This window comes from Zootoca vivipara, chromosome 7 (genome assembly GCF_963506605.1).
Source record: "Zootoca vivipara chromosome 7, rZooViv1.1, whole genome shotgun sequence".
Taxonomy (NCBI): domain Eukaryota; kingdom Metazoa; phylum Chordata; class Lepidosauria; order Squamata; family Lacertidae; genus Zootoca; species Zootoca vivipara.
The window spans coordinates 37,057,160-37,201,338 of NC_083282.1; the positions used below are offsets into that span (position 1 = coordinate 37,057,160).

General features: G+C 42.5%; 4 protein-coding genes across 9 annotated transcripts; all 4 read left to right on the plus strand.

Moving 5' to 3' along the window:
* The first annotated feature begins 23,519 nt into the window (after positions 1 to 23,519).
* Positions 23,520 to 47,930, plus strand: MYSM1 (Myb like, SWIRM and MPN domains 1). Of its 3 annotated transcripts, none has more exons than XM_060276871.1 (20): positions 23,520 to 23,783; positions 30,357 to 30,432; positions 31,542 to 31,612; positions 32,791 to 32,868; positions 32,966 to 32,989; positions 33,340 to 33,418; positions 34,138 to 34,236; positions 34,972 to 35,702; positions 36,436 to 36,566; positions 38,052 to 38,155; positions 39,006 to 39,083; positions 40,144 to 40,232; positions 40,543 to 40,597; positions 40,678 to 40,728; positions 41,803 to 41,877; positions 42,907 to 43,095; positions 43,336 to 43,468; positions 45,226 to 45,331; positions 45,454 to 45,511; positions 46,305 to 47,930. In XM_060276871.1, the coding sequence occupies exons 1-20, from the start codon at positions 23,542 to 23,544 to the stop codon at positions 46,467 to 46,469; spliced, it is 2,634 nt and encodes an 877-aa protein (XP_060132854.1). In that variant the 5' UTR covers positions 23,520 to 23,541; the 3' UTR covers positions 46,470 to 47,930. The 3 variants fall into 3 exon arrangements, with proteins under 3 accessions (XP_060132854.1, XP_060132855.1, XP_034977272.2); XM_035121381.2 differs by lacking the exon at positions 23,520 to 23,783 and adding an exon at positions 28,784 to 28,885; XM_060276872.1 differs by lacking the exon at positions 32,966 to 32,989.
* On the plus strand, positions 23,783 to 26,666 carry LOC118088143 (CARD- and ANK-domain containing inflammasome adapter protein-like). The gene has a single exon (XM_035121382.2). The coding sequence runs from the start codon at positions 23,972 to 23,974 to the stop codon at positions 26,240 to 26,242; it is 2,271 nt and encodes a 756-aa protein (XP_034977273.2). The 5' UTR covers positions 23,783 to 23,971; the 3' UTR covers positions 26,243 to 26,666.
* Positions 47,931 to 56,604: 8,674 nt separating the features above from the next.
* On the plus strand, positions 56,605 to 64,665 carry TACSTD2 (tumor associated calcium signal transducer 2). Its single transcript, XM_060276875.1, has one exon. It carries the CDS (start codon positions 57,797 to 57,799, stop codon positions 58,727 to 58,729), a length of 933 nt encoding a protein of 310 aa, XP_060132858.1. The 5' UTR covers positions 56,605 to 57,796; the 3' UTR covers positions 58,730 to 64,665.
* Positions 64,666 to 69,268: 4,603 nt separating this feature from the next.
* Positions 69,269 to 111,250, plus strand: OMA1 (OMA1 zinc metallopeptidase). 4 transcript variants are annotated; one of them, XM_035121377.2, is made up of 9 exons: positions 69,269 to 71,643; positions 74,459 to 74,957; positions 80,094 to 80,322; positions 81,375 to 81,548; positions 82,183 to 82,290; positions 82,858 to 82,986; positions 87,106 to 87,180; positions 90,324 to 90,473; positions 101,343 to 111,250. In XM_035121377.2, the coding sequence occupies exons 2-9, from the start codon at positions 74,485 to 74,487 to the stop codon at positions 101,517 to 101,519; spliced, it is 1,515 nt and encodes a 504-aa protein (XP_034977268.1). In that variant the 5' UTR covers positions 69,269 to 71,643; positions 74,459 to 74,484; the 3' UTR covers positions 101,520 to 111,250. The 4 variants fall into 4 exon arrangements, with proteins under 4 accessions (XP_034977268.1, XP_060132857.1, XP_034977270.1 ...); XM_060276874.1 differs by lacking the exon at positions 101,343 to 111,250 and adding an exon at positions 92,848 to 94,994; XM_060276873.1 differs by lacking the exon at positions 69,269 to 71,643 and adding an exon at positions 71,920 to 73,126.
* Positions 111,251 to 144,179: the final 32,929 nt, after the last annotated feature.

The window sequence follows — 144,179 nt, forward strand, 5'->3', positions numbered from 1 at the left end:
AGGTTGGTTCACACATATACATGCAACATTTGATGGATTCATTCAACATTTAAATATGTGAGTGGCAGTCCCGTATGCGAACTGATCCCACTGACAAACAACAACAACAAACAAAATTTTATTGCATTAGCCCAGGCATCACCAAACTTCGGCCCTCCAGATGTTTTGGACTACAATTCCCATCATCCGTGGCCACTGGTCCTGTTAGCTAGGGATCATGGGAGTTGTAGCCCAAAACATCTGGAGGGCCGCATTAGCTGGTTGGCCATAGCACATAAAGGATCCAGGCGGTAACCTACCGCTATTATACAGAGAATGTATCAAATACACTTGCAAAACAGTGAATATAAAACCATGCTATATAAGACAGAGTTTGGTAAAAACTATGACAAATCATGTGGGTCTTGTACGTTGCAAAATATTTAGAGAGATCCAAGGCTAGAGAAGGTTAGCCTGTCAAAAGGGCCCTGAGTTTCAGGGCCTGCAAGATATAGATGGCCACTCTGTGGGTAACCCTGGGGTTAAAAGGTAAAGGTAAAGGGACCCCTGACCATTAGGTCCAGTCGTGACCGACTCTGGGGTTGCGCGCTCATCTCGCATTATTGGCCGAGGGAGCCGGCGTATAGCTTCCAGGTCATGTGGCCAGCATGACAAAGCCGCTTCTGGCAAACCAGAGCAGCATATGGAAACGCCGTTTACCTTCCCGCTGTAGCGGTTCCTATTTATCTACTTGCATTTTGACGTGCTTTCGAACTGCTAGGCTGGCAGGAGCTGGGACCAAGCAACGGGAGCTCACCCCGTCACAGGGATTCGAACCGCCGACCTTCTGATCAGCAAGCCCTAGGCTCAGTGGTTTAACCACAGCGCCACCTGGGTCCCTTAACCCTGGGGTTAGCATCCACCAATAGAAATTTCATGTGGTCATCTTCCAAGGCAATGAGTGGTGAAATTAGTAAAAGGAGCCTCGGTCTTATTGCGTCGTATGGGGACAGTGAAAGAAAAAGTGGATAAAGTCCTCTATCTTTCCCTTGTTACATGGGCAGAGTCGAAGGTTGAGGGGAGTGTTGGAGAATATACCCTGTAGGAATGCCGTGGGAATGAAGTGGAAGCAGGCAAGTGTGAAGGCTCTTCTTTGGTAGGGTTTGTCAGGTCACTCAGATAGTGAGCCATAGATCTTACTGCCTTCATGCGAGGAAACCATGTGGATAGCTTGGCCGAATTGGATAGAGCCAGGTCCAGCGCTTCATCCCTGTCTAGAATCCATTTACGGATTTTGTCTTTGTCCCAAGCGATCAGAGCGGAAAAATCTGGGAGGGAATAGCGTTGACAAATGGCCTCCATGCCTTTTGACCAAGTGCGGCTACCAGTAAAGGCTAGAAAGGCTTGTTTAGCAAGAGTCGAGTTTAGGGCTTCTGCAAGTGATTTATAGTAGATGATTATCCTGATGTGGGCTCTTGCAACGATAGATGGCAGTCCCAGTTCCATTCTTAGTTGGGCGGGTATGGTCCCGTTAGGGAGGCCCAATAGCTTTCTTGCCAGGAGGTTTTGCAAGGTCTTGATCCCATTGAAAACTGGTGAAACAAACATTCTACCTGGGGGTGAGCATAATAATAATATTTTGGTACCGTAGTCATTGATCAATGATTGTGATAGCACAAGCCTTCCGTGCATTCTGAAGATACTAGGAGAACTGTTGGCGGTCCAAATGCACCAATGTAGTTTCCTCTAACTGTTGTGGACCCCATCAGTCCCAACATGTATTAGTCATTGGTGAGGGATATTGGGAGTTAAGAGTCTCACATTATCTGGAAAGCACCGTAAAGGCCTGGAGTGAGCAACACTAACCTGGATGGACAAATAGTCTGCCTCGCTATAAGGGAGTGCACTGTATCTTAGGAGTACATTGGGGTCTCGGGGTTTCCTCTTGAGTATCCAAGACATACCAGAAATTAGTAGATTTCAAAGCAAAGGAAGATGCCTTTAAGGCCACAGCTTTACCAGGCCTTTGGCCCAGCAAGAAACAAATTGACATTCCGGCAATGCAGCCATCTTTCGGTCCCTGCATGCTGCACATAGTGCAATAGTGAAGGAATGGACATGGGAGAGCAGCAACTGTTAAAGGTGATGACCTTCGGATGAGATATTGAACTGACCTCTGTTCTGGTGGCTGTCCAGGTGGAGATTAAGAATTCCACAGAGCACTGTTTGGAGAACAGCATCTTCTGCTCCAAATCTTCTGCTAATGCAGGTTTGGATTTCAAAAGCCAAACTAGCAGTCCCAAAGGAAGAAGTTTCCCGGTTCACTCGATGGAACGCTACAAAAGGAAAACAAGCCGAAACCTGTTGTTGTTGTTTTAAATGGTTAAATATTAGCCCAGGTCACTAAGCTGAATGCAACCACCTGTGCTTGATGATGGAGGCTGAGATAAGGAAGCCTCAACAATACGAATGCAACCGGTGGAGAGGCCCGTTTGGGCAAGCTGAATTGGAGGAAGTCCCAACTGCACCCAGAAATGCCCCGCGCGCAAATACTCCAAAGATGCTGACATTCAGGAGCAGCTGAAGAACTGGGGGTGGGGGACCTCAGGCCTGGGTGGCTAAATGTGGCCCTCCACACCTCTCTATCTGGCCCTGAGGACTCTCCCCACCCACACCCTTTACTGACCCTGCTACACACCATCCACCAGCGCTTTTGCCTGGATGGAATATGTCCTTGAACTCTGGCAATCCCTCTTGCTTCCCTGGATAATAATAGAACCATAGAATTCTATTCTATCCCTGCAATGCAGGAATCTTTTGGCCAATGTGGGGCTTGAACCTACAACCCTGAGATTGAGAGTCTCATGCTCTACCAACTGAGCTATCACAGAGGATAGCGTGGGGTGTGAGAATGCTTGCAGAATCAAATTTAGTCATTGCTCCACCTGTTTTTTCCTCTGGCCACGCCCACGCCCACCAGCTGCATGTGGTCCCCAGAAGCTTGTCGAGAAGGGATATATAATTTTTTTTCATTTCTATACCATTTTATATCTTTAAGGGGGGAAAATCTCACAATGCATTAAAACATATAATAATACCCCGCCCTCCCTGGCCAAACCGGGCTCAGGGAGGCTAACATCAAAGTATATAATACATTAAAACATAAAATCCAAATGAAACAATCCAGAATAAAACATTACTGAAGAAAGTCAAACATAAAGTATACATTCAAAGCAACAAAATTAGCAGGAAACCAAAACGTTTTCTTAAAGATTTCCAAATTTTTTAAAAAATGACAAAGGAGAATCACAACCACGGAATGCACATTTAACACAGCAAAGTTACCAAAAATGAAAACAAAAAATCCTTAAACATTTCAAAATAAAACATGACTAAAGGAAGTCAAATATAAAATACAAATAATTAACAAGAGAATGAAATATTATCTCAAGCATATCTGCTGTTGTTGCAGCCAGTCCTGCTCATGGTGGTTTCATGGCGGGCAATGGGCTATGGAAGCTCAGGCTCACTTGGGTCTGCATGAAGCGAAAGCCAAGATGGCCTGCGGCCCCCAGGCTGTAGAAGGCTTCCCACCTCTGAACTGGGCCAAGCTACACTTTTGCCAATTTTTTTTTTTTAAGAACGACATCAGGTGCCTGGATCTCCTCCAAATATTTTAACCAGAAGAAGCTGATCTGCCATGCTTTTTTAACCTTGCAAGTTTCAACCTGGCAACAATCCTTCATACCAAGAGGTGAAAACTGGAGCAGGGGCACTGAGGCTGGGAATGACAAAAAGAGAATCTGAAACAGTGGTGAAAAGTTAAAAGCTACCTACATTCTCCTTTCTTTCTGAAGAGAAATTAAAATTGCATCTTTTTAAAAAATAAATAAAAATAAATTGCCACCGAAATGACATTGTACGCTGGATTAAAATGCTGAGCCCACCTTTAATTTCCTCCTCTTTACAGGCAAGTTCATGACTGACTGGCAGGTTGTGTCGCCCTGTTCTTATCATGTTAAAGGCCACATGGCAAAAAGCCAGAAAGCGCTTTCATAGCCTTTTGACACGGTGCTGGGGATTTTTCTTGTCTGAATAGCAAGGCCTTATTCTCCCCGTTTCCTCTGTTCCCCATTATATAGCCCAGCAGCCATTCAAATCAAATAATGGTGTGTTGTGTTTTGTTTGTTGGCTCTGAACACACCAGCAGCAGTGAAGATGTGTGGGGCGCACTCACAATCCTTGGAAACGGTTGATGAAATATAAGCTCTTGGGGAGGGGAGGGGTGCGGGTGGAAGCACACAAAAGGCGGGTGTCAAAAGGGTCACTTTACTGAGCCACAGGGCTTTTGATTCCGGCCACCAGTACCAAAAGACGACTTGCTGTGAGACATCAAAAGGAAACAACCTCTCCTGAACGCTTTCTGTCATGGCTTGTGCAAACAGCAATGTCACAGAAATGTTAAATGCTTGAGAGCCATGTGCCACACTACCAGAGCCAAATCACAAGACGCCTTCAGCCATTACACGCAGACGGAACTCAAGCCTGCAATCCTAAACTCCCATTATTGAGGAGTAAACCCCACCAAACTTGGTAGGGCTTCTAAGAAAGCATGTATAGGCTTGCACAGTTGGTTTTGCCAACAAAGCTTCAGCAGATAGAAGATCAGAGCCTTCTCGCCAGTGGCGTCACAACAGGGGCAGTGCGCCCCAGGTTCCACATCTGGGAGGCTGACAAGGCACCCCGTGGGGTGCTTGCCCTGTTGCCCCGGCCCGGGCGCAGAGGCATGAGCAGCCATCGCGCCGCCGCAGCTGCATGTGGAGTATCCTCCGTTCGTGGCTGCAGCCACGAGCAGAGTATCCCAGTGCCAGTGGCAAACCACTATGTACAGCACATGTGCAGCTGTACATAGTGGTTTGCCACTGGTTCCACTCGAGCAGTGGGATCCCTCCATCACCGCTACAGCCTCCAGCAAACTGCTATGTACAGTGCATGTGTGTTGTCGCTACGTACAGCGCGTGCGCCGTACGTAATGACGCCGCACATGCGCCCTACGTAGTGATGCCCCACCCCGGGTGTCACAATGCCTTCGTTAATGAAATTTAGAATTATTTTCCCAGTATTGTCCTCACACATGATGCACCAAAACGCCTTAATTAACAAAGATTACACTTAGTCTAAAAAATAATATAAAATCCGGAATGTACCTCAATTGTAATGAGTTGGATTATGTTTTGAATACTGAGGACTATAATTTTATTTTTATTTAATGCTCTTGGTGCAAATATATCCTAGGCAATTCACAGTAATGTGTTTTCAACATCATACAATTATGTAATTAAAAGCTGTTGATGCCCTTCCCAAACAATTAAAGGCACTTCCCAAATTCACTATGCCTTCAAAACCAACTTCGGCGACTCAATTACAGCATTTAACGTATAAGCTTCCTTTCCCATTAGAACTTTTAAAAAAGCATTTCACTTTAAAAATCAACTTGCTGTGATGTTTACATTGTACCTCCATTCTCGGAGGCAGGATAACTCTGAATGCCAGGTGCTGGGAAGTGAGAAGAATGATGTTGCATTCTGGTCCTTCTTGCAGGATTCTCATAGACATCTGATTGGCCACTGTAAAAACAGGATGCTGGACCAGATGGGCCATCGAGACCTGATCCAGCAGGCTCTTCTTACATTCTTAACCAGATGCTTAAAAGACAACAGCACATGCACCAGACAAACTTCCCGGGGGGCGGGGGGATTATAGACATAAAGCAGCACACACACACCCCAAAGCCTCCTTCTCTTACTGCCAGCTACTTGGTTTCTGAGGGTGGTTGCCTTCCAAGAAGGGCCTCCGTTCACTCCCATGCAGGTTGACATGCTGATTTACACACAGGGATGCAAATGACTTCTAAACTCGAGGTCTTCCATAGGCCGTGACCCACTGACATGTTCAAACTTTTGGAAAGTTCTGCTCTGCATGCAAAGTGAATGGGGCACTTTCCAGAAATTATTCCCCCTCCTCAACCTCAGTTGGCTCTGGGTTTCCCACCTCTTTCCCTCAGTGAGCACTTTGTCATGCAAGGCGTTCTCAATCTTCTGTCACTACTTCGTGCACAAAGGGCATTGGGCAGGATCAGACTAGTAAGGGCCTGGAGGGGATGATAGGTTCAAGGCATGCTCCTAGCTCAAATGGGGCCCTGCCTGGCTAGGAGTGGACCTCTGCCCCAGACAGTGGCAGAGCTTCATGCTCTGGCACAGGGGGTGTGTGGAGTGCAGGTGGGGGCGGGGCTGGCGCACGTACTAGGGGCATGGCGCACCACCCGCAGGGGCGTGGCACGCGTCCTGGGGGTGTGGCGCACCACCTGTGGGGCATGGCACCCAGCACGGGCGGGGGCCAGCTGTGATGTCACCCCACCGGAATCACACTGCTGGGGGCGGTGCACTCCAACCGCACTCCTCTTTCTCCACCACTGCCCCCAGATGCCCAGTGGGATCCTGGGTGCTTGTCTTGCCCCACAGTGGGGTCTGACACTGTGGCCAACTCCCATGAGCTGGTTGGGTGCTTCCCAACCATCAAACAAAACGCCGCTCCAATAGCAAGGGCTGGCTGGAATGAACTTGCCCTTGCCCTCGTGTCATGCCAACCCCACTCACCTGCTATATAATCAATAAAGCTGCACTTGTTTTCACCCAACACTCTTGAGGAGCGTGTGCCATTCCTACAAAAACCACGAGCCACAAACCTGAGATTCCCTGGTTGGTTAAGCAACTTCAAGGCCCTTGCTCTCCATTCTTATTGTTCTTTATCCTTCTACCAGACAACCATTCAAGTGCAGAATGCCTCCAAATAGAGGACAGCGCTCTGGAAAGTAGGCGACGTGGCCGTGCTGGCTATATCTCACGTGAAAATGGGATTCTGGTTTCCAATCTACTTAATTTATTTCTCACAGCATCAAATAAGTAGGACAACTGCCTAAGTGGCTCATTTGTGCCAGTTTTCTCCTTCGACTTCTTTATACAACTATTCATGTTTGGATCGGAAGCACAGGAAGTGTGCACAGAAAGGCCTCTTCCTCCCTGATTTATGAAAGCTTTTCTTGGATAGAATGCCAGGCTGCGCTTAAAAAACAATCACATTGGCATCAATAATATAAGCAGCGTCATAGGCATCGTGAAGCTGAGGCTCCAATACTCACCTCATGAGAAGAGAAGAATCATTGGAAAAGACCCTGATGTTGGGAAAGATTGAGGGCACTAGGAGAAGGGGACAACAGAGGACGAGATGGTTGGACAGTGTTCTCGAGACTACGAACATGAGTTTGGCCAAACTGCAGGAGGCGGTGCAGGACAGGAGTGCCTGGTGTGCTATGGTCCATGGGGTCACGAAGAGTTGGACACGACTAAATGACTAAACAACAACAGGCATATACTTCTTACCAAGCATAGGTGTAGCCAAGAGGGGGCTGAGGGGACAGCTGCCCCCCACCCCAATCAAGTAAAACAATAGAAATAGAAATACTTAACTAACTGACCAATCACATTAGTCCTGCTCCCCCCTAACAAAAGTCCTGGCTACACCCATGTTACTAAGCCACACACACAAAAAGCAAACCTCAAGTTAGTAGGCCAAAGCCAGATCCCAGGAATAGGGTGCAATGGGATAATAAATGCTGGAGGCCATACTCTTTTCTTCCCTTTTCTGCATTAAGCTAACACGGCTTCTTACTTTCTCTCCACCCAGCAGGCTGCCAAGGAAGGGACAAGTCATTTGAAATTAAGCTAAGGGCTATATGAAATCCTAGGGTAACCGATTGCCCCATCCCTGATGTTATGCAAGGGACTCCTTCACTTTTCCACTGCAAGCCTACCTCCCCCCCCCCCCAAAAAAAATATGGCACTGAATAAAAGCATCCTATTAGCTCCAACAATTTTTCCCTCAAGCCTAATTCTCAGCAAAGGAAGGGAAGGAGGTGAACACTATAAGCTAGATAGGGAGGCTCCACAGTTCCCCGTCTAGTTGCATCAATATTCTGATTCAGTATAAATGCTTGGCTGGTTGTGATGATGGTCCCCAACACCACCCGGTTTGTCCCTATCACATATATTAGGAGAAAGTCCTTTCCTTTCTAGTTGAGACTTTCACAACACGTAAGTGATGGAGAATCTTAAAGACACCTGGGGCTGCTGGGTGCTTTGCTGAAGTTAAAGTACCGTCTGCAATGTTTGGAAGTTTGTTTGTTTATCAGATTTCTTACCTGTCCTTCACTGCATTGGCCCACATCCAGCCCACTGCTTCCTCCAAGCTGGTCTGGCACCTGATGTGCCTCTCCTGATTCAGATGAGAGATGGGGGGGGGAGAGATGGTGACACTTCATTCCAAATACCCTGCTGACACCCAGCAATTCCAGAGAAATATTAAATACCATAGTGGAAAAGATGAAACCACGTAGGATGCCACTGGACAATTCCCATGGTTCTCACGATCAACCAACCCCCCATCCCCCCAAGTCCACTCTGCACTCCATCTTGTGCTCATTATATCTCTACAGATTGTGCCTCACTTTTGGTGTTGCTTTGCTGGAAATCCAGTTCCTATCCTCGTCAGCGGGAGGAGGTTTGTAGCTCAGTGATGCTCTCCACACAAATGTTACCATTGTTTGCAGGGAGAGCTACGGAAGAATATCATATGAAACTCTGGAGAGAAACCCCCAACAGTCAGTGTAGAGACAATGCTGAATGTTGGCCGAACCACTCATTTGGCTTGGTGTAAGCTGGGCCAGCCCTGCTATTAGGCAGAGTAAAGCAGCCTCCTTAGGTGGCAGATGTGGACGGATGGAGAACAGATACTGTGTGAATTACGTGGCTTGCCCTCTCCCTCTTAAGCTTGCCTGCTGGCCTCAGGTATGGTGGAGGTTCTGTCCCATTACCAGTGCTGAAGTAAGATTCACCTGGCCAGTCCTAGGCTTGCCATACGTCCGGAATTTCCCAGACATATCTGGAATACTGCAGTTGGAAGCAATGTAGGGGAAGAAATTGCAAAAAACAAACAAAAAAAACTTCTTTTTTTGCAGCCTCTTGTGTTCTTATGAGACAGTATGGAAGGTGAGCATGACTTACAAACACTGTTCTGTATTTTTTATGGGTGCTTGGCTTTAAAAAAAATAAAGGCTAAGAGATATAAGATAGCACGGCTATAAGCAGCAGAAGGCTTGTGCAAGTTCAGAAGTGCCGTGAACTAGAACAAATCATGTAACCTCCTCTTTTTCTTTTATTACACCAGGCAGGTACACTTGAAAATGTACTGGGCATGAGTAATAAATTAACTAAATATCAGTGTTGTCCAAGTAATCTGCCAGGAGGGCAGATTGATAGATAGGTAAAAGCGAAAGGGTACATTATCATTAAGCTGCAATTACATTATCTGGTTGGAGCTATCTAAAAATGTAACAGAACCTAGAGCAGAGAAAAGTGACAGATGCTACAAGCAAAAAGAAAAAACAACAACCCTTGATTTCAAAGCAAACTCCTTTTTCATATAATTAATGCAAAACGGCACTTAGTAACTATTCCAGTTACTCCTCCACAGTGCAATCCTACCGTCTTTCCCCCTTTTTAAGACGTAGGCATAATATAAGCCATAGCAGGATTTCTAAGCAATTGCGCGATACAAGCCATACCCCGAAAATAAGACATACTGATAGACCCTTCACCCACTAGCAATAACCCCCCTCCCGCCAGCCAACTCCCCCCCTAAAAATCTCTCCCCATTTTGCTGTCGTTCCACAGACACGTATTTCCTTTAAAAGCTTGTAAAAATGCACCGAACAGCCGTAGCTGCTGGCTGCCAAAGCCTCGTGGTTTCCCTTTCCCGTTTCTGAGAGCATTTTTTTAAATAAAAGGATCCAAAAATATTTTTTTAGCCAAGCTGTGTAAGCTCTACTTGGTGAAGGGGAGAAAAGTGGGGTGGGGAGGAGATGAAGGCACGAGGAAGAAAAGAGGGGCGATTGAAGAATGCAAAGGCTGTTTTCCCTTTTAGGGAGAGACCTCCGTGCGCGCGTCTGTCTCTCTCTCCCCCCCCCCCCTGCGTCTCTCTCTCTCTCTCTCTCTCTCTCTCTCTCTCTCTCTCTCTCTCTCTCTCTCTCACACACACACACACACACACACACACACAGCCCACCTCTCGCTTCCCCCCACCTTTCCATTCAATGCACGTTGATTTCCTCTTAACGGGAATCTCCCGTGTCTGATTGTTGTCTCCTTGCTTTTACCGAAGGCATAAGGCAGCCTTTTAAAAAGCCTGCTGCAGTTTTCTTTCTACCTTATGCTGCTTGGTTGTCTGTGGAGCTGCCCCTTTAAGGATTTGTAAGTAGTTTGGATCGCAGTCCTTGCCTTGGGGACTTTTATTTATTTATTAAGGACTTTTTCCTTCGCTGTTTGCGAGCTGCTAAACGGAGCTGCTAAACGCTGCTCTACACAAAAGTTAAACTGCCGGTCCTAACAGGTCCTAACAACACGTGCTTCCTCACCTCGCTGGCTCAATTGCTTCTCAATTGCTACCATTTACCAAGTCAGCAATCTTAATTGCTGCTTAGCTGGCTTCTTTGTTCTCAGCAGGTAGCTTCTTTGCTATCAGTGACTACAAAGTGCTACATTGTTGGAACATCAGACAATGGGCAGCTGGCTGGTAGAGATCCTTGCTTGCTTTACGTATAGGCTACTGCTAGGACTGTATCACACAGATAGATTCCATTATACTGGTTTAGATTTAAGAAGCTCCAGTGTAGCAGATTGCTATTAAGTGAATCCCCACCTTGGAGGAGAGAGAGAGCAGCCCTTCGCGAACATCCCAGGGCCGGGGAGAGAGGGCTGCACACCTCCCTTCCCTCAGACTCGTAATAAAAATACCAGTAAGACATGCCACCAAAAATAAGCCACCCTGTGGTTTTTTGAGAAAAAAAAGTAATAAGACGGTGTCTTAAAAAGGGGGAAACACGGTATGTTCTGCTTATTCTGAAACAAGCTGCATTGGATTCACTGGCGCTTACTCCCAGATAAAGGTGCATAAGCTTGCATGCTGAGACCATTAACAGTGCAATCATATGTATATGTGTCTACTCAGAAGAAAGGCCAGTGGTTTTCAGAAGGTGTGGTCCCAGTGAAGCTGGCATAGGGTTGCAATTGAAATGGATTAATGTGACACGCCAGCTAGAAGGGGCTAAACTTCCTTGAGTGGTGCTGTGGTGTGCATGCTTGTGAGTTAGGGAAACATGGCGCCTAGGGCGTTCTAGGACGGTAGTGTAGTACAGGTGTTACAAATGCATCTTTCAACCTCAGATCTACTTTCTACTCATGAAATGTACATGATAATGAGCATAGCTGTCAACTTTCAGATTTGAAAATAAGGGATCAGCAGCCTCACCTGTCCCGGGGACAGTCTACGGCAGGCATAGGCAACCTTGGCTCTCCAGATGTTTTGGAACTGCAACTCCCATGATCCCTGACCACTGGCCCTGTTAGCTAGGGATCTTGGGAGTTGTAGTTCCAAAACATCTGGAGAGCCAAGGTTGCCTATGCCTGGTCTACGGTATAGCTAACAATCCAGGATAGCAGCGGGAAACGGCGCTGGAATAAGGGAATTTCCAGCAAAAAAAGGGAAGGTTGACAGCTGTGGCTTGGAATAAGGGAGTTTCCCGCAAAAAAAGGAAGGTTTGACAACTATGATAATGAGGTAAAGAATTCCTTTCACCTTGCTGAGAAAAAAGGCCATGTAAATAAATAATGAAGTGGTGTTGTTGTTCCGTGGAGATGCGGAAGTGGTTTTGTCTGACTTATCCAATAGCTTTTATTTGTCATGTCTGCTGCTGTTTTATTTTTTGTATGTAAATTTACTTTAGCTATATATTATTTGGACATTTGGGGATGTAAAACCCAATAAACAATAGATCAGGGCTTGTTGGGCACAACCAAATATTGGCTTCCATTCATATTGTATACAGTAATCAACAAGCTTTACGGTAAATCAAGTCAGCGGCTGGTTTCATAGGCAAGTTACACCTGGAAAGACTACAGCCACCCACCCTTCAACCATCAGTTCCAGGAACACCTGCTTGGGACTGCATATGGCACAGGACAGTATCCACCAAGAAAGCTCCTTTAGATCAGACTTTCCCAACCTGATGCCATCCAACTGCTTCGGACTACATTCCCCATCAGGCCCAGCCAGAATGGCCAGTGGCCGTGGGTCATGGGAATTGTAGTCCAGCAACATCTGGATGCCACAGGAGGGTACGATGACAAGTTCCAGATGTTAACAGAGCTGGCTCGAGATATGCTTGAGATATGGAACAGCAAATGCCTGTCCTACCCTTATTTCATGGTGATTAGCCATAGTGCCCTAGGCCAGTCAAGTTGTTTTGGGACCAGAGGCAGATAAATCACCCAAATGACTCTCCTGCTCCCAGCCAGTAAAAACACAACAAAAATGAATTAAATAATTAACCATTTGCTGTCCTTTTAGAGCACCCCAAATCATCTGCCTGAGGCGGCTTCTTCACTCTGCGTCACAGGAAGGCTGCCCAGACTAGCACTGTGGGCTATTTAAACTCACCGCAGAATAACCCCAAGACAAATTGGAAAGTTTTGTTGTGTCCTCCCCTAGCCTCAATCAACATCCGTGAAAGTGTCAGCCTAGAAAACTAATAAATCTATAAACAGCAGGAAGAACCTTCCTTAGTTTAAGGGGTTAAAACAGGAAACATCTTACTTTCTGCAAAAATTTACTGACAGTGCCTCATCCTGACTGAAAACCACAGGAGGCTATTTGTGTTGAAAATGGCAAGGAGGAATTCTGGCCATTTTGCAAGGAGCTCTAGGAGCTGTCTCATTTTGCTGATTCTTGAAGCTGCCTCAGCATTTGGTAACCTAATATCTCGCCATCGCTTGAACATTATGCTAATGAAAGGCTTTTGTGCAACTGCTTTACATTAAGCCTTGCCCACAGGAAAGTACGAGTTGTCATGTAGTATTATTATTATTATTATTATTTTAAGAAGACAGATGGCAACTGTTATTTGTGAACAAGCCTCCGACTCAGCCCAGTTCTCCTCAAATCCAAGCTGCTCTCCTGCAGTGGCAGCGGCATGAAGACGGCAGCCAGAGGGAGGCTGCCAAAATCCACTGGCTGCCTATGGTGCTCTGTTGCTCTTCGAGATTTCACAGGATGCGCTGCCGAGAAAATGGCTGTGTGAAAGCTCCTACGGGGGTCCAAGCCACTGAGCTTCCGGGAGGAAGTGGTTGCTCATCACTCTAATCTAAGAAAAGAGGAAAGATGATTGGCTGCAACCCAATCCTTCTCCAGCCCCCAGGAGCATCTCAACTCTGGGTACCAGGAGACCACAGGAATAGCCACCACACAGACTGTAACTTTTCCATTGCCCACTCCAGCTCCCGCTTGTGCCTCTGCTTCCCAACCCTTTTAGGTTCTGCAAGATATCTATGCTCTTAGCTTCTAGGGCTGGCCACTTGATTTCCAGACAGCCGTTCCAGGACATCAGTACTCGTCTCATGTCAATAGCCAATTTGCTCCGCTCCACTCTCTTGGTGCCCTGTTTGCTTTGACACAAGGTAGGGGACTTCTAGGTGTTTTTGGACTCCAGTTCCCATCACTCCTGGTCATTGGCCATGCCGGATGGGGTTGAGAGGAGTTGGGATCCAACAGGTTCCCCTTCCCTGTTTTACCATATCATATCCTTTAGTCAGAAGGCATCAAGGAAGGGCAACAGCTCAGCTCAGTGGTAGAGCATCTGCATTTGACCCAGAAGGTCTCAAGTTCAATCCCCAGCATGTAGCACTGGGAGAGGCTTCTGCCTGAAACCTTGGAGAGCGGCTGCCAGTCAGTGTAAATAATACTGAGCAAGATGGACCAAAGGTCCGACTCGGTATGAGGCAGCTTCCTATACTCCTAAATACAGGGCCAAGCCAGCCATTATGCAGGGTGAAGCCTCAAGGGGTGGAACAGGACACACCACTCCTGCCTATATTGTGGCACCGAAGTCCCCCAATGGTCACTATTGGGACTGCTGATTTTCAACTTGTTCATAAATAACATAGAGTGAACTGATTATGCCAAATTGTTCAGGTTGGTAAGAACAACAAGGGATTGTGAAGAGCTCCCAAAGGATCTCTCTAGGCTGGGCGAATGGGGATTCCAATGGTGAATGCTGTTCAATGTAAGCAAGTGTATATATTGGAGCAAAAAACTCCTAACCATATATATACCAACACAGCAGCTGCAGGCACACAAGTGTCTAGAGAGGCTTTATCTGGCCCCACACTGAATTCAGACTTAAAACAAGTGGGGGGGGAGCTCTGGCCTGCTGGCCAAATTTGGCCCTCCAGGGCTCCCCATTTGGCCCATGTCACATATCTGTTTCAGGCAAGTCATACCCACTTGCTTTATATCTGATGTCATTGATGAAGTCTGACATGGGGTAGGGAAGGGCCAAAGGGGGCTTTGCAGGCACTGTCAATTGGGGGGTGCCTGCAAAGCACTTTGTGCAGTACTTCCCAAGCAGCAGATAACTAGCTAATTGTTGGCCTTTTGGAAGTGCTGCCAAAAGGGCTTTGCAATCCCTGCGCTTGGGAAGCGCTGCGTACAGGGACTGTAGAAACAAAAGAAAAGAAAAGAAAAGAAAAGAAAAGAAAAGTGCAGCACTTCCCAAATGTGCAACAAGCTCTTTGACAGGTGTCACTCATCTGAATCATTATGACGTCAGAGAACATAACGATTTTGATGCAGAATCTGCACCCCTGTGGCATAGGACAATATGGATCTGGGTTACATGGGACAATAGCTCTCATGTGCACCATTTGTTGAATGGGCACTGATGTTATAATTTTTCCCATGAGTTAACCCCCCCCACTTCCTCACCCTGATAGTACAACGCTGGTCATTCAGATCAGAATCACCATCTGTAGAAGTAAAGATGAACTCCTTGTACAATTCGTTTTAACAGTTCAGTGGTTAGTTAGACAGAGAGCTGGTGGCAAGGCATCACCTGATTGCAGTGACCTCTAAGCCTACCTCCCTTGCTGTGATATGGATCACTTGCCCCATAATGGGTCCTTGTTGGGGCAGGGGGGGGGGCTTCTAAGTTGCTTTAATTAAGTTCAACTTGAAGTACGTAATATAAATATACCATTTTTTTTCCATGCAGCACAACTTCAGACCACAGTCCTAGTACACTTTGAAGAAAGGTCTTCTAAAGTACAGGACGTTTTTCCACATAAATATGTTTTAAATCTTAACATTCACTCTTAAAACACATTTATGTGGAAATAAGTCCTGTTGGTTTTAAGCAGCTTTCTTCCAAATAAGTAAACACTAAGAGAGAGGTGAAGGTTACAGTAACACTGCAAGGGACATATAAAACATTTGGATAATCAGCTGCGAGAGCTATATTTACACTGGGTTACTTTGACATAGAGTTGCATAGGAAGCAAAGTGATAAATAACAAAGACTTGCTGGCAACTCAATATTCACCATGTTTAATCAGAAGTCCTGTTGATTTCAATGGGGTTAACTTCCAAATAGGCAAAGTTAGGATTATGCCCTTAAGTAGCAAAATCCACATGAGGATTCAATTATGAACACATTTATGCAATGATGTTTTATGATTTAAAATGTAGTAACTATTTGAGACCCCAGCACTGCCTTGTGATTTGTTCTGGCAAACCGTTAGGTTCAAAGCAATCTGTAAACATTCGGGGCAACTCCAAGGAAGAGCAGCTTTCTGCTCATTAGGAGTCCTATGGAAAGTTGTCACCCTAAATAAACTCTACGCCTGTTTTCTGGGAACGGTTACACTATAATGCAACAGGGCTCACTCAAAGATATAAGTTGGTAGGACTGCTGCCTTAGTTGGAAGTGGATTCCATTAGAATTTGCAAAGTGTACTTCTACACTGGCTCCCAGAACATTTCTGAACACAATTCAAAGTGTTGGTACTGACCTTTAAAGCCCTAAACGGCCTCGGTCCTGTATACCTGAAGGAGCATCTCCACACCCATTGTTCAGCCCGGACACTGAGATCCAGCGCCGAGGGCCTTCTGGCGGTTCCCTCATTGCAAGGTTACAGGGAACCAGACAGAGGGCCTTCTCGGTAGTGGCGCCCGCCCTGTGGAACGCCCTCCCAGCAGATGTCAAGGCAATAAGCAACTATTTTACTTTTAAAAGACAACTGAAGGCGGACCTGTTTAGGGAAGTTTTTAATGTTTGATGCTGTATTGTTTTTAATATTTGGTTGGAAGCCACCCAGATGGGCGGGGTATAAATATATATATATATATATATATATATATATATATATATATATATATATATATATGTGATTAGCATGGATGGCCCAATTCTATAAATACACTTAGGAAGGCCACTTATGCATTGCCAGCATGGGGGGGGGGGACCAAACAAAGGAAATGCATAACCAAAAGACACACTTGTTCCAACAGTCGAACAGTCTCCCTCAGGAAGTTGTGGACTCTCCTTCCTTGAAGGTCTTTAAGCAGAGGTTGGATGGCCATCTGTCATGGATGCTTTAGCTGTGATTTCTGCATTGCAGGGGTTGGACTAGATTGACCCCTGGGATGCCTTCCAACTCTAAGATTCTATGATAAAATGTGCATGTACGCATTTATATGTATAAATTCACAATCCACTATATAACTTGGAAAGTTTTTGTTCGCTCAGCATTTGGATGTCTCTTAAGTTATCATGAACAAATTTTGCATGACAGTTCCCGAGAATAAAGAGCAGGTTTTCACTGTATGTTTGGACGCAGCTGGACACCATTTGGAATCAAAATGGTAGACCGAACCTTTTGAAACTGCAATGAACTTTTGGTTTCTTAGCACTCCTGAGCAATACTGGATACAAGGCTGCTAGTTAGAAATAATCATCATCCTTAAGATAGGAATGCAGTGGGTTGGATTGAGCATCACGCCATTATGGATGTTCTACCTGCACAGGAATTTCAGCTTGCCGGATGGAACAATCCCCCACTGCTCCCCCCTGTGCACTTTCCTGGGGGCTCTCCCAACCCACCCCAGTCCATTTCAAGGGGCATGCAGAAGGAAGCCCCACTGCACACGTGGAAGTTCTTAAGCAGGGCTCATGAAGTGAACCTTGCCCAACACATTTCACCAGGGTACAAAAGACTAGCCAAGTGACCTGTAGGCTTGCACAGTCTCCTGCCCATGTACTAATTGTATACAGTGGTACCTCGATTTACGAAGGTGATCCATTCCGCGGCGCTCTTCATAAGTCAAATCCTTCGGATGTCGAAGCGTCCATTTTGCACATTCGCCGCGCAGGTGCAGAACGCGTGCGCGGCGAAAATACTTCCGGGTTTGCCGATTTCGTAAGTCAAAACCTTCGGAAGTCGAGGCATTCGGATGTCGAGGTACCACTGTATAAGCCAGGCATCCCCAAACTTCGGCCCTCCAGATGCTTTGGACTACAATTACCATCATTCCTGACCACTGGTCCTCTTAGATAGGGATCATGGGAGTTGTAGGCCAAAACATCTGGAGGGCCACAGTTTGGGGGTGCCTGGTATAAGCAATTCAACACTCCTACTGCTCTTCCTTTTTAGGATTCATTCTCTTTAAAATGTGTTTGGATTAGCTAGCCCTTTGAGTAGAAGACTGTAAAGGAAGACACACAGACACCGTTTTGGGCTGGCTCTACCATTAGACAGAGTGAGATGGCCTCCTCAGGCAGCTATTTCTGGGTGTCATGAGACAGCAGACAGCTCTTTGTAATTTAATGATTGCATTTTTTTTTCTGCCAGGAAGGGGAAGAGGTGTGTGGGGGATTTTCTCCCTCAGGTGCCAACACAACTTGACCAGCCTTAGCTAGGCACCTTGTCTTGTGGGGGAGGGCACCATTTGTTGTTCTGCCTCAGGCAGCAAAATCCTGTCCTGGGCAAGCCCCCAACGTACATTTTCATAACTGCCCCACTTTTCTAACTTTGCAGAGGTTGTAGACTGACTTTTCTTTAGCTGAGCAAACCCTGATAAAGGTACCCTGTTTCTCATATTTTAAGACATACCCATAAAATAAGCCATAGCAGGATTTTTAAGCATTCAAGGAATATAAGCCATACCCCGAAAATAAGACATAGTGATAGGCGCAGCAGCAATGCCGGCCGCAGCAGGAGGAGGAGGAAAAAAATAAGACATCCCTTGAAAATAAGCCATAGTGTGTTTTTTGAGGAAAAAAATAAATATAAGACATGTCTTATAATATGAGAAACACGGTAAAGGACCCCTGGACGGTTAAGTCCAGTCAAAGGCAACTACCGGGTGTGGCACTCATCTCACTTCAGGCCAAGGGAGCCAGTGTTTATCCACAGACAGCTTTCCGGGTCATGTGGCCAGCATGACTAAACCACTTCTGGTGCAACAGGACACCGTGACAGAAACCAGGGCACACGGAAACGCCATTTACCTTCCAATCGCAGTGGTACCTATCTATCTACTTGTGCTGGTATGCTTTCAAACTACTAGGTTGGCAGAAGCCACGTCAGAGCAATGGGAGCACACCTCATTGGGCAGATTCGAACGGCCAACCTTCCAGTCAGCAAGCCCAAGAGGCACAGTGGTTTAAACCACAGTGCCACCCTGATAGCCTTTGTAAAACCAAGCCCTGCCTCCCTCATAAAACTCTTAAATGTCACTTTCTGCAAGAAGTTTGCATGCACATGAAAGCTCATACCAATGACAAACTTAGTTGGTCTCTAAGGTGCTACTGGAAGAATCCCCCCCTGCAATAGTTTAGGTCACTACATTGAGGCAAAGCACTTGTTCATAATGCCACCAAGAAAAATGAAAACATTTGACATTGCCGTTCCAGAACACGCCACTGCCTAGCTTGTAAAGAAAAGGGGGAAATAAAGTTATTGAATGTTTTCAATAAAGAGCTTGGTTGCATTATAGATAAGCACTGTGCTTCAATGGCTGAATCTGAAATTAAAATGCATGCTGGGAAACATTAATAACACAACTTCACTCACTACTGATATATTTATGTTCATTTATTCCAGCTGTTATGTCAGGCCAAACACCCTAGAGAATGTAAAGAAGGCATTGGAAGCCATTCAGTTACATTCAACCCGTTTTAACAGGTTCCAGGTCTCTAATTAGTTTAAAGAGGACCTTCTGCCAACTGTGGCTGTTGAAAACACTCAAAAGAGAAACAGTGACCTCTTCTGGATTTTGTAAAGAAGTCAAAACTGTATTTGGCAAGAGTCTGATATAATATAAATCCACAGAGGAGGGTTTTATTTGCTCTCCTCTATGGGGGGGAAATGTAAATAAAGGATGTCAAACACATTTCATGTTGACAAAGGATGTTTTTGAAAACTGACTCTTGTATTAATTAAGAAACATCTTCATCTTGGGAAAGCCAGGGAACTATACAGCTTCAAAGCACGCAGAGCTTCAAAGCCAGATATAAAGACTAAACAATTAGTTGAAAAACACTCATCTCCCTCTTTCAAGTGAAGATTAACTTGACTTACTGGCCCGGTTATTGGACCAGAATTGCTAGATTATACAAACAAAATGCCTTGGCGGTTACATTTCACTCCAATACAAAGGACCAAATAGAGAGTGAATTCAAATGTTAAATATTAAATGTTCATGTAAGCATCACCAAAGCTCTGACACCCCCCCCCATGCTCCCTTATGCTAGTGGTTCACAGAGAAGCCATAAAACTTATTACATGGTTGGGGCAGATGATGCAAAGTGCCTTGATTCTACTAAAGCCAGAAGATTAGGAGCACAGGAATTAGACTTACCCTGAATCACGCCATTGGTCAATATAGCCCAGTACTGCCTACAATGACTGCCAGGGGTTCCCCAGAGGTTCAGACAGGAGACATTCCCAGTCCTCCTGGAGATGCTAGGGATTGAACCTGGGACCTTCTGCATACAAAGCAAATGCTCTTTCTTCGAGCATGAAAATCTACCCACTGAGCCTCTTTGCTTTATCTCCTACATTTAACTTGTTCAATACACCACCTACAGATGGGCCACCATGTCTCAGGGTCTAACGACACATCATATTAAGTATGAATTCTTTAAAGTGTGCACAAAACTGGCCATTTCCTTTTCAAAAACTACAACAGCCATTTGGGCCCATTGGCAGCGAGGCTACTACTTTCCTCTCCAAGTGCTTTCCCAGCCAAATCTCTCTCTCTCTCTCTCTCTCTCTCTCTCTCTCTCTCTCTCTCTCTCTCTCTCTCTCACACACACACACACACACACACACACACACACACTTACTTTTCCCTTAAAGGTGCTGCTTATTGCAAATCCCTAAGATTCCAGGAATACAGATCCTACCTGATCCCAACAGCGTTTACATTGTTTTGTTTTGTTTTGCTTTGCATTTCCCAACTCTCTAATTAATATGCAAAACTTTCTTCGGCTAGAAATTATTAAAGCATTTGTTCCGGTTTCAATCCTACTTTCACACAAGCCACACATTCCAGACCAAAAGACACTTTTATTTATTTGTATGTATTTATTATTCCATTTTTATCCTATCTTTATTCATCCCTGTGGGGAATTCAAACTCTGGTATTCCAGGTCATAGCCCAATACTCTAACCCAGGCATCCCCAAACTGCGGCCCTCCAGATGTTTTGGCCTACAACTCCCATGATTCCTAGCTAACAGGACCAGTGGTCAGGGATGATGGGAACTGTAGTCTAAAACATCTGGAGGGCCGAATAATAATAATAATAATAATAATAATAATAATAATAATAATAATTTATACCCCGCCCATCTGGCTGGGTTTCCCCAGCCACTCTGGGCGGCTTCCAACAGAAACATTAAAAGACACTAATTTCTTAAACATTAAAAGCCTCCCTAAACAGGGCTGCCTTCAGATGTCTTCTAGTTTGGGGATGCCTGCTCTAACCACTATGCTACACTGACTCTATAGGAAGAAATACAAAAATGTTCTAAGATTGTTCTGGATCTTAATTAGCCACTTCCTATCCTTTAGTTATTCAATCCATTTTTCAAAACAACAACAACAACAATTTGCTGCTATCTGCCTATGATTGTTCTAGGAAAGGCTATATTCGGGACACAGTCCTGTATTTGACCAGTGCTGGCTGAGAATTTGACAGAAACTCAGCACCATAAGCAGAATGCCAGGGATGGTGCAGAAATGACAGATATGCTGATGAAATCTGACACCTGCAGAATAGTGGGGCTTGTGCAGGTTTTCTGCCAGTGAAGATCTGCCTGTGGGCGGGGTGGAGTCAGGATGGGGTGGCCCAGAGAAGTGCAGTTACGTGCTATGCTATACTCCTCTAGGCTCCAGTGACCATGTCATAAACAGTACAACTTTATACCAGCCCCTGTCAAAGATGCAAAGAGTTTCCCTCCTGCTGATGCCAGTGGGAGAGAAACTTCCTTAAAAAGATATGTCTATGACCACCCTGCTCACTTTGCTAGGCCGGGCATAGGATATGGTGTTGTAACTCATCACCCAATCACAGCACACCAAGTATATAAATCCAACATAGGGAGAATGCAGCTGAAGGCTTGCCCCAATGCCCCATGCCTAGAGCTCCCAAAGGCCAGTGTTGGTGATGGGGAAACCGGGAAAGGGAGGGGGGGATTTGCAGGCACAGGAGTGGTTTCCAGAGACCTGTTTGTTGGGCATTTGTTCTCATTGGTTTGTACGACAATTCTGCAGAGGTTATACAACACTGCCATCAAGTGGGAAAATTATCCCACATTTTCTATTGCTTCCCCCATCACATTTCTTACTGCAAAAAGTCTACTTTTTAAGCATGAGAAGCCTGTAGTGCTGTTGCTGTTTACCACAATGTACTCATCTTCTTAGAGGTGGTTTAAGAAGAAGGGCCACGTTATTTCAAGAAGGAGCATAATTGGCATCTATTCAAATGGGTGAGAGATCCAAAAGTGATAGCAGTCTGGAAGCGACCAGCCTGGAAGCGTCCACAGAGAAGTGGCTTCCAGAACATATCGAGGAACCTGAGTACCTCACTTCTAGGGGGAAACCCCCACACCCAACAATAACCCCCATTCCGATCCAACAACCACATCCCACACAGGCAAGCAAGGGAAGTGGGAAACATTGGCTGCAAAGTGTGACAATGGTGACCCATTTGTTCAATGTGAACATTTGTTTTTATATATACCCCACTTTCTTTGAGGAGCTTCCTCCGCAAATGAGGAACTGCCCTCCTTGCGGAGAGCTGTGTATTTTGTGACAGCAGCATGAAGCTGTAATAAAAGGACTATAAATCTATCAACTGCTCGTTAATTCTTATCTGTGAAGTTACCAAAGGGAGGGGAGGACTAATTCTGAGCTTGACACTCTGTGTTGTGCCATCCCATTCTGTGGCGTTCCCACCCCCACCCCAGCATCGCTTGTGAGCAGCGTAAGGAAAATGGAGCCCCTGCCTGGAGGGATGCTGGGTGACTGGTAGAAAGAGCAAAGTTGTTGCTGCCCGATGGTTTTGGGTGCGGTGTCACTCTTTTATACGTTGTGTGGGGATATATCAGAATACACCCCTGCGCAACATGCAAAAGAATGGCACAGCACTCAAAAGCATGTCCTTTTCACTGTGGCTATGTGTTCACAGATGCTGGGGGCCTATTTTCTGTTTTTATGCTATTTTTGAATTTTCTCTTTTGTGTGTTTTCTCTTCTACTCCTGGGCTGCATGTGTATAGCCATCCTACCTGCTTAGCAGTATGCTGCCGACAGACCTATGTAGTTGTCTGCATTTTTTTTTGAGTAGCCAGTTCTTTTAATGATTATTCCATACAGTTTTTAATGTTTTTTTTTTAAAAAATTTTTTTAGTTATATTGCTGTGCACTGCCCTGATATTTTGTGAGAGGACAGACTATAAATATGTCTATAAATATAAAATAGCAGTGATGTAACTTTACTCCCAGTGTAATTGCTATGTAGGATTGTTCTGCTAATCTTCTGTTTATTAGAAGCCGTCATTATAATTTGCCCATATCGCTTTAATGGAAATTCCTAAATTGTTAAAAAAAATTCCTCCTCGAGGACAGATGTGTTTTCAATGAGAATTTGCCTTTATCAAAACGCCATGAGCTCACAGTACTGATTAAATTATTACATGTTGTGAAAGGTAAAATAAATGTCTTAGTTCTTGATTTTCTTTCATGTTTCACATATATGGCCCTTTCATAGCATGCCATTATGTTGCTGTCTGAAAAGTTTTATTGTTGTATATACATTCCTTAGGAAAAATTTTTTTTAAGTGGCTTATGCATTTTTCTAAATAAATAAAATAAATGCGGGATCTACTCTTTTTTTGAAACATTAAACTCATTCTTAGCTACTTGCCCTGCAGCTTTTGATCACTGTGTGATATGCCTCTGTGTAACTAACTGACGGGTATACAATTTTATCTTAATGTTACACAAAGGCTAATTACATAGCAACAGTTACTAGCCTGCTGCTTTTCTTCTGACATGTTTGACAGATGGGTCACACATGCCAAGTACTTTTTTTTTTTTAAGTTTCTATCCATCAACAGCTTAGCTACCAACTTTGAAAACTTCCTCCCGATTTTATCTTGCAAGTTCTTGCAATGCAACCATTTTTTTACTGGAATACTTTTACTGAGTTTTGTTTTGTTTAAATTCGTCAACTCCAGTCTGTTGTTAAGGAATAGAAAAGAGGATTGGAAGGCAACAGCATTGCACAATGAAAGGTGAAAAGTTTATACTCTCCCTTTCCCCCCTGTGTGTGTGGTTGTCGCTGAGATTTCCAGTTGGACCACCAGAATATTTGTTGGCAGAAACTGGAGCAAGCTTATGTAACAATCTGCACTTTCTCATGCTAAATGCTGAACTTCAAAGGCATGTTTAATGTATTGCGGGTGCATAATCTAAACACATCATGTATTCAGCTGGCATGTTCACAAATCCCTATGCCACAGAAGTACTGAGAACTAAAAAGAACGAACTTGTAGATGGCATAAGGAACCCTGATCAGCTTCTGAACTGGCTGATAGAACATGGCATTTTTACACCGGAGAAAAAAATGGTCTTATCCTACTACAGAACAAGAACTGCAAAGAACTCCCGGGTCCTGGATATATTGGTTTCTCAAGGTGAGCGAGCTTGCAGGCTCTTTTTTTATCCATGTCTGAAACAGATTGAGCCACAGCTGTATAACAACATGAGGAGTTATGTCAGCAATGTGAATGAAAGAATTGGTGATGCCAGAAGGCAACTGATAGGGTATCTACTGGAGAAAGATAAAGGGTGGGTTCAAAAGGGTAAAGATCCTCACCAAGAAAAGAAGGATAGCCCCAGACAGCTTTTAGCTAAGCCAGAAAAGCTGACTCAGATCAAACGTAAAGTAAAACAGGATTCAGCTGCTGTGAAATCCCAAGACAATTCTTTCAATTCTCTTTCTGTCTTTGATTCTGTGGCTAAAGGTAATCTTTCCTATTTAGAAAAAATCTTAAAAGAGAATGATATTAACGCAGTAAACTCTGAAGATGAAACCCTCCTACACATTGCAGCGGCTCACGGGCATATAGAAATAATTGATTATCTAATTGGCAAAGGAGCTAAGCTGGAAGTTAAGGATAAGAAAGGAAGAACCCCGCTACACAGAGCTGCTGAGAGAGGTCACGGCGAAGCTGTGAAAATGCTGCTCCAATCGGGTGCCAACATGTACACCTTGGATCAGGAAGGCAAGAGCCCACTTCATTTGGCCCATCAGAACCACCACACCCATGTTCTGAAGAGCATCCTGAAAGAAGAGGCGAGGCGACACAAGAACCAACACAACTTCCTGCACATGTCTGCTCTCAGAGATGACAGTGAGCTGCTGCAAGCCATCCTAAAGAATGGTGCTTTGAAGGATGCCAAGGATGAGAGGGGACAGACTGCTTTGGGCTATGCCGTGTCTCGAGGGTTTGAGAAGACTGTCCAGGTTCTCCTGGAAGCTGGAGCCAACATAGATTCCAGCATCATTGATGTAGCCTTTAACAGCAACAGTCAATCTCTCTTCAAGCTATTGCTGGACTATTCCAAAGGCATGTCGCCGGCTACGATGGTGTCAGCTCTCTTTAAAGCCATTCAAAAGGACCTGCATGGCATCGTAGCAGCTTTAATTGACAAAGGTACCGACAAAAACGCCCTCGGCGAAGCGCAGTACACGCCACTGCTTGTGGCGTGCGAGATGGGCAAGACCGAGTCAGCAAAAGTTCTCATTGAAAAGGGAGCGAGCCTGAAGGACAAGACCCCAGACTCAAGCAGTGCTTTACATCTGGCAGTTCAAGCTGGAGCCTCCTCCATTGCAAAGATGCTCCTGAGCAAAGGATTGGATGCCAACATTGCCGGGCAGGGAGATCAGACCCCCCTCCACGAGGCCGCATTGCACAATAAGGAAGGGCTAGTTGACTTATTAATTGACGGAGGTGCGAAAATTGATTCGGTCACTAAAGAACTGCTCACTCCCTTGCACGTTGCAAGTTATAAAGGCCACGTGGAAGTTGCGCAAAAGCTGCTGCGACGAAAGGCTAATGTCAATGTTAAGGATAAGCAGGCAAAGACAGCTCTGCATCTTGCTGCTGAAGCAGGAAATCCTGCTATGGTAGAACTGCTGCTGAACTACAATGCTGACTCCAACGCAACAGACAAGGAGAAAAAGACAGCGCTTCATCTTGCAGCCATGGGAGGTCATCTTAGTGCAGTGAAAGCACTGTTAGCGAAGAAGACCAGGTTTGGTGCAAAAGACATGGACGGATGCACATCTATGCACTATGCCACCATCAATGGGAATGTGGAGATACTACAGGCCCTTCTGGCTGCTGGCAAGAATAAAAATATTGATGACAAAAATATTTGGAGGAAGACACCGCTACATCTTGCAGCAGAACATGGACACAGCGACCTAATACATTTCTTCTTGAGCAACGGTTCAGCCATTAATGCTCTGGACAACAATAAGGACACACCATTGCATTGTGCTTGCAAAGCCGGTCATTTTAACTGTGTGAGCGCATTGGTCAGCTGGTCTGAGGGGGGTAAAGCAAATCTACAGGCCACAAATAGCCTGAAGAAGACTCCACTTCAAGTAGCAGAATCCAGCCCTACTGAAAGCCAGGCTCAAATTGTTACTCTTTTGAAAAAGAAAATGTTATTGATAAGATAAATGTGCTAAGAAGAAACTACGTAAGAAGCACAAGTTGTTTCTTATTGGTGTCTAGTGGTTGGATCTCTTGATTATTTTTATTTGAAGGAGGGAGGGTTCCTATAAACAAGCCCACTATAGGTCCTAGCCTTAAAAAAGCAACCAGCCTGTCCACTGGAAGGAGTTGGCAGAAGTGTTTCATTGCTCCTGAAGCAACCCTCTCTGCATTCCTACAGAGGCAGGGCTTCCCTTACCTGCTAGCGCACTTGGTTTCTATTCTGAGCACAGAGGAGGAATGGGGCCCTCATCTCTTCTCCTCCTCAAGCCTACTCACTTGCCTGCATGCAATTCCATGCTGCCTACAGATACTAGGCTAGTACTTAAATACTGTCATGGAAAGCTTAACCTTTTCCTGTAATGGCTCCAAGCACATGGAACGCTATTCCATGGGTGGGGTGGGGTGGGGGCTAAGCTATCTCCCTCCTTGCGAGTGTTGTTTTGGTTTGCTCTTCAAATGTATTCAGTTCGATTACCGCTTGGCATTTAGATTTTAGTTTTAGATCACCTGCCTATCTCTTATTGTTCCTGATTTGTTTTGATGTTTTATTGTTGCGTGCTGTTTTATTACAATTGATATTAGCTGCTTTGGACATAACCTTTTCGGGGTGTGGTTGGGATTACAGATATTACTGTACTAGGAGGGTTTTACCTGGGTATAGCCAGGATTTTTGTTAGGGAGGGCAGGACATTGTTGGAGGGGCAGAACTGACATGATTGGTTAATTAGTTAAGTATTTATACAGTATTGTTTTACTTGATCGGGGGGGGGGGAAGGAGGGAGGTGCCCCCTCCCCCTCTTGGCTACACCCATGGTTTTGCCCCCCAGCTCATTCCATTTGGCAACCTCCAGTGTCCCCATATTAACCCCCTTTTTATTTCCTTTTTCACCCCATGCAATTGCTAAACCTCCATTTCACCTTCCCAACTATATTTTTGAAGCAGATACTCTCTTCTGTTCTGCAGCCCAACTTTGCACCTAATTTCACCCATTTCCCCCTATGTCCATGCTTCCCCCTCCATATGGGGACCCCCATTCACACAGCCCCCCCTCCATGCCTACTCTCCTCTCCTATTTTGTAGTCCCATTTGCACACATACCCTCATGATTATATGTTATTGTATCTTTAAAACAAATAAAAATTTAAGAGAAGGTATGTCAGTTAGCTTGTTCAGTTAGAGAAGGTTAAATTTATGGTTGTTGTTTATATATGGGTGTTTGCTTGATAATAAAATATCTGAATTACTGCATTGAATCTGGAACTTCATGTTGAAGGTAAAACATCGCTTCTCGGCCTTTTGGCTAAGATAAAGTGTGTAGTACATGGTAGGAGTGAAACACTCTATGGGAACATACTATGAAAAATTTGTGGGGTCCACATCCATTATCTCTCTCATATAGGGTAGCTGAGGAATGGAAGAAGGAAAGTACTGTAAGTGAAGAGGGGAAACATACAAGACTGTTTTAAGCAATGGCAGAAGTCTGAACAAAGCAAGGATGGAGAACACTTAGAGTATTACTTATTTCATAAAATTTGTACAGTACACTGCTAGATCACAAAAACAACAAAAACCTTCAAAACAATTTACAAAAAAACATAAAACCAAATTTTTACTTGATCATTGTACCTGTTCTTCCTGCTATATTGTTTATTTATGGAATTTGGGTCCCATTATTCCTTCAACAAGCTCAGAAGAGGCTTAATCAGGATAAAGCTGAGTCATGCTGACACCATTTAAGGCAGCTGAGGTGCTGTCTGCTCTCACACAATTCTTGGTACCTCAACAACTTTATAGTTAATAAGCTGAAAAGATACTCCCACATTTATGATTTCAGTCCTCTCTTTTGTCGTAAATGGTATGAAATTTCTCGTTAAGGATATGCGAAATGCGTGCATTTTATAAAACTCCTATACCAAGGAATAGGGCAAAAATCTAACATCGGCAGTGGCTACTGGCGTGTGACAGACGTATTTTTAACTGAATTCTAAGTAGGACCTGAATGTTACTTTTCTCACGGGTGAGAGCTCTCCTTTAACTTCTGTCCTTTTCTTTTGATCAATATCCATGGCTTGCAACCAGAAGAGGTCATTTTATCCCGTTTTAATTTCTCCCCGAGCACTCCCACTTTCCCTTTTACGTTTTCATTGTGGAAGCTTCCCCTTGTCATTCAACTACTGTACTGTGTGTGTGTGTGTGTGTGTGTGTGTGTGTGTGTGTGTATAGAGACAAGAACATACTCGATTCTATTTACCCAGCTGCTTCTCTCTTCCCATCGCAATCCACTTCCTACCAAGCTCTCTTCCTATTCCCACCGCGCACTGCCCCCCCCCCCGCCAAGTTCGCCATCCACGTTAGAGCTTGAGGGCAAAAGGAAGGGCGCCCGCAGCTTCGCCGCTTTGTGCGGCGCATGCTCGCAATTCTCTATGGTTGAAACGCAATCCCTGGGCCGGCCTTGGAAGCCCCGTTTCCTGTTTTGCTCCCGCGACTTCCGGTGTCGGCGGCTGCGGCGTCGGCGGGCGGGTGTCGGCATGGAGGCCGTGGAAGAGCTCGATGTGGACGTCGAGGGGGACGCAACGGCGGGGGGCGCCGGGGAAGCGGAGCCGGGGTGAGTGCAGGGAGAGGCAGGCTTCGGGCCTTCAGCCGGGCCCCGTGAGTTTATGCCAGGCTCCTAACGGCAGCCCCTTCATTGGCGGCGGCTACTGCCTCAGGCAAGCCATGGCTCTGACCGGGGCCTGGCCGGGGGTTTCTGTAGCCTCAGCTCCTGGGCCTCTGGCAGAGGTCTTTCGCGGTGGGACTCCCTCTTTCTCCTCCTGTATCTTTATGGAATTGCTCAGATCTTGTTCTGGCCTCGTAGCCGCGGCCGTTAAGTCAACCTAAAGGAGCAAGAGAACGTTTATTCTTATTAGTTGGTCTCTAAGGTGCTACTGGAAGGATTTTTTATTTATATTTTGACCTGAGTGTGTTCCTCGTGTGAATGCTACCAGAGCAAGGCATGCCTCTCCGTTCTTCTGGAGGCAAGACAGAGAGTGGTCTGCTTGGCACCCTTAGGCGAGGAAGTGTCAATACCCCCCCCCAACATTTCTCTAGTTAAATTAGGATGTCCTAAGGAAAAGCTGGACATTCTGGGATCAAATTCGAAACCGGGACGGTTTCTGTAAATCCAGGACCGTCCCTGGAAAATAGGGACACTTGTAGGGTCTTGTGATGATCCCCTCAACAGTGTGCAGGTGGTCCAGGAGAATGACATGAATGAGCTCCACAGGAGTACTGGTAATTTCTGACCTGACCTACCTGACAGCTGGTGGGTGGGTTTCTCTCCTGGAAATCTTCTGGAGGAGAAATGAAACAAGAGTTCTGACACCTTGAATACATTTAATGGATTTATTATAGCACAAGTTCTTATGGACTTCAGTCTCACTTCATTAGATGCATTGAGTGCCATCAGTTGCTTGCATGCATAATTCGTGGGAGGGGAGCTTCGAAAGCAGCAAGATCAGAGGAATATGAAATGCAAAAAGCACACTTCACTTAGGGTTTCAGTGTGTGTAAGCACAGTGGTGGGTTAGCCACTGCTGACTTAGAATAATTCCTTCCTAATTTTGACACACACCAATGCATATTCACAGCACTGTCAAAAACGCTTAAATCAGTATCCTTCCTTTCTTTCCATTTAGATGGATCTGTCTGTAGCACAGGTGCCACAGGAATAAGTATGAACTTATTACATTAGTTCCTCTAATGTATATCACTTTGCCTCCCATATATTTGACAAAGGGAACACTTATTCTTAAAAATAAACACTTCCTGAGTCTCAGGATTTGATTTCCTACTTGTGAGAATTGTGAGGTAAAGCATCATATGGGTACATCATATAATAGGTTAAAATGGTCTCTGCTTAGACGGTTTGCACCTCAAATTTATTATTTCTTGTACTAGCACAAAGGAGGTATAGGATTGGGTGCAAGGTTTTGAAGCATTGCAACATATGACATTTACCAATCATTAAAATGCTAGTAGAACTTCAGCTTCTGAGAGGATCAGTTTTTAAAGTATGTGACTTTTTTATTTCATTTCAGAAGCTATGAAAATCCTTCATCCAGCTTACTCCAAGATCATTACCTTGATTCAACTTGGCGAACTGATATGGGTCTTGTAAGTGAACTATGAAATGGACTGTTAACTCTGAGTGAACGTCCATCTTTTTGAAGACATCTTAATAGGTCTTTCTATCATAATCACTTCAAAAATAAGTTGGGATTCAAAGGGCATAATAAAAATACAACTTGTGCTGCTCCATGGAAACATACTGAAGTCTTTGAATGATCTGTGTTCCCAGCTAGCTGTGTAAAACAGCTGATTGCAACCTGAATTTTCTATACTGTACATAGATCTTGTTCAAGTGCTTGCACAAGGAGTATTGCTGATCTGTACATGACAAGGGACCTCCAGATTTCAGCCATGAAATATAAAGAGGTGTCATGCCTATGTTCTTTACAATATGCTTATTGAAATTCTTTTCCATGTTCTTTTATCATAGTTTTTAAGAAAGTCACGGGACCGCCTCTCCTGGTATGCCCCACGGAGGACCTTACGGTCCATAAATAACATTTTGGAAGTCCTGAGCCTCAAGGAGATTAGATTGGCCTCGACCAGGGCCAAGGCCTTTTTGGCGTGGCCCCAGCCTGGTGGAACACTGTCACAAGAGACCATGGCCCTATGGGATTTGACATCTTTCCGCAGGGCCTGCAAGATGGAGCTGTTCCGCCAGGCCTTTGGTCGGGGTTCAGTCTGACTCCCTCTCCCTTTTCATAAGAACTTGCATGAAAGTGGCCTCCCAATTTTTCTCACAGGCCCATATAAATTCAGCACAAACAGTTGGGCCTGGTGAGCATTTAAGGTTTCCAACCCTAATCTGCAGGTTGCCATCTGATTGGATTTTATTCTGATCCTGATCTGTTTTTAGTAGGTATTTTAATTGATTGCCTGACTTTATGTTAATGTGTTATACACTTGATGTTAGCCGCTCTGAGCCCAGTTTTGGCCGGGGAGGGCAGGGTATAAATAAAAAATATTATTATTGGTGCACTTGAAATTTCTGTTAATCTTTCAAATTCATTATTTGCCACGAATTCCCTGGGAGATCTTGAAAATTTACTTCTTCAGTTCAGCTCTGCACCTGAAAATGCGAAGCCTCTTTTCTGGGGTTGATGTTGGAATTAATATATAAAACAAGTGTTCCATAACTTATGTTTTTCTCCTAGCCATGGAGTCTTGATAGCACAATTAGTGAAGAAAACAGGACTGCCATTGAGAAGATGTTGTTGGAAGAAGAGTATCCTTTACTTATTAATCAGCATGACAAAATAAAATCCTCACCCCAGTAAGAAATTAAGCTGTAGTGCAGGATTATAATCAATAGGCTACACTTCGTGATTAGAAATTGCTCCCTGACTACCTGATGGAAACTCTCATTAATCACCAAGGTGCCAGACACCTCTGGCTTCTTTAACAAGAGAGCCTTGCTGTTTCTATCCTTCTACTTGCGTCTGATTGGTCATTAAGGTCTGATGAATTAACATGGCTCAGTCAGCAGGTTTTTGTGTCCTTTGAGTAGTCCTTTGTTTTTTATTTGTTTTCAATTACAGTCCAATAATAGCCTCATTATAACAATAGCAATTTATAATACAATTATTAATACGAATCATTTAAATACCAAATTATATAATTTAGATAAAGTGGCCCTCCGCATGCTAGATTTGATGATTTTCTTTATTTCTGCATTCCTAAATCTTACAGTATTAGTTTCACTAACATTCCAGTCATAATAATAATCCCTTATACAACTGCAATATTAATAACTTCTATTCGTGTTGACACATTAAATGATTTATAAAACTGCAAGTAAGGAACTCGGACTATATCCTTGTTCTTCCTTTGTGTGGCAGTTATTCTGACCGTGGTGCTTCTTCCTGTCCTCGTAAGATATTATGTCTTTCTTTCCCCCGATTGTTGCTGTTATCCATCGTGCCTTGGGCGGAGCTGATATCCCATTGTTGTTCCAGAAATTTCTGCATCGCTCCATCCCGTGCTTCATAGTTTTGCACCAAGAGCTTTAACAACTGCTGCAAAAGTTGCTCTGTCCCAGTAAATAAACTGTTGTCACCATTTTTCCTCTCTGCCTGGGAAGAAGAGTGGTCTGTTGAACTGCAAACTGTTACTGAAAGTTGCGCAGTTGGTATCAATTTTCTGGCTTTATACTTTAATCGTTGACATGCTTAATAGGGAGTAAGCTTCATTGGACGTAGTTTGACTTCTGACCTTTGTATTTCTCTGCATTAAATAATGTTCTGCTGGTTTTGCAGTTAGTTTATAGCTAATCCATTTACTACAACCTACAGTCCATTGGACTGCAGTTACAGATTTTTGGTATGATAAATTATTAATTATGAAAAGAGTAGCATGCAAAGAACCTCATTAACAGTACTTTAGAAAATCCTTAATGAATTCCAGATACTATCTATCTAGCAAATCCCTTCCAGAAAAAATTTGGCATGAACTGAAGGAAAGTGATAAAAAGTGCACAAAAAGGTAATATAGAGTGTAATATTTCAAAGAGGGGGGAATTTGTGTTAAAAAGACTCACTATCTTTACAAACTTGCATTTGTCTTGCTTTGTACTTTACAGCCACAAGAAAGAAGCAAAAGTAACGTATGTACTTCTAATGTCACGGCTAAGAATTAAGTGATTGTACTGAATATCTAATACCTTTAGGACTCAAGCATGCTTTTTTAAAAAAACCCTGCAATAATTGCATTTTTAATGCTGCTTTCTTTGTTGCATACCCTGACCCCACCTCCCACTTTTTTAAAAATAATAATAATCTAGTTTTCTATTTAGGCAGTTGACTAAAAGGCCTATACCCAGTTTCCAAGTATATTTATGTGCATGTTAATTCTAGTGATTGAGATTAATTTAAAAATAATAATGTACATTTAGATACTGTTTTCTGGCATCTTTTTGTTTCACACAAAGGCATTTTGCTTTATTTTTTATGTAAGGATACGCTCACCTACAAAATCAGCTAGTGGATCGCTAAAGTGGACAGTGAAAGAAAAAGAACTATTTGAACAAGGACTGGTAAATTTTTCCTGTGGTTAATGTTTTAAAAAGTAGCAAATGCCCTTAGAAGTGGAAATCTCAATGTTCTTCAAGTAATTAAAAGTGTTTAAGATACAGTTGTACTGTATGGCGTGTTATTTGTTTTAAATTGTAACAAAGTGTTATTGAAGAACTTTAATACTAAAATAGTTTCATGCTGGATGAGATTCCTATGCAAGCTGACATTAATTTTTAGATGAAGTGGGATTACTCATGTATGGTATAGGTGCCTAGCTACTTAATGGGATTTTTAAGCCATGGGCTCAAGTACTTTTCCTTCACTTTCTCAAAACTCTTAGCTGCTATCTTAACACATTTCTCTTGGTAAAAAGCTGCCACAGAGTGGGAGAGAAAAAGGTTTTTAGTAAGCAAGTAACAAAAGCACATCAAAGTGCAAGTAGATAAATAAGTACCGCTCCGGTGGGAAGGTAAACAGCGTTTCTGTGTGCTGCTCTGGTTCACCAGAAGCGGCTTTGTCATGCTGACCACATGACCTGGAAGCTGTACGCCGGCTCCCTCAGCCAATAACGCGAGATGAGCGCCGCAACCCTAGAGTCGGTCACGTCTGGACCTAATGGTCAGGGGTTCCTTTACCTTTTTAACTTACATGGGGTCAAAAAAGCAGTGGAAGCTTCATATGATATATTAAATTGATTTGTTTTGACTTAAGAGCTAAAGTCATGTTTACTTTCCATTAGGCTAAATTTGGCAGAAGATGGACAAAAATTGCCATGATGATTGGAAGTCGCAATGTTCTCCAAGTAAAGAGCTTTGCAAGGCAGTACTTTAAGAACAAGGTAAACTTCATATAACAACTTTCAGTTGACAGAATGACTTAGTAGCAAACCTTGCCAACAGATAACTAAAAAGGGATTACTTTGTTTGAACCTTGCTTTGTAAGTCTCCCGCAGCAAATTATTTTTGCTTTCATGTTTAATTTCCTGTAATATTGGCCAACCTGCATTTTTCAAAAAGGGCTTTTAAATTTGATTAAACTTTAAGGGAGAACTCTACTGTTCTTTGTCCACTGTGGACAAAGATCAACAGGGTTATTCCCTATCAACCTTGCTCAGACATGAGCAGCTGAGGTCCATAAGAGGAGGACTCTTACCATACATCACCATACTGTCCTACTAAATTTACTAAATAAAGGCTTCTTAAAGTCTGAAGCAAGGAACACATAATTTTTTTCCCACAATCAAAAACAGCTGGATAAGTTTTTAGCTGGCAAATGCTAAGCTGTGATAGAAACTCATATTATTATTTGGTTTGATAAGCTTTATATTTCCCTTGTGAATGTCATTATCTGGGTACATACACATTTTAAAAATAGAGCAGTTATGGGGAAATTCACCAAAATTGGCAAAATTAAAGGTCTTTTGAAAGAGGGTCCAGTTTTTATTAGGGAATTTAAGAAATAAACAAACAACCAGGACTTAAAATTAATAGATGTCTCTTTTTAGCTACTGTTATTCATTTAGACTTTCTTACTTTGTCATACTTAACTCATTTTAATGTACTTCTCTGTTAAGGCAAAAACGGATGGCTCAGAGAAAGTGGAACTGCAGCAGTATGTCAATGTTCCTCTTCCCAGCGTCAATCAGGATGATGAAGGGAAGGTGGTGTCATGGGCACTCTTAAGAGGTCGGGCAGACCCTAATCTAAATGCAGTGAAAATTGAAAAATTATCAGATGACGAGGAAGTAGACATTACAGATGAGGTGGATGAGCTACTTTGCAATGTACCTCAGCAAGAAGCTGGAAAGTCTGATTTATTAGATATTCCAAAAAGTCCATCAGGAGAGAGCAATTGGACAGAGCCTATCTTGGATTCTGCTGGACACATGCCTTCAGTTCTGTTAACATCAAGATACATTCCAAAGCCAGAGCAGAGCACAGTTGAGAGTCTAGAGACTGCAATGTCATGCTCTGAAAACGGTGGTCATGGAACCATGTTTTCAGAAAATCAGAAATGTGATGGGAAAGGAATTTCTGATGATACCGATTGGTTTCCTCATCCAGAGAATTGCAGAGAACAGAGAGACTTCACTGAAAACAGTCTTCTTTTCCATCCTTCCAATCAACTGGAAGAGGAGAATCAGATAGATGCAGAGGAGCTCAAGCCACCAGATCAAGAAGTAGAAATAGATAGGCAAACCGTGCTAGAAGAAGAAAAGCAGGCAATACCAGAATTTTTTGTGGGACGACAAGCCAAAACACCTGAGCGCTACCTGAAAATTAGAAACTATATTTTGGATCAATGGTAAGCAATATAAGCCTATTGGAAAATTATACAGTAAGGGGAATGTATGCAAAGCAACTGTGGATATTTAATATCCTTCCTTTGTGCAATCCATTTTCTAGACAAGTGATAGCCAGTTCCTTTATTGACTGCAGCTGGTTGATTGTATCTTTCTCCTTTGGAGCTTGACCAGGGTGGGTTAGCTCAAAATTACACACGTTGTTTGTTGGCTTGCTTAGCCCCAAAAGTAGGGAACCTGCCAGACCCTCGTCATTTGGCCCATAAGGTTGTGTTGGCCAAGCCACAGCCATGTGTCCTACACCTGGTGTCATATATGATGTCATGTATGAGTCATGAAAAAAAATGTGATTGAGCCGAAAGGGAGCCCTGCACACACCAAGACAAGGAAAGTAGCTGATTGTTGGGGCTCACATAATGCATTGCCTTTACCTTCAGGGATTTCAAAGCATTTGGTAAAAAATGGTACATCTGACATGAGGTGATGGATAGGTGGGCAGCTGTGCCCACTTGTTAATACTTGGCTCATGGGGAGTTGGGAGATAAGGCTCTGGCTTAGCCCATGAGAGATGACTTCTGACCCAGGTGGGCAAATCTCTGCATGAGTGGAATGGTTCATGTTTAATGGACTCCTACTACTCCCACTAATGGGATACATCAATAAATATCAAATGCTGCTAACTTAATTGCCCAGGTAATGCTTTATTTTATCATTTGTGGTGGTCTTTTATTATAGGGAAAGAATCAAACCAAAATATCTGAACAAGACTTCAGTACGCCCAGGGCTGAAGAACTGTGGGGATGTTAACTGTATAGGACGGATACACACATACCTGGAGCTAATAGGAGCAATTAACTTTGGTTGTGGTAGGAAGAAAACTTCAGTCTCTTCATTTAGTTTTATATTTTTATTCTGCTTTTTCACAAGAGTCTCCACAATTGCTTGTAATGTTCATCAGTTCTATCGGAACACATTTACTATATAGAAGCTAAAACCAGAAAACAAATGGGCCATGGAAAGCATATGGGGGCACATTTAGAAACATATATTGTAAAATTCTGAACAGAAAGAGATGGAAAACATGACCAGTGTGGTTGTTGGTTGAGGCAGAAGTTAGTCCAGAAGGTGCCATGTGGCAATCCTTAACTTTCTCTTAATTATAAATTTTACCCCAAATCCTTTTATTTGTCCTTTGTCCTTTTATTCTAATTTAATCCTTTGTCCTTTTATTCTATGTTGCAGCCTATACACCAGACTTAAAAAATACACTTATGTAAAAAAAAAAGGGACTACTATTTAATATAATTCCTGTTCTTATGGTTACCATGGCTGTAGTGGTGTCTAGAAATATGTGACTTTCTTGGACAGGTGATGATTAGTCCTCCTAAGTGTTAGATCTGTTGCCATGGCAGCAGGCTATGGCCAGCTAACATCCTTTGACTGCCTGCATAGATGCTCAGAATCTACATGTAGTTTTGTTTTTGTGTCCATTCCCCACTGATAGGCTTCACAAACCCTTCCTTTCCCTCTCTTCTTACTCAAGTTCCTCGTCTGTGGGAAAGCTAGAACAAAAAGCAAAGCTTTAAGCTCAAACCTATCCTCCAGTCATGGTCAAATGGATCCCCCCAAGAACCACAGGAAGGAGTTGTACTGGGTCAGCTAAGAACTGAACGTAGCTGAATGGAACATAATTGAATGGCAAGGGGAAGCTCTGCCATTATGTGACCCAGTTTGCTTGTCACATTAAATAATGCTTCTAAACAAACTATGGTTTGCATACTGTGAACAAGCAGCATGCTAGTTCACACTGCAAAAGTGTCACTGTGTCTATTAAAATACTTAACTAAATGTCCCTGAAGGACCCAGCCACCTGATCTACACCATTTGGGCCTAGCTTAGTTTTTGGATAAAGCCATTCAATATTTTTTTCATATTAAAAAAGGACAACCCTTTATCCTTTCTTTTCTTTCTTTTCTTTTAAGGCTTTGAGAAATAATTGGATCGGTACTATATATTCAGTGAATGGAAGCTAAGAGACACCTGCTGAAATAGTGTATCGTTCAATATGGCCTAAATGCCACTGCCACCTGATATTCATGTTTTTTCTCTTAATTTTCCTGCTGTTGTTTGGCTTGGTTGGCTCAGATGGCTAAACATTAGGTGGCATCATTGTTTTGTTTGTGAGACACATGTCATGGCTTTCATGTTGTGAAGAACAATTAAACAATTTATCTTTAACTCTTGGTGATTAGAATTCAAAGACATTCAAGAGTAAAGCCATCGTTTGCTTGTGACATCCAGGTAGCTCACTTCTTATGCATCTGAGTTAGTTCTCTTGCTCATTTCTACAGAGCAGGCGATATATAATAGACCACAGCAAGTTGACAAAATTCGACCCAGAGAAGGCAAAGACACTATAGAAGCATATCAGCTTGTGCAGCGTCTACAGTCTATGGTAGGATGGAAATGTAATTTATGTGCCACATTTCTTCTTTTACTGCCTTTTGATCACATTCCTGCAGAGTGTTACTATAGTATTTCTGATTGGGAAGCAAACTAGAGTACCTTTTCTCACAAACATTGCTTAGATCTTTCTGGGCTAAATAAATTATGTATTGGAGTTCTGCACATAGTACTATTTTGGTATGGGACTTTTTAAATTATACATTGCTTTCAGGAAAGAATGTTTGTCAAATACATAAAAAGTGGCTCTTTGGATCCAGTGCACTTCACTTCACTGACTGAAACCAAATAAACCATCTTTTAAGAAATCAAGTGAATAGGAAAGAAATGTACTGTATATGCAAGGTGTGTGCTTATGTGTATGTCCAGCAGCTGTAATCAGATGCATTTTTACTTTGATTCAGCATATAATTTCAGGGGTTGTTAAAGCTCCACTGAACTTCACTGAGTATCTCTACCATAAGTAGAAACCTTGCAAATGATTGGTGCATAGAAGCAGAAGTACTGGATTCTGTGCTTTATGGAGTGAATAAATGGCAGTGCTGGTTTCTTAATTCTTATAAAGCATGTCACTACACTATCTGTTGCCAGCTTGGAATTGGCCCACATTTTGGAGTATAGTAAGGCAACGTTCACTATGGGCCCAGGTGGCTGATGGCTTAACCTTGACACAAGTTCAAAAAGTAGGTTCAGACCAGTCCAAGTAGACCAGTGATCTGTATTCAGAAGCTTATTGTGAGCATGCCAATCCACATTCTGCTACTCCACAACAATAATGTGAACAAATGCTGCTGACTTTATGCCCTTGAACAGACCTGCACATGTGTTTCTGTTTGCCGCAGCGTACAAGGAGACGGCGCGTCAGAGACCCCTGGGGAAACTGGTGTGATGCCAAAGATTTGGAAGGACAGACTTTTGAGGTAACATCACTTTTAAACTTTTCTAATATTTTTCAACTCCTCGTGAAAGTCAAGCTGTTCCTGCAGTGATACGCTTTTATTTAATTATGTGAGCTGTAACTGTTACACAAGCTTTGAGGTTTCAGGGTGGCTTACAAACATTTAGACTTAAGTAAAAATATTAAAATATTGCAAAATATAAGGATAGAAGATTGAGAAGTCAGGGAAAATAAAGAAAACCTTTGCCTGATGCCAAAATTGCATGAAGGTAGGAACAACATGAGCCTCTTCGGGTGAGCCCTAAATCTGGTGCTGACCTCTGTCACATCCCCCGTTACTTGCCTTTTTTATAAACTAAAAAGCTCCAAATTTTGTAACCTTTCTTCGTAGGGAAGTTGCTCCAGCTCCTTGATCATTTTGTTATTGTGTCCTAAAACATGATTCAAGAGCCAGTGACCAAAAGTTCAGAACCAGAGGTCATCCATGAAATTTATATGCTGTAAGTTTGAAACAGGCAAAATCACGAAGTGATTCATGTAATGTGTGGAATAAACTGTTGCAGCAGTAGCATAAGTAAATAGATCTAAAGTTCGTGAATGAAAAATCTTCGTGTAAATAGGAGATAAAATACTTGGGTATGGGACTTCTGTGTTCCAAACCAGTATACTTCTTAACGTCAAATCCCACTGAGAGGCCGTATTTCCTGTTTCACAAGCTTCCCTAGAACATCTACCTGTAGTTGCTGAACTAGGTGAACCTTTCAGTTTAGCCATCCAGTGGTCTTAACAGAAGCATTATGTAGTAAGTAGGAAAGAAGGCTAGAGGTGGAGTGACAAAATCTTATGCTGTTTCATAGTTTGCTTGAACTTGGAACACTAAATGGAAAAGTGAAGGAAATTCTTCCAGCTTTCTATAAAAACAAACAGAACAGCTACTTTTGGTCTTGGTTTCCTGAGCCCCATCTTTACAGTGACAGCAGCTATGGGCACCTACTAAATTCAGGACAACTGAGGTTCAGTGTGCTTAAGCCCGCTGATTGAACTTCAAGCTGTTTTAACTAATCAAGATGTTTTGTTTTTAGCACCTTTCTGCTGAGGATCTAGCTAAGAGGAGAGAAGAGGAGAAGCTGAAACCACCAAAAGCATCTAAAGGACAAAGGCAGCCCAAAAGGTTTACATTTTTGTATATGCCTACAATATATTTTAGAAAAAGTAGCTTATGTTACTTTCGGTATGACTCCTGCCTATCGGCAGCACTTACATTGTACTACTTCACTGAGCCCAAACTGCAGTTCACAAATGTGGAGATACTCCTGTGACTCTTAAAAACTACCACATAAGTCTACAAGTTCAAACAATTTGCAAGTTTTGTATATAGTATTTAAAACTACAATAGAAAAAATGTGATTATTTTTTTTAAAAAATGATTTCCCCCCTTTATTAATTGTATATTTTCAGAGCAATTTTCTTTCATTTTATAGTTCATTTGATCCCTTTCAGCTGATCCCTTGCTGTTCCTTCACAGAAGAAAAACCAGTAAGTATGAGTTAATAAATAAGCAAGAGCACACCTTTGTTTACTTAAGCAGGCTTTCCTTATCATTTTTATCTTTTCAGGAGCCATTCCAAGTAACGGTAGCTGCAGAGGCACTTCTCATCATGGACCTGGTAAGAACTATACAGTGGTACCTCGGTTTGCGACCGCAATCCGTTCTGCGGAGCCAGTCGCTCCCCGAAGGCACGCTTCTGCGCATGCGCGAAGCACCAATAGAGCGCTTCTGCGCACGTGTGCACTGTGCAGATCGTTTCTGCGCATCTGAGCGCCGCAGATCCCGGATGTAAACACTTCCGGGTCCGCGGTGGTGAGAAACTGAAGCGGTCGCAAATGGAGGTGGTCGCAAACCAAGCATTGACTGTACTTTATAACCACTTTTCTGATTTGTTTGGTTCCTTCAAAGCACAAAGGGAAGGCTTGATCCATGCCAAAACCACAATTACCCTCCATATTGCTGCTGTTGAGACTACTGCTATACAATCCGCACCCTTTAACTGGCTAAGCTTTTTTTTTTTTTGGCTTACCTAAGCCATGGGTGATGGCTGTAACAGCCCATAATTTCTTGTTTCTGTAGAAGATGATAATCCTGAGATAATCTCTAAGCAGGTATGGGAACAAGCTGTCATAAATGTGATGCTGCTGCACAACAGTATAATGCAGTATAATGTGTGATTAGTCATGCCAGAAGAGAAACTTAGAATGTTAATATAACCACCTACAAAGGAAAAGTAAATTCTACAAAGGAAAAGTAAAATCTTTCTTGCTGAAATGGGGGAATATTTGTATTTTTGCTTTTTTCATCTGTTGTTGATCCATAAGTAACTGTTGGAGCCTCAAGGCTGCTTTTTAGTGCTTTTCCCACTAACTAAGTAAAGATGGCTGTGTAGTTTTTGATCTTCACAGTCCCTTATGGGAGCACCTGACAATTTTTTATCAGCACTGGCCAAAATGCCTAGGTAATGACCTGGTTTAGCCCCAGGAAAAGGGAGGGAGTAGGGAGTACATAAAGCTCATTCACATAGCACTAAACCACGGTTTAGGGTTGGGTCTAAATGCAGCATCTGTGTAATTATTGCTGATAAAGCAGAGGTATGAAGAGGTTTCAGGGTGTGGGTAGGTGGGGTTATCATATATGCTCACTACAGAACTCTTTAAGATATCCAAATGATATTTTCTTATGTCTTTAGCATGCCCATGTTTCAATGGCAGAAGTAATAGGACTGCTAGGTGGAAGATACTCTGAAGCCGATGGAATAGTTGAAGTAAGTATCATGCATGTTTAAAATTCTGTAACATGAGAGTGCAGGCCTTATCTGGGATGGCTCCCTGAATGTGGAATGCCCTTCATCTGAGAAGAATGGCTAGTGCTCACTGTAGTGCCCTTTCAGCACCAGCTAAGACCCATCTACTTTTCCAAGGAATATATTTTTATGAAACACTACAGATTTTTTTATTAAAAAAAACACATTATTATTATTGTTCTTGTTTGTTGTTGTTTTATCTGCTCCTTTGGGACATTGTTATAATATTTATGGTTTAATATGCTTGTAACCTGTAGTAATCAACATAAACACAAAACAGCCTTGATCTAGTTAGTGCAATAGGCATTAAACCAGCCTATTAGAAGCACCAGTTCTTACTACCTGTTCATGTGCTCAGAGGGATTAGAGGGAAACAGGATTTTCTTATGATCAAGGCATCTTTGAGTAGACTGGATGCACCCCAAAGGGCATTGCAGCATCCATGTATAAGTATCCTTTAAGCATGTTACTATATCCTTGTAATACTTTTACTGTAGTCAGTATGGAATTCAGGAAGCTGCTAGTTTTTTGAACAATGGAGCAATCCTACATCCAAGAAGCTGGTTCAAAGCAAGGTGTGAGTGAAGCTGGTGAAAAGTATACCAGATTTAAACTCTTCAGGAGCAGGGCTACATATGGCTGAGTTGGCATAAGTGTAGCAGAGGGGAAACAAGCCTTTAAGATAGTATTTGAGTTATATCACCCTTTTTGCTGTAATCTGTTGTCATGCCATTTAAAGTTCAGCCAGGCTTGGGGGGAAATATGCCAGCGTATCTCTTGCTGGAACACAAGGGTGAGGAGTTATGTCAGCATAGCCTGACTACCCTGAGAACCTCCTGGCTCAGGTGGCTGCTTTCTGCTTGATCCTAGCCCTGTTCATCCCAGCAGATTTTGCTCTATCGGATTGCTCCCTATGTGTATTGTCCTCAAGAATCAAACACTACACCACCACGGAATTGTAAGGCCTCCAATCTGATTGGTTCATTACAGATTTGCGCAGCAGAACCGTGCAATAGCATCAGTACAGGATTGCAGTGTGAGATGGACCCAGTATCTCAAACACAGGCATCGGAGACACTTGCTGCTAGAGGTTACAGTATTATTGGGTGGTATCATTCTCACCCTGCCTTTGACCCTAATCCTTCAATACGAGATATTGATACCCAGGCAAAATACCAGGTAACAACCCCCCCTCCCCGGGTGTATGATGTTGAGCAAAGGAAAACTAGACATGATGTAAATTATAATATTTCAAAGTATTATCCAAATAATTTATTGACCCTTTACTTTAAAGTGACTACTTCTAATTGTAAGATGTGGGGTTATCAGAAAGCAAGTTTGCATTGCATTATTTATTATTTTCATAGACACACACTTAAACAAAATAAAATTATTGCCCTTTTATATCTTTCCATACAGAGCTATTTCTCCAGAGGTGGGTCAATGTTTGTTGGTGTGATCATAAGTCCTTATAATCGAAATAACCCTCTTCCGCATTCCCAGATTACTTGTCTGGTAATCAGTGATGAGACCAGTCCTGATGGATCCTATCGTAAGTGTTTTTAAAAATTATTCTTAATGCCTGTCTGCTTCCTATCTTCATCATTTAAGTTACATTTTGAAAGAGGAAAAATTCGGTGATTGGTAAGACAAGGGAAATAACATATATAATTTAAAAGACAGACTAAATATACTACAATGGGCTGCAGCCCTAACGCTGGTTACTTCCAAGTAAGTCCCATTGGATCCAGCAGGGGTTCCTTCTGTGTAGACATGGTTAGGATTAGAAACTTTTGGAATATAAGATTTGCACTGTAAATAATATGGGGGTGTTTTACTGGAATGGAGACCATAATGTTAATCCTCATGGATATCAATTACTGCATGTTTTAGGGGGTTGTGGTAAGGGTGTCTTTTAAGAAATGAAAAAAGCAATAGCACAAGGTGATCAGGAATCAAGGATTCATTTGAATCACTCTGTTAAGAAGATGAATGTTTTTGGGTGATAACCAACATTAGAGTGGAATTGTTGAGATTAGTCAATCTAAGTAACTTATGTTCACTGACTGCAGTGAATCTTCTCAACAGTAGATGGATATTGCCTTCTTTGTGTAACATTCCATGGCCTGGTTGGGATGGAACAATAGAATCAGAATTTACGGGTTCAGATTGCAAAAATTCCTCGCACTCACCTCCTGCATACAAATTCCCCACCCCCCTCTACCCAGATGATGAAAGGTACAGTAGATTAAGAACACTCCTGGGTTTGTTTTAACTAGAGTTAATAGTGATCACTTGTAGATAGAAGGGTCAGGTAGGGAAGGAAATTCATGCACGTGGGTGGGGGTGGAGAAAGCACGTAGATTTGAAACTATTCCCTGAACACTAGGTCTTGTTACAATTAAATCTGGCTCAACTATTTAACCTTGTGCTCCTTCTTTCTACTTGTATACAACTTCCCTTTATGCTGCAATTTATTGCTTATCCTATAAGTGGGGGGAAACCTCATCAGTATCCATGAAATGCCTGAGAGGCTGTAAGTATAGGAAGCACTTTTTTCCTGAACACTTTTTTAAAAAATCTGATAAAATATTATTATTCACAAAGCAATTTTGATAATTGTGAAGAATAAATCTTTTAAAAATAGAAATCTGATCATATGGAATACGGTGAAATTCAAAAGTGCCAAAGCTAGTCTTTAATCTCTCAGTGACAAAGCTGGTCTTGAAATCCCTCTTTTGATATTATGCTTTCCTTAGCTTTCCTTAGCAGATATCCTGAGCATGAGGACAATTGCAGTTTGAATATCATAAATGAAAATGCAGATTTATCTTGCTGTGGAAAGAGAAGGGGGAAAAGTGAATTTCAACCATTGAAGGTTTACATGTGCAAAATGTTGTGCATATGAGAGTGAGAGAGAGAAGGAGAGAAACAGCCTAGTTCCCTCCAGATATGTTGAACTACAACTCCTATCAGCCCTGGAGCCTGGCTTAAACAGACATTTGTCATGTGATACAGGACTTCAGAAATAGAAGTCCAGAGCACTTTGAATGAATGGGAGTTGTCCCGTGCTTCAGATCAGAGTCTTTGCATTCAAACAAATATTTCTACTCAACAAAATATTGCTGTTAAACCTAATTCTGAGATTGAAGCTTCTTCAGGCTACAACTAGGCTAAATGGGCTCACTCTTGACAGTACATGGTTGTTTTATGTGCAAAAACTTTTGCTCTTCTCAGGAATTTAAGATACGCATGTCAAAAAGTAGGAAGTGTAATACTCCATGCATAATATGTTTTAATGGCTTGCAGGCCTGCCATACAAGTTTGAAGTGGGACAGATGTTGGAAGAACCTAAATGGGAATTAGTACTGGAAAAAACACGATGGATAATTGAAAAATACAGGATGTCTCATAGGTGTGTGGCAGCTTGCATTTCAGAATCTTGTAGTAAGCCAGTTCCAAATTACTGTATTTGCATTTCAATACAGAATGTTTTTATATATCGACTGATACAGTGTTGTCATATTCTTCCAACAGCTGGGTGCCCATGGATAAAATCTTCCATAGAGATTCAGATTTGACCTGTCTGCAGAAGGTAATAATCGTAAATACTTTTGCTTCTTGCCTATAAATACCTAAAGAAGTCTAATCTTGTCTAGTTATAATAGAAATATTAAATATTTGTGGAACTGGGTTGAAAGCAACAGGCATATGCAAAAGCTACCCAAACGTAACTAATGTTTGTTGGCTACTGATGTTTTGTGTTTGCCTTCAGGGTGGCTTGTTGTTTTGGTTTTTGCAAATGGGTTTCAAAAAGTTTTCGTAAAAATGTCTTGATTTAATTGTTACATTTGAAGATGGGCTACGAAATAGGATGTTTTCCTGTCATGGGCATCATTTTGAGGTGCCTGTCTCTTAATCGTATTATGGGTGTCTTACATAGGCAGTGAAAAACAAATTTATAGATGGTGCTGTGTGGAATTATTTTTCTTGGGCCGTAGATAGAGATGCTAGCAAATTAGAGAGGTTATTTTACTTTGGTCACTTTTGCATGGATTTTGGTAAAGGATACTTACAGAATTATGAACATTTGTGACAAGTTGCACATATAAATAATAGTACGTGCTAGTAGATTTTAAAGTTCAAATGTGTTAACACACTGTAGGATTATTCACTGCTGTGACAGTTTTTTGAACAGAAGCCAGTTGTTGAATGAATGAAAGATCTGTGTAAGTAGTCAGATACAGTTCAATTAGTGCTAACATATATAAAGCAAGCCCTCAAGGTGTTCGGATTAAGGAATACCAATAGATTTGTGATGGCTTTTCTTCCTAAATGTTGCTTCAATGCTGGTTTGTTTGTTTGTTTTTTCTTCAATCTGAAACTAGTTGTTGGAGTGTATGAGGAAGACTCTAGGCAATGTGGCAAATAGTTTCATCGCTGAAGAATTCCTGGCACAGCTAGAAAACCTATTCCTTTCAACATACAATAATGAGAAATGGAATGATACTACTGAAGAAAATAGCATGTGTCCAAATGACTTGCCAATATGATAGTGCTGAAAAGAATAAATGCTCACTTTATTATAAAGTGTCCATTCTTGACCGTGACAGCATCCACTGCGGCTCAAGAAAATGACTGTTACTGAAAGACAGTGTGAAACAATCATGACTATCTGATCTCTGACATAACTTCTAATCTTCTGAAATTATAGTTGTGTTGCAATGAGATGAATGAACTACTTGGCAGCCCACCACATGGATAAAACAGTTGTGCCAATTGTTGCCCCAAATAGCTGAAGTGATAGTGTTCTGCTTGCACCAAGAGTTATTTGATGTTAACATAAATTAGTTATTGCTTGCCTTGTACCATTTTAGGGAACACCCCTGTGCTATACATTTCAATGTCTAATGCATCTGCAAGCACATTTTGTCCAGTGGATAAACTGAGTTGTATTGCATATTGCTGAAATTGGGAAAGGATGGAAAACACGTCATAAGACAACAGTGATAAGATTTCTCATTGAGCATCTCAGCCTTGAGTTTCTCACTTGATGTGTGCCCAGCCCATTCAAGAGGCTTACTGCTTTCAAAAGAAGTCTGCGATAGCAGAACAATATTGGACTAATAAATCCTTCATATCAAATTCTTCTATCCAGATTAATTGTATAGATTTGCAGAGTTTGGGTGGCCTTGTTCATTTCTCAAGAACGAGGGAAAGAAGGCTGAGACTTTCCAAACAGAAATTAAGAATTGTGCTTAAAGCATTCCCTTGACCCTTGGGTATCGCAGCTCAGAATATGTACTAAATATGAAAGACATACAAAGGAGTAAGAAATTTTTGTAAGGATTATAAAACTTTATTCTTGAATCCCAGGTGGACTTCTTTATTTTTACCATGTGGAAGTTCTGGATGAATGTGCAACATGCTCCACTTCAGCCCCTTTAGTTCAGCATTAGAATATATTTGACTCAGTAATCTTCTGCATGCAAGGGACCCTATATCATAGTGCACTGGGTTTTGAAATATTACCTGTTACTTGACTCCTAAGACCATTACGACATTCCAACTTGCATGTGATACAATGCCTCATCTTCCCCATTGAAATTCTAGTATATTGCTAAATAATATTTGGGAATTCCTCTGGATTGGAATATCCAAAACCATAGTTTATGTTTTACAGAGTTATGTGATAATCATATTGCAGCTTCTAAATTTTATTGTTTACCGTACATCCTTATTGTAAATCTACATATTTCATAGGACAGCAATGTAAATATTGTATATTTGTACAGAAGAGAATTACTGGACTATTTGACCCTCATAAAAAAGCACAATACAGGTATATTTGCCCGTGATGTCTTTATCAGGAATTGAGAAAGATTCTATCATTAAAACAATGCAATGAACTCTTCTTGCTCATATTGCCCCTTCAATAAATTGTGTGAAGATGGTTTCAATGTTGTTTGGCTTCAAATTTGTGTTTCTGTGCATAAAAAAATTATAAAAATTCCCATTAACATTGCAGATTCATTTGTTTTTCTCTCATAGATTTGCATTTAGGAGCATGATTTTGTATCAAATAATTAAGTACTAAATGTTCTGGGGTTCAGCTAAACAGTACAAGATAATCCAATCTTCAGGTCAAAAAGCCAGGCAGACTTTGTTGCTTGTTCATTGTGTGTAAATATTAAGATTTTGCACTGGCCACAAGATTTGGTTTTCATCCTGATTTGGCACTTATTTGGAAATTGGACTGCTGGATAGTTTGTCTGAGTCAGTTCTGGATCCAAATTTGCTTTAGAAAAACGAAGCTTAAGTCCCCCTATCGTTAATCAAAAGTGGCTGAGGATTTTTTTCTCCTTTTCTTTTGACAGAATTAGATAACATCTTTAGGCAAAGTAGCGCCTCCAGAGTGCATATAGCCTGCCAAATCACAGACAAATTGGTCAGGGATTTATTGTGCTGGACACCTTTACAATTTGATTTTTTTTTTATAAAGAGAAACATCTATAGGTTTTTTTGGGGGGGGGAATTGGATGAAATCTACAGGTATGACGGACTCTTCTGAAGGAATGTATGCTGCTAAATTGCATAAGGATCACTCCAGTGGTTTTTCTGAAAGGGGAAACCATTTTAAAGTTTGGAAAAGGTGCCCCTCCGGTAAGAAACCTGCCTAGTTGCAGACAAATAGTGCCAGGGGGTTCTTTGTGGTGGGCACATTTAAAGTTGATTTTGGTGGAGGAGAACTATACATTGCAACCACTTGGTTTGGTGTGCAATGATTTTTAATGGAAACGGCACACATCAAAAAAGTGTCCCATGGAAAGTAACCTGCAAAATTTCAAGCAAACAGCTCTAGCAAAGAGCACAAGGAACAAGGTGATAAAATTGACACCCCTTCACCAAAGCACTGTGATTGGAGAGCCTTGGTAGAATAATTCCCTCTGATTTCAAGTTAGGCCTGTCTGTCACAAAAGAGCTTTCCACATCCTGGTGTTATGTCAACCCTTGGGGGGGAAATGCTTCAATTTCTGGAGACACAATGCCATAGTTGAACATCTCAGTCTCTGAATTATTTTCATCAGTCCTCTGTTCAAGATACATTGAAGAGATGCCCCTTTGGCTCAGACAAGCCCAGAAAATTCCTGAAGCAGCCCCACTTTGGTTCTTCATTTGGGAGTTACCTGAATTGTTTACACACCCCTAGTAAATACTCCATCATTGCAGCATTTAGCTCTCTCTGACACAGGAAAAGAATCAGTTCCTAAACAATTTCATGCTGCAATTATGAGCAAGCTGTTTGCAGTATCTCTTTGCGAGGGCTTTATTTTGCAAAGCAAAATAAACTATGACATCTTTATTTTACAGCATCTGAAGATGAGAATTATCACTTGTTAGAACCATACATTCTGGCATCAGTGAGCAAGTTCAGGCTATTTGTGTAAATACTACAATGGCTGTAATTAGCTGTGGTTGAAACCTGGATGAAGCCAGCAGAGGGAGCTTTGTAACAACTAATTTAAAGGAGTGACTCCTTAATTTATAGTCCCAGTTATCCCAAAGACACTGAAATACTTTTGCCTTTGCAGTTACTAGTACATATATAGAATCATAGTTGGAAGGTACCATATAATCCAAACCCCTGCAATGCAGGAATCTTTCACCCAGTGTGGTACTTATATGGACAGAGATGCTCTTTCTATAACTATAGCAGTAAAGTGCTGAAGTAGTTAGCATTTTACCAGTGATTGCAATAACTTGATTCTACCCCTCTGATTTCTAATAATAATAATAATAATAATAATAATAATAATAATAATAATAAACAACCACCCATCTGACTCTGGGTGTCACCCAACAAAATATTAAAATCACAATAAAACAGCCATTAAAAACTTCCTTGAACAGGACTGCCTTTAGGTGTCTTCAAGTCAAATAGTTGTTTATATGTTTGACATCTGATGGGAGGGCATTCCACAGCTGTATCGCCAAACCAGGGAATTTGGACCCCAGCAAATTCATGGCTGCACCCCCCCCCCAGTTCTGTTAGGTTCTAACTAAAATTCAGGTTGCAAAATCAGCTTCAAATGGTTTCGCTGACCCTCCCCTTAGAAGGAGGTCACCATCCAAAGACTGGGGAGAGATTCCCAGCCATCACGGGACGAAGGTGTTTTTGGTTTTTGTCCACTCTGTTGCCCAGTAATTAAGCTTGCTCACAGTAATTAAGCTGGTCAAAATTCACAGCACTAGTCTCTTTAACTCAGTAATAAAAGGCTTCTGTAAGCTTGGCATCAGTGTGTCAAAAGATAAAGAGGCTGGAAAAGATAAGGAGTGTAATCAGCAGGAAGTCATGCAAACCGCCCTGGACTCACTTTATAAGCTTCTGAGCTAATGGAGGTGAAACGCAGGAAGATGGGAGGCAAGAAAAGTGGTTCAGTGGCTTTTTGTTCATGTCGCTTTTTGGACATGCAGCTGAATATTAGATCAGAAGTGCAGTAACAACAAGCAGATGATCAGATGTGTCGTAACATTTACTCAAATCCTGGGTAATAGGCATAATGAGGAGTGGTAGCTGGTTGCATTAAATCTAAATAGGTGTGTTTGTGGGGTGGTGGTGACTAGTGAGATGGGTTCTTTGGTTCCTTTGCCAGGCTGGAAGCCACAGCACTGCAGCTTCATCCTGCGCTTAACATGGCAGCACAAAAAGGCCAAGAGACCTTCTTTGTGACGGTTCTTCCCTATGCCAGACTTTACATTTTCCAGCAGCTTGATGCTAGCGTGTGGCATGGTCTGCCACTCATGCATCACCCAGAGCTTGTTACGCCAATAACAAGGAACTGGGAAAGGAACTGCTTTGGTTCTAAAATAGCATTAAAGAAAGGTGGAAAAGACAAGGATACAGAGGTTTAAGGGTGATTAGCAGCTCGTGGCCAGCTACTGGACCAATAGTTATTTAGACTGCAAGCTAGTGCACAGTTACCTGGGAGGAAATCCCACAGAACTCCGTGGCAAAGCTTTCTGATGGATGGGATTCAGCTATTAGAAATATTCCTGATGTGTTGTCCCGTAGCTTTGTGTTCTCCATCAGGTAATGTAATTGAGAAAAGTCTCTATGTTTGTTAGCAGAAATTTATTTTGAAAAGGAGCTTTCTGGAGATAAAATGGTGTTTGTAGGGCAAAATTCTACTAGTTCTTTGTAAGGGCTAAAGCAGGCATCCCCAAACTGCGGCCCTCCAGATGTTTTGGCCTACAACTCCCATGATCCCTAGCTAACAGGACCAGTGGTCAGGGATGATGGGAATTGTAGTCCAAAACATCTGGAGGGCCAAAGTTTGGGGATGCCTGGGCTAAAGCAAGACCCAAATATGTCAAGTTTTTTTTAATACTTAGGGTGATCTTTCACTTAAGTTTTGCTTAGAATTAATGAACCTAACTTATGCTGTTCATTGAATTCTATGCTTCTGCTCTGAATAAACTCCACCCTTGGTGTGTCCTAGGTGAGCATAGCTGCCAAGTTTTCCCTTTTCTCGCGAGGAAGCCTATTCAGCATAAGGGAAAATCCCTTAAAATAAGGGATAACTTGGCAGCTATGTAGGTGAGATTTGCACCACTGAGCTGCATGTTCTTGACCACTCTGGTCGCTTCCAGACAGAAGCTTAATATTTGAGAAAATATGAGTTGGCATTTTGATTTAGATGATGTATGGATGCGCCAAGCCTGCAGTAAACACCCATCTGCAAGCCCCCTGTATTATAATAGGCTCTTGAATGGTAGTGTCTTCCATGTATTATTATTTTATGGGAACAGAAGGGGAGTTTGTGTATTGGCTTGCCTAATCATAGTTCAGGATTGGATTGAGTCCAAAGTATAGTATTATCCAGGATTCATGTAAAAGGAGATGTATTTACCAAGCCAATTGCATCTTCCAATTAATTATGGTTCTCACTAGTTGAGTGGCTTGTAAAAAGGAAGCAGAATGGAGACCAAGCCATCTCATTCACTTCTCGACTTCACCCACTTCTGTAAAAGTAGATATATGGATCTAGACTTGTTAAGCCAGAATAAGATAAATTGCACACATACTGACAAGCTGCATGGTTAAAACAATTTGGAAAGCGTTTACGGTGAGCCTTGCCATGTGTGGATTCAGTTAAGAGCACACCCTGGTGAAACCCCATGGAAAGAACAGAGTGATATTGTTGCAAATACTTTATTTATATGAATTCTTATCCACTCTGTACCACAAAGGCCCAGGAAGGGTTACAACAATAAAATAACCATTATAAAACAAACATGTACTTCAGAAATAATAATACTCAACATTTGCATAATCCTTTCAAGGTGCTTCATAAGCATTATGAAGCTGCAATCGGTGAAACAAACTTGAAAAGTAAGTCATTATAATCATTTCCCCATACTACAGGTGAGGGAACGGCTGATGACTGAGTAAGTGGCCTGCTAAAGGCCACCTATTGACTTCCTCAAACCAGGGACTTCCTGGTGGCAGCCAGTCATTTAATTACCATGCTATAGTGCCAAAGTGGCAGAATAGACAAGTACCTTCTCATATCCCTCCTATTTATCCAGTGGGATATGTGCTTGGTGGATGGGGGTGCCGTGCAAAATAGAAAACTAGCACTGTGGTTGGATTTTCCTCCATGAAGTGCTAGGTTTCTGTTTGCAGGGAGGGCTTTTTTTTATTTTAAAGAAGACAGAGGACCTTTTGCTTGCAGTGGTGCAGTCAGTTCTGCCACCTTAGCAGTTTGTCACTTTATCCTGCTATGTGAGGACACCAGGCCTGTGTCCAGGGGCTCATTTTGATGGCAATAAATCTCTGATGAAGTATGAAATGATCCTGTTGTCCTGCTTCTCAGATCTCAGGCTGCTGTTTCCGGTTACTCCTCTTTTTTTTTTTTTTTTTTACTATTACTCTCTAGACACCTTTCATCAGTGAAGAACCCTGACAACTTGCCTGGTATTCCCCAAGCATTTCCTGGCCCCACCCCTATTTTCTACCTACTATCCAGAGAATGTTGGTATCTGTGATATAAAACCACACCCAGACAGATCATAGAAAGAGTCGTCTCCTGCGGAAAGATTTGCATGGCTCCAGCAACTATGAGTAGGGGCAGGTGGTGCCCTCCATACATTTTGGAGGGCATATTCACTGGGGTTGATGAGAATTGTGGTCCCAATTTCTGGAGAGCACAAAGTTGGCAAAGATAAATGGAAGGATATTCAAGAGCTGGTTTTTGGATATATGCCAGAGTCAGTTCTATGAATTAACTGGATATGTACTTTACCCCAAGCCTTTAAAAAAGAAAGAGCAGAGTCTTTTGTTAGCGATTTCTCAGTGCACAACAGAAGCATGTTAGAGCAACCTTTAGCACACATCCACCACCTCTGCAGAGGTTGTGTAAACTTGGTCTTGAGTGAGTTCTTGTGACAGTGGTAAGCAGAAGACAGGTTTTCTTACAGTGCAAATCCCCTTAGAAATCAAAATCCCATGGAGTTCAGTGGGGGTTCATTCCCAAATAAGTAGTATTGCAGCCTTAAAGAGTGCATGTGTGTGTTTAATTCTGTGTACATACACTATTTTATTCTAGTATCAATGGAGCCTGAGTACCTTTTTCCCTATGCAGTCCACGCGCAATCTAGATCTACTGCATATTTCTGCCCCACAGAAAGGGGCTTCCTTAGAAGATGGTTTCTTTCAAAAAATAAAAATAAAAACTCATTCCAGATTGGTTCTGCAGTTTGTCCATTTAAAAAGAGGTGAAAACAGACACCAGCAGTCCTGGCAATGGGTTCTGTGTTCCCACGTCTACACCTGCCCAATGACATTGTGGGTGGGCATAAGCCAGGATGCCAATCACCACTTCCTTCTTCAGTCATCTGGGGCATGTGCATGGAAGAAAAGGCATGAATAACCCAACCAAGGGGAGGGTTTGAGATGCTTATCAAGTAACCATGCCCATCCTTGCGGGAGGTAAGATCTAGAATAATTTGGACTTAATCTAAGTGGAAAACAGTATGTTGAGGATAAGCGTGAATAATTCTGGATTGAGAAAAACCTACATTTTTCTGCCATAAACGGGTTGGTGTGTATGCAGTTTATAGTTATCACCTTGTCATCTCACCATGTCAAATTTGGCCCGCAGGGGGCAAGGAAGATAAGTGTCTGTCAGCTGATCCAGTTCCCCACCCCTAACATATGGGCGGTGAATTTTGCATTAGGCTTAAAAGGGGGCATATGTGTATATGTGTACATGCAGACAGGGCTTCTCTGAGCAAGTGGGAACCTTGACTGGCCAGCCCTGTTGGAAGTTCAATGGGGACCAATCCAAAGGCAAGAGCTTCTCCAACTTTGTGTGGAGCAGTTTGGGAGGACCCTGAAGAACTGAATGGGAGGGAACTGCTTGAAACCAAAGTGCATGTCTGGAGGTCCATATGCAGCTCTTTGAATCATGCCCCACATCTGAGATCCCAGCAGTCAAAGGTGTGTGTGTGTGTGTGTGTGTGTGTGTCAGTTTTCATTGTGTTTTTTGACCACTTTGAGATCTGTAGCCCCCACCCAAGCTGCTGTCTCCATGGTTCCTTGGGGGGAAGGATGACTATTTAACCAGACATGTCTGCTGTTTGGATCTTAGCCTCTCTGTCTGCTAGAATACCACCTATGAAGTATGGTAATTACTCAGAGTTTTGATTGCAAAATGCTTCCTGAAACTTCCCTGATGATCTTAATCATTGTATTTTTAACTTTGCAAAGCTCAAGTGAAAGTTACTGTGTCTTTTATTGGCTAAGCTTGGAACATTTCAAAAGGAGCAGGTTATGTTGTGACCATCCACAAGGAGCAGAAACATGTTTTGTTTTAAAATGAGATGACTAGCGAATCCATCAAGGATATGCAATAACACCAATTTTGAAAATCGTATTGGATAACAAGAAGCCTACAGGAAAGACTAGCTTACGCCATATGCCCTAGTGCAGGCATAGACAACCTTGACTCTCCAGATGTTTTTAGACTACAACTCCCATGATCCCTGACCACTGGCCCTGTTAGCTAGGGATCACGGGAGTTGTAGTTCCAAAACATCTGGAGAGCCAAGGTTGCCTATGCCTGCCCTAGTGGTTTGACACAAAAATGGACCTATAGGCCCCTGGAGTAATGTGTTTTCTGTGTACAGAGAGCAGGTTTGGATGGTCATAGCAGAGGACAATGGTAAAGAATCCTGAAACCTAATAGAAGAAGAAACTGTAATGGGTGTTATTGTGTTAAAACAGCCTGTGCTAATATGGCACCCTTCAGGCGTTGAAACTACAACTCCCATTAGCCCCAGTGAGTACAGCCACGCTGCCCAGAGATGATGGAATTTGTAGGCCAAACCACTTGGAGAGCACCCTGGTCAACAAAGGCTGAATGCCCCTCACTGATATCATAGGGCAGGGGTGTCAAACCCAAATTCATCGGGGGCCGCATCAGCAGTTTGGTCACCCTCAAAGGGCCGGTTGTATCTGTAGGACTATGTGTCCACTCTTTATTATCATAAATTATTGTCACTGCATTCAATTATTACTGTTTTTTGTAATAATGTAAGTAATAAATAGCTCTGAAAGCAGAAACATAGTCAGAATAATGGCAAGTAGATATTCAAATGTACAATTATTGTACAATTTATTGAAAAATGATTTTTGGTAACTGCACTGGGTGGTGGAGGCTCGCTAGGGTTTCATGCAGGACCTTTGCAGAGCTACTAGTACCTGGAGATGCTGGGGTCCTTCTGCATGCAGGACAGATGTTCTGCCAGTGAGCCACCACCCTTCACCAAAGGGACTGGCTGAGGTTGACTCACTGGAGCTGCTCTCCTGGTTCCAGGGTTTAAGGGCCAGAAGTATAAAGCAGCATCCTATGTTTCTGAGGAGAGGGAGAGGGAGGGGAGGGAGAGAGGGAGGGGAGGGGGGAGGGAGGGAGGGAGGGAGGGAGGAAGGAAGGAAGGAAGGAAGGAAGGAAGGAAGGAAGGAAGGAAGGAAGGAAGGAAGAAAGAAAAGAGGGAGTGGAAGGGAGAGAGGAAGGAAGGAAAGAGGGGAGAGAAAGAAGAGTAGGAAATAAGGAAGGGAATAAAGAAGGAAAGAAAAAGAAAGAGGGAGAGAAGACGGAAAGGGAGAAAGAAGGAAGGAAGTAGAGGGAAAGAAAGAATAAGAATGAGGGAGAGGAAGAAAGATGGGAAGGACAGAAGGAAGAAAGGAAGGAAGTAAGGAAGGAAGAAAGAAAGAAAGAAAGAAAAGGGAGCAGGAGGGAGAGAGGAAGGAAAGAGGTGAGAGAAAGAAGAGTAGGAAAGAAGGAATAAAGAAGGAAAGAAAAAGAAAGAGGGAGATAAGACAGAGATAAAGAAGGAAGGAAGGAGAGGGAAAGAAAGAATAAGAACGAGAGAGAGGAAGAAAGAAAGGGAAGGGGGGGTCGCCGCCTTAATTCAGGGCCAGAAAAGAGCGCGAAGGAACCCGACCCCCCCCCCCGACCCCAGCTGTTTGTCGGCACTTTGTCGGCTCGGCGCTTGAGCAGCAAGGTCCCGCTGGCTGGGGCGCTCGGCGGGCCACATGACGAGGTCTGGCGGGCCGGATTTGGCCCCCGGGCCTTGTGTTTGACACCCATGCCATAGGGTTATTTGTGCTGTTGTTTTCAATCTTAATCCCGCTCCCCTGATGTAATTTCAGGCCTGGACAGGGCCTCTCCATGAGGCACAAGGCAACAGAGATCAGTGGTATGGAGAACAGCATTTCCTAAGAGTTGATTGTGAAATGAGGGCCACTTCACACATTGCACAGAGGGAAAGCCCAATTTGACACTCACAGGGCACACTTAAATAGGGAGCTATGGCCAATCGCAGCTACCCCAATCCGCACTTTTGGTGTACTGTACGGTTGAATTTTATTAGGTATACACTTTTAAAAAGTGATAAAAGGCAGTGAAACCCACATTAGAGGGAGGCAGTTACCGTGGCTGGTGATGAGAGTTGTCATCCCAACAAAATCTACAGAGGACAGGTTGGGATTCGCTGCTTTGGGCATTCCAAAATTTTTAGGTATAACACTGCTTCCAGAACTGTCCTATTGTCTGCTCACCCCCCTGACTTTCTTACCATAGTTTGGTGGGTTATCCACGGAAATGGCTCAGAATTACGTCTTGAATCACTTGGCACATAATGAGGATTCTCAAAGAGAGAGAGAGAAAGGAAAATAAAAGGAAAGGAAAGGGGGTGTTCCGGAGGCTCTGATCTCTTCCACTTTACCTCCTGTCTCCTTTGAGTACTGACCACTGGAGCAAGTGTTTGTCTTCCCTGTTTAGTAGGCCTCCTGGGTGGAACAGAACGGAGGCTGACTGGGCCTGGCCTCACAGTAGCCTCCAACCCAGCACTTATGTATAGTTTGGCCCATGGGGTGGGCACGTTTCTGTATGCAAAGAGCTTAATGTAGTATTGGTTTCTGTGTTTCTGGCCTGATGTGCTTCCTCCTTCAGTGGGAGGAAAGAAAAGGAGGTGGTGATGGTGGAAGTCTTGGCCATTATTGCTGGAATTACCTCACTTGTGATTACCAGGAGGTGAGGCCGAGGGTAGGGAAGTATGAGAAGGCAGAGAGTTGCTGCCACTCCCTACTGAAGAAGGTGCAGCTCTCTTGGTCTGTGGGTTTTCTGTGTCACCACACACCTGCTTTGTTTGAGCGTCACCAGCCAGACTGGTTGGGCAGGTCTGATGGTAGAAAGAGAGGCAGCTGTCCCGCCCTAGCACTCAGAAACCGGGAGGCTCTTGTTGTGGATGTGTCTTGTCTTCAGGCTGCTCTGTTGCCCCGTCTCTCCCTAAAGACCTCTTTTGCTCATCCTCCATGGAGTCTGCTTTTGGGGCTGCCCTGGTGTTGATGCTTGTGGCCGCATCAGCTGCCCAGAACGACTGCTTTTGCCCAACGTTTAACCGGGCGTCTTGTAGTTTGGAGTCCGGCAGCTGCATCTGTACAGCAGGAAGTTTGAACCAGAGGCTGGACTGTTCGACGCTGATTCCAAAATGTCTGCTGTTGAAGTCGGAAATAAAAGCCAGAAAAGGGAGGAAATTTTCCAGGCCCGAACATGGGTTTATGGACAATGATGGACTTTATAACCCAGAATGTGATGCCATGGGCTTCTTCAAAGCCAGGCAGTGCAATCAGACAGAAAGCGGCACTTGTTGGTGTGTGAACAGCGCTGGGGTAAGGAGGACGGACAAGGGGGATCTCGACATGAGGTGCAATGAGCTGGTCAGAACAAGCTGGATCTACATTGAGATGAAGCACAAAGAGCGAAAAACGCCCTTGTCTGAATCAGAAGTGGCAAACAGCTTCCGACAGTTCATTGAAAACCGCTATTTGCTCCATCCGAAGTTCATCACAGCAGTTGAGTACAAGGACCCATTAATCCATATCGACTTAAAGCAGAACATTTCAGACAAGTCTTACAGAGATGTTGACATTGCAGATGTAGCTTACTACTTTGAAAGAGACATCCAGGGTAAAACCTTTTTCCCATCCAATAATATGTTTGATCTCTATGTCAACGACGAACCTCTAGCTATTGAAGATATCCTAGTATACTACGTTGATGACAAACCACCAGAGTTCTCTATGCAGCGCCTGACAGCGGGCATCATTGCAGTGGTGGTGGTGTTAGTCCTGGCCATTGTTATTGGGATAACTGTGCTCGTGGTTACCAGGAGGCGGAAGACGGGCAAATATGAGAAGGTTGAAATTAAAGAGATGGGAGATATGCGAAGAGGACAACATTCATAAGTGCCTTAATTTGACTGTAGAACTAAGATTTTGACATGGGCGGAATGGAAAGAAGACGGCAAGATTACTACTACCGTATGTCTTTTGAAGGTGGGGAGGGCACTTGGTTTTCTTTTTTAAAATTAATGTTTAATCAAAGATAAAAGCAACAGCTTTGTAAAACGTCCACAATTCCAGATTGGAAAAGCGATTGGGATATAGTTAGCATTTTCCTTTAATTATAGTGTACTATGTGATAAAAATAATAATAATTTGAGATGAATATCAATGTGTTAGGGACAAAATCCCTGTACTGTACCCGCTCCTGAACTTCTCCAGATTTGAGTTTTTTAAGAAAACAATGTTCTGTAGCTACATGGTTAGTTTTATTTATTTTAACTGCATTTCTACATCTTTTTGGGGTGTGTTTATGTGTAGCTATCCCCCAATCCCCCACCCTGTTCTCTTTGGCCCAAGCTGCTAAAGTGTGTGTGTTCTGTCTGTACATGTGAGACGGACTTTCTATTATTAAAAGTGTTGGAAATGTTCCCTTCTTCCATTTAAACCTGATTGTCTCTGATCTAAAATATTTCTTTTGTAAAATAGTAATACCTTCTGTGAACAAATGTCAGCGGAGCGTTTTCCGTGGAACTGGTGTGTGTTTGTGTGTGTGTGTTTATAATGTAATCGTCATTGAAATAAATTTTCTTAACTTTAAACTGTTGCTAAGTTTCATGCTGTGATTCTAAAGGATTTTTCCTCCCAGCATAGGCTGCCCGTGGTCCTTAACTATCTCCTGGTGTTTTACTGTAAGGGTAAGCTTTTCTGCCCTTGCTGAATTCCAGCGTTGGGAAATCTACATGCCCACCATGTACTGGGTGGTGTGATATAAATTGCTCAGCATCCAAAGTAAATGAGATAACCAAACCATTGCCAGCCATTTCCATTTCTTGGAAAGTGTCGCCCGTTTTCATCTGGTGACAGCAGCTGCTGGTAGTAAGCATCCTGGTGACATAGTCACTGCTTGCGGTCTAATCTTTGCCATCACAGTCTAGCTGGCAAGAAACCCCCCAAAAACCTTTCTGCTGTTTTAATAGCCCTAAAATGACTCAGTACAACGTAGTTGCATATGCTATGGAGTGTACTCCCCTTGTTAACTAACTTGCCCAGGCAAGATAGGATCTTCAAGAGGAATTTCCATGCTATTGTGCCACTTTAGATTGTTCATCTTAGCCACAGAGCCTCTCCCCGAAAGCAGTAAGTCACTACAAGCTATTAAAATTGCCATTACAAACTATGGTAGTCGTTACAGGCCACCACAATCTTTGCACCATAATCTGTAACCACTGCTGCTGAATGAACAAGCACTCCTCTATATAGCTGTGAGTCACATGCTCTGGAAGCATGTCCTTTCGTTGTAGAGGCTGTTTTGGTTTTGCTGCCCAGGAATAGAAAATCGCCCCTTTTCGAGTCAGAGGTACCCAAGTGATCTTAGAGCTTCATTCAGATGTTCTGCAGAAAGGTTGCAGAATAGTTCAGAATATCTGTACTTGGGCCTGCTCTTAATTTTTTCTTTTTTCTGACAACAGATATCAAGGCTATTTTGACCAGGGACAGAATTATCAAATAAGCTAAGAATGAATATATGAAAAAACACTGCTCCGGTACAGAAATATTGATATGTAAAGAGCAAAGTTTGTAAGGGGGAAAGGTTACAAATGCAAGTAAAATCAGAATATTTGTCAAATACAATATAACAACACAACTGTAAAAATAAGTTATAGAATTAAGGTCAAGCAATGATGGAAGGAAGTCAGATTTTAACTCACATTGCGAGTTATGTCGAACCGATGGTGGTGGGGTGTGTGTGAGGTGGTGGGGTGCTTTGTGTTACTAACATGTACATATGTGTAAACCTTTCTTTCTGTTATTTTGTAGAGATAAAACTTCAAAATAATAATAATAATAATAGTAATAATAATAATAGTAATAATAATGCAGCATAGTTAAAGGAAATGAAAGATTATTAAAGAGACAAAAAAGGGGGGGATATTTTGGCCAGGGACAGAGTTATCAAATAAGCTAAGAATGCCTAGGGCCCATAGTTTTCATAATGTGGGTGGCAATGTTGCGAACATACAGAATGCTCCAATTTCACTCCCCCAATAAGCAAGTGGGCACAACAAACCTTGGTTTAGTGTTATATCCAAACCAGGGTTTGTGGTTTGTTTTGTTCCAAACGAACCATGGTTTGAAGCCAAGGTTTGCTGTTTACTCACCAATTGTGGCTTATAAGTTTTGTGCAGAATTTTATTTTTGTTTTAAAATATATTATTTGCATGCATCTATGGATAAGATCAAATAACACCCCCATTATTTGTTATGTCTAATCCCTGGATTAGACATAACATTAAACCAAGGATTGTGGTTTGTTGCTCCTGTTTGCTAGCAGGGAGGACTAAAATAATCTGAATGTTCGTGGTAAACTATTGACCATGTGACTTACTATGAATTGTAAATGTAGCCCATGGATCCAATGGCTAATGAGTAAGAAAACAAGTGGAAGTAATCATAATTGTTGCAAAAAAGCAGAAAAAATAATTGAGAATTGATGGGTTAGGAGAATACTTTTGTTTCTGTGTGTGAGAGTAGACTAGGCCATGCATAGCTACAGATGTATCAAAGTTTCTATAATTAATTAACTCCATCTAAAAGTGGATTTCTGTGTATGCCATCAAGACTCAGTTGTATATGCTGCTAAGGGATAGAGAAAGCTCAGAGGTCATAAATGGGGAGGGATACAGTATATGCCAGCAATTAATCAAAAGAACAGAAAGATTAATTGCAGCAAGACATGCAGAGAACATCTCTGGCCATATGTCATTCTAGCTGGCATAAAGATGCAGGAAGAACCTGACTTTTACAAATTCCACGTCCTTTCTGAGTCAGGTTGCATTCTTTTCTTGCAATTTCAACCTTCTCACCACTCCTACTTTTCCTCCTCTACCTACCTGTGGCTGTTATCTCATTCATTTTTAACTGGGACCTTGTGATGGCTACCAGTGTTTTACCAAAAATGTTCACAGAGTTTTTAATTTCATGGGAAATGCATGAAAGGGAATCATAGACTGTGAGCAAATTCAACTTACCCTTTCAATATGCTGAGTTGTAGACCGACTTCAATCCATACTTTAGTGAGTACTCATAGGAGGAAGAAGATATCCAATTACATCACCCACACACCCAGATCAAGTTCATTAGAGGTCTTCTCACAGACCCATTCCAGTGTGCGATCAAATCAACCTGTAACTTGCTCTCTGATAAATTAATCCATAACAGGCACTGGAAAAGCCAAACGATTTACTGAGGCAGGCATGTTGATGGATAGTTGAAAGGGCTGTCTAGAGGTGGGTTTGGGGGAACCTACTTTTATTGTATGGTACTAGACCAAAAACAGAGAATAACACTACAGGAGAATCCTAGAAGCTCTCTCCTCGATCTTTAGCCTTAACAACTTTTGTGTCCTAGCAACTCTTGCTTTAATAGCGAGCCACAGTTCACACTCCTTGAAATTGTTTATTCTTTTTGAATTCATGGTTAAAGCCTCTCTGTTCTGCTTCTACTGTAATCTGGTGTAGTCGTTTGTGTGAGTGGAAACAGCTCTTACCAGGACATCATTGGAGGTTGGTTGACTAGGGGGCATGGGGCACTGCCCTCAGCCAGCCCTCTTCACATGCATCCCTACAGTCCAGGGAGTGACCCGAGCTGTTAGCTGCCTCTTCTTTAGCGTCAGCTTTGCCCTTGTAGAATTCAGCAGGAAGGACGAGGAGGAGAAGGGAGCAAAAGTAGAATTAGTTGACTTTGACCGAGCCTTCTGTTGGCTTCCCAACTTTACATCCCACCAGTTCCAATAGGCGCTAGACACCATCAACGGAACTTCTGTGTGTGACAGTTTCTAGCCTGTCATTCAGTTGGGGAGTTACAGGTAGGTAGCCGTGTTGGTCTGATGCAGTCAAAACAAAATAAAAAAATCATTCCAGTAGCACCTTAGAGACCAACAAAGTTTGTCATAGGTATGAGCTTTCATGTGCATGCACACTTCTTCAGATACACTGAAACAGAAGTCACCAGACCCTTATGTATAGTCAGAGAGTGGGGAGGGGTATTACTCAGAAGGGTGGTGGGAATGGGTGATTGGCTGATAGGAGTGGTAAACCTGTTGACGACTGTTAACAACTGTTAACATCTGCAATTGGTCTTGCAGGAAAAAGCAAGGGGTGAGATGGCTAAAGAAAGCGTTATCATGTATAATGAGATAAGAATCCGATGTCTTTATTCAGACCAGGTCTCTCCATGGTTTTAAGCTTGGTAATGAGTTGCAATTCAAGCTTAAAACCATGGAGAGACCTGGTGTCAAAAATTGAACTTGGTGCTTGTCCATGGATTCACACAATTGGCTGATCAATGGCCAGGATGCAGTGCAGAGGGTTCTCAAATGTCTTTCCTGTGGCTACTAAACATCCAGTGGGTCATGTTCTACTTCTCTGATCTGGGTCACCCAAAAGCTGCCTTGTCTAGGGTTACCCAGTGGGCAACATTCACTTTCTCTAAGAATGTGGACGGTCAAAATGGTTGCCTCATTAAACATGATCCAGTTGTTGCTAGAGCTGAAACCAGCCAACAAAAAATATTTCACTTTAATCAGCACATAGTAACAGGTTTTGCATCCAGTTTCAGTAATAAGAAAAAATAGTGATGATTGTTTTATTGAAGAATGGAAGCCGCTTTTTTGGATTATTTAAAGAAATATTATAGTATGAAGAACCCATGAGCAGGATTTGAACTATGAGCAAAAGAAAGAATTAGACATTATTGTATTGTGATTATATAAGAGACAGAAGATAGCGTGCAGCAAGGGACCGAAATAAAAAAAGGGAAGTTGATAAAACAAAACAAAAAAAATATTATGTATTAGAATTATATGTGAAATTTGTAGAAATTTAATAAAACATATTTATGCTTTCTGATGAAATGGAATCTGACCCACAGAAGTTTGGGCGACAATAAATTTAATAGTTGTTGAGGTGTAAGAAAACTCTTTGTTGTTTTAGCGCACTCATACTGTATATAATGTAAAGTGATCTCACCACATTGGAAATGGTTTTCTTGTCCTTTGACATGCTTAGGAAATATATAGATATATCTAATCACAAGTGCTTTACAAAAAAGCTAGGTATATGACAGTTGGAACAGTTTAAGTAATTAAATAATCGTGATAAAATAGTGATAAACACTACATAATTTATATCTTAGAGTTTTATCCACTTCTTCAGAGAATGGGTTGTAATATTAACAAATTGCCCCCTCAATTCCCTATTCCTTAATTGGGATGGTTAATACTATTACAGCAATAATCTTTCCCATGCAGGTACAATTACCCTTTTCAAAGCCTTCCCATTGATCTGTTTCAGGGTTTTGATAAATTTCTAAGTGCTGCAATTACTTCATTTTAATGCTAAAATTAATCTTAAGATGTTACAATTGCCTATCAGAGCAGGAAGACCTGACTTTTTCTATATATTTTTTTAAAAATAATAATAATATTGTTTGGCAGCTGGAGCACTATTCCTTATGCCACAGTTTTGCCTCGTTAAAATTTTGCACACGCTGAATAAGCTGACAAGATCCTCATTTTATTTTCATGAAGGTCTTTGCTCCCTGAGGGACAATACACTTAGAATCCTACTCCAGTACACTTCACTACCTAGGAAACAATTATGGGGAGACACATGGTGTTATCTAAATGAGAGGCAGAATGAGAATGGATTTGTAATCCTCCTCTGAGGTTTTAGAGATGGACCCCAAAAGAACTGGTGACATTTGCTCCCATTATTTCTCAGGCAATTTTTATTTGGAATAAACGTCTGTTCCCACTAGACATGTGTATGTGTGTGTGTGTAAGTGTAAAAAATTGTCTTTTTACTTACCAGAAGAAAAACGCTGAACAACAGTATAATAATTGGATCTTTCTAGTAAATGGCCTGTTTGAATGGGTTCTCCAGCACACAAAGGGTGGGGGGAAATCCTAGTTCTAATTCTCTCTCTAACCTCTGTCCTTCCCTGAATATTTACACAGATACAGTACAGTTACTTTGTACAAGAATGTTAAAATCTGTTAATTCTTTCTTGGGACTATTGAACAATATTTGCAAGCATAAAAAGGTAGAGAAAAAATAACAAGATTTCACCCATAATCTTTTAGTAATCCATCACACTGAGGAACCTGGCAGCCAGGGAAAGTTTATATTTTATGTGTATTTAATTGTATAAACAGTACTCTTTGGAGGTAAGGTAAATTCCATTTGGGCTTGCATTTACAAAAGTCATGTATCTATCATACAAAGGGACTGAAATTGTTTTAGCAACATTTTATTCAGCCATTTCAGGGTTTTTCACACATACACTCCAAATTTTGACATCCATAATCCTATGAAATTTTAATTCTGGAATTGGTACGCATCTCAGCAAAATACAGTTTCAGCTCCTCCTGCTTCCCCCCCCCCCCGCCTTTTCTAGTCACATTGTTTGGTAGGCAAAGCAGGCCTCCTGTTAATGAAATGCAGATGGTGTTTTTCTATTTTCTTTTCTCTTTATCTCAGTAGCAAAATGCTCGAAGCATATTTTAAAGGGATGCTATATTCCTGGATATACCTCAGAGCTTGCCCTTGGTAAAACCTGTAGCAGCCAAGGTCTATGTACAACATAAGGTGCCGGGTGTTTTGTATAGAAAATAATTTTAGTTCAGTTGTCCAAAGGTTGACCTAAGGCCAGAGTCTTTGGGGGACTTTATTTTAAAAAGCTCTTTTTGATCCTCTCCTCAAAATAAAAGGTGCTATGTCTTCATTAAAATTCACGAACAGCCGCAGCCTTTAATAACTACTTATGTCTTTAGATCTAGCTGCCTATTTAAAGAAAACCAGCACTTACACATTTCGAATTGTATGACTATACATGCCACATTTCTATATTAAGAGGTATTCACCGTTGGATTTCAGTGAAGTTATCCTGTAATTACTCATGCTATATTTGGTGACGACTTCAGAATATTAATATGTAGGATTGCCAGTCAGGGGTGTTTTAGAAAAGCAGGGTGCATAATGTGAATTTAGTACCATAACATATGCTTCATACACCCACAATTGACAGAGTGTGTGCAGCAGCCAAGTTCAGATAGCAAGTTAAACCATAGTTTAGTGTGACAAGAATGAGTCACAGCAAGCTGAGCCTCTGGCATGTTTGAAATGGCATGTCAGAACCTTTCACTCTTCCATTAACCACAGTTTAGTGTGTTTCCCTAAACCAAATTGTTGTTCATTTTAACTGTGGTTGTTTAAACAAGCCAACTTCATAGCCCATGGTTTTAAGGTGGCTTGTTTCAAACAAACCATTATTAATAGCAAACACAGTTGTTTGTTGTTTCTCACAATATGAGAAGCTGAAGCTAAGCCAAAATGGACGTGAATTTCTCATAGCCAGGCTGGAAGAGAAGAGACAAGGGGCAAGCCTGAGGCTCACTGTGGCTCGCTCTGGTTTAGCAATTTCCAAAGAAGGATTATCAGCAATTGCCAGGTGATTATGCCAAACTGTCTTTGCTGCCATTTTGAATCTGGCTCTACCTCATTTTAAGAACATAGAAATAACCTGCTGCATCAGGCCCGTGGCTCATCTAGTCCAACTTCCTGTTCTCACAGTGGCCAACAATAGATGCCTATGGGAAAGCCTTAAAGGAGGACATGAGAACAAGAAGTCCCTCATGGTGGGTGTCATACATCCTGTGAAGACTTCTTGGCAGGGCTGGTCCAAGGGGGATGACGAATGGGAAGCATTGGGGAGGGGCCAAGTGGTCTGTTGGGAGAAAGCACCACCCCTGTGCCATTGCATGTTCCAGCTGCGGAGGGAGAGCCATCTGATCCAGTCTCCACCCTGCCTTGAAGCTTTTCCCACCTCAAGGAAGGTTTCTGAGCCTAGGTTGGTCAATGAGATGGATGCACTGCTCCATATCTAAGGACATTCCATTGGCCATGTCAGCACCGAGAACAACACAAATGACCGCACCTGCTCTGCTCTTCAAAAGGTGGGTCAAGCATGTGTGTCGAGTGTTGAGACATCTTAGCCATTCATTTTAGAGCGCTTTTGAACTCCTGACCTGTGTACCTGTAACCTGACCTATTTTTAGACCCTGTAGAGAATTTTGGAATGAAGCCTTTGGCAATAAAGTTGAAAGTTCAAGTACTGTGTCTATGAGTGGGAGCCAAAACAGTGGGTCTCAGGAATTTTCAGCTGTCTCTGGTAAGAACTCCGGTATCTGAACCAGGCCACAGTCTGCAAATGTGAAGGTGTGGACTGCAATCCTAGGTGCATTTGAAAGCACATTTATAAAACATGGCTTCCCTTAAAGCAGGGGTGTCAAACTCAAATTCATCGGGGGCCGCATCAGCAGTTTGGTCACCCTCAAAGGGCCGGTTGTATCTGTAGGGCTATGTGCCCACTCTTTATTATCATAAATTATTGTCACTGCATTCAATTATTACTCTTATTCTTTCTTTCCCTCTCTACTTCCTTCCTTCTTTCTCCCTTTCCGTCTTCTCTCCCTCTTTCTTTCTTTTTCTTTCCTTCTTTATTCCCTTCCTTCTTTCCTACTCTTCTTTCTCTCCCCTCTTTCCTTCCTCTCTACCTCCTTGCTCCCTCTTTTCTTCCTTCCTTCCTTCCGTCCTTCCCATCTTTCTTCCTCTCCCTCATTCTTATTCTTTCTTTCCCTCTCTAATTCCTTCCTTCTTTCTCCCTTTCCGTCTTCTCTCCCTCTTTCTTTTTCTTTCCTTCTCTCCCCTCTTTCCTTCCTCTCTCCCTCCTGCTCCCTCTTTCCTTCCTTCCCTCTTTCCTTCCTTCCTTCCTTCCTTCCTTCCTTCCTTCCTTCCTTCCCATCTTTCTTCCTCTCCCTCATTCTTATTCTTTCCCTCTCTACTTCCTTCCTTCTTTCTCCCTTTCCGTCTTCTCTCCTTCTTTCTTTTTCTTTCCTTCTTTATTCCCTTCCTTATTTCCTACTCTTCTTTCTCTCCCCTATTTCCTTCCTTCCTGTCTCCCTCCCACTCCCTCTTTTCTTCCTTCCTTCCTTCCTTCCTTCCTCCCTCCCCTCCCTCCCCCTCTCCTCAGAAACATAGGATGCTGCTTTATACTTCTGGCTCTTAAACCCTGGAACCAGGAGAGCAGCTCCAGTGAGTCAACCTCAGCCAGTCCCTTTGGTGAAGGGTGGTGGCTCACTGGCAGAACATCTGTCCTGCATGCAGAAGGACCCCAGCATCTCCAGGTACCAGTAGCTCTGCAAAGCTCCTGCATGAAACCCTAGCGAGCCTCCACCACCCAGTGCAGTTACCAAAAATCATTTTTCAATAAATTGTACAATAATTGTACATGTGAATATCTACTTGCCATTATTCTGACTATGTTTCTGCTTTCAAGGTCCCGCTGCTGAGTCCCGCTGGCTGGGGCGCTCGGCGGGCCACATGACGAGGTCTGGCGGGCCGGATTTGGCCCCCGGGCCTTGTGTTTGACACCCGTGCCCTAAAGAAACCTGGGAACTGTCATTTAACCCCCGCAGCTGGAATTTCCCAGCACCCTAAACAAACGACAGTTCCCAGGATTCTTTGGGAGAAGCAACAGGCTTTCATATATGGTGTGGATGCGAGCTTATACTTGTTTGCCCGGGAATATGCCCCATTGAGTAGTTCAGTGGAACTTTTCCCCAGAAAGGAGCATATAAGATTCAGCCTGAGTAGCGGGTGCTAAATGAACCAGGGAGTTTTAGTGTCAGGACTGGCAGCTTAACAGCTGCAGCTAATATTTTATTGCAAGCCTCATAATTTTATGCCACAGTTATTTTTTTTAAGAAACTGAGCTCCCAGAGCTACTTATTTCAGGTTCATGGGTAATATCTCCTTTCTTGTTTGCAAATGTCATCTTCAAAAGCAATGCATAAATATCTCTCTAAATATTCAAAATCTCAGTTCCAAATCTGTAGAGTAAACCTGTTCCTTACTGCTCTATAAATATTTCACAGTGGTTTAACATTCTTATTATTTTATGAATACTTAATGAAAGATAAGCATTTTTTTGAAAATAGAGGGGCTAATGACTTGCAAGGTTATGCCATCCGTCTGGCTGAAGGGCTGACAGGATGCAAACATGACTTGACAATGGAGACAGTGTTGTTTGCTGTTTCCAACATACCCTAGAATCTTGGAAACAGCAAACACGGCTCCATATTTCTGAATAAGGCACAGGAGAATGCAACCCACTGCCTTCCTTTTAAGGTGATTTGAGGGCCCTAGTTCAGTTCCCAAAAGAGCCCCCCCCCTTCCTCCCAAAAGGAACAAATGGAATAAAGTCTCACAAAATATGTCTTGTGGTTTATTATCACAAAAGCTTCCATGGGCTACAAAAAGTACTTGTGAGTCTGTTCAGCTGCACAATCATCAGCAAACCACAAACGAAAAGCATTCTCCCAACCCTGATAAACAAAAAGAAAACATTATGAGCATGTGTAGTTTCACATTTTAAACTCACTCAACTTGTCCGTGTTTTTGCTCACTTCCTACTTTAGGCTATTCACCAACTCTCGGCCTAACCTACGTCATAATGGCTGTTGTGAAGATACAGAAGGTGGTGTAATACGGCTGCAAAGGGGAATTTAGTGCTTGCATCATTTATTTTGTTGACATATTTATAAACCATACTTTCCTATGAAAAATCACAAGGTGGCGTTTCGAGTTCGCTCCCAGGTTGGTGGGGGACTGTGGAAAGCAGAGTGATCTTCTTTTGAGCTGCTTTGGGCAGGAGTTGGCTGTGCTGCCAAGTTCTCCACGGGGAACTTAGTAGCACAGCTGAACCCGACAGGATCACCCTCATTACCAGTGACAAGAAGCCTCCTTTGCTGGGGCACTTGAAGGCTCCTGATTGTGCAAAGGCAGCTGTGTTTCTACCAGCCCCACTCCTCATGTTGCAGGTGTGGGGCAGTTGGGCATGGTTTTAGGAAAATGGCTTTGTGCCCCAAACAGGAATCCATGCAGAGTCAAATTAGTCCTGCAGGTCAGAGGTTTCCCACCCCTGAGCTCAGTGAGCCTAGTGCATCTCTGCTTTCCAGCCACTCAAAACTTTTCACAGCTCACTGCTTGGTTCCTTTAATGCCTCCTTAGCTCACAAGTAAACTCTGGTTCTGTATTGGATGACAGGCTAAGGGCAAGAAAGTTTATTATACCACTTTTATTTGTCTTGGGGTTAACTGATGTGCTCCTAGGCCAGGGGTCAGCAATCTTTTTCAGCTGTGGGCTGGTCCACCATCCCTCAGACCATGTGGTGGGCTGGACCATATATTGAAAAAAAATGAATAAATTCCTATGCACCACAAATAATCCAAAGATGCATTTTAAATAAAATCACACATTCTACTGATGTAAAAACACCAGGCAGGCCCCACAAATAACCCAGAGATACATTTTAAATAAAAGGACACATTCTACTTATGTAAAAACAAGGTGATTCCCGGACCGTCCGCAGGCCGGATTGAGAAAGCTATTGGGCCGCATCCATCCCCTGGGCCTTAGGTTGCCTACCCCTGTCCTAGGCTCTAATTGGGGTATGCTCTGGGCCCTGCAGCCACTGAAAAATATCCTCTTTACACTATGGTCTATTATGGCATAACTTGGGCAAGGCCTCATCACCATAGCAACCACTTGTTTGTCTTCCCCTAATTTTGAAATCCAGATGTTCAGGAGGAGAAAAATCTCTGTCCCCGCTTGCAACAGGAAACACTGTTCATGAGCCACTGTTTAAAGGTTTCTCCCATTTGTTTTCTCCAGTACCCCTGGCCTCCGTAAGAACATACCTACAAGGGCTGCCGGATTTATAAAGGACTGGGCTATGGGAAAGCCACCACACATGGACATTTCCCAGTGTTACCTACTTGCATGTAAATGCACTTGCAATGTACGTGTGCCCATTTGTGCCCATTTGAGGGTAGTGTAAGTGCCCCAACACACTTCTGAACCATCCATCGCTGGTGTACTAATGGAAGTAGCGGCAGATCCGCATCTGGCAAGCATGGCCGTAGTCAGGACTTTTGTGGGGGGGGACAGATGTGATTGGTCAGTTAGTTAGTTAACAATTTCTATTTGTTTTATTTGATCTGGGGGGGGCATAGCTGCACCCCCTTGGCTACGCCCATGCTGACAAGCACATTTAAAAACCTTGTTGTACACATGCCACCCGCAGCCACCGCATATGGCATATTTCTGCATTGCAGGGGGTTGGACTGGATGACCCTCGGGGTCCCTTCGTTACAATTCTATGACTGCATTCCATCACTCCGGACTGCCGGTATATAGGTGCAGAATCACATCTCTGAATCTCCTTCACGCTCAACTCGCTCACAATAAACACAGCGGCTGGAGGCGGCCTTCTCTCGGTCGCGAAACAGGGAAACTCCGCCACCGATTGGCTCCCTCCCCAGCCCGGAAGAAAAGGAAAGCGGCCGCCCCAGCCGTAGTGCGCCGGGGGAAGAGGCCGCTTGGCAAGGCCTGGCGCACGGGGAGGGCGAAGGGCGCGCCTCTCCGCGGCCAAAGGGTTCCAGAGGTGGCCACTGCGTCTTTACGCGCAGCGCCCCTTATCTCCAAGGTCGGGCGGGCGGCGAGTAAGGGGAAAGCGCTGGTATCTCAAGCCCCCCCCCACCCCCGCTCCATTACGTCTTCACTTGCTGGAGGGATCGCCAGCCGCCGGAGCAGAGGATCTTGCTCCTCCCCCCCCTCCGCGCCTCGTCTCTGACTTGAGCTTTTGGCAACCTCGCCTCCTCCTCCTCCTGGAACGAGTTTGTTCTGTCGCGGCTGGTAGGTGACGGGAGTGGCGATGGCGGGGGAAAGGCAGCCAGCCTTGTGGGCGCACAGCTCCCGCTCCTCTGCAGGCCCGCGTTATAGGGAGGCGTCCCGCTTGCTCTCTATTGGCTCCGGTTTCCCTGCTGCTGCGCCTTCTTCGGAAGGCGTATCCCCTTCCTGCCCTGGCAGCGTCTCCTGTTGACGTTGGCCAAAGAGGCTCAGGTGGCGCAGGGAGGCACCGGGTCGGTTCCCCGGGCCGCGGCGCTTCTGCGCCAAGGGAAACCTGGGTTCTGCTCGCGTGGCTTGAGAGGCAGGAGAGGGTGTGCGTGTCCTTCCTCGCCCTCGAGCCTAGGAGCTGAAGGAGACCCCGGGGCACCAGGTGCGATGGATGTTTCTGGAACCACAGGAGCCTGTAGTTGGAAAGATCTTGAAGTTAAAAGCGTGCGAAATTTATTTAGCCAAGCAAAACGTTACATCGTCTCTCTGGTGCTCCAGGTCTCCGCATTGTGACTCTGCTCTTGTGGCACGAAGCCACCCAAGTCACAAGGCGAACCCGCATTTCCCCTGATACTCATATAGCAGATAATATGGTTTAGGATTCCCACCTAATCCAGCCGTCCCTGTTGGTTTTAATTAGCAATGGAAATTTGACTTGAAATTTAGGTGAGAAATATTTGTTCTATGAGGGAAACAAGAATGGCTCTACTTACCGAAAAAAACACCTGCCTGCTCCTCATTTTGCTTGCTCCTCATTTTGCTTGCCCTGGTGCCCCTTTTGGATAGGTCAGTCTTAGTTAAAGCCTCACCTATTTCGTTGTGTCATTCTCTCCATGCAATTGTCTCTGGGTTCAAATATGACAGCCAGAATCTTCTCCCCTCACAGGGAGTTGGCTCCTGATATTGAAGGTAGTACAGTCAGTACATGAACTTTCATGAGGGTGTTTTCCATGGGACACGAGTGCATTGTTAATGAATCTGTCCTGGACAGCCAAAATATGACAGGATAGTGCCCAAGCTTTTGACTTCTCAGGCTAGATTCACCCGGTGCCTTGTAGATTTGGACTATAACTCCCATCAGTCCCAGCTACCACAGCTGTGCTGGCAGTGTTGCTGATGGGAGTTGTAGTCCAGAACTTATGGAGGGCACCAGGTTGGAGGAGACTGGGCTAGATGGTAAACAAAGCAGGGGGTTAGCTGTTAGTATACTACTTGGTGCTTATATAGCACTTCAGAGAGCTCAGAGCATTTTACTTGGAATCTCTCAATAATCCTTACAACAACGCTGCCAGGTAGATCAATATTACTATCTCCATCTTGCAGATGGAGAATAGGGGGGTGGAGATGAGAGATTGTGGCTTGCATAAAGACACCTAGTGATTTAGTGATGGAGGTGATACTTGGAAACTTTGAAAGGGAAGCCAAATCAGAGAGTTAATGGAAGAGGTCGACTGTTGGCCTGAGGGAAGGAGTTTGCTGCTGACACTAAAGAGAGAACAAGGTAAAAAAGTGGACAGAGGGCCATGGGCTATGGATGCCAAGGAAGTTGCGTGTGTGCCAAATTTCATGTGGTGGGTTGTATTCAACTATCTTTTATTCAGAGTAGGCTCCTTTACATTAATGGCTGCAATTAACTTAGGTCCAGTAATTTAAGTGAGTACAAGTTAATTATTCTGAGTAAACAGTAGTTGACGGCAACCCAGTGATTTGAACTAATCAACCAGAGAAATGGTCAACTAAAGAACAGAACTGGGACCTGCATTTACTGCAGTGGGATATTACACCCAAGTCAACCTTTTCAACTCTGCAATCACTTCATTGTATCCCAAATTTTGGTTGGAAACCAAAGTTTCACATATGGAAAATAAGTGCCAGTGGCTGTGTTCAGGATTCTTACATTGGTTCCAACCCTTGATGTTCTTATGGGGACCGCATATTCTCTCCCACTCTATGTGTAAATTGCAAGTTTAAAAAATGGGGTAGATGTATTATATAAGTCCTACTCATACAGGCGTGTCCTGTTAGGAGAAAAGAGTGCAAGGCTCACTCCCACACATTGCTGTGTACTAACTGGTTACCTGAACTATGTGTGATGTAGCTCATGGATGTAAAGATTCTGTGTGACCCATTGGCTTGGTTTGGACTATTTTTCTGGGCTTCCGAAACTGTGGTTTGGACCAAAGTGGGGGAAGTCTATCTTAATAGTTTGTTAACTTTGGAACTAGCAATGGGATAGGGGGGGAACTGTACTCGTTTGATCCTCTTTTCCTCTTCAGTGTGGTTTTCCCCCATGCTTAATAGTGTGTCTGTTCAGCACTTCATTTCTGGCTTTTGCTAAGCCTGAGTTCCCTATTATATCTGGAGAATTCTGGCTTATTGTCAGATATTATACTGGTGTGCTAACTTAACACTGACAGATTTACACAGTTTTGGATCCACAGCTCTGTCTTTTTGTAAATCAGAAATGAAGCAGAACAGTGGAAAGGGTGTAGGTATCTGGCCCTGGCTCATGCTCCTAATTAATAAACCATAGTTTTTGAAACCTGGAACAATTATCTGAACTAGGCCATTGTCCCCAACCATAGCTGCCAAGTTTTCCCTTTTCTCGTGAGGAAGCCTATTCAGCATAATGGAATTTCCCTTAAAAAAAGGGAGAACTTGGCAGCTATGTCCCCAACAACTACTCCTGACACTTTGGTAGAACCATGCTGAGGTTTTCCCAATACCCAGTACTGAGTTCTAGTGAATACAAACCCTAAAAGAGCATAATGTCTTCTAGCGTTATCATTTGCTATTGCATCATTATATATATACTCTTGATTTACATTTCTAGGTGTAACAGGTGTGTGAGAAAGAAAGATGGCTGCTCTTAGTGGCTCAAGGAACTGTCTTTTAACTCGACTTACATCTTTGGCCTGTTGGGGAAAGAGCATTAATCCTTACAAGTTTTCCAGCGAAGCCTTGAACAGCCACCAGCATCAAGTGACTAAGTGCCACTCATGGAACAAAAGTAAAAACAGAAGGCGCTACTTAATGACTGAAAGTTCCAACACCTACAGTAACCTCATTAATAGAAGTCAAGTGTGGCTTTTGAACCCTAAGAATGCAGGAATTTTCAACGTCGCACACAGCTGTTCTAGGAGGCCTTGTATTCTCTCTGAGCAAAGGGCAAGAGGACTTTCCTTTCAAAAATCTCGACGCTTGACTGCTTCTCACGATGTCCAGTTTCACAGGCCTTTCCACAGATCTTCAGCATTGAAGGTGGCTCCCGTTCCAATCTTGTGGATCCTATTGAAGCCAGTTCAGAAAATATTTGCTATCATCCTTGGGAGGTAAACATTAATATTGCTCTGCAAAGCAGACTATAGAGTATACTACATTGTTGCAATGTAAATTTAGATGCAAGCTTAATAGGATACTGCACTTTGCAAAGGCCACATGAGATTGTTTGGCATGCTCATAACGGTGCTAAGGAGCCTTGCAAATAGATGGTGAAAGCTCACTTCTTGCGAGAATGACTGCTGCTTTTGTAAAATAAAAAATTCTTTCAGTAGCACCTTAAAGACCAACCAAGTTTTTATTTTGGTATGATTCCAAAATAAAAACTTAGTTGGTCTTTAAGGTGCTACTGAAAGAATTTTTTTATTTTGCTTTGACTCAGACCAACACGGCTACCTACCTGTAACTGCTGCTTTTGTGTCTCTGCTCCCCTCCTCCTCTCACCTGTTTTAAAGCCTGGCAAGGTAGCTTGGAAGAACATGTGTAACTTGGATAAAAAAAGGGTAAAGTACATTCCTATGCTGTTTCTCAAACTGTTCCCCAAACTATGTGAATGTTCTACCTCTATCCTCCAGCAAAGGATGCTAGAATAGCATTGTGGTACTTTCTGGTCCCCTGCCCACCCTCCCAGTACTGAGGGATAATGCCTCCTGGCTCTAGGCACTAGGTCAGGGGTCAGCAACCTTTTTCAGCCCTCAGGCCATGTGGTGGGCCGGACTACATTTTTTGGGGGTGGTGGTGGTGGAATGAACGAATTCCTATGCCCCACAAATAACCCAGAGGTGCATTTTAAATAAAAACACAAATTCTACTCATGTAAAAACACTAGGCAAATAACCCAGAGATGCATTTTAAATGCACACATTCTACTCATGTAAAAACACGCTGATTCCTGGGCTGTCCGTGGGCCGGATTGAGAAGGCAATTGGGCCGCATCCGGCCCACAGGTCTTAGGTTGCCTACCCCTGCACTAGGTTGATAGTACAGTACCACTTTTGATTCTTGTAAAGAGGATGGGGCAGGAGCTGTAGGAAGGAGAGTGTGAGTATTGTACATTCTCGGCCTGGAACCATGATAAATTGCACCTCTGTTTCTGTGCTTTCCCATGGTAGAACTTGAAGGCAGTCCCTGCTTTGGGGATATGATTTGTTTTTTATGGGTTTCCATTTACCTTAGTCAAGTTTTAATTGCTTGAAAGGCCAACTGCTTCCTTGATTTGAAATCTGTGAAGCTCTCAAACACCTCTGAAGTGGAGTATGCAACTCTGTTAGTCACTTTGGTGGGAAGGTAGGGATGAAGCAGAAGAAATAAACATGCTTTAAATAAGCTTAGTTTGAAATGGCATCAACTTGGTGGCTTAGGTGCAGAACGTTCTTCCTGTACTTTTAGTTCTATACTGTCTGAGCAGTGCCTTTTTCTCCTAAATGCCACCAGCAGACACTTTATTATTAACTGTGTTGCCAAGACACACCTTGTTGTGTAATTTTCACCAAGGAAGTAGTTGCGCCTCTCAAGTTTTTAGCAGTGACTCAGCACAGTGAGTTTCGTTCCTTGCTTGCAGACCAATCGGTTAACAAAATTTGGATCTTGGTAATGCACTTCTAATATTAGGAGCACATCCTAATCTCTAGTCACCGTTCTAAAAGGTAATTTGGCTACTAATCTCCAATCTAGATATCATGTGCACATAAGAGGGCTGCTGCAGCACTGTCCCCATGCATGTACTATCCTGCTGAGGAAGCCACACCTTGGCAAACTTCCTGGGAAAGGAGTGGAAGGTTCTCAGAATCTGGGGCATGGCATATATAGGCCTGCGTCGCACTTGGATTTATGAGCGCTGGTAAAGGCATGTGCCTGGTGCTTCACCTTGTAAGCTGTTTTTCTGGATTGGAGGTTGAGTAATTTGGGCTTAAGAATAGGTAAATCACAAAGCATGCATCTAGTTTTCTAGTGTATATATAGTTCGTGATCCAGAGAGTTCAGGCGTGCGGTAAAGGTAAAGGTACCCCTGACCGTTAGGTCCAGTCGCGGACGACTCTGGGGTTGTGGCGCTCATCTCGCTCTATAGGCCAAGGGAGCCAGACAACTTCCGGGTCATGTGGCCAGCATGACTAAACCGCTTCTGGTGAACCAGAGCAGTGCACGGAAACGCCGTTTACCTTCCCGCCAGAGCGGTACCTACTTATCTACCTGTTCTTTGATGTGCTTTTGAACTGCTAGGTGGGCAGGAGCTGGGACCGAACAACGGGAGCTCACCCCATCGCAGGGTTTTGAACCGCTGACGTTCTGTTCGGCAAGCCCTAGGCTCTGTGGTTTAGACCACAGTGCCACCTGCATCCCTAAGGCTTGTGGTAGTGCAGTAGAATTTTTAACTTTGAAGAGCTGACTCCTTCACTTCCCCATGCCACGTAACAAATCGCTTTTGAAAATCATCCTCAGTTTTGGAAGTCCTCAGGTTTGCCTTGTGGCATAGAGGGAGGACTTCTGTTTGAGGAAAACAAGTATAAAATCCCCCTTGGAGTTTTTTTATTATTATTATAGTGCTCTGGATTCTGGCCATAAACTTTACATATTCACTATGCAGGCCAAAACAGCAACTGATGCTCCACTTGTGCTTTTGCAATATGGATGTTCTGTTGCTGCTCAAGGAACCATCTATTAAATTTAAATTGTATTGTATATACAAGTTGGGCCCTGTGGAAAACCATCGTGGTATATCCCATCCCTTATTAAACCTTTCCTTTGTTATTAAATGAACACATTTTTCTTCCTGTAAATAAGGTGTTCCAGTGTTTTGAAACTTGGTTGTTCTTCTTATTCTCCAGAGCAGAATGTTGTTGTTTTTTTAAATAGAATATAATAGTTAATGTTTTCTCAGCCTTTAAATATGCATTAGATTTTTGTTTTGGCTTTCCCTTTCCATTCTCAAAGGCTTCATTGAAGCCAGATTTTAGATCTGTAGAAATTAACTTTAAAAAAAAAAGTTTAAAAGGAGAATAGCTTTAGATTATTTAAACTGCTGTTTGGTTCCTCAAATTTCAATTGAGCAATCTCCCACTTTTTTTTGTATACAGTGGAACCTTGGGTTACGTACCGTCCTGCTTACGAATGCTTCAGGTAATGAGCTCCGCTAACCCGGAAGTAGGTCTCCTGGTAGTGAACTTTGCCTGGGATGCGAGCGGAAGTCACGTGTTGGCAACGTGGCGGCAGTGGGAGGCCCCATTAGCGAAAGCGTGCCTCAGGTTAAGAACTGTTTCGGGTTAAGAACGGACCTCTGGAATGAATTAAGTTAGTAACCACTGTAATATCTTGCCACTTGCCTGGCATTACATTACCTCACTTTTGCTTCCTCTTCATTTGAAATGGAAGCTCTTTCTGTACAAACATGTGCATGCTAAGTAGGTACTGCCCCATCTCTCCCTATTTATTTGTTCTTGAAATCCATCTTCTTTTTAAACTCACCTTCTCAGCCTATGACTTGCCTTAACCTGGGCACCTTAAAAGCTGCCTGATCCACCTATGGGTTTAATATGTACAGAAGCAAAACTTTGTGCGGATCCCTAGCTTTGCGGGCAGCTGTATGCAGAAATGGGCCCTGGTTTCCTGTCCAGCTGTGGATATGTGCACATAGCCCTTTAAATCCCAAATATGAAGCTGCCCATTTGTTTGATGAGAGTGATGGTGGTCCCACGCTCATTGTTTGCCCTATCTTCCTCCTGTTCACTTCCGATTCAGCTTTCCTCCTTTCCTACACCAGCTCCCCCCCCCCTTCTTGTTGTCCTTATGCACAGCCCTCAGCTGCTGTTCCTCATCTCTCAGACTCCTCATAATGCACCAATCTCCTTAGGCTGAGAGGCCCCACATTCCCCAGGTATCTGAGACCAGACCGAGGAGTACTGTTCTGATGAGGAGTGGTGGGAACATCCCCCTCCCCCTGCTCCTGGCCAGGATCCTGAAGCTGCCCAGGAGCAGTGGAGCAGTGAAGATTTGGAACAGTGGTTTGCAGAGGGGCATAGTTCTGAAGACAAAAGTTGGGAAGAACTGGGGGGTGAACAGCAAAGGGAAAAAGAACAGGAAGAGAGAGAGCTAATAGACTCTCTCGCTGGAAAGTATTCCGCATATCAGTCCAAGGTCATGCAGATAAGGTGGCTACGAGATCTGTTCTGGTTGCGAGATCAGGTTGCGAGATCAGGTTGCAAGACGGAAGAGATTGGGGGGGGATCCTTACTTGGGAACACCTTCAATTCTGATAATGGATGCTTTGTTCTTTTGCTGTGATCATTAAAGACTCCTTAAATGGTAAGGGACTCTTTTCGCTTTCTCCTGCTTATCTACGACCAAAGGCGGGGAGGAAGCAAAGTCTGACACCAGGTTAACCAGCAAACTTACAGTGCCTCTCTAATTCCTCATTTCTCTCATGTGTACAAGAATGTGCAACATATCTGTTTTACTCTTGTAGGGAGTTAGGTATCAAAGTGAACGTTGCTGCAGCCTCATAGCTTGTTGTGTCAGTGTCACATTAAACCATAGCCTAAGACAACTAACAATGTTAACTATGGTTTAATGTGAGCACTCAACGTATTAGTATATGCCACTGAAAAGTTTTTGCTCTGCTCTTTTTCTGTTTCTGATGTTGCTAAGCTTACAGGAAAGAGAGCCTGGCTTGTTGTTATGTCCAAACCCAGACCTATGGTTTCTTTCCAAATAAACCACGGGGCAATCAAGGTTTGTTCTTGGCATACCACTTGTGGTTGACACACCATGAGCCTCAGGTTGGGAACTCAAAACAAGCCAGACCATGGTTTGTTTTCTGGTGGCATAGCAGGCAAAAGAACTTTGGGGCATCATGAACTAGCATGCTATTTGTTTGCATTAAGCAGAGAAGCTTGTATTTTAACTCAACCAATTAACTGAATGCGATGTTAGCCTCTTCGGAATGCATCCTGTGGCTTCAGCATGGCAAGTATGGTTTTTAAAAATGGTGGCTTTGTATTCTCCTATTCTACAAGCAGGGTGCTGGTAGCATGGCTATACATGCAAGACTGCCAGGTATGAAGAGCACATTCACTTCTGCTGTTAAGTTTTGACATTTATAACACGTGCTGGTAGCACTGATGAGGGTGCAGCAGTTGGAGACACTTGCAATTCGCTCTGGCTTCCTTGAACTTTGCGATATTTGTGCCTTGCAGGAGCATAAGAAAATGGTGGAGGGCACTTCCTCCAAACAAGAAGGAGCTGTTTAAAGAAGCCGCAAGAAGAAATAAATGGAAGATAGCCTTAGGCCTGTGTACTTTAGGAGTTGTATTTATCCTGTTTTATTTTACTCACTTGGAAGAGACACCAATCACTGGACGTTCTCGGCTTCTGGTGTTTCGGAAAGACCATTTTGCTGAATTGTCCCAGATGGAGTATGCCATGGTGGGTAGCTGTTCAAAAAAGCAAATAATAATAATAATAATAATAATAATAATAATAATAATAATTCCCCTGCCCCACTTAGCAGTAACTGAGATGACTCACAGTAACAGTTCAGGGTCTCCAGCTCTACTACTTGAGACCCTTATTAATGCACAATGCTGGTGATGGAAGATGGGAACTTCTATGAAGCATATATCCTGTTTTCTGGCCTTCCCATGTAGCTGAGGGAATTTTTCTTCCATTTAAGGAGTATTGGTAGTGCAAGGATTGAGAATATATGTTTTACTGCTTGTTACATGAGGAAGATGAATATTGCTTGTTAGTAAATAATATATGTATATATAATTGCTGATGTTTTCCATGTCATTAGGTCACCTTTCCTGAGTTAAATATTTTGCTCAAGCACATCATTAAATTTTATTCCCTAAATGGATATCGTACAGCAAGGCATGTCATTTTAGGGGGTGAAATTTAATTTTTGCAAATTTCTTCCATGAGGGGGGTCTTAAAAATATGTTTTTGGGTGTGAGGGATTCAAATCTGCTGTTATATTTGCGATTGGACAACATTTAGCTGGCTAAGACTATGTTTGATTAAGAAGCAAATAAACTGCTTTCGGAAAGCCAAATAATTTTAATTTTGCCTCCTGAAAGTGTCAGGTAAAATAATAAATGCATATAATATAAGTAAATAAGAATAATATTAAAATATAAGTACTTGGCAGTCATTTTTAAATTATTTCTATGCAATTTTACACACATTTTTACTTACCAAACAAAATTAGATTAATGTAACCAAAATATCTCTTGAATTCCCAAGTCATTCTATAACTTTTTAGCACCCTTCATTTTGGGAATTTGGGAGTTGAAAAATTCATCATGCCCTAATAGTATGGTGTAAGTCTCCTCCCTGCTCTGAATCAGATTGCGTCATATGTTATTTTAAATTTATACTGACCTCTCTTCCATGGATATTCATGCATATTGTACCTCTTAACTGCAATTTTACTTTGCTTGAATCGGTCAGTATGCTGCACCCTTTTTTTCTTTTAGTGGGTCGAAGAATTTAAAAGCAGAATGTTGCCTGAAACAGACCCCCGTTACCAGGAGGTCAAAGAAGTCTTTTTGCATCTGATTGACAGCAACAAGGATTTTCCAGGACTCTCTGAGTTCAAGTGGACTATCCATGTGGTGGAGGGGCCAGACATTAATGCTGTTGTGCTTCCAGTAAGTAAAAAATCAAACACAAAAGGTGCGATGTAATAATTCAGAAAGAAGCTACTGACAGCGCATTCCTGTTGTCCTTGGGAGGCCAAAGGATTTTGCACATCTCCCTCTTGGTGGTGAGGGTGGGGGTGGAGGGGTCGTAGCTCAGAGGCAGAACATCTGCCTGCCTTTTCCAGATTCAATCTCTGGCTTCTGCAGGCAGGGCTGAGAATGTCACCAAATCTGGATCCCTGCCAGTCAGTGCGGACAGTACTGGACTTGACTTGGTACCGCTGTCCTTCCTCTGCCATTATTGCTTTCACAGTAGAGAGGGGGGAAAGGTGTTGGAGAAGAAGAGGAGCTTCTGGGACCCAGCCTCCCCTAATCCACATACACGGGTTGACGGGTTGAGAGAAAACATGTCCTGAAATTTGCGTGCTGATTTTCTCTCCTTTTCTGACCAACGTGCTGAAGAAAAGGAGGAATAAAGAAGAAGCACAACTTCTCTTTTTTTCCTCCATTCTGTCTCTCACCCCCCGCCCCAATTTTGCTGCTGTGTTGGTGCTGTTCTGGCCGAGCTCTGGGTTCACCCCCCCCATTTCCACTCTGTGAAACAATTTGTTTGCAGTATTATTTTTCCTCTCTTTGCCTGCAGAATGGACAACTGTTTGTTTTCACTGGTATGCTGTCTGCTGTGTCAGATATCAATGAGCTGTCTTTCATTTTGGGACATGAACTTGCTCATGCTGTTCTGGGACATGGGGTATGTATTCTGTTTTAAATAGTGATGTTGCCAAAGCCCCCTGAAACTAAAAACATACTTGTAGTCATAGTTGACCAATGTTGAGACCACCATATTTGACTGGAATTATCCAGCGATGCTCACAGCCTGCCTCTTTGGGCTAGAAAGCTTTGCTCCAAATTCTGCATCTGTGGTGTTAATTGAACTGACACAGTCAGAAGTTAGGGGTGTGTAGTACAACTGAATAGTTCTTTATAGGCCTTCCTTACCCAGGGCTGGTGCTATCCAGCATCCAGTGTTTCTTTTGTCAGCATTGTAGCTTCATACAGTGTTTCTCCAAGTTGGATCTCCAGCTGTTGTTGGACTACAACTCCCATAATCCTTAGCTAGCAGGATGTGATGGGAATTGTGGTCCAACAACAGCTGGAGAACCAAGTTGGAGAAGTAACAGCAACTTCTGCGTCTTCACGTTTTGTAAAAAGGGTCAGTAGACAGTGCATCGTTTTGCATACAGAAAACCTTAAATATCCATATGCAAGATTAGGAGATAAATAGGTGGTTTCAAAATACAATTTTCCTTGTTTTAAGGCAGAGAAGGCGAGCCTGATGCATTTTGTGGATTTCGTGCTCCTCATTTTTCTCATAATGATTTGGGCTGCTTGCCCTGGAGACAGCTTAGCAATCGTAGGCCACTGGCTCCAATCTTGGTTTCAAGAGGTAAGTTGATCAATGTTCTACAGAGCATTCGTCTAGCTCCTGTTCTTTGTGGGGGGAGATGGGGAGGTCTCTGTGTTACAGGACACAGTGCTTCATTTAATAGACTATGGACCTGATCTAGCAGTAAACGTACGGTCTTAAGTCAGCTTGCGTGTTGGATCTAAGAAGCGGAAAGAAACTGCAGTTCAGCCTGGGTGAGTAGCTAATTACAAGCCCTGGCTTGCCTTTCCCCCATGGGAAGCAGATCTTGATCTCACTGTTTTTAAAATAAGACAAAGTCGCAACAAATGTAGGTCACTTTGTGGGTGTATTATGCACACTGTCATAGGTGTGGTTTGTTTGTTTTTTAAAAACACTATTGGATTGATTCATGAAAGACACATACATTGCCTTCTAGTTTGTAAACTTCAGACTGTTGTGAGCTGGGAGTGAATGCCAGGAAATGGAAGTACTTTGTTATTTCCCTGGCCGCTGCTATGAGCCAGTAAACATTTTTCTTATAAACTCATTCTGCTGGCCCTAGACATACTACTGAGTGGAGCAGACTTACCTAGAATCAATAATTCAAATTCTACTGTAGCATTCATCACCCACAATATTCCATCTCTGGAGGATGGCATGCATTTTGCAATAGAACTTCCTTCTCCTTTTAGGCCTTTGCATTTCTAAAGGTTAGCTTGATCACCCGGAAAACGATTTAAAATGCAATATTGTTCTTCGTACATCTGTTGAGCCAATATTGTGCTATATTAACATTCTTGGGTGAAATCCATAGACCTCCCCAAGTGATCCGAGAACCTCAGATGCCCCGAGATCCTTCCACTTGGCTTTCTTTCTTTCTTTCTTTCTTTCTTTCTTTCTTTCTTTCTTTCTTTCTTTCTTTCTTTCTTTTTCTTTTGCTCCGTGCTACAAGGCTCATTAACCAGGAACCAAGAAGAGAATAAATGGTCCTGCTCTCCCTGCAAAGTTTCTTATTACACTTGAACTTCCTGCCAGTCAGGAATAAAACCAGAGATTTAGGAAAAGGCAGTTCAGTAACCTAACCTAAAATGGCTGAGAGACCTGTCAGGATGATCAATGATACTTCAGCACCAGGCTTGCTTTATAGTACACAAGTTGCCAAACCCAGTTCTTCGCTCTCTGTCACATTTGGCAGTTTCTTTCCCTTCACGCTCCAGAAGTGTAAAATGCCGGTGGTAGCTCTTTTCTTTTTGAAAAGGGAGGTGCCAGGAAAACTTCTGAGGTTGCAGAAATGTGGTGATTTTATTATTGCTGTTTCTTGGTTTCCACAGCTGTCTGGGTGCTGCTCCCTCTAGCAATATTCCATATTATCCTCTCAAGTAAATGTTGTAACTTTGTACAGTGGTACCTCGCAAGACAGAGGGACCCAGGTGGTGCTGTGGGTTAAACCACTGAGCCTAGGGCTTGCTGATCAGAAGGTCGGTGGTTCGAATCCCTGTGACGGGGTGAGCTCCCGTTGCTCGGTCCCAGCTCCTGCCAACCTAGCAGTTCGAAAGCACGTCAAAATGCAAGTAGATAAATAGGAACCGCTACAGCGGGAAGGTAAACGGCGTTTCCATGTGCTGCTCTGGTTTGCCAGAAGCAGCTTTGTCATGCTGGCCACATGACCTGGAAGCTATACGCCGGCTCCCTCGGCCAATAATGCGAGATGAGCGCGCAACCCCAGAGTCGGTCACGACTGGACCTAATGGTCAGGGGTCCCTTTACCTTTTACCTCGCAAGACAAAAATAATTCATTCCGTGGGTCGTGCCGTCTTACGAAAATTTTTGTCTTGTGGAAACAAATGGCAGACGGCAAAAAAAAAAAACCGCCTTGCGAAATGAGGCCATAGAAAGCTTTGTCTTGCTAGGCAACAAAGAATCGCTAGACGCTTTCGTCTAGCGAGTTTTTCGTTGCGCGAGGCATTCGTCTTGCGAGGTACCACTGTATTATCACTCAGACAACCAGAAGTCAATAAGTCGCATAATAAAATGTGATTTCTGGTGACCCACAAGGCACTGAGCAAGACCATTTTGCTGTACCTCTTTGAAAAGATTGCATTCTCAAATTAATTTTTTTAAATTTCATTTGGTACTGTTCATAAACCACCTTTCGTTGTGAAAAATAAGGGCAGTTTACAAAATAACAATATAACATAGTTAGTGCCTTGGAATAACCGTATGGCCAGGTAGTTTTTTTTACCAACTGGTAAAAATGTGTTATTTCCAAGTTTAATACATGATTTGTTTGAAAAACTGCATCCTCAGAGCACTGATTTAAAAAGGTCCCACTATTGTCAGTGTCACCGAGACACTCTGGAAGGGGAGTATGTTTATGAAATCTGTGGTCCATGCAAAATACGAGGTATTTCAAATGCAGTTGGAAATACGGTATCAATTCACATGGACTTTGCTCTATTATAGAACTAGGGCAGGGGGCCCTGTGGCCCAGCAGATGGTTCCTGACTGCTAGGCATGCAGGCTGGGGCTGATGGGAGTTGGAGTCTATCCACATCTGCAGGCCCCATGTGCTCCCCATACCTGTAGGGTTAAAACGAAATGAAATTTGGCAGTATTGTCAAATATCAGGCGGGAAAATCAGGTTTGTAAAAAAAGAAAAAAGGAACAAATGTGGGAACTGAATAAATTCTATTACAGCTGAGGAGAGTCTTGAGGCTGTAATACGGCATGTCCATCTTTCATATCCACAATTTACTTTCAGTTGGGCTACTGCACGGGAAACCTGCTATCCAAGTTTTTTTCTTTTTCTGTCATAATTGCAGTGTGAAGCCTTACAATGTGTGGGTAATTTCCCATGACATTTTGGGAACTGGGCGGCAGGTAGATTGGAGCTGGGCAGGGCTTTCCTTGGGGCGAGACAGTGCCTTTTCTACAGTCATCCTAAGTTGTCAGCATCTGCCCTCATCACCGCTCTCTCTGACTTTGATCTCTGTGCTCCGCTGTCACTGCCAGTCGTTGGTTTACATTGTATTATAACTCGCTGATATTTGCATTACATTTTGCATTGAAAAGCTTTAATATGAGGGGGAAAGCACTCTGCATATGCACCAAGGTGCTTTTTCCTTAAGACCTCTGCCATGGATTTAAAGGTGAACACACATATTGCGGTGACTCAGTGTTTTTTTTAACCATCTGTAAAATGGGACCATTGACAGCTAAAGGGTCTAAATGCAATAAAGCACATAAAAGGTAAAGGTAACGGGACCCCTGACCATTAGGTCCAGTCGTGACTGACTCTGGGGTTGCGGCGTTCATCTCGCGTTATTGGCCGAGGGAGTCGGCGTACAATTTCCAGGTCATGTGGCCCGCATGACAAAGCCGCTTCTGGCGAACCAGAGCAGTGCATGGAAACGCTGTTTACCTTCCCATCGGAGCGGTACCTATTTATCTACTTGCACTTTGAGGTGCTTTCGAACTGCTAGGTTGGCAGGAGCTGGGACCAAGCAACGGGAGCTCACCCCGTTGCAGGGATTCGAATCGCCGACCTTCTGATCGGCAAGCCCTAGGCTCTGTGGTTTAACCCACAGCACCACCTGCGTCCCAATAAAGCACATAGATGTCTTTTTATCTTTTATCTGATGTGTCTGCAGAATACCTCACTGCTTTTATTATCAAAACCCATCTGGCTGCATGCATTTTTAGTTTCCCTTTTTCACCTGTGGTTAGCTCTGGCCTCTTGTCATTATTCGCCAGGCCATGCAAATTCTCCCCGCTTAGCTGCACCCACTACCGGTACTTCAATCTATAAAACGCTGGAGGATATCCTATCATTCTGTCTACTATAGACCAGAGAGAGAGAGAGAAAAGTGAAGAAGTATCACTGGCATGCATGACTTCTATTGGAACCAAACTCTAGAACACAGCAGGTCCTCAGCCAGGCTGCTAATGCAACTGCTGATTTAGCTGCTTCCTAAATTCCCCAGGAAAAATGTACATCATTCTACAGCTTCTTCTCTAAGCCCTTTGCAGAAAGAGTAGGAGGGGGAACGCTTCTGCTGAAACTTGCCTGTTTGTTGCATGTAAGTTAGGAAAATGCTTACTTTGGTTTCAGAAACTGGGAAAAACAAAGTTCTGATGTCTCTTTCCTTTCCCTTCTAGTTGCTGTTCAATAGGCCATATAGCAGGACATTGGAAGCTGAAGCTGACAAAATTGGGCTTTGTTTTGCTGCTAAGGTAATAATAGTTTTTGGCAACAGAATAAATGTTCCTTTGCTTCATTTTAAGTAGACAGTGTTTTTCACAAATGGTTTTCTGTGTGTAGTTGTACCACCTTAAATAAACGGGTCTTTCCCTTGCCATCTGCTGTATTAGGGTTTTAGAACTCGGGCCAGGAAGAAGATGAATTTCAAGTAAATCTTCAAAAGGTTTTATTAATGTAATGAAGAATTCAAATAGGAATCAATTCCAGTATAATAGGCAAATAAAAATAAATTCCAGTGAAAAAATCCCAGGACAAGGCCCTGTTTCGACAATTCTTCGTCAGCAATGTTTTAATGGTCAGAGTGTACCAAGTATGGTTTTAGTCTTGTATTTGCTGTTTTTGTGTTTTCAAATGTTTTTGATTGTCTTGTATGTAAACGGCCATGAGACGGTTGCTTCGAATGTGATTAATAAAAATGATATTATGAATAATAATTTGGGATTTCAGTATGAGGCTCATAAAAATACAAAGAAAATCCTTACCATTTCGTATGTACAGGAATGGGATAACTGTACCACCACTGCCACCTAGTGTTAGTATTATCATTAGAATTTTTTTATTATTAGAACACACACAAAGTAGTTACTAGCTTGACTGCTGGGAGAGGAACAAAGTTAGTGGACCCCTTATTTTCACAGGCATTTTGCAAACAGTGCTGTTAACAAGATCTTTTATTCCTCTGGGTGAAAATCCACCAAGCTTCTTTCTAGGGTTGACGGTATTGCCAATGCTTATTGGTTTGTTACAATTATATTTGGCCTTTGAGGATACAGAAAAGTAGGAAGCATTTATGCCCGAAGGAGCAGCTGATGCTTCAACATGTACAGTGGTACCTCGACTTACGAACGACTCGACAACTGAATTTTTCGAGTTACGAATGGGGGTAATGGCTGCGCGCATACGAATGTCTTGACATCCGGAAAAAAACTGTGGTGGTTTTAGATAGGGATTTTTCGAATTTTTAGATGGGGTTGCTTCGACTTATGAATTTTTCCATTTCCAATGCATTCCTATGGGAAATCGCGTTTCCAATGGCGTTTTTCGACTTACGAATTTTTCAACCTACAAAGGTGCCTTCGGAACGGATTAAATTCGTAAGTCGAGGCACCACTGTACTTAAAAGGATGACTGGATGAAGGGAAACTGCCTTGTTCATATTTATTTGCTTGTTTGCTTTTTCACCTTACTTTCCTCCATTCTGGAACGAAGGGCAGCTTCATATAACAAATGGTTAAAACCACCATCTTCAAAGAAATATAAAACATAAATAACAAATTCCTCCCTTATTAGAGATATCACAGTGCAGCTGCTTTATTAACCAAGGGCCATAGGCTCTGTCTCCTGGGGGCTGAGACACTTCCTCCCCCCCATGTGTTTTGTGTTGTGCATGAACGATGTCAGGATGTCGCACGACATCTCCTCAATCGCCTGGAGAAGCTGGTGCCTCTGATAAGGGCGCACATCTCCCCAGCACACAGTAATATTTATTATCCAAATGCCTGGCGTCTTAACCACAGCTATGGAAGACCTATAATTGCCCGGGAGAGTTGTGGGTTTCAGACCATTCCAGCCTAGGAAGGTATTTGAGTACTAAGCCAAAACAAGGGAAAGGGTTAATCAGATATTTATAGGAAAAGTGATGCCACTGAGAAAAATATTTGAAAAGAAATGTAACTTGGGACCATGTAAATGTGCTGGTTGCTGGAGAGAGATCCAGATCTGTGGGATCAGTGCTGCTACAAATGCTTTGATTGTTAACCAAAACTCTTTAAAAAACCAACAACAACACACACACACACACACTCTCTCTCTTTCTGTGTGTGTTAATTCAGAGAAGTATCGGGTTTCAAGCCAAATAAAGATTTATTTATTTATTTATAAACCAGCTCTTCCCTTCTTTCCTTCCGTGGCATGTTTATTTGTCTCGAGCACTTTATAAGTCTGTTTCCATTTCATCCATTTTGCTGCAGCAGCTCCTTCTTTGCCTGTAAAGGTCAAGAACTTAACCCAGATGGTTTTGCTTCTATTAGCATAATTGGTATCTCCTCCTCTTGCATTGGCATATGTGCACAAATGCCACCTGTTCCGTTTCAAGAGTTGTTTGCATTTGCAGGCACTGTGCGGTTTTCTCATGACTCGACTTCCAGTCTTCAATACCTTTATTTTTTAAAAAAAATCAAAAATCAATATAGGTTGGTTTTGGTTTTTTTAAAAACAATTTCCCAGTGTTAGTTGGGTAATGTTAAGCAGTTCTTCCTTTTACTCTTCCTTTAGCATTTAGCATATGCTAAATTATAACCCAGTAGTTCTGTAATTTTAATTTTAATTCATAACCCAGGAGAGCCAGTGTGGTGTAGTGGTTAAGAGCGGTAGACTCGTAATCTGGGGAACTGGGTTCGTGTCTCCGCTCCTCCACATGCAGCTGCTGGGTGACCTTGGGCTAGTCACACTTCTCTGAAGTCTCTCAGCCTCACTCACCTCACAGAGGGTTTGTTGTGGGGGAGGAAGGGAAAGGAGAATGTTAGCCGCTTTGAGACTCCTTCGGGTAGTGATAAAGTGGGATATCAAATCCAAACTCTTCTTCTTCTTCTTCTTCTTCTTCTTCTTCTTCTTCTTCTTCTTCTTCTTCTTCTTCTTCTTCTTCTTCTTACCATTAGCAAGATCCAGCCTTTCATTTGATATAAATGCTCATTTATTTTACTTTTTTCTCTTTCCCATGGTTTTCTTCTTTAACCAGTTTTCCCTTGATATCATAACATTTATGATACTTTGCCACTTACATTTCCCTTCTAGAAAATGTATTCTTCTGCTGCCAGCTCTGACTATTATCGTCTCAGGTTTCATGCATGGTGAGTCATTCAGAGTTGCATCTGAACCAGCTCATCTGCCAAGCACTTTTTGCTCAGCCCAGATATTAACAACTTGATTTTATTTTGTTAAGGCTATACCTGTTGCTCCCAAGAGTTTCAGAGCACTGAAGACGTGGAGAAACCTACTTATCTAACTATGCTTTTTCTCTGCTTTTAATGTGAAGGAAACGGCCAGTGATGTTTACAAGCATCTTAAGATTTCAGTTCGGTATCTTTCTGAGATATCGCCTTCTCTTTCTTTCTAGGCTTGTATGGATGTAAGAGCAAGTTCTGTATTCTGGCAGAAAATGGAGCTCGCTGAGACTCTTACAGGGCAACCAAGAGTGCCAGAATGGTTTTCTACACACCCCTCCCATGAGAATCGAGCTGAGCATTTGGACAGAATTATTCCAGAGGTGAGGTTGTTTGGGGTTTTTTGGTGTGTTTAAACTGAGTATCATTTTTCACATGTCTTTCCCATCCTTCTTTGAGTTTCCAAGGGTGGTATATATAGGATTGATTCGCACACGCACACACTCCAAATCTAATGGTCATTATGGGTTGCTTTCTTTGCTCGCAATTTTCTAAGACAAAGTACAAATACAAGTACTTGGTGCATATTGCTTAGATTTACTGAAATCTATCTTGCGGCATACCTTCAGCTTTTTCGCAGGAACAAATACTACTACTACTAATAATAATAATAAAAATAATATATTATTTATACCCCGCCCATCTGGCTGGGTTTCTCCAGCCACTCTGGGCAGTTTCCAACAGAAATATTAAAATACAATAATTTATTAAACATTAAAAGCTTCCCTAAACAGGGCTGTCCTTTGAGAGATGTCCTCTAAAAGTCTGGTAGTTGTTTTTCTCTTTGACATGTGGTGGGAGGGCGTTCCACAGGGCGGGCGCCACTACCGAGAAACTGCTAGGTTGGCAGGAGCAGGGACCAAACAACGGGAGCTCACCCAGTCATGGGGATTCGAACCGCCGACCGTCTGATCGGCAAGCCCTAAGCTCAGTGGTTTAGGCCACAGTGCCACCCAGGTCCCAGGTAAGTGTGTATGTAGATACTATTTCAGCAACACTAGGAAGCCTTAGACTACAAAGACGATGATGGATTTACCTAGTTTTCAGTATACTCCTTCCAAAATACTGTAAATTAAATCAGACCAAGGCTTCAAACATTCAAGATATCACATGAGATAGGCTCAAACATGCAACTTCTCTCTCTTCAGCAACTCTTACCCTATTCCCGTTTCCTATTTATCATTTATACATTTGCAAACTGCTTTGTAATCTTTGCCCTCAAATGATCCTGTCATTGTTCATATTTCAGTCATGTCTAGGGCAATACAATAATCTTATGGCAAAGGTGAGATTTGAAACCAGACCTCTTAGTCCAGGCTAACTGTTACCTAGTATTAGAGCACAAGTTTGTCCGTAAGTAATGTGGCCTCAGTCTCAATGCTTTTTGGATCTTTAGCAGTGGACGCTAGTCCAGGCGATTATGAACAAGCTGTTCCTCTAAGCTTCTGTCAAATCTGCCGTTTCATAGGATTTGAGCTCAAGTGCAACTGCTTGTCTCTTGGGACCTAACTCACAGGCACTAGATAATAACTGGTTTGCATGCAATGTTAAACCATATTTAAACAGAAACTATTGGTTAATGCAGAGGATCACAACACGCACAGCTAATAAAGTGCAAACTTCAGTCCTCCTCTATTCCTGCCATGTAACTAGCCAGAGTCTCGTTTGTCATAATGTCTGAAGCTCATAGCTGTTTTTCCCCCCTTTACCCAAACAAAGGAGCATTGGGAGGAAGTTTGTTTGAATAAAACAAGCCATGTGTCTGAATGCAATGAAACAGGAGTTGGGAAAGAGCAAAGCAAACAGCTGTTTGCATTAAACTATAGGTGGATTTTAAAAGGGGGAAATTAGAGGGGCCTTAATATTTTAGGAGTAATGTTTTCTCTTCACATTCTGATTTCATGGTACTCTTGGCTTGAGTCCATACCCGTGAATCTCTGGTGCAGTAATAATACTTATTAGTGCTGTGGTCCCCAGTCTTTTGCAGCAAACAGTTTCTGAGCCTTGTATGCTATGTCCTGTTTGTTCTGTAATAGCAACTTTTCTCATCATAAATTGGTTTACTGTTTAGGGATGAGATGAAAACCAATTTATACAGAGCAAGTTATGTACTCTTTTTTTATATGTTGCTAAATATGCTGTTTTGAAAGGCATCAGTTGACTTGCTTAGTGTTTTCTTATTTTTTTTAAATGAGAACAACTACCAAATCTGAAAATAGAGTGCAAATTGCAAATACACATATTAGATGCAGAGTCTGCAAAATAATGGTGATATATAATGAAACAAATTTATACACAAATTGGCCAGTACAGACATAATCTTAGAGGGCAAGAAGATAATTTATATTGGTTATCTTCCAGTCTCCTCTTCAGTCAAATTTTTCTGTGACAGGAATAGTAAGTGGATCACAAGTGTGACATGAAGGATCTTCTCGCTCGGCTCACTCTCCTAGCCAGCAGTATCGGGAAAGTTCATTAACCGTTTTTGTTGTCCTTGGATTTATGAAGAGAGTTGTGGTTTGCACGTTGTTCTCCTTTAGAAATGGCATGTATATTGTGCGTTTTGTTCGCTGACAGTTAGTTAAACTGAAGGTTGCTCTGCTTTATTTGGAGACATACTTCGTTTTGTTTTATTCCATAAAGTTGCATGCTTACATATAGATTTGCTTTAAACCGGCTTTGTTCCACACATCATAGGTTGTCTCACAGATGAGAAAACACACCATGACTTCCCACCCCCTGCCTGAACTTGCTTTGTTTTCCAGCTAACCATAGGTAGGCCAAACAAACTATGGCTTAGTGTTTGCGTAAAACCGCTCAGTATAGCTTACAATTCTTACAAACTCTTCAGGACGTCAGAAATTATGATTAGGCATCTATTATTATTATTATTATTATTATTATTATTATTATTATTATTAAATGTGTATACTAGCTTTCATCCAAGGCTAGTTCTCAGGGTGGTTGACAACATGTCTGGTATAGTATGCTAAGGGTTGAGTCAGGCATTTGATGCTAAGGAGGCTGTCGATGAAGAAGTTCAGATGATCATTAGAGAAGCTGACTCTGGAATAGAAATGCAGCCTGCTATGGACTGCTTTGTACTCCATCTGAAGTCCCAGGGGGTTCAGGAGCTGGCATAGCTCCTCGATATCCAAGTGGAATGCCTTTGCCCAGCTTCAGCTGGTGTGCAGGCTGCACCTCTTCCTGAAGTACCAACTCCTCCCACAAGAAGTGACCCAACAGTTGCCATTGATATTAGGCAGATGCCTTATTTTTTTAAGCATGAGCTTAAAACATTTTTGTTTAGGCAAGTCTACCCTAGTTTTTAATTATTTGTTTTTAACTGTAAACTGCTTAGAGGTTTTGCTACAATCAAGTGGTATGCAACTTTCGTTGCAGAAGAAGAAGAAGAAGAAGTTGTGATTGTCACCAAAAGTCATGCCCTGTGTTCTGTTGCCAAGGGAGTACACTTGTCAATGACACAAAACCAGGGCTTTTTCAGTGACAGTACCCTGGTTGTGGGACTCTCTGTAGTTCAGCTGGTCTTGCCTTTGATGGCTTTTAAGCAGGCAGTCAAGATCTTTTTATTCTGCCCAGCTTTTCATGGTTCTTAAGTGGTGGTTAATTTTTCTCTCTTGATGCTTTTTTTTATTGATTTGTTTTTAATATTTTTTATTGCTCTCACTTCATTGTAGGGTACGGCATGTGGCCTTATGGACTGCTGGGGGTGGAGTGAGTCTGGGGGAAAGCAGAGAGAGAGAGAGAGAGAGAGAGAGAGAGAGAGAGAGAGAGAGAGATTGCTGCATATGCACATGGGTTAAACCATGGTTAATGGCATGCCAATTGCTTTTGCTTCATTCTTTCCCTCTAGCAAGTGGGAGCAGCAGACCATAGCCCTCTGCTTACTTTTATACTTGAACCAAGGATCGTGGTTTGTTGTTGTGCTCCTCACTTTCATGGCAAACAGTGGTCCCTTGTGTGCAAACGCAGCCATGTTATAACTTAACCATCCCCTGATTTGTGACCACAAGGCATGTGATACCTTCATCATCTTACGTACCGTACCTTCTTTCTACAAATCTACTGATCGAACTATATAGCATGAGAAGAATAAATGCAGAATTTCCTAGAGATGACCTAAAGTATTTATCTCTCTCTCTCTCTCTCCCCCGCCCCCCATATATGAGGGGGAAATCCCAGCTGTTTTGAAGCCTGTGGTATTGGAGCCTTCCAGGATTAAAAGCAAGTGCTGACTCTTATTGAAAAGCTGTGCGATCCATTCTCCCTGCAAGGCTGACTGTTTTCAAAACACTGATACATTCATGTAGAGAAAAGCCATTCCTGGCTTACCTTGAGCTGTGCAGCAAGAAGTGGAAAGGGGTTTTAAATTTGGCATGGGAAAGGAGGATCATTGGTTTTCAGGGTGGTTGGGGAGATATTTTAAAATGTAAGGTTAGGTTTCAGAGATTTAGGATGAGAAGGAAGCCAGATGGGAAATTTAACACATGGATAGTCAAAGGTAGGAAATGCAGAGAACCAATAATTTTAAATGCTTTTTTTTTGGATTAGGTTGCCGTCGGACCCATGGGTAAAAAGTCCCCCGGTTAAGCAGCTAAAATTAATGGCGTTAGGGAGGGGTTCCTATGAAGAAGTTCATCGAATGCTCATTGCATTAATTTCAAATTTGTCCAAATAATATATATCACTGCAGTTTTCAAGGAAACATATGACCATTTCCTCCTTAGAGTTGATAATGCAAAATGTGTCATTGAAAAAGAAATTAATTGAAAATACAGAGGAATGCATGCATAAGTGTGTGTGCTGCTACACATGTGTGCGTGAGAGGGAGGGAGGGAGAGGGAAAGATATATTTCAGTTTTGTATCTCTCAGTGGTAAGATGAAGATTTTCCAAACTGTGGATTATAGCTACTTAAATTATGATGAGTGGATTGTTGAAAGCAGCTATAGTTGATACTGAAGCCTAGGAAATACTCTGTTCTGAGCTTAAAAACCACAAACAAAGCATATTTTTATTTACTGCTCTCTTTCATTTGATATCACTTTGTGAATTCCATTTTAAACTAAGTGTTCAGTGTTTGGGGAAAGATTTTCAAAAGCAAAATGTGGCATTTACATCTCATCGGATGTTGCTATGTATGGCACGCTTTGTCGTTGCCTGGGAAAAGCTGTCCCTTGGGTTTCATTCACATGCCGGCCTTTTAAAAGGTAATTGTACTTCCTGGCTACCAAATCCCTAAGTAGATGCGGTGACTTTCCCCCTACATCCATAATTAATGCAGTAGTGGCATCTGCATTCGGGGGGTCATAAGAATATGTTACAGAACACAATATACTGATTCTGTGGGGCTGCCGCCACGAGATACTAGACAGTTGAACTTTCCATAGGCATGATTTACATGGTGGGACTTGCATCTGTCATTTTAGAAGTTCTCTCAAATGCCACAGCTCAGATTGTGTATGCATGTGATTGGTGGGAAAGAAATCGTTGCCTGGTCCCTAACAAAAATGCTGCTCTACCTGGTATTTGCTAACCCTAGTCTCAGGATAGTTCTAGGCATTTCAGGCAAATTGCATTGCTGTGTTCCTTTGCGTGCCCATCTAGATTAAAGGTCATGAAGGCTCTGTGCTGAACCATATTAGGGTTTTGTTACAGAGGCAGGGATAAAGACACACAGAGCCTCAGCCCAGTCATGTATTTTCCCCTTAAATCCTCTGCAACACAAGCAATACTGTGTGCTTGGTCAAGCAGTATAGCCTGATCACGTTTCCAAGTTACATGTTGATAAAATCATTTTGCCACTGGAAACACAGCGGAGGCTTCTCTATCTTGTGACCAGGGATCACTTGCTCTGCTTTGAATTGTGCCCTTCGAGGATAGACATTTTTTCCCTGGCATGCCTCCTTGAACATGCCAGCACAGGCAGAAATTCAACTAGAGCAGCTTTTCCTAGCAGGCCTCTTTACCTTTTGTCTGGCTGCTTTCATGCAAGGCTCCCAGTGACAGCAGCCCCAGGTGGGCAATCCGGTATTCCAAACCTCTCCCATAGGTATGCCCCAAAACGTGGCAAAATCCTGCTCAGCAGCTTATCAGGCATTTTGCGTAATGGTTAGAGCATACAGGCAGGGATTGTTCCAAAGCAGTGGTCATTCTAGGGTAGCAAAGGTAACTTTCTGGAGTGCTTACCCATTTGCTAAAGGCCATCGCTGCTGAAGCCTACGTATCTATCTGCCTATTTAAAAACCTGCATGTTAAACTCAAAGGCACTTCTTTATTTAGGGGCCAGTGGTGTAAATAGACTGTCCCTGTTTGACAGGAGTAGGACATAAAGGTAATCTTAAAACAAAACAACACAGTATAATTGTTCTGAAGCACAAGTATTGGCTATAAAGCATGCTCCAGGTTTTAGATAATTTATGGAGAAGCAGCTTGCTCTGTACAAACATCACTCATTCTCAGCCCAGATTTCACGTTGCTTGTGACACAGACAAACTCAAAGGTAAATATTTTACTAGCTGGTATAATTGAATTGGCCTTGAAACTGCACGGGGCTTGAAAACCTAACATTTTCAGAATTGGAAGAAAAGAACACCCCTTTTCTTGGATTATACGATGTGTACCTGCTGTACAGTAACAAACAGGCTGTCAACTAAAGATTGCATTTGTGAGAATATGTATTTTCTCAGGAAACTTGTTAGAAGAGAAGGTGGCCACTTTTATTTCTACTTCTAAAGCAATTTTCTTCTAAATTACCTGGCAAACCCTCTCAAAGCTGCAGAATTTTAAAGCAGCTTGCCATTCCATAGTATTTTCTTGTTTTTTTTTTAAAATCTGATAAAGTAGATTACTTTGAGGACAGAATTTTGCCATGAGTTCTGTGGGTTTCCTTCCCTCAAATGCTTTCTTGCTATGAAGAAGAAGATGAAGATGAAGATGAAGAAGAAGAAGAAGAAGAAGAAGAAGAAGAAGAAGTTGTTGTTGTTTGGATTTGATATCCCGCTTTATCACTACCCAAAGGAGTCTCAAAGCGGCTAACATTCTCCTTTCCCTTCCTCCCCCACAACAAACACTCTGTGAGGTGAGTGGGGCTGAGAGACTTCAGAGAAGTGTGTCTAGCCCAAGGTCACCCAGCAGCTGCATATGGACGAGCGAGTCGCGGACACAGTTCACCAGATTACGAGTCTACCACTCTTAACCACTACACCACACATGGCTCATGAATGAGACATGATAGAGCAAACACCCAGATGATCTTCCGTGGTGCATTCTAAGTATATTGCTGTGCACAAGTCATTCAGCTGTGTTTTCTAAATAATATCCAGCCTTTGCCTCAGGGGGAAAGATGCGGATATTTTACATAAGTGAGAAAGAGGAGTTCACCATCACATAATAGGAACAAGCTACATAAAGAAACATCTGCCATGAGCTCCCGTGGCTAAAGAATTTAATTGAAAAATATTAATTTATAGGTCACTACTTATTCTTTAGTATACCTAAACATACAATAAAGTAATGTGTTTTCCTGCTATCTAAAGCACATTTCAACCCAAGGCATGGCCTTAGGCTTCACTTAATGAGTAACCCCACTGAACTAAATAGAACCAAGTAAACATGCATGGGATTGCAATGCTATTGTTATTCCTGCCATATATTCATATGAGGGGATCTCTGCTGTTGCGGCACCCCTTAGGTCACGCTGCCACCCATTAGCAGGTCCTGACCCCACCAGTTGCAGAGCGCACTGCTGGCCTTAAACAAAACATCAGTAGCCAAGGAAGGGCACTCCCTTAATGAGACTTAACTTTTCCCATAGCGGTTGGAAATTGCTGCAGATATCACTTTGTCTGGTGTGTGCCTGCAGGAGGGCCACCCTGAGTCCAGCCCTCCCTCTGCCGTGCCTGTAGTCTTCATCTTGTATTTAATGGGGTGTGAATCAGTGTTGCGGGTGTTTAATCAGCCCCCTCTTGCCCCCTCAAACTGCTTGATGTGGAATAAGAAAGCAAAAGTGTGTGTGTGTGGGGGGGGGAAATCCACCTCCACAGGATACGAATGTTTTCTCTGAGCAGTCTCGTGTCTCTTGATGGTTTTCCCTCTACATGCACCAGTGTTTTAGATAAGTTAAGCAGAGAAAGGGGAGATAGACACTATACAGTTAAAAGGGAGGGGGGGAAGCATAGAGATTTAAAAATGCTAAATTAGTTTAAAAGCGGATTACATTGCCCTTTTCAAGATACAGCCTAAATCTTTAGATTTCTACTTGGCTTGAATAATGCTGTTTGACATTAATGCAGTCTTGCAGTGGCTTCTGTTCAGCAAGAAGAACAAGAGGAAACTCTGCCATTGCGAATATCTGTTAAGGAATTGATTGGTTGCTGAAGTGGAAACGGCTTGATATACATCTTGTGAATTTCTATGGGTGATATTCGGAGGGCCATCTGGAAAACAAAGTTACATTTTTTTAAAAAAGAAAAATGTTCTCACAGCAGGGACGGGGGAGATGGGAGCATAATAAAAATAAATAAACGATGCCAGAGGGGTATGTGAGACCCTCAACTCAGAGGGTTTTTAGTGATGAGACAACTATTCTTTTTCCACCATTGGATTGTGCAAATAAATAAAAATTTGTTTGGCTGGTATTTCTTTCTTGGCTAGTTTTAGAAAATAGCATTTATTTACGTACTAAAAAAAAAAGGGCATTTTTGGTGGGGAAAAATATGGCTTCAGTAGCCAGCTGTGCAAGAGAAGCTTTTTATTTCTCTGTATCTGGGGGAAGCCACACAGACACAAAATGATTCTAAAATTTAAACTTAAAATAAAAACAAAAATGGCTTCCTCACGCCAGCTAGAATTGTCCGTGTACCTAACTAAGGCAACAGGAGATGGTCTCTTTGTGCTCCACTGATGTGCGGGGTAGGCTGTGGCTTTGAGAGCATGATTGGTTTGTGCGAACAGGTGATGTCTAAACTACTCTTAAGGGTTTCTGCAAAATGCCAGCAGAAGCTACCTAAGGGCCAGCTTGACCATGAAGCTTTTGTGAAGGTGGAGCCAGTGGGTCTTCATGGCATTTGCTTGATAAAGGCGCTCCATTTTGCAACTCCCACTGCTCTGTAATATGGCTGGCACATACCATTTTCTGCAATGGCTCCCTGCTTGTGGAATGCTCTCCCCAGGGAGGCTTGCCTGGCACCTTCATTACGTATATTACATATATTGAGGTGCCAGGGAAAAACATTCCAATCTATGGCCTTTTGAACTGTGTGTAGGGTTTTTTAAAAAATTGTTTTGGTTTGTTACTATGTTAAGTATTTTGTGTTTTTATATTGTAAACTGCCCTGTGATCCTTGGATGAAGGGCAGTAAGAAATTTAACAAATAATTAAAAAAAAAAAGCCACCACCTAAAGACCTGGTTACCGTATTATCCGGTGAATAAGATGACTGGGCGTATAAGACAACCCCCAACTTTTCCAGTTAAAATATAGAGTTTGGGATATACTCGCCATATAAGACTACTCCTCTTCCTACGATCGTCCTTGGGCCGGACATGCCCACACTGCCCATTTCCGAAATGTTCGCAGCGCCAGAAATCGCTTCTGCGGCTGCGTATAAGACCCGGCGTATAAGACAACCCCCAACATTTGAGAAGATTTTCCTAGGTTAAAAAGTAGTCTTATACGCAGGAAAATACAGTATTTGTCCTGGCTTTCAATAATATCTGACGCCGATATGAATGGTTTTTGGTTGACTGGTTGTGACTTACCTGCCTGGCTTTTAATAAGTGTGTTGTGAATTTGAAACTCTTTTAGTAAGTAACCTTTCTCAAGTCGCTGTGCAATGAAGTTGGGTAAGAAATGTTTTGAATGGATTTATATTTTTAAAATATAATAATAAAATACATTGCACAACATGTATTCAAGCCACTTTTGCAGCACCATAGCTGAATCAACTTTGAGTAATGTTGCAGTGATTCAAATACGGTTTGATGCTTGAGTAGATGATGAAACATTCATATCCGTGATCTTAATTTTAACTCTGCACAGAACCACTGTGCCAACAGCATGCCAGTCTGGACAATTCCAGTTTGCCCATCATGTGAGTGCCATTTAGAACAATATGGAATATCGCAATAAGAATTTCATGACCAACTTGACTTTTATGGAAACAACTTATCGGAAGCATTTCTCTCTCTTTTTTTACTCTTAAAACATTCAGCATGCTTTCATGCGCAGCCCAAAAAAGAATTGCTTGAACTCAGCTAGAGGACAAGGAGAGGACAGAGGGTGAAGAAAGAGCTGTGAGTGGAAGGTGGGCTTTTCCCACCCTTCCAACCCCATGGGAAACTCAACAAACCTGGTGTGGTCCATGCACCCCAGGGGTTCCATCCATGGATGGGGTCGGAGGACTGGACACAAACAATGGTTTCCCCATTGCAGTAATATACATGCATGCAAAATTGTGTGCGCGCGTGAATACAGTTTCCTGGGAAGGGGTTCCATATAGATTCTCAAAGGGGGTCTGTGACCGCCTCCAAAAAATGTTTAAAACCACCGCTATAGAGTAGTCTGATATGCCTGCATTTAAATTTTAATTAGCTGATTATAAATTATTAAAGCTATTGAAATAAAGTTTTGTAATTTAACACTGGCATCGAACCAGTATTCTTCTGGGTCAGAGAAGTATTTTTTTTGTCTGCGATGTGATTACATATTAATGACATTGTGTCCCTCAGAGGCTTCTGTTTTAGTGGACGCAGTGGATTGGATCAGGAGAAAATGGCGCAGTAGGGAGATGAAGAAAGCTGACTTCCCTGCCCCTGCTTCCTTCCCCCCCCCTCCGCGCGCAATGCCTAGCTCCCCACAAAGCCTCCCCTAAGGGTTGGGAGTCCTGCTGAATTGGAGGGTGGTCTGTAGCATGGGCAGGAAGGGAGGCAGTCTTCAAAATCAGACTGAGCCAGTATGTTTAAGCACCCAGTATTAAACCTTATGCAGCCAAAATTATCCAGTGAACTCCCAAGTGCACAAACCCTGACCACTCATTAAAATGCTCCATTGTATTCATCTTTGCATTGCAGCAATCCTGGGAAGAAGCGGTCATTTCCATTTTAAAAACTGGAGTTTGTTCTCCCACGTGGTAACTTACTTTCTTTGGTCTTTTTGTTGTCGCTGCCACAGGCCATTAAAATCAGAGAGCGCTGCAATTGCCCAGCTCTGCCTGGACAGGACCCACGCCTTGCTTTCAAACTGGCCAAGCAACAAATTCTGCAAGACGAGGGAGGCCTAAACCTCACTCACGATGCTCTTTACAGAACAAAGGAGAAGACACACGTGGACATAGTAGCTGAGAAATAACTCTGCGGGTAAAGGCAGAAATGCTTCATGGATTAACGTTACCTAACTTCTCAAGGCAAGTACTGTGCTTTTCAGGAGACTGCTTTGGAAATTTGAAGTGTCCAGACTGACAGACAGTGCTATTAATTCATGGCCACAATTTTTGACAGTGATGTGGCTCTGGAACTCGGCTCTTGGATGGATTTGCAGAAGAATGCTTCATATGCACAAGGAATATGAGGAAGAGAACAGGAAACCTTTGTCTGCATGGGGGCGGGGGTGTTGAGCAGTGCCCCAGAGGGTACTCCCATACATAATGCATGTATAACCAGGCTGCAATAGCAAATCCCCTTGTACACCAAAATGTTAGTCTGACTATCAGAACTATGTCTTTTCCGAATCATGTTATAATCTCCTCCACCCCCCCACCCCCCGTTTCCCAATGGATGTCTCAAAGGGATATCCAGCTGAGTATGGTGGGGAGGGCAGGGATATTGGACAAATGGAAACATTGCTTCTGTCTAAATGTCTATCCAATGCAATGCAGTTTTAGGTTGTATCCCCAGGCTCCAGTTGGATACAGATCTGTCCCTTTGTCGCAAATAATGAAATAGTACCCCTTACCTGTGTAAATCCTCTTGAATTTGTTGCAAGCTCAGTTAGTTTTGTCCAATGATATTTATAAAAATAATGTTAATAATTCGCTGCCTTTTACAAGGATCAAGATGCAATAAACTGACCAGTGGTCTGTTTCGAATATCACCTAATTGGTTGACCTGCTGTTGGGATTCCCTCTCTTTGTACTCTCTAAAAGGCAGATTGAGTCAACATTTCACTTTGAAGCAATCCCAAGGGACCGTGGAGTTAACCTTACAATGTAAACATGTTTGTAAGGCACAAGACAAAATTTTATTGGATAAAACCTGACATACAGCACTAAGGAGTGCAGTAGATTATTTGTCGGTGTCATTTAAGTAAACAGAATACCACTTGGAAAGGTTAAATTAGTTACAGTAGACCTTGTCCTGGTCAGATCAGTGCTTGAAAACCCAGTGATTGATGCTCAAGGAAACTCCCTGGAGTTGGATGATGTGCTGTGAGGTGCCTGCTAGTGATTTTAAAACCACATAGTCCAGGCACTGATTTTTTTATGGGTAAGCGTTTTGAGGCATAACTTCACTGCTGACCCGCCACCCACGTGGAGTAAATAAGACACAAGCACACAAGATTTTAGGTTAATGGATAAAATAAGGCCACCACTTTATTGGTTATAGTATGTGAGTGGTATTGGCTTAGGCATTGGACAGGAACACAACACGTGACTCCACCAGACTAGTGTGGAGCTGGAAGCAGAGTGAGAAAATTCCCGCTGCCGCAGCTGCTCAACAGCAGCCAGACTCCGCCTCCCAGCGAGCCCTATTGGCCAGATGAGCGGCTTAACACGGCAGCGAGGAAGGGCTGATGCAGGGGGCCGAACACGCCCCCCTGCAAGCACGGGAGGCTGGCCCCACCCACAACTCCTCCCCTCTGGAATGGAGGAGAGGTCTTACTGGACCATAATACTCCTTTGCTCCTTGTTGTCCTTGCAGAGTTCCTCATTTTCACCTCATGTTCCTGTTCTCCTGAATATGCCTGCATTAAAGTTTCAGCCATGGTTGCTAGAGTGCATTTTGCTGCTATCCAACACTGAAATGGTTCTCTGAGTTCTATCCTTTCTATGGAGTGCAGACTATTGGGAAATATACACACACACACACACACGTTAGCTTACTCTGGAAAACTGAAATTCCTCCGCTTCATACTGCAGAACAAATATTAAATGCAGTCATACCTCGGTTTAAGTACGCTTCGGTTTGAGTACTTTCAGTTTAAGTACTCCGCGGACCCGTCTGGAATGGATTAATCCACATTCCATTACTTTCAATGGGAAAGTTCACTTCAGGTTAAGTACGCTTCAGGTTAAGAACAGACTTCCGGAACCAATTGTGTACTTACAACGGAGGTACCACTGTACAAATTACTTGACACAGTACATCAGAGAAAGGCCCATGGCTTTCTACCTTTGATCAACAGCATGGTCCTGTAACATTTAAAAGTTATTTGTATGTTCTTCTATGAAAACCTGGGGAAATGTGGGATGATGGAAGCTTTATTTTTTTTCCCTGATGAAAATGTAAAAACATGAAACAATGCCACATACACAATATTTTTGCACACTATTTCCTCAAATAGGGCCCCCTGGTTCCATGTCCCCACTTATTGTAGAGCAAGGCAGTGCCACAACTCTAATATTCACAAAACCTGCCATTCCTGACAGGACATTGAAGAGGGCCAGATGAGGCTTCAAATCGATCTCAACTTTTAAGGGAGGAAGACTATCTTCCATTACTTAAGAAAGCTAGGGGTTGCCCCCAGTCACCAACAAGCCTTCAGGAGGCCAGTCTCTCTGCCATCTACCATTAGATTGCAGCCATAGTCATGCCCACTAATTTCAGTGGGTTTTCTCTGAGTATTCCTTGGTGTGGAACAAACTGAAGGAGATGAAAAGCTGCTTTTAATTATTGCAAACCTTCCAGTCTTCTGAAAGTCCATGAAACTCAGAATTGGCAGCTTTGGATCTTTCATACACTGCTTCAGAGAAACAAAAAAATGAAACGATCAAAATGAACCTTCAGTCACAGAACCAATAAGACTGCAGTGTTTTATTAGACATAGAGATGGTATCCGAAGCAGTCCCCTTGTTAAGGGTAGAGCTGCCTTGTCTTGTGAGACAGCACAACACCATATTTTTGCTTTTAAATTGCCTCTTTGTTTTGATTTCACTAAAAGAAAGCATCCAGTATCGACTGGACAAGAGTGAACTAACAAGCTCGTAAGTTGTAGTTTGTTTACTGACTTCAGCTGAAGAACATCAACTCTCTGAGCAGTGCCAACACCTACCTAATTTATCTTGATTTGGAGGAGGTATTTTCAAGGTTAGCTCTGCCTCTGATTGCCAGGCCTGATTCTTTGTGTCTTGATTTAGTGCATACTGCTCCTAAGCCATGTATATAGATCAGTATGCAAGATGCCGGCAACAGGTAAAAGCTCACCTTGACCATCTCCTGCCACTTCATTCTTTTTATTTGTAGTGACAGGAGATGTTTGTTTTTTAAACAGAAAAGCTCAGAAATTTGGCCACTGTCACATAAAGTAATCAGAAAAATGCACACTGTGATAGTTGTCCTCGCCCCCAGATTTGTACAACTTCTTATCTCATTGAGGAACTGAGGTGAATTGCTGTAGAGCACAAAAGGCAACTAATTGCAAAGGCCTTTGTGAATGTGCAGTTTTTACTTGGTTTTTAAAGTCACTCAGCATCCCAGAAAGCTGGTGGCACTACCAAGAATGCCTTGTTCCTAGTATGGCACCTGTGAAAGTCAGTTCTTGAAATTTATTGTGTCTTCAGCTACATACTGAGGAGGCAATTGTTTAAGGTGCCTAGGCCCCAAACTGTTTACAGTTGTAAAGGTGACACCCAGCACTCCTCAAAGGGAGCATGGAAAATGCCTCACATAATGCAGACTGGACAATGCCAAAATAATGTGCTCAGTCTTTTCCAACAATCGGATAGCTGCTTTTTGGTCCAATTGAGGTTTCTGGGCATTTTTGTGGGCTTCCCCAGGTAAACTCTGCTACAGGAGTCTAGTGAGGAAGTTAGTTACGCATAAATAACTGGCTAAGTCTGGCCTTTCCAGGGAAAGACATTGCTGGTGGTAAGAGCTTGGGCGAGGGTACCATCTTAAATGGATGAGGGAGGAAGAAGTGCCTATACATAACATCAAACTTGTAAAGAATGTGTGTTCTTATGTGTGCTTTTCAGAGGCTTTTTAATACCTCTAGTCAAGCTTCCAAGTATATATTTTATTTAAAAAACGACTTTACATTTCTGCAATATGTGTTACTCTGTGCCCTCGGAGAAATTCCAGTCTTTACTGCCCTCTGTAAGGTAAAGGTAAAGGGACCCCCGACCGTTAGGTCCAATCGCGGATGACTCTGGGGTTGCAGCTCTCATCTCGCTTTACTGGCCAAGGGAGCCGGCGTATGGCTTCCGGGTCATGTGGCCAGCATGACTAAGCCGCTTCTGGCGAACCAGAGCAGCGCATGGAAATGCCCTCTGTAGTAGGAATCAATTGTAACTCGTGTGAATGAGCTATTACTGTTTCAGCTTAGAAGAAAGACAACCCCCCCCCCTACAAAGAAAGAAGCAACAGACAAGGTGACCATAGCCTTATTACAAGGCTTAGCATTTCACAGTTGCCTGCATATCCTGTGGATACTGTTTGAGTATTTGTTTGCTGGGAGCAGACTAGAATAATAGAATGGTAGGATCACCTATAGTGCAACCCTCTGCAATGCAGGACCCTCTTCCCCGTTTAAGAGTTTTCCCTGCTCATGGTTCAAAGTGTGGAGGCAGCAGAAGTGGCTGTGCTGCTTTCCCACCAGAAAATACACCATTTGACCCAAAGGTATTTGTGTCAGGCAGTGCTTGTTGAGAAAATGAAACAAATGTCAAAGTTAACCCCTTTCCTGGTGCCCCAGTCTCAATCCTTGACCTCCCCCCACACTTTCCCTAGGGCTTGTCCCAACTGGGCTTTGGTGACTATGTGTTCGAGGCCATTTGACCTGTAAAATCAACTTTCCTTAAGTACCTTTGCCACTTCTGTCTTCTTGCCAAAATAAATTAAGAGCCTTGTTACCGGTATGTTCTGAAAGCACGGAAAAGCCTTTAGCAAAAGCAAGAAACTATCATTTTGACCCTTAATGGAATCACTTCTAAAATCCCCGCTAAGGAACAATCACCTTGATTTATTGCAATACATCTCCAAGGCACAATAAAAAGCAAGAGTTGCCATGTTGGCCCATAAGAAAACAAAACCAAACCCTCCGTTACTTTGCTTAGGATCCACTAAAGTGCCACAAAAATAGTAGCAAAGCTCTTTAGTTCTCTGGAATTCATCAGGTGAGATATTAGGAAGTGGAAGGAATGAGGAAAAATAAAAAGCAAGAAAATAATAATAATGAAAAGGCTGGATGTTTAGGCTCACTTCCAACATGATGACTGCAAATTCAATAGGTGTATCCAAGGTGTTATAGGGAACAAGCTGCACACTAGGGCAGGGGTTCCCAACAAAATTTTCTCGAGGACCCCTCATCGAGCCGCTATTGTGACAAGGACCACCATTAATTCCTAATCCTAAAATTAAAAAGTGAGAGCCAAATTAATAGTATTTTTATATTTTATATTTATACATTTTTACAGTTACAACAGAGTACTCCATCAGTATACAGTTAGTTTTAATTTTCAGTTCTTAATGGGATGAGTTAAATCTGTCCTTTGAGTCCATTATTTCTGAAATATTAGGTTCCAAACTTGAAACTTTCATTCTGAAATCCGACCGCATGTCGAGCCGATTCCTATATTTGTTTTTCATGAAACACATGGAACTGTAGCTTCCGCGAAAAACAACGCTTTGTTTACAAACACTACTGTTTTGCAAAGAGGCAGCGCGCACCAGGGAGGAGGGAGGGGAATGGAGAAGACAGGGTACCTGCGCAGTAGCGCACAAATGAAGCCGACGCGCGCAAAGCATCTTGGGGAGGTGAGCGTTAGTAGAATGCGCGCGCTGCCTCTTTGCAAAACAGTAGTGTTTGTAAAGCGCCACCTAACGGCATACAGCAGAACTACTGCCTCTATCTAATTCTAGTTTTGCGCTAGACTCTGCTCATGCAGGAAGCGGCCAAAACAAAAAATCTGTTATCATACGAAATATATTTAATATATTTTTTATTCTAATAGCATCTTGTGGACCCCTCTGGCAAGGGGAGTGGGCTGTGTGTGTGTGTGTGTATCCCTAAGAATCCTGTATCTTACAATATTTGGTCTACATGGGATGCCCACAGTGCCTTGCAAAATTAACCAATATAACCAGAAAGTTTTGAGAAGAGAAGACTCCCTGGAAAAGACCCTGATGTTGGGAAAGATTGAGGGCACAAGGAGCAGGGGACGACAGAGGACAAGATGGTTGGACAGTGTTCTCGAAGCTACGAACATGAGTCTGACCAAACTGCGGGAGGCAGTGGAAGACAGGAGTGTCTGGCGTGCTCTGGTCCATGGGGTCACAAAGAGTCAGACACAACGACTAAACAACAACAACAAACCAGAAAGTTTAAAGTAGCCATTAAATTTGAAGCCTTGCTGAATTACTTTCTCTTTGTTCCTGTATAAGATCTTAGTAGTACTTGGTTATGTGACCTTTTTGTATTCAGTTGCAGGTGGAAGGGATAAAGGATTTTCTGTGCATCCAAAAAGGAAGGCGGAAATTGTTGTACAACACAATACCTTGTAAAATAACACACCACTTGACAAAACCCAGCTTAAGTGCAGTAAAAAAATAGTGATGGTTTTGAACTCCTTTTGCATCCTTGACCATCACTGCTCAGTGGCCAGTCAGCCCACTTCAATTTTAATACCTACCCTTTTAAACAATTTCCTTAGATGTGCTGGCGGAGTGCATTAGTGCAGTTTTCCTCCTTCGCTGGCTTCTCTGTGCAGTGCCGAGTTTTAGAAATTTGTTTTATTTGTTGTATAGCAATGTAAGAATCATTTTACCAGGGGCTACAGGAAGTTTAGCAGTACCACGAGACGCATAGCTGCCAAGTTTTCCCTTTTCTCGCGAGGAAGCCTATTCAGCATAATGGAAAATCCCTTAAAAAAAGGGATAACTTGGCAGCTATGACGAGACGTCTAATAGCATAATAGTGGCCTCCCCATATAAAAATAGCACCATTGCTACTTGCTAATGAATGGCCCACAATAAGGAGATTACCAAAGCCTATTATTGGCTTTCTTCAAAATAAAAACTCATTGCATTAGAGAGGCTGGCTATAAAACTTGCATTGTTCACTCATTGTCCGGTGTTCTTAAAAACTTTAGAAGAAGAGTGGAGGGACAAGCTGGACTACAACTCCCATCATCCTTGACCATGGCTCATGCTGGCCGGGCCTGATGGGAGTTGGAGTCCAACACCTTCTGGAGGGCCAAATGTTTTCCATCTCAGAATTAGACAATGAGATCTGAACCAAGGTATGCTGACCCTGGTATATATGAGCAATCATTAATTTCAGCAAGCAACAGAACAGCTGTGATGGGAAATGGATGACAAGAATGGAAGATAGCAACTCTGTGCTTCTTTTAGTAAACTGCTTGGAACCTTGACTGAATGACAGAATCATATGAGACATTGGCACCTTGGTTGATAAGAACTCGAAAACATTATACCTAAAAAAATGCAAAAGATAACAACAAGGGCATTATAATAGATGTGGAATTATCAACATTGTTTTGTTTTGAAGAAAAATCTTGGAATGTGGCAAAATGACCATGACTTTTTAAAATGTCAGAAAATCAGGGGTACTAGTTAAATTTTGGACACACCTGTAGTCTGCATTTTGTGGGGTTTTCCCCTATTTATGCAATGAAGTTACCTGAATTAAATACAATGAATGAATTACCTAATTAAATGAAATTAGTTGAATGAAATTATGCATGAAATGAAATCTTCCATTGTGGTGCCTACCGTGTTGACATTAGGTGGGTGAGCTCTGATGATGAGAGCCTATCTCCTGATGGTTGCTACCATCTCCTGATGGTTGCTACCAATTCCTGATAAACCAATTCCTGTGGGGTTGTTTATTTTATTCTTAATGTTTATTTTATTCAATTTTAATGGATTTCAAGATTCCTGCTTTGCAGAGGGTTGGACTAGATAACTCTCATGGTCCCTTCCAACTTTTCAATTCTATGATTCTACAAAATATACATTTAAAAGGTGGAAAATTCTGTTCTAGTTCCTGATCAATAGAAAATGTCTACAGAAAATCACCCCCCCCCCTGTTTCTTTCCTTGTTTCTTTCCTTGTAATTGCCTATTCAACTCTTCTTCATGTGCTCCCTCCATCCCCAGATCTGGCTGGCTCATTATGAATTTTATTCCAATATGCAGGTATTCTAGAAAACTTAGAAATTCTGTTTCATAACTAGGTGGGCTAGAAGAAGAGACCAACTCTTCACTCAGTCAAATGACTCCAATTGATTTGTCAATACAGTTATAATGCTGTTCTTACTATAACACTATTCTTATATTATTTTCTATGCACCATATAGCTATCTTATACCACTTTATGTGCCTGTTTTGCTTCAAAGGTCATAATATATTCCATGTGAAGGTAATAACATGTGTACTGCATTACATCGATGGATTTGTTTCAGTTACAGCCTGGAGTCTGTGCTCTTTAATCACTGGTTATACTTTACTCCCTGAACCACTGGGTTCCTAATCTGGAAATGTGAACCTGTATTCAATCACCAAATCTAACACAAGTGAGCATGAGACATTGTCCATGGGGTGGTTGAATGTGTAGGGGACAAAATAATAGGTAGTGGGAGCTCAGGTAACATGAGGAAAGGCTTGGGTATAGATAAAGCTTGGAATCTAAATAATTGCACAGTTATTTATACAGGGTGAGGATTTTCATATTCTGCCCCCATCCATGTATCTCCATTTCCCTCTACAGTCCCACAAGAAACATCCGTTTTCTGGAAGCAATGCGATGTTACAGCACCGTCAGGTTAATGAGAAGGGAGGATTTGAACGCCATATGGTAGCAAGCAAGAGCAACTGACAGTTGTTAAATGTGCTGAGTGCCTGACAAGCCTGAAATTACACCCAACAAGCTCCCAACATCCTTGCATCCATTTTGAGAGGAGGTCCAGTACGTTTTTGACTTCTGTTTCTAAAGCAGCAAGAGGCAGCTCCCGAAAGCCCACAGAAAGCCGTGATTTCTATCCCAAATATCAAACGAAAGTTGGTCACAATGAATATCTCTGTGCCTTTGACGGCTTAATTTCTAGGACATCTCTGTCAGATTCCATTCAGCTCTCTGCCTGCCAGTCTGATCCTCCTGCGATTCCTCCAAATCACTCTCTCCTACTCATGTTGTAGCCTGTTTGCCCCATTATCGGGTAGTTGCTGCGAACAATGTAGCGCTTAGGTGGCCTCTACCCTCCTCAAACACTTCCTCCCCCACTGTCTTCTGCATTTGGTTTAAAGCTTGAGGTAATTAAATTTCTCTCTTTCCCCCCCTCTAGCAACATTGATCTATATTGGATATTTAGACTCCAGAGAATCAAAGCTCTTTATTCTTGCCTGGAATATGTTGCCCTCAGATTTATTCCCTACGTGCATGGAATAAATGAGGAAGGACTAATGTACTGGAGTCATAGCAGCAAGATTTGTTAACCACAAGATGGCAGTTTGACTGCCTTGGCTAGACTTTTGTAATTGATGCATGGAAGCAGCCTCAGATTTTAGCCTGGCTTTGGCAGAGGATCCTGAGCATCTTCCTTTGGGGCTTTTAAATGGTTTTAAAAGTGAGACTTGGCTCTCAGTATTAAGGCTGCCATGTTTTAAACAGGAGGCTTGTTGGGGAATGCATTGTATGGGACATAGCATATTTCTGATGGCCTCTATATTTCTGGGAACTTTTCATATTTGCTCTTGCTTCATCAACTCCTCATAAGGAAGCTGTGCCTGGAGGAAGAACTGGGAGGGGAGAGACTTTGTCAGGCAAGGCCTCCTTCCACCTGCCTTGCTCCACCCTCTAGTCTCTGCTTATCAATTTGTATTGTACTGTGGCTTGTCGTCGTTTTATTGATTACTAGTGGATTTTAGCCCGTTTAAAAACGGGCGCTAGAGGAAGCGGCCTGCCGGGACTGGCTTGGCGGTGGCGGGTCTTCCCGCCACCACCAAGCCAGTTCGCAGCGGGGGCTTTTCGCCGTTTGCCTTCCCCTGAGGGGGAGGCAAACGGCGAAAAACCCCGCCGCGCCGCAATTCGGCTCCGGGACTGGCTTGGCGGTGGCGGGTCTTCCCGCCACCGCCAAGCCAGTCCGCAGCGGGGGCTTTTCGCCGTTTGCCTTCCCCTGGGGGAGGCAAACAGCGAAAAACCCCGCCGCGCCGCAATTCGGCTCCGGGACTGGCTTGGCGGTGGCGGGTCTTCCCGCCACCGCCAAGCCAGTCCGCAGCGGGGGCTTTTCGCCGTTTGCCTTCCCTCGAGGGGGAGGCAAACGGCGAAAAACCCCGCCGCGCCGCAATTCGGCTCCGGGACTGGCTTGGCGGTGGCGGGTCTTCCCGCCACCGCCAAGCCAGTCCGCAGTGGGGTTTTTTCGCCGTTTGCCTTCCCCTGGGGGAGGCAAACGGCGAAAAACCCCGCCGCGCCGCAAATCGGCTCCGGGACTGGCTTGGCGGTGGCGGGTCTTCCCGCCACCGCCAAGCCAGTCCGCAGCGGGGGGTTTTCGCCGTTTGCCTTCCCCTGGGGGAGGCAAACAGCGAAAAACCCCGCCGCGCCGCAATTCGGCTCCGGGACTGGCTTGGCGGTGGCGGGATGTTCCCGCCACCGCCAAGCCAGTCCGCAGCGGGGGCTTTTCGCCGTTTGCCTTCCCCTGGGGGAGGCAAACGGCGAAAAACCCCGCCGCGCCGCAATTCGGCTCCGGGACTGGCTTGGCGGCGGCGGGAAAAAGGGGAGGAATTCCTCCCCTTCTTCCCGCCGCTGCCAAGCCAAAGCGGGCCTCCCTCCGTGCCCGCTGCCGCTTCGGCTTCCTCGGGTTCCCCGAGGAAGCGCCGTCCCATGCCGGAGGTGTGCGGCAAGGCTGCCGGGGGGGGGAGCGCTTCTCTCCCCCGCCGCCTCACCGCGCACCTCCAGCATGAGACTGGGCTTCGGAGCGGCGGTTGGCTGTTCCCTGTGTCCCGAGAGCACGGGTCCAATCCCTGTGTCCCTGGTTGTCCCTCCGTCCAATCCCTGTGTCTCTGGGGGACATGCGCAGTACCCCAGGGACACACGGGACATCTGGACGCAGGGACAACATGGACATTATTATATAGGATAGTTTAGAAATTATTTATTGTAACTTGAGGGGATTTCTATTTAACTTTTATATGTTTATATTCTTATTTTATACTACTCTAATAATTGTTGAATGTTACTTTTTGATGTAGGTTGCTTATTTTAAAGTTTTGTTTTATTATCACATTTTTGTATTGCATTAGACTGTTATAAGATGTACATTTTTGTTTCTTCAGCTTGTAAACCGCCTTGAGTATTGTAAGATAGAAAGACGGTATATAAAAAAAGGATCAACTGTGAAATGTCTGTAGGTGATCTGTTCTTTGCAGAATTGCACCTGCCATTTAATAGAAGATCAGGAACACAAAATAACTGCCTTGGATTCACATATGTCAAGAGATCTAATAATAACAGTAGGGTTATTCTAAGTACAGTGGTACCTCTACTTGTGAATTTAATGCGTTCCGAACGCACATTCATAAGTCGAAAAAAATTGTAAGTCGAATCCCATAGGAATGCATTGGGAGAAAAAAATTCGTAAGTAGAAGCAACCCTACCTAAAAATTCGTAACTAGAAAAAATCCTATCTAAACCGCATCCAAGATGGCGGACGGAGCTCCATTCGTAAGTAGAAACATTCGTAAGTAGAGGTACCACTGTATATTTTTAAAGTATTCCAGGGCATGGTAGTTAAAAGATAATATATTAAAACAAGCATGAATGAGATTAAGCACTATGGTATACCATGGATTTTAGCCCATGTTGGACTTACTCAGAGTAGGCCCATTCATATTAATGGGCATGGCAAATTTATGCCCATTATTTTCAGTGGGTCTACTCTGAGTAAAACTCAATGGGTCTTGTTTCCATAGGATTGTGTTGGATGTTAGTCTTATTTTCTCTAAGGAGGGGATATACTCCCCTTTCCAGCATAGGAACTAGGCTCTTTTCATCAACTCCCCTGTTCTCCCCTCCCACTCAATAAAGTGAGGTTGAGTGCAACCATTCTGTAGCAAGTCTTCTAAGGTCATCCAATACATGAGGATGCTATATCAAGCTACTGCCATTGGGTTAGGGCTAGCATTATTCCTATCCTGACCATGAGATCAAAAATGCTCTCAAACAAGTGGCTCAGACTAGGACGTGTCATGGGTGCTTTTTGTTTCTTTAACTGTTACTACTTTGGTTAAAAAAGAAATGGCACTCAAGACACATTCTAGTGTTAGCTGCTTGCTTCAGAACAAAAGAAGAAGAGACCTTGAAGGGAAACTAAAGTGTTATAAAAGCCAGGGACAGGGAACCTGCCTATGCTATTTATTCACTCAAAGTGATTTACTCTTAAAACTTTGTTGTTGTTTAGTCGTTTAGTCGTGTCCAACTCTTCGTGAACCCATGGACCAGAGCACGCCGGGCACTCCTGTCTTCCACTGCCTCCTGCAGTTTGGTCAGACTCATGTTCGTAGCTCCGAGAACACTGTCCAACCATCTCATCCTCTGTCGTCCCCTTCTCCTTGTGCCCTCCATCTTTCCCAACATCCGGGTCTTTTCTAGGGAGTCTTCTCTTCTCATGAGGTGGCCAAAGTATTGGAGCCTCAGCTTCAGGATCTGTCCTTCCAGTGAGCCCTCAGGGCTGATTTCCTTAAGAATGGGTAGGTTTGATCTTCTTGCAGTCCATGGGACTTAAAGGTTCACAAATCCCATCATTTGGAAATGACATTAGTTCAGCAGACAGGTATTAGGTTTTTCTTGTCCACCACACGTGTTTGTGTTTTAAAGAGAGATTATTGGACTATTTATTTAAGTATTTTGAAAATTTCTAAACTGCTCCTTCATCCAGAATGGATTCTATTGCCAATTCCAATACAATATTAAAGCAATGACAAATAAAAAATAATTTAAAAAAAATCTGACACTGAAAACTCTACAAGCAGCAGTACACTTTAAAAACCTTAGCTTCCTTAGCTAACTTGCCAAGCCCAGAATATAGAAGACACAATTTTGACATGGGTTCTCGATGAAGGAAAAAAGCAAACAAAAGGAGTAATTCAAGAAATACACTGAAATACTGCTGGGATGGTTTCTTTCATGCCTGTAGCTTTTTTCCTATATTTTCAATGTGATGATAATTCCAGTGACAAATGTGGAAGGAAAGGCACAAGACACAGGTGGAAATATATAACTTGGGGCCCCAAAGGACTGATGGTCCTTTAAATGAACTACCCTTAAGAAAGTACTCCCTTATACTGTATTTTTTTAAAAAATAAAAAACCCACAGAACAAAACATTCTCTAGAACAATTGTGGCAGTTACTGTTCCTTTCATAAATGCAGTCTGGTTGTGGCTGTTGTCTCTCCTGCCTCCCCTGCCATTTTGATTTACACCACTGCTTGGCTGAATGGAAGTCTTCCTCTTATTTATGACAGTAACCGAACTTTGTTCTATGGATTTAATTTGGGATGCGAACTAAAATATTTTCCTGGCTTTGGGTATAATCCTTCACTGTTTGCTGGCATTCTTGAAGATGAGATCTGAGCGAGTGTTTTAAAAAACAATCTCTGAGGAAAACTCCTCAAATTACATATGTATTCTGGATGAATACATGTTTGACTCTGAGTAGCGCACAGTAAGATGAATCTATCCATCATACATGTTTAGTGTAAAAACCTATATTTGCTTTTCTTTCTATCCTTACAGATTCGATCACCATAGCTGGTTTGTCATTTGCTAAATACATGGGCTCAGCTCTCCGCGACCCCAGCTCATCAGTTACCAAGTGAGCAGGCTGTCATAGAAGCTACGCATATCATTTATTACTGTCAGGTATCCAGAGATCAGAATCTTCCCAGAGCTTCTTATCCTTTGATGGCTTGGAAATAGAATGACTGGGAAAATCTTGTGCATGAGAATAGGAAATGTGAAGCTGAAATCCTGCAGGAGTCGGGCCAAAAATAGGGTTGGATAAGCTTGATTTAATTTCAGTTTTGCAACCTATTCTTTCATTTAAAATTTGCTCTGCATGATGCATCTTGGCTGTTTCTGGGAAAACCTAATGCAATGCCAACGTTTCAATAGGAACAGGTTTGGCCTCCATAATGATTGAAATGGCCTGTAATCACAGAAGCTGGAATGTAACTTGCTTCTGAGAGGCCGTGGCTACATCTATGGTGGGGGTCGTGAAATATGCTGGTTCACCTTGTGACTGTGTCCCTGGAGGTAGTTGGGATGCATCATGTGGAAGAAAATGCACGTACCTGAACTGCTCCTTCATTGTAAGACGTTGAACTAGATGACCCTTTGGGTCCCTTCCAACTCTCTACAATTCTATGATTACTGGATGCCCATTAATAAAAGTTGATTTCGACTTTGGCTGGAATTTTATTTACACAGATGTTCATTCTTATTTATATAGATTTAACCATGCAGGTCTCCATATAAGTCCCGCAAAGTGATTTACAGACTAAAACAATAACATTGTGCCATATAAGAAAGGAATCAAATACCATTACTAAACATTAATTCGAGTAGCGCATTAAAGCTGACAAACTTAAATGTTCATAGGACCCAATTCCTAGGGGCCAAGGTACCTTCACCCCCCATAAAATATTTGATGGGGCCAGACTTCCTCAAATTTGATGGACAGACAGTGCCATTCAAATTGTGCATGTGTGTGCTGCATCTTGTGATCAATTACTGTATGTGGGGTGGGGCTTACCTTCCCCCTCCCAGTATTTTATTCAGGTTGGCACCCCTGTAAAGGTTACAGAAGACTTGGCAGAAAAGGTCTAAACCAGAAACTCGAATTTAACTCAGAAATAGACTGTGCGATAGTAAAGGAATTGCTGCTATATATATATTGTACAACTAGCTTCAAAAAGAAGCTGCATTCTGGGGAAGCTGAAATTTCCAAACTGTTTTCAAGGGTGAGCCCCACATATAGTGTCTTATAGTAGTCAATATCCAGTAATTTAATGGTGATTTTTGGAGGCAAATGCACATTATATTTTAACAATATGATTTTATTATTGCTTTTCTAAGATGGAATAGTGTAGTCTTAACTTCCTCAGTCATCTGTCTTTCTTTCATCTGATATGCCTCTGCTTAATAGAATATAGGAATAGGAAAGCATTCCCCCCCATCAAATAAATGTGTAAACACTGTAAATGTGGTTCAGTATAACCTGACATGAGTTGTTTAAATACAGTAGTTTGCACTTTTCCTGTTATTTTCCCATTCTGCCATGTGGTAGACTGATAACCAGCAGATTGTCTCTGACTATTACCTAACTTGAACCATCACCCCTTGACTGAAATGCTCGTTTTTGACATCGCAGCACAATATGCTCTGACTTGCACCTTAAACTGCTTCTCTTGCTTCTCCCAGTTTTGCTTTCTCTTTCTAAAAGACCTCTGCATGGGGGAAGAACTAACCAGCTCTGCTTATTGAAGTGTGTTTGCTCAGCAAGAAGCCACTGGACTTCCAAACAGAAATTACTGGGGATTTTCCATTTAGGCTGCTTATTGCAGACTGAAAGCTCTTTAAGCATATATTGATAGTTGCTCAGTTTTATCAATACACCTTAAGACATCCCTAATGCTGTGAATGCTCCTTTTGGAGTCCCTGCAGCCCGTCAGTGCAATGATCTATTACACTGCACGTATTGGAATAGCAATGTCTCCATTGGGCCGCAGGATTCAGTTAATTGTCTTCTGTCACATGAGATATCCAGGCATGTTATCTCAACCATTTGGAACTTTGTGCAGGTCAATTGGCTGTGTTTTGCAAATGCTAAGGTGATCTGCTTACAGGTGCTGGTTTTAAGGATACCTTTGCACAATACTTGCATGATCAGTGATACAATTCTCTTAACAATCAGTATTTTTACAAAAGCAGAAACCCAAACTTTGACAAATTCCAATGCTTCTGTATTTTCCTGGGCTCCTGTGTCAATGACCAAGCAGCATGATCTACTGTGAACATCACATTAACCTAATATTGCTATGTGACATCTATGGAGGGTTTTATTCACCTAGCTTGAAGCAACTCAACAAAGAGTACATCCTCTGCTTGGCAACCATATCACGATTTGATAAATACAAAGCTGTTCTTGTTCTCTCTCTCTAACAAAATGGCTAATTATACCCCTCCATTTCCATCTTACTGCTCCTAATTAGATTCTTCTTAAACAAACCAGCTCTTCCCTGGTGCCCCTCAAACGCATGAGAGGTGGTTATCATGCACTCCAGTACCACTTGTTATCTTCCCTCATGTCAACCCTTCTGGCTCATTAATAGTTCTACTTTTGCTCTTGCCCGAATTCCCAGTCCACTCCTCCACATCTTTCAATGACAGCGGAAATGTGTTTCCTCCTCCTCCACCACCCTATTGCTGCTTCTGATATGTTTGCAGTTTCTCAGATGTGCATAGGATGTCCTGAACATTGGATGCTGCCAATTTCAAACATCAAGTTGGAGGCCAAGAGAGAGGGTTACAGGGTCTCTACCTCAAATAATGGAATCCATATAATCCATAAATTAATACCTGTAGCATTCTACCTGCATTAACACTGAATATCTCTGCTCTTCTCAAATCCTAAATGATCAATTGGCATACTTTTTTGCATGCTAATTTTAGCTAACAGCTATCTAGCTAGAAGAAATGAATTATCTTCAAGGTGTACGTTATGCCTCTCGCACATTTGGCTTCCGACACGGTGGGCTGTTTAAGTCCAGCCTAACATGCATTCACACTGTTTTTATTTCTCTTGCACGTCATACCATGTTCCCTGTGAAGATGCATTGACTTAGTTTCATTTTCACCTTTTACCAGTGTGGGCACAGCCTTGCATTTAAATAGTCTCATTTCCTTTTGATACAGTGACATCTTCTCAGGAGAGGAACCACCTGACTGTCCTGAAAATTTAGCGATGCCACAAGTCATAATGGAAAATCGAAAATGCTGCGTTCTTGGGAGAGCTTGCTGGCTGCGCATGCTGCTGTGTACTGCTTTGCGGAAAATTGGGGGGCCTATCTGAATGATCAGTTTGTAATGCATTAAATGCACAGTTGTTGTTCTGAGTCCACCCAGGTTGCACTTCATTTTCAAAAAGATCGCTTTCCCCCAGAGTAACATGTGCTGCATTTTTGTGCTTGGAGGAACAACACAGAGCTGTCTTCTGGTTACAAGTTGCATTGCTATAGTGATGGGCATGAGGAATGCAGTGATGGGGTGTCATTGGATCCTATTGAAAACATGCCCTCCCACATTTCTCTGATGAAAATAAGGTAAAGGGACCTCTGACCATTAGGTCCAGTCGTGGCTGACTCTGGGGTTGCAGCACTCATCTCTCGTTATTGGCCGAGGGAGCCGGCGTACAGCTTCCAGATCATGTGGCCAGCATGACTAAGCTGCTTCTGGCGAACCAGAGCAGCACATGGAAACGCCATTTACCTTCCCGCTGTAGTGGTACCTATTTATCTACTTGTACTTTGAAATGCTTTCGAACTGCTAGGTTGGCAGGAGCTGGGACCGAGCAACAGGAGCTCACTCCGTCACAGGGATTTGAATTGCCGACCTTCTGATCGGCAAGCTCTAGGCTCTGTGGTTTAACCCACAGCGCCACCCACGTCCCTCTGATGAAAATAGGGATGTCCTTTGTAACAACAACAACAACAACATACCCCACCCATCTGACTGGATTGTCCCAGCCCTCTGGATTGCTTTCAACATATATAAAAACATAATAAAACATTAAACATTAAAAAACTTCCCCATATAGGGCTGCATCCAACTGTCTTCTAGAGGCTGTACAGTTTCTTATCTTTTTGGCTCAAGGGTTGCATAACTCCACACCCTCCAACATTTCTCTGATGAAAATAGGGACGTCCTAAGGAAAAGTGGGACATTCCAGGTTCAAATCAGAAACCGGGATGGCTTCTGTAAATCCAGGCTTGTCATACAAAGCTCCCTCATTCTTGTGGCTCTTGTTTTGTGCTTTTTGATCTTCCCACTAGTTTGTATGTTCTCCTCTGATACTCCATTTCTCAGACAGCAAGAATAACACCAATAAATTCAAAACCTGAATCTTGGGAACAGAATGTGTTATAACAAACTGAAGTAGGTAAACCTTCCTTTTGTGTACATTGATAGCAATGCCTGGTACAGTCGATTTGGATTATTTGGTTACAGAATACTTAAAAGACTTACTTATGGGTTCACGGTAGATTACTAAGGCACAATCTGCTTTTAGTCAACACATGCTGGTTGTGGAGGGGGAGCAGGGAGACAATATTCACTTAGCAGCCTTCTGTGCAGTGTTTGGCATTGATTAAAACTGTCCAGTGTGGCAAGGGGAATCAAAGGAGAAACAAGCAAGGTAAAACAGTCCTTGGGATGCAGTTGACAGAGAAAGCCTGAGTTTTACTCTGCTGGGTCCCAGAAAATGCCCAGATTTCAACAAAGGATTGCCTCCAGCTCCCTTGTATATATGTGGGATACATAGCTCTTGCAGTGCCCTACAGCATCTATAATGCCATGGAAACAGCAAGCACTTCCAAAACAGTAAATGTCAGCCCTCTAACAGCAAGCCATGAAGATTTAGGAGCTTTCACAAAGAAATCATAGTTCCCTGCCATCCTGTTTGCATTTTTTTCAAAGTGAGCTATATCAAAATATGGATGTGAGATGGATGCGCGCGCGCGCACACACACACACACACACACACACACACACTGGGCTAGTTCCATGGCTTTCAAACCACATCTCTGTAAACCTTGGAGTGTTGTGTTATTGTGTTCTTAAAGCAGTCTGCACTATTTGAATTAAAAACATTGGGGTTTTTTTGTGGGGCTCTAAGAACCTGCTGGCTCCTCTGGAAGGGGCATGCCCAATAGGTAATACCTGGCCTGACACCTGCGGGTATAGGTTTATATATTAATAATAATAATAATAATAATAATAATAATAATAATAATAATAAATTAGTGCTATTATGGTAACACTGTACACATGGGTCTATCTTTATGCCTTCTCTCATTTTCCAAGGATGACAAGTCTTCTGTTGTTCTGAAACCACATGTTGGTTAACACACGACCTGTAGTAGTAGCACAAGGGTGCTATTTTTTTGTATGTTGTTTTCATTAATATATGCATTTTTGCAAACTTTGGAATGTGGATTTTTCTACATATTATTTGCCTGATAAACTGTAGTGGATAATTTAGAGAGGTGTGAATCTTGAAGAATGGTGTATTTTTAGTTTATGCATTGTTTCAGAAAGTATGAATTACATAGGTTCGCCTTAAAATGAAAACTGAGTGGAATTGCTCCCTAATACCTAGTGAGAAGTAAATGTGTTTCATGTGTTCAGCCAGCGCATGCCTTTTTGCTTAGTTTTTCAAAATCAATTTACGTGCTTTTTGGAGCATGAGTGAATTTTTAAGCGCCTTAACTCTTTTCTTAAAGTGAAACCTTTTGATCCCAGATACATTGATAGATATCCCTTGAACTGCTTTCTAATCCACTGCTAAACTTGTTCCCCTCTCCATTTATTCATATTTGGCTGCTTGCAAGTATCTTGGTTTATTTGTATTGCCTTGCATGTTCCATACATACTGCGTGGCTTCCATGGCTAAGTCAGTGTTGGAAAAGGTGAGTGTTTAATGCTGCTTTTAACAAGATCTGATAGCTTAAGTCCCTGGTGGAATTATTTGACAAGCCCTACGTGGGTACGTTTTATTATCATTATTAATTGTTGCTGTGTGAGTCAGGAATGAAGAGTGCTAAGACAAACTCACCTGCCTGCCTTCATTCTCTTTGCTTTCAATCCTGCGCCTTTGATTAGCCTTCCTTTCAGCCATGTGCATTTTTGTCTAATATTAAAGGTTACAAAAAGCTAATTACTGTGCAGAGAAGGCTACCGGTACATTTTCTAAAATATAACTTGTGTGTCTGACCTTGCATGTACTTGTATCGTTCTCTGTTATTTTTCATGTCAGGATGGCAAACAGGAATGATAATAGGGAAAGCAGATGCCACCTAGATTGGCTGTTGTAAGTGATGTGGGAGACGTGAATAAAGAAAGGGCACATGCACTCTTTCTTAATTTCCCATCTGCATCTTTCTTCCAGAAAGGGTTTCCTGTGTGCTTAATATTACTGCATTGCTTTTGTAATGATAAATCAGAAAAAAATATACAGTGGAACCTCGGTTTACGAACACCTCGGTTTACGAATTTTCAGTTTACGAACGCCGCAGACCCATCAGGAACGGATTAATTCACTTTCCATTACTTTCAATGGGAAAGTTTGCTTCAGTTTATGAACGCTTCAGTTTATGAACAGACTTCTGGAACCAATTACACCCATGCTTCGGGTTAAGTACGCTTCAGGTTGAGTACTCCGCGGACCGGTCTGGAATGGATTAATCCACTTTCCATTACTTTCAATGGGAAAGTTCGCTTCAGTTTATGAACGCTTCAGTTTAAGTACTCTGCGGACCGTCTGGAACAGATTAATCCACTTTCCATTACTTTCAATGGGAAAGTTCGCTTCAGTTTATGAACGCTTCAGTTTATGAACAGACTTCCGGAACCAATTATGTTCATAAACTGAGGTACCACTGTATCTACAAAGCAGAGGTAGCACACCTGATACACTCCACATGCTGTAGACTACAAATCCCACAGTTCTTTCTTATGCTGGCTGGGGCCAATGGAAGACAAATTCCACACCTGGCAGGCATCGCCTTAGCAGCTGCTCATGCAAAGCTACAGCTCAATGTTAAAGTATCTTGCTTGCATGCAGCAGGTCCCAGGTACAATCCCTGCCATCTCTAGGTAGGGCTGGGAATGTCCCCTGTCTGAAAACTAGAAAAGTGCTGCCAGTCAGTGTAAAGGTAAAAAAAGTAAAGGAAATCCTGGACTGTTAAGTCCAGTCAAAGGTGACTATGGGGTTGCAGCGCTCATATTGCTTTCAGGCTGAGGGAGCCAGGCTGAGGTCCAGTACCAAGGGCCTTCTGGCGGTTCCCTCGTTGCGAGAAGCCAGGTTGCAGGGAACCAGGCAGAGGGCCTTCTCGGTAGTGGCGCCCGCTCTGTGCAACGCCCTCCAATCATATGTCAAAGAGAAAAAAACAGCTACCAGATTTTTAGAAGACATCTGAAGGCAGTCCTGTTTAGGGAGGTTTTTTAATGTTTAATAGATTATTTTATTTTATTTTTCTGTTGGAAGCCGCCCAGAGTGGCGGGGGAAACCCAGCCAAATGGGTGGGGTATAAACAATAAGTTGTTGTTGTTGTTGTCCACAGACAGCTTTCTGGGACGTGTGGCCAGCATGACTAAACTGCTTCTGGCACAACAGAATATCATGATGGAAGCCAGAGTGCACAGAAACGCCGTTTGCCTTCCCGCCACAGCGGTACCTATTTATGTACTTGCACTGGCATGCTTTCGAACTGCTAGGTTGGCAGGAGCTGGGACAGAGCAATGGAAGCTCACCCCGTCACGGGTTTTGAATTGTTAATGGCAAGCCCAAGAGGCTCAGTGGTTTAGACCACAGCACCACCCGCATCAGTGTAGATAAAAGTGAGCTAGATGAACCTACAATGTGACTCAGTGTGGTATGTGTGTGTTCTTCTTCCCATTTAACATTTTCTTGACGCTTGACAGCCTCCTTGGCTGGCTGTACTTCTGAGTTGGGGGGGGGGCAGGGAACCCATGGAACGAGTTACTTCAGGATGGTTTTTAATGAAGTGTGGAAAGCCAAATAAAAAAAATTCCTTCAGTAGCACCTTAAAGACCAACTAAGTTTTTATTTTGGTATGAGCTTTCGTGTGCATGCACACTTCTTCAGATACAGTGAAATGGAAGTTTCCAGGCACTTATGTAGAGAAGGGGTGGGGATGGGGAGGGGGGATCACTCAGAAGGGTGGTGGAAATGGGTGATTGACTGACTGATAGCTGTTGATGACCGCAAACGACTGCAAATGGTTTTGCATGAAAAAGCAAGGGTTGAGATGGCTGAAGATCGCTTATCATGTATAATGAGATAAGAATCCGATATCTCTGTTCAAACCAGGTCCCTCCATGGTTTTGAGCTTGGTGATAAGTTGCAATTCAGCAACTTCTCTTTCCAGTCTATTTCTGAAATTCTTTTGTAGTAAGACAGCTACTTTGAGATCTTGTATAGAATGTCCTGGGAGATTGAAGTGTTCTCCTACTGGTTTTTCTGTCTTCTGGTTCCTGATGTCAGATTTATGTCCATTTATCCTTTGGCGTAGGGTTTGGCCTGTTTGTCCAATATAGAGAGCTGAAGGGCACTGTTGGCATTTGATGGCATACACAATGTTAGAGGATGAGCAATTAAATAGTCCTGAGATGGTATGTTGGATGTTGTTGGGGCCAGTAATGGTGTTGTCTGGGTGTATGTGGCAGCAAAGTTGGCATCTGGGTTTATTGCAGGCTCTGGTACCAGTGTCCATGTTAAGTCTGGTGGTTGTATTATTGTGGGTGAGGAGTTGTTTAAGATTGGGTGGCTGTCTGTAGGCAATGAAAGGTCTTCCTCCCAGAGCTTGAGAAAGGGAGCTGTCATTGTCCAGGAGAGGCTGTAGATCTCTGATGAAGCGTTGTACTGTTTTAGCTTGGGAGCTGTATGTGATGACTAGTGGTGTTCTGTTATTTTCTTTTTTGGGTCTGTCTTGCAGCAGGTTCTCTCTAGGTATCTGTCTGGCTCTGTTGATCTGTTGTTTAACTTCATCAGGTGGATATTTTAGTTCTAAAAAGGTTTGCTGTAGATCTCTTAGGTGAGATTCTCTGTCTGTAGAGTTGGAACAGATGCGGTTGTAACGTAAGGCCTGGCTGTATACGATGGATTGTTTGGTATGTTTGGGATGGTAGCTAGAAGCATGTAGATATGTTTGTCGGTCAGTTGGTTTTCTGTATAAGGTGGTGTCTATATGTCCATCCTGTATTTTTATAGTAGTGTCCAAAAAATGTATTTCTTGCATAGATTGGTTCATTGTTAGGTTGGTGGTGGGGTGAAAGTCATTGAATGTCTGGTGGAAGGTTTCCAGGGTCTGTTGTCCATGTGTCCAGATAATAAAAATATCGTCAATGTATCGCAGGTACAGGAGAGGTTTGAGTGGGTAGGAGTTAAGGAAACGTTGTTCTAAATCTGCCATGAAGATGTTGGCATACTGTGGGGCCATGCGGGTGCCCATGGCTGTGCCGCTGATCTGGAGGAACAGGTCATCACCAAATTTGAAGTGGTTGTGGGTAAGGACAAAGTGGCAGAGTTTGGTAGCAAAGTCCGCTGTGGTTTTATCTGAAATGGTGTGGAAAGCCAAGGAGGGTAGCTACTCAGCACCCAAGATCAATGCAGTCATTGGTTTTGCTTTTAAGGGGAATACTTCATTTTACCATTCAATAAAATGCTTCTCTATTTGTTTATTAAAAGGAACACTCACTCACTCACTCACTCACTCAGACAGAGACATATATATCTGGGCACCTGGAAAGGCTGCAGAGTGCAGACCGCTAGAGATATAGAATCATACAGATGGAAGGTACCCTGAGGATCATCTAGTCCAACCCCCTGCAATGCAGGAATAAGCAGCTGTCCCTTACGAGGATCGAACCTGTGACCTTGGTGTTACCAACACCACACTCTAACCAACTGAGCTATCCAGCAGTAGGATAATAGAAAGGGCACTTTCAAACACCCCTTGGCAACTGTAAAAGTAAATTTACAATAAAGCACGCCCTACTGATTTTTTCCTATCCCCTTTGATGATTTCCAAGGCAATTTATTTCTGCATTAATTGATGCGGAATGGTTAAAGAAAAGCAGAAATGGTTAAACGAAACTGGGATCTTGATGGATAAATGAAAGCAGTCCCTTGTGTTCACAAGAAAATGGTTTAACTTAAAGATGAGCGGCAGTGCTATGATGTCACTGGTACTAATCCCCACAAGGGGTGTAAGCTGATACATGTACTAACAACGATGCTGTACTGTAATGTCATGTTCAGCATTTTCTGTGCTGCTCAGGTGTGCATCCCTCAAGAGCATTTACGGTATGTTTTCTAGGAGCACAGGGCCATAAGGTCTGGACCTGGAAATCCCACTTCTTCACAAGTGCTAACTTTGAGGGCTGGGGCTGCTCTCATTCCTTGCTCTCCTCTAATCTTGCAGGCCCTTGGATAATGAGAGGATGCTGGTGCAAGTCAAAAAAGAATGTTGCCCTTGGTCTTTAACAGCTCATTAAGGACAAATAGGCTTTTAGCTAATGAAAATCTAGCATTTGTATTAAAGGCTTCATAATGATATATAAGTCAGAGGTGCTATACTATCCTGGGTAATTGGGGTTTTTATTTGTCTTTTTTTTTCTGGGGGAGCATCGTGGACAATATTGGAATTGTTCTAAACTAAAATAATTAATTGGGCTATAAAATGTAAGTACCCAGAGCTTTTGGGGATAGAGAAGCAGCTACTGTGTGAACATTAATGCTTCTCGTAGTGCTGATCTGAGATACGACCAGGGCATTATGAATTGGTCAAATACACATTAAATAATGCATATGAAAGGAAGCACTCCACTGGGGGGTGGGGAGGGGAATGAAGTAATTTTCTCTTGTTAAGGAGAAGGCGGCACATAAAGGCAAAGGGCATGCTATTTCTGTGGGGCAATTCTGGAATTGACACAGTCATAATGGATTTCATTCATAGGATGTGATCCACCAGGATTGCAGGAGCCCTGTTACAAATGAACAGCAGAGTCCACTCCATTCGCACAAGACAATCTTTGTAGCTTTAGCAGATGGAGAAGTGGAGGAAATCACTGGAGGAAATCTCATTGACTATAGCAGGGTCAGGCCATGAACTGTCTTAAGGAAGTTCCTCCAGATGTTGTGCGCAACAGACCCAACTTTGGGTGTGGAAGAGGCATGAGCAGTTGGCTGTGAAAACACTTGCAAGGTATTGAGTTTTTGCTTTCACAAATGGTAAAAATGGAAATAACAATTCTTCTATTTTATTAATATTTTTTAAAATGGTTTTAGAAGCCACACTGTCGTAAAATAAATAAATAACAAGGCTGAATACAGCGTATAAAATCAAAACCAACAAAGGCTTCCATAAAAAAACACAATAAATTCTGACCAGATTAAAAGGGAAATTAATGTTGCAAAGGCCTGTCCAAACAAGAAAGTCTTAAGATTCATCTGAATGTATCTGGTGAGGTAATGTATCACCAGAAGAAATTTAAGTCTTTTTTGGCTGAGTATAAAGAGGTGCTCTTTTCTTAACACCAAGAGTAGTATCATTCATCATAGTACCACTCTCCTATGTAGCAGAAAAGCTATAGCTTAGTTACTACTAACAGTTAAGGTGATGCTCAGTTTCATAAGGAGTCTTGAAAGAGATTAGCAACAGTGGGTTATGCTAGAGATGTTTTAAGCATCATAAAAAGCCACATATGAGGTCTTGGAAGCTTGGAATATGTTGTTTGCTTTGGAGCTCACAATTATGCAAAATCCTTTTCTCACCATTAGTGTGACATTCACAATCTGCCAGCACAAACCTCTAGTAGATTAAGCGAAATGGGTTTCTAAATTGTATGTTATTGACTTTTCAATTATGCAGGCAATGGTGGGAAAGCTACCGGAGGAGATATAGATTATAGGATCTCTGTCCCAAGGAAGATCTGCAAACAAAGAGAAGCAGAGCAGCCTGGGATCAGTCTGATGAATATTGATGGTGTGTTGGCGAGGTGCAAGGTGATGTATAGATAAATAAGCGATGTCCATGTGCCAGGGAACTGTTTGGTATAGAGACAATAGTGGTATTAAAGAAGAAATCATCCTTGATGGCCATGGGAAGAGGGGGGGGGAATCTTTATGGTTATGGTATTTAGCCTCTGAATGAACACATTGAAATCATCATGTAGTACAATTACTGGAACTTAATTCGTTTCTTTGTTGTGTCATTCTTCACATGGGCAAGCCTATTTTCCTTTTGTAATTACATTTGCTCGAAAACAGACACCCGAGTATAAGCTGACACTGGGATGACAAATGGACACAAATGGACCAAAGCAAACAAAGTATAGATTTGTTAACCCTTCATTTCCCCCTCTGTCCACTAGCAGTACCTTGGAAAGGGCCAGGTAGGAGGATGGTGCTTTCATTCTGGCTGGTTGTTTGCTAAACCAACTTTATTACCGGTATTGCACACCAGAGAATGTCAAGCTGAATTCCAATTAAATCAGTGGGACATTGTAACCAATGGGTGAGATAGTTCCTTCCCTTGGCAATACTGTTCTCGCTGTGTCCCTTATCTTATACAAGAACAATTCTCGTACAGACTTGCTCAAAAAGTTTATTATGAGAATGAAAGCTTATATTGACTAATTATTCCAGTAATTAATGCAGAACAGCATATGAGCATAAGTAGGAATCATGGGCACCTTTAACTTAATACATTCATACCTTAAGATATGAAAGAATCTAGTCTAAGAGAGGAAATAAGGTGGGTGAGCATAGCATTACATATGCTATCTCTATAAAATAGAGAATGTAATAGAACAATAATTTATTACTTGTACCCCAGCTACTCTGGGTAGCTTCCAAGAGAATATTGAAGTCCTAGCTCTGTATAGAACAGTCTATGGTTGGACAGATGGACACCAAAAGCAGGCATGAGGTTTCTATGCCTGAAAACAGTAAGCTCTCTCCTTCTCAATCAGATCTTACCAACCCCAACATCCAGTGTCCTTGAGAGTGGTGGAGTTAAGGACTATGGGAAAGCATTGGAACCCAATATGCTTCTGAGCCCATGGAAAAATTTGATTTTAAATAGGATTTTGAATTTCACAGGAGTGTATGTGAAAGGGAGGGGCTTCATGATGTGGAAGGTGAAAATAAAAGAGGGTCTTTGGAAAAAAAGACTTTGTAACTTTCCTTCTAGATGTGTTCCAAGATTGTCATCTTGCCTGAATTGCTAATTTTCATGTGCTATGGAGTAAAGGTCTACTAAAATTTAATACAGTGGTACCTCAGGTTAAGAACTTAATTCGTTCCGGAGCTCCGTTCTTAACCTGAAACTGTTCTTAACCTGAGGTACCACTTTAGCTAATGGGGCCTTGAGCCGCTGCCATGTGATTCCTGTTCTCATCCTGAAGAAAAGTTCTTAACCCAAAGTACTATTTTGGGGTTAGCTGAGTCTGTAACCTGAAGTGTCTGTAACCTGAGGTACCACTGTACTAGCAATTAGCTGGTATAAACAGTGCTTTAAAAAATAAATAAATGTTTAGGGTTACTCTCACTTTCCTACACATATTGAAATACTGCCCCTCGATGAGGTCAAACTTAAATTCACAAAATGTTTAGGGGTATGCGTACTCCCAGAAAAAAAGCACTGGGTATAAACATTTTTAAAAGAACTAGCGCATTGACATATATTCTCCCACCAATCATAGCTGCCAAGTTCTCCCTTTTTTTAAGGGATTTTCCCTTATGCTGAATAGGCTTCCTCGCGAGAAAAGGGAAAACTTGGCAGCTATGCCACCAATACAAGACCATTCCAATCAGTTCTACTCTGGCTCATCTAGCATTTTCCTATCTTCAGACAAGCCAATGAACAAGTTGGCTGACAAACTAGAAAGAAGCACTTGCCATAGAAAAGGGGGGAGGGGGAGAGAGAAAATCCAAAGTATGTTCATGGAGAGAATGGTTTGCCCATGCTACCTGAGCTGCAGAATTAAAATGGAAAATATAATTAAGCGTTTAGACACAATAGGCATTGCATTTATGGGCAATTGCTAACCCAGCATACCTTCAGTTGTGTAATAAGGCCAGGTGGGTTTTATAGCCCACAGAGTACAGTAATCACTTTCAAATGAGCTGCCTGGAGAGTATTATTGCATGATGTGAAAAAGAAATGATGGATCAAAATAATAAAACAGTCAGATGTGAACACTAACTAGGGTCATATTATGGCCATGGATGAATATGAACAATGCAAGTTAAGTGTGCATGCACACGAAAGCTCATACCAAAATAAAAACTTAGTTGGTCTTTAAGGTGCTACTGAAGGATTTTTTTTATTTTGTTTCGACTCAGACCAACACAGCTACCTACCTGTAGCAAGTTAATCAGACGGCATTGATAGAGGATAAACGAGGAGGCCATGGGATTAGGACACGTGTATAAGCTTTATTTCTAATTCAGACTCAGATTCCTCAAACTGATTTGACCGCTTTATACTCAGCATTCAGTCAGTGGTGATGGCCAACTGGTCCCAACAACACTCAAAGGTATTTTGTAGAAAAAGTTAAAATCCCCAAATAGGGATATTGAAGCAAGTATGCACAACTAGCTACCACAACCTGGGTTGCTTATTCCCTAACCCTCTGACTCTAGATATTCTGCTCCTGTCCTCCAAGAGGAGGGGAGCTTCCCATTGGGTCAAAGAGACAGTATAATACCATATGCCTGACTTCTTTCAGGCTGTGTAAGGCACATCTAGGATGTAGGGGGCATGATCCACAGTGGCAGGGGGATGGGGGTGACACTGCAGTTGCCACTGTGCTGTCAGTGGGCTGGATACAATGGGTTGTATCCAGTGCTCAGAGTAGACCCATTGGAGTTAATAAGCATAACTAATTTAGCATCATTAATTCCAATAGACCTTGTCTGAGTAGAACTTAGCTGGATAGCTGTAATTCCTGCTAGATGATTCTTCCAGCTCTACAATACTATGATTCTAACCTTTAGTGTATTGTCTGAACCAGAGCCTCATGGCAAAGCAATGACCACAAGCTGTAGCCAAGGTGTCTTCTTTGAATTTAAGCCACCTTCTTCTCATCTCTGCAACCCCTCCTTAGCTACTGTTGAAAAATCAGAGCGTGCTTTGCTAAACTAGTTTTACATTTTACCATGAGTGATAAAATGTACAAATCGTTTCCAGCATAGGTCACTTTTAGTTCTAAACATTTTAGCTAGTTTACTTGGCATCAAGTACCACCTGTGGATCATTTTAAAATGGGTCTCCTTTAACGCATAACTAGCAGTAACATAACTAGCAGCGCAGGTGGCGCTGCGGGTTAAACCACAGAGCCTAGGGCTTGCCGATCAGAAGGTTGGCGGTTGCTCGGTCCCAGCTCCTGCCAACCTAGCAGTTCTAAAGCACGTCAAAGTGCAAGTAGATAAACAGGTACCGCTCCGGCGGTATTTCCATATGCTGCTCTGGTTCGCCAGAAGCGGCTTTGTCATGCTGGCCACATGACCTGGAGGCTGTACGCCGGCCAATAACGCAAGATGAGTGCTGCAACCCTAGAGTCAGTCATGACTGGACCTAATGGTCAGGGGTCCCTTTACCTTTACCTTTTAGCAGGAAATTTTAATTCCCCCCCCCACATATGCTCCCACTGGTTCAGATCAATATTATGACCCACATCTTGTGCCCATCTGATCATAGATGATTTCATGAGTTCTTCTTTAGTTTCCCAATCCTATACATTTTAGATAAATTTTTAACTCTAGATCTTAATATTTCTTTTTTTAATTCTGGTTTTTCTGCAAATCCCAGTTTCTTATCTACCTTAAATTTTGAATTGATTTGATGATACTTTAGCTATGTTCTTTAACCTCTTCATTTTTTTCCATTTCTGGTTCTCCTTCTGAAACGTCTAACAAATCTTGTTAGGTACCCCTGTTACCACTCATATTACTATTTTTCCTTGTCTCAGCTTCTATTGGTGATAACCACCATGGTGTTTTTTTTTCTAATTTTTTTTTGTATTTTCCCACACCCTAATTAAGTTTTTCTAATAACATGGTTGGCGAAGCTTTTCCGTATTCCCACTTTGCCATACCAAACACAGACATGTCAGCTGTGTTTGGCATCATGACCCTTCAAATCAAGCAACTCTGTGTTTTCTAGCAATATCCAGTATTTTATCCAACACAGGCAGGCAGCTTCAAAATACAGTACAATTCCAAATCTGGGAGTGCAAAACCTCCTCTGTCTTTTATATCAATGAGAATCCTATCTTAGGTTTCTTTCCCCTCCAAATAAACATAGACAGGTCTTTTATCCAATCTTTTAGGCATTGTGTATCATTAAGGATTGGGATTGTTTGGAATAAAAATAGCATGTTTGGGAGACTATTCATTTTTATTGCTGAGATTCTCCCCAATAATGATAATTGCATTCTGCCCCATATATCTAAATCTCTTTACCCCCCCCCCCACATTTTTTCACATAGATGTTTTGATTGTTTGTTGATACCCACACTCCTAAATCACCTTTTCCCTCTATTTTCCAGCCAGTAATGTCCCCTAATTTCATTTTAACTTGGTTATCTATGTTTTTAACTAATATTTTGGTTTTATCTTTATTTATTTTAAAACCCACCAATTTTACAAATTCATTTATCTCCTTTAATAATTCTAGTATACTTTCTAAAGGTTAAGACAATATCATCTGCAAAAAACTTTTGTTTTACAATGTTGTTTGACCACTTCGAGGGTATGCTATAGCATAGAAGCTATTGATATGGTCAAGCACTATGTTTCAAGTACCAGCCAAAATTATCATGTACCGTAGTATTGACAAGAGGCAATGCTCTGTGCTATGAAAGTGAAAGTAAATCCATGCTTTCAGTGATGTAATTGAAGGTTCAAAATCAGCACCGCAGACACATACCTACCCTTCCCCACTGAATCTGAACAAGACATGCCCCGTGTTTCATTTTGCCTACTGCATAGCCTCATAGTTTCCTCCTGTAAGCCCCAACCGCCTTAATCTGTTCCATAATTTATAAGGCAGCTGACCTTAGCATCAGCCAAGCTATTGAGCAAACACTGGAGAGTATTAAACTCCGTTTAGCCAGTGTTCTTGCAGAAGCCCTTGGAGTACATGAATACTGTTCAACACTCAAGTGGCTATCTGGGGACTACTGCACTTGTCTTGCTAAAAACCATCCCATTGTCTTGAAAGGCTGACAGATTCCTTCCTTACAGTTCCAAGAAAAGAGAAGGAGGGAGGGAGGGAGGGAAAGAGATTGACCAATTGCCTCCTTTTTCACAACTACGGTTAAAGAGATAATGCAGATGTACCTAGTCCCTGTTTAAGTACTCTGTTACTAAGGAAACAAACTTGTCAAGCATGAGCCATGTGGGAATAATGGTGATTTATTTAGAAAAGGGAAGGTTTGTCATTTTGAGCTCACTACTACAAAATTGCTTTTTGATTACCTTCAAGCTTATTGCATTGTCTTGTCACAATAAACTATGGAAACAAGTGGAAAGGTTAATAATTGTGGGATCTGTCCTTGTCAATTTCTTATGAGGAAGGTCACCCAGCAGGCTCATGCCCCTGGAAGAACATGCTGGGAAAATACAAAAGGTCCAAAATAGGAAGCTAGAACATCATCATTATTGTTGCTATTGTCTGTGAAATGACATGACCCATCAACGTGGGGTGGGGTGGGAGCTTACACCTGGATTTTCCAGATTCCTTCCATATGTCTTCTCCCCACCCCCTCCACACACAGTGGCATGAAATGGAATATTATTTAATGGAATTCTGGGCCAAAATGACAGGGCACTGTCCATCTCTCTCAATAAAGAATTTCTGTTTGTAAAAATATACACATTTGAACATAATGCTAAACCATGGCTTAGCATTACATGGTTTACCTGCAGCAAGCCTTGGGCTTCCATGCTCCTTCCTTCACAAGGCATTGGAAGCACCTGCTTCTGCCTTACATTAGCCTCAGTTCAGTGTTATATCTAAACCCTAAACTGTAGTTAGTCTTGCCTATGTTTTCTTGAAGCAAGTTAGCTTCATAACCCATGGTTTGCAGTTAGTTGGTTTCAAAAAACTATAGTTAAGTTTATCAAGGTGCAAACTTTACAACAAACTGTGATTAATCTAAAATAGGCATCCCCAAACTTCGGCCCTCCAGATGTTTTGGGCTACATTTCCCATCTTCCCCAACCACTGATCCTGTTAGCTAGGGATCATGGGAGTTGTAGGCCAAAACATCTGGAGGGCCGCAGTTTGGGGATGCCTGATCTAAAACATAAGCGAACATGTAGCGTCAGAGGGGGGGGGGAATAGTGAAGCCTGTGACTTACGGTAGCTCATCCTTGTAATGTTAAATTATGGTTTATGGCTTTAAATGTTAACAACATCAGCACCTTAGATTGGGCCTGGAAACAGATAGGTAGGTAATGTAACAGTTGTGGCTTCTCCCAAAGAACTTCACGAACTATAATTAGTTATGGGTGCTGTGAGTTGTTAGGATACCGCGGACTGTTCCTGACTTTGGCTTTTCCTGATCCCCAGTACTGATACCCGACCTCGGATGGTTCCTGACCCGGACTGTTGGACCTAGGCTGCATCCTCACCCGACTGTTGCCTTTAGCATGCCAACCTGTTGGCACCCTAACAATTTAGTTGTATCTGTAAATCATTTTTATTTTAATCATTTTTGTGAGGCATTCCCCAAAATTATGGGATTTGTTTTATGTGACATACATAGGAGTGTGTGAGAAACATTTTCCCTACTGTGCACCTTGAGTGTGTGCTCTGCTCTGTTCATTTGGTCTGTCTGCATCTAAGGCATGTTTTCTGGTTATTCTTCAAAATGGTCATGTGGAGTCAGATTATATTTTTAAAAGGTTCCCTGCATGCTTAGCTCCACTGAAAACCTTTGCATGGCTAATACATTGGAATCTGCTAACTTTGGAAGAAAAAATGACTCCTGTCTGCCAGGCAATGGTAGTTACGGTAATTAAAATTCTGCTTCTCAGAAGCAAAATGCATTTTTAAAAAATATTTGTTCTTGTACATTTTCCTTGAGAATTCTTGCACGTTGCCTTAGAAAAAATAATCACTTCACTTTTGCTTTTAGCTTGGTTGCTTGCAAAATGGCTACCTCATACTTGGTAATGGTTAATTGGTCTTTGCCCTGCGGAAAGCAAATACTATTGGGTATTGCTTCACTGTCTCATAGCAAAGGTTATAAAAAGGGCTCCCTTCAGACTACAAACTGATAAGTCGAAAATAATTTGGTAGACAACCTCTTTTCATATTTGCAGGATTTACATTAGTGCCAATGTGTTAATATTGTTCTCAGTTAATATATCTGCCCAGCTGTTTTATGTAACAAGACCAGTCTCTTAACCTAGATATTTGTCCATATTAAAGCATATTCTGTCATCGACTGTCAAACATCCTGTGAATATATTTTTAAAAGGCTTAAATGAATCTCGGGAGAAAAGGAAGCCCTAAAGCTACACTTGATAATCCAGAGGATTCTTCCATCTGCTGCCTAGTCTTGAAGGACACTATCACGCTAATGGCTTCTCCCTTCCCACCCAATATCATATTTATGGCAACTGTGATGTGTTAACTATTTTTAAACCTAGAAGTTCTGCTTTTACCTTAATCAGTCATTTAAAAAATTGCATTCAGTTGGCTGTCTTGACTTTGTGTCTGTGTGCTTATCTCAGAGTTCCCTGTTTGTATTTCATTTCGGAAGCAAGAAATCAGCCAACTATATGTGGCTAGAAGGGCTCATCCTGAGTACAATATGTCTGAAATCTGCAGAGCCAGAAGAATCTTTGGTAAGACAAGCATCTTACATTTATGTCTCAACCTTTTTTTCTGATGGTCTAAATATCTTTAGCCATTTCTTCCTCAAATTTAATCATGATCACTCAGTTTCTCTGCAAACATATGAAACTGTTTTACATAGATCACTGGTTACTCTCATTGTAATTCAGGGGTCACGGCGATAGCTTCTGTGGGTGCCAGTGTGCCCAGTAGCAGGGGCAGATTTTGGTCTTTCAAATTCCAGCAGCGTCCTATGTAAGCCCCCAAATTGGCACCCCCCACCCTCCACTCTGCTCGATTCACGATGGCATAGTTGTGGTGCCATGCAGCCCCCTAAGCATGGCACCGAGTGCAGCAGAAACAGTTGTGCTGCCCTAAATCCTCCTCTGCCAGTAGTACCTCCTGCAGTGTAAGACTGGGGCCTAATTTGAATAGTAAAATGTGTAGCATCTGGTGGGCGGGGCTTTTGTGTTGTGCTCTGGAATCAGCCCCTCCCTTAGGTGTTCAGTTAGAATAGCCAACTGTCATTCTTGCCTCATGATGTTGTTTTAGTTTCTCTCAGACAGTATGATACCATGTTACAATTTTCTTTATTATTAAAGCTTTGTTTGACATGCGCAGGAGCTGAAGAATGGTGGAATATCCTAAACTGGGTGAGGAAGGGGATATTCCCAGTCTGACAGGAGGATTGATTTTTTTTCTTTAAAAAGGAAATCACCCCACCCTCCACAACATGCATTGACCATGACAGGTCTCAGAAAATATTGCCTCAAAAATCCACAATGCATGAGAGAGACTCTTTATCTTTTCCCGCTCAATTCCTGTTTGCACTGGCTCAGCCACCCTTACCCTAAACACACCCCTTAAACATTTTCTCGTATTGTTGGATGCAAGCATTGGACCCCCACCCTCTCAGCTGTGGATGAGTGTGGTGGTGTAGTTACCTCTCCCCACCCTTGATGGGGTAGCTGATGGGGGGGGGAGGCATGTCTGGACTATTTTGGAACCTTCTCTCTCTTTTGGGCTCTTTTGGTTGTGGCGGCCATTTTGTGTTGCGGCAGGCCCCACAACAGCCATTTTGTATTATGGCATGTGGCCCACCCACATGGCCGCCGTTCTGTGAGTGGCAGCCATGCAGTTGTTTAACATCCCAGATGTACCCACTGTCACACAAAAAGTTGGCAACTCTTGGAGTGGCTCAAAATTGCTGACTTCTGTGACCATCTAGGAACTTAACGCACACGTCTGTAGCATATGAGGTAAAACCATTCAGAGAAGCAGCTCTGAATAGGGTTGCCAGACTTGATAGAGGACAGGACTTCTGTGCCTTTAATCGCCCTGCTCTCTTTTGAGTCTGGAAACCTTAAAAAGAAACCAGCAGACCCTTTGTTTAATTTCCAAGCAAAGGGTCTGCTGGTTTCTCTTTAAGGTTTCCAGACTCAAAAGAGAGCAGGGCAATTAAAGGCACAGAAGTCCTGTCCTCTATTGAGTCTGGCAACCCTAGCTCTGAATTAGGCTCTGCTAATGAATGCACAGTATGTTTAGGAAGTGGCTGAAGTCCCTCTTTGCTGCTGTCAATCAGCGTTAAGTGCCCTTTCATGCTCTCGTGTTGAGTTCTGCAAGGTGGGGCAAGAAAAAAAATATTTCCTCACTTGTATCTGTCTTTAATCTCTTCCCTGCAGGGACTGCTTGCTTGATGTTTAAGCAGAAAATGAATAATACAAAGATAAGAAGATGCAGCATAAATTACTAATGGCAAATTAACAGCACATCCCCAGGACAACAGTAGTGGCAAGAACATGGACGACACCTGTTATGCTCCACGTTTAAGAGCACTTCGATGGAATTATTTATCAGCATAAGTAATTTCCATTAACTTTAACTGAATAAAAATGCAGAGAACACATTAATCACAGTATATTAAGTATTTCATTCAAATTAGCCCTAATTGCCAATCTTATTTGATGCACTAAATTTAGGTTGCTTAATACTTATTGTAATGAATATTTTAACCCAATTGTATTGCAGCATCCATGGCGGTATACTGTCATTACTGGAGCCACATATTTTGAACTAATGGGTTTATGCAGTAATAAAAGCAATGGCAGACAGTATGGCTTTGTTTGTGATGGGGTGGTAAGCACTTAAGAGTTCCAGGGGACTCTAGGTCATGTTGAGCTGCTGTTTTTTTAAATAGTATATAGTATAGCATTAAGTAGCATCTTGTGTGTGGTTATAACGGGCAGCTGATTATTTCAAATTAAAAGCACTGACCATGCTGTGCACATGTATTTGACTATGTCTGCTCCTTATATTGTTCATTTCCTACACTACCCTAAATGAAATTATGCCAAGACATCTAGGACAAAGCAACTGCAGCACTGCAGTTGTCGTATCCTGGATGTCTTGGCATTTATTGATGCATAGAAAATTAAAAATATAAGCAGCAGCCATAGTACTGCCAAGGTGCAGTAGACTTGCCAAATGAATAGTACTAGTATTGCCAAGCACGGTGGCATTAGGAACTGATTTCTTGTTTCCTGTACCTCTGCTCAGAGGAAAGAACTGCAGCAGACAATTCAGGAGAGGATATAGCCAGTTCCCAGTATCTTCTGAACCTGGCAGTCAGGTGATACCAGGCACAGGGGCGTAGAAAAGGGGGGGGGCAGGGGAGGTCCGCCTTAGGTGCCATCATGGAGGGGGGTGACAAATTATCAAGGAACAATTACTGCCCTACTAGGGCGGCTCATAAAAAACTTTTTTTTTTTTAAAAAAAAAAGCCTGCTCCAAAGGTGTCATCTTACTACACTAGGGATTATATAGTTATATATGAAATTTCATGTGTATCAGTTAATATCTTGACCCTCCTCCACGAAAATAGCTGTTTACTTGGCCATTTTCCTATGTCGTTAAGGCTGAAATTTCAATTCAATGGAGCAGGGTCAATATATTAACAGATATGCATGAAATTTCAGATCTATTAATGAATTCACACTTTGGACAACCAGTCTGATGCTTTTGCAGAAAAATATTCCTAGACACAAGACTTTTTATTTTTTATTTTTTAAGCCCTTTCAGTCTCCCATCTCGAGGCTAAGTACAGCAAACTGTACATTCCCACCCCTTTCCCCAAGGCTGGATTATTTACTTTTGTGTGCTTGTGTATATGTGTCTCCCTTGTATCTATTAGGGACTATTCTCTCGCCTTCCTTTGTTATATATGCTACTGATTACTTCTGCCGTTTTAATTTTAGAGAAAGTGTTTAATTTAAAAAGGATCTGTACTATAGAGTAACAGTGGTAACAATAACTTGAAGACAAGTAAATATTTTGGGGAGGGTGAACCCAGAGCCCTAGTGCCACCATCCCAAAGAGGATAAAATGGGCAGACTTTGGTACTCTTTTGTCCTCCCCTCCCCCAATGTCTTTCTCTATATCTGAGCTGGCTCCCTGCCTGTTACGTTACATGCGGGGAAACCCGTGTGGGGTTCCTCTATGTGTAAATTCTTCAAGCTGTTCCTGCGTGTGCCTGACAAATCTGCCCCATTGTCAGAATTGATCTCTCCCCCCCCCCAGTCTCTGTTGTTGTGTGTCCTGGCTGAGGGGAAAAACAGAAGACGGATGGCAATCGGTCAGGGATGGTCTAGTTGAGATTCCTGCATTGCCCCAGGGGTTTGGCTAGATGACCCTCAGGGGTCCCTTCCAACTCTACAATTCTCTGGTGCAGGCTTGTGCAGAGTTTTAGGTACAAGTTGGAGGCAAGGGGTGCATAGGATTGCAGTCTATGTTATGCACCGTCGGCTCGGGAATAAGCCCCACTGATCATGATGAGACTAGATTGCTGCTGGGCAGTCCTGTATTTTTAATAAATGTTTACCTTTTCAGATAATACAGAGCATGGTGAAATCACAATAAATAAAACCTCCCATTCAGTAGTTTCAAGCTTAGGTTCCACTTAATATCTGTACTGCATTGTTTACTGTGACAGCACCTGCACTTTGGAACTCCCCGCCTATTGCAACAAAGCACGTGCCTTTGCTAGACTCTTTTTGGGCATCTGCTAAAAGCATTCTTCTTTAGGCAAGCATACCTAGATGCTTAGGAAGTTGAAGTAATTTTAATCTTAATATTTTAGCTTTTGTATGTTTTAAAGTAGGATTGTTAATGTTTCTTGATTTTACTGCTGTGATGTTTACTTGTTTCTTGTTTTGGTAAACTACTTTGCAAGTTTTTAAAAATAAATTCTATTAAATAAACAATAAATATAAATAACACAAGCCAAAACACAATCCATCCTGTAGATTTAAGTATCTGTCCATAGTCGCCTACTTGTTATCAGAGACCCAGAATTCATATTCCTTTGTAAGAAAATATGAAATAACTTAAAAACATTTTTGCTGGCAAAAAAATAAAATAAAAATCAGTGTGTGTGTGGGGGGGGGGGGTGACAAGAAATTTTCCGCCCCGGGTACCACCTGACCTTCCTACGCCTCTGACCAGGCAGCCACTCCTGTCTGCAATAAATTCAGCAGACCTACTGCTTTCCTTTCAGTCCGTCTGAGCAACATTGGTCATGGAGGACAACAGCCTGTGTCACCCACCCATCCATGGCTGCTACACTTCTTTGTTTTTGGCTCTAAGCTTTAACTGGCTTAATGGTAGCTCACTTATATATGGTGCGTGAGTCTTTGCTGGGGAGAGAATTGGAACAGAATTCCTAATAGAAAACTCTTAGTATCTTTTCCAAACTACAGTATCTGTTCCAAACTACAGTTTCCACACCTGTGATGGAGGGGCGATAGATGAAAAGTGAGGTCTTTTTTTTTCAAGCTTGCATTTATTTTTGGAAAGTGAGGTATGGGTATTTTCATATCTCAGAGTTTTCTGTGGTATGATTGCATATTTACACCTCACTTCACTTACTGTACTATTTTATTGACTCATTTTAGATCTAGAATCATTGAATTACGATACAGCTTTATATAAATTTACATATATTTTATAAGCTTTGTTAAATTTTAATTGATAAAAAACTTTATTATACAGATGGGGTGGAGACTTACTGGGAAGCTAATATTGGCTTTCTGGCACATTTAATTCTAAAACAAAACAGACATTCACATGCGGTTCTATTAATACTTGTCAGGAACTGAAATGTGCAAAGCAATTCTGAGTGGAAAACATTTTCTTTGTCGTTCTAGTGGAAATGCATCTTAGCAAACTTTCTGTACAATAACTGGCTACCGTGAAGAAATCTCGCTAGCTTTGGCAATTTCAGTGCCTTGTTGGTATGCACTGGGGGAGCCATCTGAGAAAAGGACCTTCTTTGCACCCTGTTGAGGCTGGGAACATTGCAATCTGGAAATCAGACTGGAGTGCATGGGAGCAGCAATCTGCTCTTTTTGAGAATGTTGTCATGAGAACACTGCTCCTCCTCCTCCAAGTCTGAGTGCCTTAACGGAGTATTTCAGTTGGCTTCCTCTCATTAAACGGTCCTAAACTGTAGCTGTTACATATGTAAGGTTCTATACTTAGGCAGGAAGAACCAGCTGCCCAAATATAAGTTGGGGGACACACCTGGCTTGCCAGAAAATGACCTAAGAGTCTTCATAGACCACAAGCTTACCATTGTGATGCAGCAGGAAAAAAACTCCTAATGCTAGGCTGCATCAACAGAAGTATAGTGTCCTGATCAAGGGAAGTACAGTAATAGTCTCACTCTGGTCAGACCACACCTGGAGTACTGTCTCTAGTTCTGGGCACTATTTAAGAATGATATTGGCAAGCTGGAATGTGTGCTGAGAAAGGCAACCAACATAATTTGGAAAACAAGTCTGAAGAGGAACGGTTGAGCATGTTGGCTAAGTTTAGCCAGGAAAAGAGGAGACTGAGAGGAGAAATGATAGCCACCTCCGAATATCTAAAGAGCTGCAACATGGCAGATGGAGCAAGCTTGTTTTCTCCTGCTCCGTGTGCTGCTCTGGTTCGCCAGAAGCGGCTTAGTCAAGCTGGCCACATGACCCGGAAGCTGTTGGCCAGTAAAGTGAGGTGAGCATCGCAAACCCAGAGTCGTCCACGACTGGACTTAATGGTCAGGGGTCCCTTTACTTTTACCTTTACAGGGTAGGACTCAAACTAAGGGAATTATGTTACAAGAAAGGATATTCATAATTGTTGTGGTTGTCGTTGTTGCTTTATACCAGGCACCCCCAAACTGCGGTCCTCCAGATGTTTTGGCCTACAACTCCCATGATCCCTAGCTAACAGGACCAGTGGATAGGGATGGTAGGGATTGTAGTTCAAAACATCTGGAGGGCCGAAGTTTGGGGATGCCTGCTTTATACCCTGCCTATCTCGAAGGGTTTCCCCAGCTGCTCTGGGCAGCTTCCAACAGAATATAAAAACATAATAAAACTAAACATCAGGAACCTGAAACTGTTCTTAACCTGAGATACCATGCCACACGATTTCTGTTCTCATCCTGAAGCAAAGTTCTTAACCCGATGTATTATTTCTGGGTTAGCGGAGTCTGTAACCTGAAGCGTCTGTAACCCGAGGTACCACTGTATTGTGCTTTGCTTTGAATTATTTTGTTTTTTGCACATTATAGTTTATAAGTTGCTTTGAGATGCTAATGCAAAGTGACTAATAAGTTAAATAAATAATAGTAACAACCTGCAAATAGTTAAAATGAACAAATTTTCCTGAACCATACTTATGTAAATCAACACAGCAATTGCCCACAAAGAACAAAATGCCAAGTACTTGGTTTTAACGTATGAACAATGCAAATTTCTGAATCCAAAGAAAAAATTAGACAATTGCTGCTTGCAAACTTTGTAGTCAGCCAGTTCAAACTTTTATTCAGTAAACCAGTGTGCTGGGTACTTCAGAGCAAACCAAAAGCAGTCAGCCAACCACAGAAAATAGATATGGTACATGCCATCATATAGGCATTTAGAACCTAACAAAAACAAAGGTATCACTGTGGAACCAGCTTTCCCTCACTCATGTTTCATCCAGGTAACTTTGGGAAATGGAAAGAAGTGAGTCCAGAGGCTGATCCACACAATACCTAATTCAGGGGCTGGATTATTTCTTCAGCTACATAAGATGGCTTCCCTGATTTGATATTAATTTACTTAATTATTTCTGATAGTGACTGGGAAACAAGGTGGTGTGGTGTGGGTGTTGCCTTTCACTACAGAAAACATTTTAAGGTCTCAGGCTTAATGATGAGCAGATGAAAATATACAAAAACAAAGTTATGGCTGGGGTGGGGGAAGCACAGCAACACACACGCAAAAACACAATAGCTCTTGGATGCATTTAAATGCCATTTTTTTCTTTCGTATACCTTTTTATTTTCTGCAGTATAAGCCTGAACATTACTTCTACTGCTTGTTACCAGACAACCCTTTGTTTTAAAGGAATGCCCCCCTTTCCTAAACATTACGGCTCCATAGAAATAATGGATAGCCTTTATTATTGAACAAACCAACTCCCCAGCACTACATCAAGCAGAGACTGAAGCTCCAGGGTTATACTTTGCAGTGGCCCTTATATCTGGGGATGTTGATCTGACAATCCTTCTTCATCTTTTGAAGTGGTTGCCTGTAAAGGGGCTATTGTATGGCCGTGGTTGAGTTTATAACTTGGATATATCCAACAAAGCCATCTAATTCTGAGAATAGAGAGGATTGATGGTTACAGTAAACGGTATAAAAGCTTTTGGAAATCCAAGGAGTTCTGGCTTGTGCACCTCATAACAAGAAATAGCATTGCTGGACAGCTTCATCATAATGACAGAAGCAGGGTAATGACCATCACCCTAGTCCTGATAACTGACCCACTAAGGAATATATGGTTCTGTGTACACACAGCATCTTTACACCCTCCAGAATTTTTATTTATCATTTGAATACATTGCGTTGCCAAATCTTGTAGCTGTAATTGCAAACTATGAGGCAATGCAAGATTATATTTTCTAATTTCACTCCCTGCCTTATCTCATTAGTGCAAGCCTGAGGGAGAACATGCTCACTTCATCCTCCAGAGCCGTTAAATGTCCACTCTAGTTTTTGCTGTCATCAGGTGGTTCAAAGGAGCCAAGTACATACATCCCTCCTTTTCCAGGTCTCTTGCCCGAGGGAATGGAAAGGGTAGTAAGACAGCCGCTGGCCAGATGGGGTAGTCAGTTGCTTCAACAGATGGTCTCCCAATCTATTTTCTGACAAAGCTACTGTTGATCGCACTCCTATGAATTCAGTCCAGGAGGTCAAGAAACTAAGTTGCTATGGAAATTTCCCTTGCATAATTGCAAGTTGAAAACAGTTAGAATTCATGAGGCAATGCAACTCCATACTCGTCTCATTAAACAGGTGTTGCATGTTTCATACTAAGCAGATGCCGTGTTACAAACACTAAAAACCAGCCTCTCGGTCAAGGAAGCATCTCGATTTAAGACATGATTTAAGGGCATTTCTAGGCTTCCTTGTCCTCAGTAGAATCTGAGCATTCCGTGAAAGTTAACCTCCTAACTACAAGGCTGTACTGACAAACATCCAAACTTCTCCCTCATTGCAAGGGAATGCATCCTTCATAGCTACATTCATTTTGTATAACTACTTTGCATACTAACTATCCAGACAGATCTGCTTATTCTCTGAACGTATAGGGGGAGGGCTGTAGTTCAGTGGTAGAGCATCTGAGCTGCATAAAGAAGGACTCAAGTTCCATCCTCTGCATTTCAAAAGAACCGGAAATGTCTCCTGTCTGAAGTCCTGAGAGCTGCAGCCAGTCAGTATAAACAATACGCAGCGAGATGGACCAATGATCTGACTCAGTATGAGGCAGCATTTTATGATCCCGCCATCATCACATTTCTCCTGGTTGTTGACAAGAGGCATTGGAAAGAGTTCAAGGAGAGTAGGAGCTAAAAGTTGCTGGCCTCTTACTGAGCAGGTGAAGTGACCCAGTAGTCCTATGGGCTGATGGAATGGCTGCTGCTATTACTCTTTGGTAGCTCATCTATCCTGCACGTCTTTGTTTGATACAACAGTTTTAAATAGATGTATGAACTGGCCCTAAACTAGGCTGGTGTAAGAGAAGCCAATGCAAAAGAAGCA

Coding starts and splice junctions, on each gene's coding strand:
- MYSM1 (XM_060276871.1), top strand. CDS start 23,542: ATGTTTGACAGATGGGTCACACATGCCAAGTACTTTTTTTTTTTTAAG. Junction 32,990..33,339: donor AAGAAAGAAGCAAAAGTAAC/GTATGTACTTCT, acceptor TTTTTATGTAAG/GATACGCTCACCTACAAAAT. Junction 33,419..34,137: donor AACTATTTGAACAAGGACTG/GTAAATTTTTCC, acceptor ACTTTCCATTAG/GCTAAATTTGGCAGAAGATG.
- LOC118088143 (XM_035121382.2), top strand. CDS start 23,972: ATGTATTCAGCTGGCATGTTCACAAATCCCTATGCCACAGAAGTACTG.
- TACSTD2 (XM_060276875.1), top strand. CDS start 57,797: ATGGAGTCTGCTTTTGGGGCTGCCCTGGTGTTGATGCTTGTGGCCGCA.
- OMA1 (XM_035121377.2), top strand. CDS start 74,485: ATGGCTGCTCTTAGTGGCTCAAGGAACTGTCTTTTAACTCGACTTACA. Junction 82,291..82,857: donor ATGCTGTTCTGGGACATGGG/GTATGTATTCTG, acceptor CCTTGTTTTAAG/GCAGAGAAGGCGAGCCTGAT. Junction 82,987..87,105: donor TCCAATCTTGGTTTCAAGAG/GTAAGTTGATCA, acceptor TTTCCCTTCTAG/TTGCTGTTCAATAGGCCATA.